Raw genomic sequence first — 113,169 nt, forward strand, 5'->3', positions numbered from 1 at the left:
TGCCCCTCTGCTCTGATCCTTGAGGATCAGTCTGAAGCCACCCACCCAGCTTCTACAGTGATTTCTACATGCTCCTCTGAGAAAAGGAGTGATCTCATTGGGCCATTTCCATTTGACCACTGGTTCTCTGTGTATGGTCCAAGGTGCTCTAGCACCTTGGTGAACATTGACAGTTCTGCCTAGCATCAATTAAAGCTCTTTAGGGTCCTCACGTGTGGTTAATTGTGTTCACTGAGAAACTTGAGAGGAGGTGGTCACGATGACTTCTTGCTTCTGTGTATGTAACATATGCTCACAATCCGGCCTTCTTCAGTGCTCTTACTTCCACAAGTACTGTTCCTTTTTACGTTAGGACAGGAAGTCCTTGTTTGTTTTTCTGTCCCTTGCTCAATGTGGATGTTTAGAAAAGTGTGTACATGTGGCCAAGCAGCCTTTCGATTGGATCCATCTGTTAAATTGTTTCTTAACTATTAACTTGAGGGAAGCACTGTAAGTTTCTCTTCCCACAACAGCTTAGGTTGAGGTCGGATGAAACCCTTTCCCCACCCCCACCCCCAACTGCCCCAAGAGGCTGCCATCTCAGAAATGTGTTAGAAGGTTGTCCAACAGGGAGTGACCTTGACTAGGGCTCAGGACATTAGGGTGCTGCCTTGCTCAGCCATGCTTTCTTCACTGTCCCCAGTTCTATGGCCTCTATCTTTCTGCCAAAGAGGTTTCAGGATTCCTGAGTCATCTCTGTTCCCTAGGGGCCTTCTGTGGAGGGAAGGAAAAGGTACAGGGCCAAGAGGCTGACTGCTTCCCGGTGTCTGGTTTCGGAACCCTCCCCAAACCTTTAAGTCAAAAGTTCAAATGCCACCTTGTCTCCATTCCCCTCAGCTAACTTGGTTCCTAGTAACTAGAAACCTCACCAATCACATAAAGTGGAAACTTAACAGCAACCCTGTGTAATAGGCAGGGTGGGTATTTTTATGCCCATCTTGGAAAGAGTGCCACAAAAGGCCTTTAAGATGACATCATGCCCTAGGTTCTCAAAGGCTATGCCTCCAGGTCCAGTGAAGCTGGGAAGGCTGAGTATGGGGCCATTAATGGGCTATGTAAGTGTGTGTCTGTCATCCAAGGGCCAGGCTAGCTCTATTCTAAGAGGCTTATAATAAGGTTATCTACAGAATGATTCACTTTTCAGCCATACCAACTCTTGTACTAAGAGTTGCAATCTGAATAGGAGGGACTGCCCATACCCACAAAATCACGGGTCCTTAGATAGTGTCCTAATTCATAGAATCTCAGGTGTTGGGATGGACCTCCCGGGCCATCTAGCCTTCTCCCCAATTGTTGTCTCCAAGAAATACTCCTGACTTTGTCTAAATATACAAATATTTATTAAGCACCTTAGATACTGGGGATTTCAAGGCAAAAATGGAGATACGCAAAATAAATGCCGGGAAACCTGGTGGGGGTGGGGAGTGTAACCAACAGCTGGGAGCATCTGGAAAGACTCATGGGGTGGGGGAGCCAGGGGTCCTAAAATGTAGACAGCACAGGGAAGGGCCTGCCAGGCCTGTGCAAAGACACAGACCAGAAACAAACATGTTCTGTGTGAGGGCGACCAGAAGGCCAGGGTGACAGGAAGGTTGGTTGTTCATGGGGAGGAGTAAAATTTAATTGTCTAGAAATTGTTCTGAAGGTTTGAAGCGCCAACAGGAGCCGCTGTACTCCACAGGGCGGGGCGCCGCTAATTTGGGAATTCATTTTCCTCAGGCAAATCAAATAGGGGAAATTCAATATAAAAAAAGCGTTTTTAATCGTAGTGGGAAAAGAGGTTTAAATGTGAGAAGTAGTCCAGGTTTTCAGTAGTAGCATCTGATTCCACACCTTTTGTTTTTACACCAGTGATTTACAAATGAAGCCTCCTCCCCAGAGTAGCCCCAAGGCTGATAATGTATGTAACATCCACACCAGTAGTCAGTTCTCCCATCAGTTCCTCCAAGGACAAGATCAGCCACCTTATTTTACACCACTTCCCTTGACTTTTCATTTAAATGAAATTGTGTATGTTTACTAAAGTGACCTTAGGGACACAATGAAACTAGGGTAATAATTCGAACGGCGTCTTCCTGTTGTCCAGTGACTTTAGATAACGGCTTACCGTATAAATATTTGGGACTCTGCCTTCTATGTGCTCGGGTCCGTTGTCCAAGAAGACCGCAAAGCTGCTCATTAGGGCAGTAGTCTGGGTGAGAAACCAGTGGGACAGCTTCTTAAAGCAGCAGCCTGTGTGGCTTAGATGACCCCTGTCAGTCTCCCCCAGGAATGCTGAGGGCCATGGAAACAAAAGCACAGCATCTCTCCCCTACCAGCGGTCAGACAGCCGGGGATCGACTGGAATGGAAATTTCCTTTAATAAAGACAAATGTGTCACACTGCAGCCCTCTTTGGAGTAGGGGAGACAGTTTATGTAGGGCACGCAGCCCAGCCCAGTGCTGAAGAAATAATTTGTATATTTTAAGTTTCCTGGTCTTGTACGTCTGTCACAGCCCTTAGTGAATTATTCATGTACCTGTCCTGAAAAGAACATCGTTGCCCATTTCACAGTTGTAAAATTGAGGAGTAGTCATTAGAAGAAGGCAAAGGGTACCCAGAGCAGCCGGCATTAAGAAAAGCGAGCTGTGCATGTTTGAAAATCCAAACCCAGATAATCTTTCTTGCTGCTGCTTTTATCCGGTTTTGTTGTTGAGTTGTCTGTGTCTGGCTCTGGGTGACCCCATTTAGGGTTTTCTTGGCAAAGATATTGAAATGTTTTTCATTTCCTTCTCCAGCTCATTTGACAGATGAGGAAACTGAGGCAGACAGGGTGAAGTGACTTGCCCAGATTCCAAGATAGTAAATATCTGAGGCAGGACTGGAACGTGGGTCTTCCTAGTACCTAGCTGCCCTTTTTATCCTGTTACTTTCCAACTCAATATGAGATCCCCGAGAATAGGATTACCGTAATATCCCTAACACCTAGCACAAAACTTGACCCATAGTAGGTTGCTTAATTAATTGCTCGTTAAAAGGAAATTTATACTGTGACTTTCAAATACACAGGAATAGAGACTTCCTTCTAGGTTTGGGAAAGCTAATAAACTATTGGCTGCATTGCAGACTTTCACATTGTCAAGAGAGGAGGGAGGGAAGAAGGTACAGAGAATATTAGGCACACAGGTTTTATTGGATCTGCATTGTAGAGAGACTTCAGTTTTACAGGTGGAGAAGTCCTCACTTCTGTAATAGGCTTGCAGTCAATGTAGTTTATACTGGTTATTTTACCAAATATATAAAAGATATAAAAATACACACATACATATACCAAATATATAAAACGGGGGGGGGGGGGAATAAAAGCATTTATATGGGGCCTACTATGTGCCAGGCACCGTACAAGTATATCTCATTTGATCCTGAGGACACCACTTGGAGTAGGTGCATCGCCACTTGACAGATGAGAAGCCAGGTTTAGTGACTTGCCCGAGGTCACACAGCCAATAAGTGTCTGAGGTCCTTTTCGAACTGAGGTCTTTCCGACTACAGCTCTGTATCTGTAGTCCGTGTTTGTAGAGAAGGGAGGTTTGCCAGTTAGGTGTAACTGTTTTCGAAGCGTTCGACACCGAGCAGAACTGCAGGCCCCATCTATAGAAAGGGTGGCCGCACAGGGCCAGAGAACACCTCTTGGTAGGAAAGTGATTTCAGGATGTTGTGAGTGCTGGGTTTTCCCCGCCAGGACACTGTTATTGGGGTGCAGTTCTAGAAAAGCCGGGAGTCGTAATGAGACTAGGAAAGGGAAAGGCTTAGACAAAGCAATCCTTATCTGCCCACCGGGTACTTACAAAAGAATCGCTAAGGAAAATGGAACAAGTAACCAGTTGAGCAGCAGGTTACAAAACTAACCACAAGGCATTGTGAGGCTTTCGACATTGTATCTCGTCTATCTGGCCTCGGCGGAAATCCTTCGGGTCGTGTCCCCGGGGAGAAGAAGAGCGGACGCGTGGGTCCTGGGGGCCCAGGCTTGGGACAGCGTTCAAGGCCGGAGTGTGGAGGACGCAGGAGCCCAGTGCGCTTGGAAGTGAACTCAGAACGTCCTCGTCGGTCCCGGGCTTGAGCTCAGCTTTGTGGTCAGAGACTGTGCGGAGGAGGAAAGAAGGGGGGGAGGGGGGCGTGTCAAGAGGAGGTGCCCGGGTAGGAAGAGACTCGCTCTGCCAAAAAGCCTTGCTCGTCTAATTCTCATCCTGGGCAAGGGGTGGGCCCGATCAGCCCAAGCGTGGGCTAAGATGCCGGGGAAGGTGGGAAGGGTTCCCAGAGGGATGGCTCACAGAGGGCATGGACACTGAGCTGGAAGGCTTAACGGGGACGACCGTAATCCAGTTTCCTTATTTTAATGGCGAAGAGACCGAGTCACCTAGGTTTACTTTGGTGGAACTACATTGGTAGTTCGCATCGGAACTGGGATTCGAACCCTAGTCTTCTGATGCTCTTTCTACTGTCCCTAGGGCAGAGTGGACGCAGGGAAGTGGGCTAGCAGAGACCAAGACCAAGGGAGATCTCTGCAAAACGCTTGCCCCAGTCAGTGCCCGGCACACAGTAGGGGCACAATAAATGGTTGACATAGAAAGTGCTACACAAATGCCGGCCGTAATTTATCACACGCAAGCACACCCACACACGCGGACGTCCGCGGATCGCTTCAGGGCACCTTCCAGTGCGGCCCTCTGTAGCTGTGGCCCCACCCCCGCCCCGGGCATCACGTGACCTCTCTTCGCTTGGGAGGGGCTTCCCCGCCTGCCACCCCACGTGACCGCGACCGTCGTTGTCCTGGTAGCGGCTGCGTCGGGGGCGGGGGAGGTGGAGGAGGAGGTGAAAGCGAGAGAGAGAGGGGGAGGAGGAGGAGGTGGAGGCTGGGAGCGGGAGGAGGGAGAGCAGAGCCGCGCCCCGGCCGCCGCCTGCAGCGAGCCGGAGCCGAGGGCGGGGCGGCCGCTCGGTGAGTATGGGGGGCGCGGGGCGGGATGGGGGGGGAGCTGTCACGTGCCCCGCGGAGGGGGAAGGGGGCGGGACCAGGGAACCCCTGCGGAGACGCGGCGCATCACCCCCTCCGCCCCTGGAAGTCTTTCCAAGACTAGGGGGGACCCCGCGGTGATGGGGGTCACTGAAAGATGAGGAGCAGCCCCAGAGGACCAGCTGGAGGAGGAGGATCCGGGCGGGGCAGGGGAAGACTCCCTATAGGGGAGATCGTGGGGTCCCGGGGGCTCCCGCAGCCGTCAGAACCCCCCACCTGGACGACCAGCTACGGAGAGCTCGGTGCGCGGAGCCTGCTCTGGGAGCCTTGGTGTGGGGGGCCGGGGGCCAGCAGGGACGCCACGTGGAGGTCTGCATCAAGGCGTGGGCTGGAGGGAGTGAGAGTGCGTGTGCGTGTGTGTGTGTGTGTGTGTGTGTGTGTGTGTAAAAGAGAGAAAGCGTGTGCTCGCAAACGCCTTCAGCTGTCCCTGCATGCACGTTCCCGTAGAGAAACATCTGTGTGTGTTTGTGTGTGTTGTAGTTCATGCACTTGGCATGGAGAAAGACGTGTGTGTATGTACGTGTGTAGTCACCTCATGGATGGACTTCCCTGAGGATCTCTGGCTCTGTGTGTGTGTGTGTGTGTTTAAAGACTTCTCAAGGATGCACTTCTTGGGGAAAGATCTCTGGCTATAGGTGCATGTGTGTGGTCCATGGATATCTGTTCTTATGCAGAAAGGTGTGTGTGGGGGGGGGTCATATCATCTTATGGATGTATTTCCCTGAGGATCTCTTCTCTGGCTATGAGTGCGTTTGTGTGTGTATGTACGTAGTCAATGAATGTAGTTTTCCTGGAGAAATATCTGCAGGAGACCCTGGTTGTCTCAGTGCCCACCCACGGGCTGCTGAGTGTCTCTGGGGAAATTGCCACTGCGGTTCGGGTAATGTTAATAGATTGACTGTGCTGCAGTAAGGTGGTGTTTCCTGACTGGGAAGGTTCGTGATACCTAGTTGGACAAAAGTTGGCCCTTGGATTCCTCCCAGGAGATGCTTAGTGGTTGGCCATGGTGAACGGCGACCTGTTCCTGAGCTGGGGTTGTAGGGGACGACCGGCAGAAGCAGAAATTGGGGAAAAATAATTGTGTTCCCTGTTATTTCCCTAGGAATGGCTGTGTAAAAGTGATGGGCAGGCTGGGGGATGGGATAGCCTGCATAGGCTGTATTGTTAATCCTATTTGCTGTCTCTTGACCATCAGAACCCACAAAACCACCCACCGAGAAGCAGTTTAATCTGTCCGGACGCCCTGCTTCACCGTCTTTTTACCGATTCCAAATCGGCGGATTGATTAAGGAAGGGGACTTACAGGGCTCCTCCTCCCTTCATGTCCATATGATAAAATGGGGGTACAGTCACAGTACTTGGGTGGGAGAGCAACCCAAAGAAAAGAAGCTGGCATTTCCTAATCAGGAAGTTACCGGAATATTTAGAGTTAACCGATGGTTAGTTGTGTTAGTTCCCCTGAACCCTCCCCAAGGAAGTATATAGAATGATTGTATCCAGTGCTGTTCACAGGGAGTGTCAGTTACATGTAATTGATCAAACATGGTGGGGGGTTACCTCAAGCCCAGTTAAATAGAGCCCAAGTTCTTCCCCTGAGAATTATGTAAGTCATTAAGTTCTGTTAAGATTGCCCCCCTTCTCCCCCTCAAAAAAATTCTTTTGAAAACTACTGATTCCCTTCCGAAAAACAATTTTAAAAATTGCAACTTGTGGATTAAGAGGAAAAAAATGAGTTTACTTTTCAAGTTACAGGCAGAAAAAAAAGCAAAAACCTGCGCTCCTCTTGTTTGCTCCTCCTGCTGGCATTTGTTAAGATTCCCCTACCCCTACTTAGCTCACTGGGGTCCAGAAACACTGATTTGTTTGTAATAGCCCTAAGCAGTCTTTTCACATAGACTTTGTATGTTAGTATCTTGTGCCAAGTGAACGAACCACAAGGTGCCTGTGACCTTGAGACTGACTCCACAGATGAATTAGTACCGTATAGAGTTGCATGCATAGATTTGTCCCCTTTTGGAATATGGATATATATCCTGGGGCAGCTAGTAGATAGAGCACCTGCCTGGAGTTAGGACGACCTGAGTTCAAATGCACCCTCTGACACTCATTAGCTGTGTGTCTCAATTTCCTCACCTGTGAAATGATCGGCAAAAGGAAATGGCAAACCATTCCAGTTAGTATCTTTGCCAAGACAACCCCAAATGGGGTCACGGAGAGTCACACATGGTATAACAGTGATACATATTCTGACCCTTAGAATTACAGTTTCTCTGAAATCTCCATTTGGAGTAGCAAGAGGTTAAGGCTATACTTGACAAAATGTCCGCAGATCAGTCCCTTTCACATTTAGCTCAAATCTTCAAAACCAAATTCACAATTGGTATCCCTCCCCATAGTTGGCTCAGTGGATAGAGCACTGGCCTTGGAGTCAGGAAGACTCATCTTCATGAGTTTAAATCTGTTCTCAGATGCTAGCTGTGTGATCCTGGGCAAGTTACCTTAAACCCGTTTGCCTCAGTTTCCTGTAAAATGAGCCGGAGAAGGAAATGGCAAACTACACCAGTAACTTTGCCAAGGAAACCCCAAACGGGGTCAGACATGGCTGAAAAAAAAAAAAGACCACCACCTAGCAACCGCCACCCCACTACCCCACTCTCCAACTCCACATTTCTCCTCAGTGTTTCTGTGAAGACCTCCTCATGGCTTTTAGTTACTTATAATGATAAACTTTTTGTTTTTAGTGTGTGAAATATACTGATTTAACCTAAAGCTTGATAAAAAGAAAATTTCATTGTAACATATCAGGGGAGGGATTTTAAAGTCTATTGAAGAACGTATCACCCCTCAGATATCCTGTTTTCTGACTTAGATGCCTTCCTTGAGATGGTTGGTCCAGACATTTTAAAAGGACTAAAGATAACTAGTCTCATAAAAAAAAATTAAAAAAAGATAACTGGTCTTGATTCTTCAGATTTGAGAAGCATTTGGAGAAATATTTTTAAATGCTGACTAGGGAGCATCAGGTGGTGTTGGTGTTACTCGAAATTCTCAAATGTAGACAGGTGCAAAATGTTAGGTTAGGCTTTAGGTCCTGGAATGGTTCCTTCCTTGAGGAGAACTCGAGGAATTTTTAACTAATCTTTCTGTTCCATCTTTGTACTCCTACGTCTGCTTGGAGGCTCTACAGGTATTCTAATGAGGCAGGTTCAAGAGCTGAAGTCAAGATTCTGTCAACAGAGCCAACGGTTTAATTCACTGGGACTGTGCCTGTCGTGTAGGCTTGAGCATTATCTTCTGCCCCTTCTAAGTTTAGACAGGACTCCTACATCTTAACATGAAACCTGGTAGCAATAGGGCAGTTTGATGTGACAGAAAGGGAGTGGGAGTCCTAAATCTTGGGTTCAAATCCTTACTCTGCCACATTCTACATGCAGGCTAACCTTGAGAGAAGTCACTTAACCTTGTATCTCAGTTTCTTCATCTCTAAAATGGGGATAATTATAGTTTTACTGCCTGCCTCTAACTCTATAAGTGTGAGTTGCTATTAGGAAAGAGTTGGTTCTTTGCTCTTTTTTTGGGTGGTTATTTATCAGATCACTTAGATACCACAAGGATGGGAACCATAAAATTACAGGGTTAGAGTTGCTATGCCTTACAAAATTATTTCTCAAACATATTTACTTGGTTTTTGTTGTCTTGTCCTGTGTCCTTGGCTCCACTCAAAACATAGATTTTCTCTTATTTCTTCCCCAAAGCTTTGCTTCCATCATGAGTGCAGAGCTCAATGTCCCTGTAGACCCTTCCCCACCTACTTGCTCCGAACCAGGTAATAAAGGGATGGATTATCGGGACTGGGTTCGTCGCAGCTACCTGGAATTGGTCACTTCTAATCATCATTCAGTTCAAGCCCTTTCTTGGAGGAAGCTCTACCTGAGCAGGGCCAAGCTCAAAGCTTCCAGCCGGACTTCTGCCTTACTGTCTGGATTCGCCATGGTGAGTTTTTAACTGATGTCTTGGGATGGGGAGGTGCTGTCAGCAAGACCTTGTCTGCTGGGGTCCCGTCAAGGACTGTCCCTTGGCCTGCCCTGGCAGTCAAGAAATACTTGTTAGGAGATTTTTGCCAACATCCTGAGTTCTGCAGAGGGGGTGTGTGTGTGTGTGTGTTGAGGTCGAGGCTGAGGCTTACCAACAGTTCAGAGAAGCTGTTTTTAAAGAAACCAGCCTTTCTGGACCACACATGAGTTAGCTGATGAGGATCCGGGGACACTAAGTTGTTAAGACTTTGCATACATGAATTTAATACTTTGTGCCAAGAGAACAGCATGGTGCTGGTGATTTTATGTCTTACTAAGTATCTTCACATACTACTTCTGTTTGATTCTCATAGCAATCCACTGAGGATCAGATTAAGGTCACACAGCCAGGAAGTTCGAGCCCCGAAGTCCTCACTCCCAGGTGCTCGTTCTCAGCCCCTCTAGCCCTGAGAGCTAGTTGCTGTTGGGAGGTCTGACACTCTTTCAAGTGCCACTAACTGTATTTCTTGGGTGAGGACATGGTCAGGGCTCCATATGGATGTTCACAAAACAGTCTTCTCCAGCTAAACTTGCTGCTGTAAAGCCAGTGTTGATCCTGGGCCATGTGAGTGACCTCCTTTACTTGGCTTTGGAATATGAAAGATTGGAGTAGGAGCTGGGGTCAGTTGTGCCTCCAAGTTGGAAGAGTCCTGATTCCCCAAAAGTGACCTGAGTGATGTTGGCAGTGATGGCCTCATACCTTGTGAACCATGAGAAAGTTCTGTTTTGCTCAGGAGGCCTGAATTAAGCACCTACTACACACTGGTTGGTTGGTAGTTGTTTATCAGATCACTTAGATACCACAAGGATGGGAACCACAGAATTACAGAGTTAGAATTGTTAGGCCTTACTGGCATACTGGGTGCTGAGGATGGATGGGCAAAAACAAAGCCAGCCCTGCTCTCTGAAAGCTAATATTCCACTAGGGAAATATAGGCTGTATCCAGAGATGTACAAATGACGTTCTTTGAGGAGGGAGAGTGGACAGCATTGAAGACAGTATCTGCCATTGTTTCTGGTCCTTGGAAGGGTATCCATCATGAAGGGAGCCAAAAAGTTGGTTTCCAAGGAGTGTTAGATACACGATTTTATATTATAGTTTTTGAAGAAATCCAGCCAAATGGATTACATTTGGGGGATGGAGCCTTAGAAATGACCCTTGAAGAATGGGTGGGCTGGCACTGCCTGTGCTAGCCCTGCTCTGGACAAAGCCTGGGGGACATCTGGGAGGAGTCGCTGTGGTGAGGCAGGGTTGGAGGTCAGGAGAGACTTTAGGCTGCGTGTAGCATTTCCAGTTTCCCATCATCCTGCCCTGGGCCCTCTGTACTCCCTTGTGACCTCATCGGCTCCCTGGGTTAAACCATCATCTCTGCCCAGATCCATCTCGCTAGCCTCAGTCTCTCCACTGAGCTGGTGATCCAGGATCACTGGCTGCCTACTGGACACTTCACATTAGGCACAAGTCTCAAAGACAGCTTAAACGCAACATTACTAAAACTGAATGCATCATTTCCCTGTGAAACCCTCCCCAAACTTTTCTCTTTCTTTAAAAAGCATTTCCATCATCCTAGTATCTGAGGTTAGTCATCTTCCCATGATCCTCTTCTCCTCCTTCCCCCACGTGTTCAGTCCCGCAAAAAAGGACATTTCTGCCTTCATGCTGTCTCTGGCACTGAATCCTCTCCTCTCACACAGCCAGCTCCCACCTGAGCTCAGGCCCTCCTTACCTCTCACCTGGATCTTTGTAGCCATCTGCTTGTGGGCCTCTCCGCTTGAGGCCATCCCTTACCAAAGTAATTTTCCTTAAGCACAGACCAGACTGTGTGGCTCCCGTATGCAACCAGCTCCCAGGGCTCCCTATTGCCTCTAGGATTAAATATAACCCGCTCTGTTACACACTGGCCCCAAACCCATCTTTCTGGGTTTCACTGGACATTATCATCTCTCCAGCACCATTCCATCTGCCAAACCAGCCTTCTGTCTTTTCCTCACACATGATGTCTCCCCTCCCATCTTTGTACCCCTGTGTCTGGGTGTCCCTCATGCCTGGAAGGAATTCCCTCCTGACCCTCCATGTCCTGGTCTTCTCTCCCCCACCATCCCTGCCACTTCTGGGGCCCAGACCTCCCATTCTGCCTTGTAGTGAATCATTTTGTTTGTCTGTCTGCCTGTGTGTATTTACATGGATCCCAAAATACATGTTTACATGGATCCTGAAACTCCGTTTCTTCATTTTCTGCTGCTCTGTTCTCATGACCTTTCACCTATCTTGAGATTCCTTCTCACCTTTATCAGCCATGGGAGTCCTCCTATCGGCCATCCAGGGCATCTGATCTTCTCATTTACGTGTGTGTGTGTGTGTGTGTGTGTGTGTATACATACTTTATACTCTGTGCCTATATTTTATATGTATTTGCCTCCCCAACTGGAATGTGAGCTCTTTGTGAATAGAGATTGTTTCATTCTTTGTACTTGTATCCCTAATGCCTAGCACTGTGCTTGGCACACAGCAGGCACCTAATAAATACTTGTTGACTGATCTGTCTAGAGATCAGTCTAGATGAGGACTAAGAAAATTATTAATTAAATTTACTTGTTGATAATTTATATTATGTTAAACTTAAATACTAAAACCAATACAAAATAAGAAAAAAAAAACACTGCCATGTGCACAGGAGAACCTGAGAGGATTCAAAATATGCATCAATACATTTCCATTTCAAGAAAGCCTATATAATAAATACTACGCATTGCGTTCAGAGCTGTCCGTGTTTTCTTTGCTTCCTTGTAAATTTTCTTTTGTTCTCTGCTGTGCCTTTTTTGCTTTGTTCCTTTTTTCTCCCTTCTTCGACTGTTGATCATCTTGAAGGTAGCCAGGAACGTTGCCATGAGAAGAATGATGATCATAGCCAATGGTGGAGAAAGGAGCCTTGAGGTCACTGGGCCCATTCACCTCTTGGGTCTAAAACACCTTGTACAGACAAGCATATTTTCGCTTTGGAGATTCCTGGGGATAGAGACTGGCCTTTGTCTGTCTTTGTGATCTGCTCCACTGTTACTCTTCCCGATGGCTGAGACATTTGCTGTCTCACAGAAATCTCTGAAGCCCATTTCTTGTTTGGGCTTTTGCTGCTAGGGAGAACAAATACTTGGAGTCCCATCATAACTCCCACATTTCCTTAAAGACAACAGCCCTTTCTGTTTTTTCTTTTCAAGGCTGAGCAACCCTAATGCCTCTGACTTTTCCTCACAGGACCCATTCTCCAGTCCCTTAATTTTCTTTGTTAATAGTCTCTGCATCTTTTTGGTGTCTCCACATCCTTTTGACCTAAGCACAGCTTGTAATAAGAGTGACTGAGTCATGAAGGTGATGGAGAGGGGATGATGACTCGGGCCTTTCTGTTTGGTAGCCCATATGCTAAGCAGGTAGGGGTACACTGCTAACTCCTCTTTGGCTTGTTGTCTACTGCGACCGCTGGATCCTCTTGGTCTGTGCCAGGTATCTCAGGACAAAAGGAAATCAGCTTCACCCACAGGATGAGGGAGGTAGTTGAGTCTTCTGTACTCCTCTATCTGAAATCATTTTGGGCAGCTTCAAGTGGAGGTTTGGTTTGGTGGAGTCTGTGCCCCTCTTGTGGTTGGGGAGGTGGTGCTCTCACAGGTACAGAGCCTTTCCCTGTTCTCTCCCCTGGGAACTACTTAGCTCCCATCTCTTTAAGGTAATCAGGTTTCTGGGTGCTGTGAGTTCTGGGAAGGCTGGGAGAAAGGTTTGGTACCTCGTGCCCAAGTCAGAGCAGGAGCCTCTGGCCAGAGCTGCCTTCAGTACTGTGCAGATGAGGCTGCCCACTTCTCCTATATCACATAGTGGGTGGAGAGTGTTAGGGAAGCAATGTAGACTCGGGATGCTGTCAGCATGAACATGTTTTAGAATACATGCGTGCATACATACACACAAACATCTCTGTTGGAGAGCAATGGATCTGAGGTCACTTCTGGACCACTTGGGCCAGAATTCTTCATTTCCTGCTGCTCTGTTCTCAGGTCACCTTTCATCTTTCTTGAGATGAGAGTCCTCACATGAGCCATCCAGGGCATCCGACTCCCTGATCTTCTCATTTACGTGCCAGAAGCCACATGGAATGAGGACTGGGTGAGCAATTCTGAGCTTGCCTGATGTTTAAAACTGTCTTCAAATTTCTGCTGAGAACCCAGCGGTCTGGATGATGCTCTGACAGTGGCCTGGCCAGGCCTGTTTCGGGGCGGCTGGTGTGTTCCTGAGACGCCGCTGTCACTGGCTGTGTTAGTTTGCAGTGGTGACTAACACCATTAATTAAGCATTAAAATCATCACTTATGAGCGTGAGAGGTGAAAGCAGCACTACCATTCAGTACTTGCCTTTGCTTAAGGTTGTCTTCACCAGCACTTCTTAAACTGTGGGGTCATGACCTCACAGTTTAAGAAGCACTGAAGGGGCTGTGAATGGAAAAAGTTTAAGCAGCCCTGGTCTAAATAACCCAAGAAGGGGAGCATGGCGGGCACTCTCTTCTTGTTTTCTAGGCCTGTCGGTTGTGTTGGGCCAACTCCAAGGTATTCCCCTTTTGTTCTGCAGGTGGCCATGGTGGAGGTGCAGCTGGAGATGCAGTACCAGTACCCCCAGATGCTCCTGATTGCCTTCAGCGCCTGTACCACGGTGCTGGTGGCGGTCCACCTCTTCGCCCTCCTCATCAGCACCTGCATCCTGCCCAATGTGGAAGCCGTGAGCAACATTCACAATTTGAACTCCATCAGTGAGTCCCCCCATGAGCGCATGCACCCCTACATCGAGTTGGCCTGGGGCTTCTCCACCGTTTTGGGGATCCTCCTCTTCTTGGCAGAGGTGGTGCTCCTGTGCTGGATCAAATTCCTTCCTGTGGACTCAAGTGTGAAAGATGGGCCCAACTCCAAGCCAGGGCCAACTAGCCACACAGGTTGGCAGGCTGCCCTGGTGTCCACCATCATTATGGTGCCAGTGGGCCTCATCTTTGTCGTGTTCACCATTCACTTCTATCGTTCCTTGGTCCGACACAAAACAGAGCGTCATAATCGGGAGATAGAGGAACTTCACAAACTGAAAGTCCAGTTGGACGGCCATGAGAGGAGCTTGCAGGTTGTGTGAGTAGCTGGACATGCTGGGGGGAGGGGGGATGTCCTTGTCAAGGACAAAGAAGCTGGAAATAAAACAGAAGTTTTGTTCACAGGAGCGCAATAGTTGCTTGAGTTTTTCAGAATTTTAAAAGTCCAAATTGTTAATTCCTGTTTCTGTGAGGCTGCTTAGACACTGCCAAATGGTTCAAGACCAAAATTTTATTCAGTCTCAATACTATAATAATCTGTGGGAAATTATTCCTGAGATTATGGAAATAATTTAAAATAAGAAACTGTTACCAAGAAGAGTAAGTTTCCCTCTAACAAAAGTAAACTATTTTAGGAGGTAAAGAGACCAGCGTCCTCGGGCATGGAGACCCACTAATGGGTCTTGGTGCTGAAATGGCTGTACAATTGCTCCTTTTCCTACAAATCGCTAACAAGGAATGATCCAGGACAGAGCCTGGAGCTGAGCTTCCCTTCCTTACCTCTTGTAGCCTCTATATCACAGGGAGGGAGGGCAGTGAGGATGCGTCTAGAACCCCAAATTCCTGAGCCCTTAGAGAAGTTGTCCCCCCCCCCCCGGGGGCGGTGCAGATGTGTCCTCAGAGCAGGCAATGGAAGCTGCCCAAGAAGCAGTGTCAGCCATCTGCTACGTTGCTGTGTGCTGGTGACACCATCTGGGCAGTAAGGGATGGGAGGCTCATTCCCCAGGACTCACCAAAGCTGCCAAAGATTCTTTCCTCCTACCCCGCATTCCCTGGTGTGTGTCCTGTTCTTGCCTGCTGCCCTGCAGCATTTGGAGATCACGTCTTAGGCAAACACCCCAAAGTCTTATTACTAACCCAGTCACTGGAAGACATCGTGTCTGACAAGAAAACCATATCCAGTCTCTGTAGTGGGAGAGACAGGTCATGCCTGTCTTCACAGGAGGCCCAAGCCTAGGTATTTCTAATGTTAAAGGATGGCATCCCTGAGGGTTGCTGTCCCCTTCTCTGGATCACAAGCTCTTCACTGTTGGAAGGGACCTCACTCAGAGGTCACAGAAACTTCCACTTACGGTCTACATGATCTTACTCTCACCTCCTCACTCTAATCTGGGCCCTGAACCAGGGCTTGCTAGCCTTGCTCAGGCCCAGATTGGCTTTGTAGCTCAGTGGGAACCACTGAAACTTCCCATGAAGAGCCAGGTCTTGGTTTCGCTTCTGTAAAATGAAAGGGTTGACCTAAAGTGTTACCAAGAATGCTTCTGTGATCATCTGTCAGAGGCCGATCATCTGTGGCAGGGTTCTTAACCGGAGTCCACAGACACCTTAGGAGAACTTGGATGGGAGGAAATTACATCTGTTTTCACTATAACATCTAACTGAAATTTAGCATTTCTTTCCATTGTAAATTTTTAAAAACAAATGGAAGAGTCCATAGGCTTAACCAGACTGCCCAAAGGGTCCCTGACACAAGAGATGTCCCCATCTCATATCCCCTGAGAAGGCCCAATGGGAGGAAGAATCAAAGTGGCCTTGTGCCTCATCTTCCTGGTGATTGTGGCCGCCTCCTCAGGTAAAGGATTGGCCTTTACTGTATTTACATGAAAGATGCTCTAACCTCACAGAGAAGCTTTTTGTTCTTACAGATAATAGCAGAGTTCCCTAAGCCCCTTTAGCTGTTTTCTCATCTCTAATGGCAACTTAATGGAATAACTTTTAAGAGCCTACACCATCTCTGCTATAAAGTCCTTAAAGGCCTAAGAAATGACTTACTCTTGTCAACAATAGTAAAAACATAACCTTGAAATGTGAAGGACTTTCCGGTGAGGTATGTAGGGAGCTCCCAATAGAAGTTGTTACGGTGATGTTAATGAAGGTCATGACTTGCATCTAGTCCCTCATCCAGGCATAGAGGTGACCCTGAGTTTTTGAAGACCACAGCAGTGGCCCAGCCTGCCTGCCTAGCCAAGCACACAGCAGCGGCCATCCCCTGGTGGCACTAGGCCGTGGCAGTCATGGAAGGTCCGAGAAATTCCATCCCATTAAGCTGAAGACAAAACTTGAAATACTTGTACGATGTTCTCTCTGCATGCTGTTTAGACATTTTCTCTTTAATGTGTTTTTGTTGAATCTCTGCCCTTTAGTCTTGTTGGATGTGTTTGATTTACTGTTGTAAGCCCTGTAAAAATATGTAAGTTGAGATCCGTGCACAAAGACAGCTTTGCAGTTTGTAATGTGATGCATGAGGAACTAAAAGGGAGGAGTTCTGGCTCTTCTCCAACATGATCTACAAGGGAAGTCCAGGGGAATGATCATTGTGAGCCAGTAGGAAGGCGGTTCCCATGGCCTCCTGGCCCGACCACAGACGTGCTAAGAGGTAGGTGGGCCACAGGCTGAGCTTTAACCTGCCCTGCTGGTCTGGCTGGATGGCTCTGAGCTGCTACAGAAAGGGCTTCCAGGCTTTAAAAAAAAAAAAAAAGCTCTCCATCTTCTGGCCCAAGTTGACCCTAATACAGAGTAATTGTTATAAAACTTATTTGCTGTCTAGACTTTTGACTTGGACCCTTCTAGTAAGAAATATGCAAGAGAAGCAGAAATGCTGAAGAGACACTGCCTCCACCACAGAGGTGGAGCTGGGGTACCCTGGGGGGCTCCTTCCAGCCTCAGAAGAGCTCTGTGTTCTCTTTTGTCCGTGACAGTTCCCGGGGTGTTGTGCAGAGGTGATGAAGAGCTGATGTGCAGAGATACAACAGCACATAGAATTAACTGCAGTAGTATTTAGAGAACTATGAATATTTCTAAGTAAAGTAGGCAGATTAGGTTGCAAAGCAGAAAAAAAATGTGGAAAAACAAAATGGTGGAAGAACCTTGGTGGGCGCTTTAATGCGAGTTCTCAAAAGCTGGACGTTGTTTAGGGAAGGTCTCACAAAGACATAAAAGGGGCTTCATAAATACTTATTAATGGATTGACCCTTTGCAATTCCCCAAATCCTCCGGTCCTTGGACTGCTCTGGAGGCTCAGGGCTATTGCTGGGTCTCACTCTGGAGAGCACAGGGGGTCTCCCTGTACTTGTTCCTACTCAACTCAAATCCAGGCTCAGATCCCCTGAGGCACAGGAAGCAGGCTGGTACTTTCTAATTAACTCCAGGCCACTAGCGTACTTCCTCTGTCCTGGCCTTCATGGTTCCTGTCAATCCTTAACACCCAAAAGTTTTGCGATGCCTCTGAATATAGAGCACTTCCATTTGATATCTGTCACTAAGTTTCAAAATTCACTCTTTCCTATTTTAGTCATCAAGGCAATCACATTTTTTTTTAATTTTTTCCTTTTTGGCCGGGCAATTGAGGTTAAGTGACTCGCCCAAGGTCACACAACTAGTACGTGTCAAGTGTCTGAGGTCATATTTGAACTCAGGTCCTCCTGACTCCAGAGCTGGTACCCTACTCACTGCGCCACCTAGTTGCTCTGCAGCCAAATATTCTTAAGCATCCAAGAAAAATCACATTTTCCTAGTGAGATCGCTTTTTACAGCAGAATGATCCAACCTCAGAGGCACAAAGGCAGGCACTTGGACAGACACTTGTACCTACTTTGGGTGGTTTTAGTCTTTATCAATGCATGGAAATCATGTAAAGCATATATATTGTACATAATCCCTCTCCCATGTGGGCTGAATAAATAATTGAAGCTATAAAAAGCTTGTCCAATTTTGTGTAGTTTCAAAGATCAAGACTCTTTTTTTTCTTTTTTTGGAGGGGGAAGGCAGGGCAGTTGGGGTTAAGTGACTTGCCCAAGGTCACACAGCTATTGTGTCAAGTGTCTGAGGCTGGATTTGAACTCAGGTCCTCCTGACTCCAGGGCCGGTGCTGTATTCACTGTGCCACCTAGTTACCCCAAAGATCAAGACTTTCATAGAATTGCATGGATGGATGTGACTTTAGGAGGCCATTAAGCCTATCTCCTTGGGTCCACGTTTGTTCACTTTTGTCTTGAAGGACCCCTGGATCCTCCTCACTGAAGGTCTTTTGCCCAACTGTCTCAAAAGACCTTATAGTCTTAGATGCCTCCATTCCTGTTGTACAAGAAGGGTCATTTCACCTCTCAAGGTGAGATGACTTTCCCCAGACCAAACCAATGAATATGACTACACTTGACATAAACCTAGGGCATCTCCACCCCCGGTCCATCTGGGACTGCAGGGGAAGGGATTGACATTCGACCAAAGGCATCACTGAAGAGTCTGTGGGTCTGGAATAACAGATGAGCTACTATCTAGCTGGGTAGGGTGGAAGCTCTCTCTTTTCCAACCCAGTTGAAGAGGAGCAGTAAACGGCTCTATGAGTGACATATGGATAAGCCCCATTGGCTTAGGTCAGACGCACTACACAGAATTTTAGTAATAGGGAAAGCTGTTGAGGCTACGCTTTTCAGGACTGGCTGCTAGAGTAGGAAAACATCCCAGACGATGTCAGAAGACCTGGGTTCAAGTTCCAGTGCTCAAGACACTGGGCAAATCATCCTCCTTCCCTCTCTCTTTCTGGTCCTCATTTCCTTCTCTTTAAAAGGGAGTGGGGCAATTGAACCAGGTGGCCTCCAAGGGCCCTCTTGGTTCTGACCTTCTGATTCTAACCTGTAAATACGAGGTAGCAGATGCCGTCGTTTGTAAACTCGGTTTAGAAAAGGGTTTTCCCCCCACAGATTTTCACACTTGTTGAAAATCCAAAGTAATCATTGTGCTAGGATGCTGCCCGTTGGTCATCCTCCTTATTTCTGAGTGACTTTTGTTTTCAGCCTGGTTTTAAGCCACTTGTACAGCCATAGGATTTGGACTTGGGATGATCTTCAGGTCTTGACTTTTAGGACTATTAGGAGAATAACATTGACTTGGCTCATGGGTTCAATGCTCATATCGAACATCATTCACTCAAAGAAAACATGTCAACGCTTTGGCTGCCAAGGAAGTGTGACCGAGCTGACTAGAGGTTTGACTTGTGACCTATTTCTCCGGCCCCAACCACCAACCCATGTTGGGCTGAGCCCACGACTCCAGAGTTGGACCAGCCTTTTTCCCACGGGAGAGAAGGGGAAGGTTATGAGATGAGGCCAGTAACTATGTTTTTTTTAATCCTACCCCCAAATAGCCCACCTGAATGTAAGGGGACTGGAGGTAAGAGAACAGGTGGGTTTATTACCTTCAGTGGTGTGGCTCCTGAGATCACTTCTGCCTAGGTCTAAGCTGGGCTAGGGTCTGGGATGATGTCCATCTAGCATGTTGGTCCTAGGATGCTCAAGGACAGAGGGTCTTGACTTGGTTTGTGGCATTGACCCCTTCTTAGAACCATGTTTTTAAAAGCATAAGGTAAAACAGAATGGAAACCAATTTTGTTGGATACAACAAAATATCAAAAAATGTTTTTAAAAATTCAGACCCTAGAGTAAGAACCCCTATTCTAAATTGTGCCCCCAAGTGCACTCTGGATTCCCCCTCAAGTCCTTTAAAACCTGTGTTGACCTGACCTCTAGAACTAGTTTGGTTCCCCTGGGGTCCTACAGGCTGGGACTGAGCTAGATTCCCTGTGACTATTTCAGTCTGGAAGAACCCCTAGGGGGTTCTTGTATGGGAACTGGAATACCCTTACAGCATTGGGCAAGGAAACACAAGCACCCTTGCCAGGTTGGGCAGGGGAACTAAAGAATCACAACTTGCTTTGAGAAATTCTCATTGGTTAGCCTATGCCCAAATTTAGAATCCAAAGCAAATAAAACTATTTTCTGAAGTCATCTGGAAAAGAAGGCACAGGATAAGAATTATCATGTCCTTATGTCAGAATACACTGTTAAGGTGGAATGACATTCTTGAGAAGCCCCAAGGAAGTAGCGAAGATAACTAATGGAGATAGCACTTTATAAATGTTGTGGACTAGCTGGGGGACCTTAGGTTTACCTGGGGATGAAATCTCCCTACCTGGTAAGTGAGGGGATTGGAGTGAGTGACCTTTAAGATCTCTCTCAATTCCAAAATTCTTTTTTAATATAGAATTTTGTATTACTTATTGTATTTTATGTTCATAAAATATTATAACTACGAACTTGGAAAATGGGTATTCTACAATGTTAAACCCATTAGAGCTATAGAAATGTGGTACGTGATTAGGTGTGACAGCCTTCTAGTATGAGGATGTACTGGTATCTGGTGTGAGCTAGCCCCCCAGACGCCCATGTTAAGTTAAAACCGAAGTAGAGAGCATAGGGACACAGCCCACAGTGGTCACTTGGGGTTTCCAAAGCCAGAGGAATCCTGGAGGGCTACCTCCTCGGCGTTCTGCATCCTGGGGCAGCCAGGGGGTTGGGCTTGCGTGAAAGAGCTCAGCAGGCCTTGCCTCGGCTTGTCCCCAGAAAGAACAAGTTGGGTCTGAGCCCCATTATTAACTTCCAGTTTCTCTGCTGGATGGGCAGTGAAAAGCAAACTGGTTCCAGCCACCTTCCTGGAGCATTACTAATGCTCTCTTGCAGCAACGTGAGAACATCCACATCTCCGAACAAGAAACTCTGCCTAGGAACGTGGGCTCTGCCCTCTAGCAAAAGCTTCTCATAACCAGGTCATCCTTCTGTTTCGTCTCAGGTGGGCCTCTTCCAACCCCTGCCCCCAGTAAAGATGCCCAGCCCATGCTGGATGCACATGGTCTCAGATGGGTTATTACACCAGCAGCAAGCCTGTCATTCAAATGAATTGAGGCCAGGCAGTTCATACTTCCATCACCTTCTCAGAACTTAAAAAAAATATGTGTTTAATGACATAGATCATCTTTCCATGGAATGTTGCGTATATTTAGAACGACCCCACTAGTCTAGCATTGATTTGGGTGAGATAGATGTAATTAGTTACGGGCCTTTTTTGCTAATGGAAACCTTCATAGGTGAAGGTTCATCAAGAAAAAGGTAAAATCTCAGCTGAGCTGGGATGAGGGTGTGCTGTGAGCTCCCTGTAGCCTGGCTGCGCCTGGGCAGCCATGGCCTCAGTGGAGCCAAGGCTGTGTCATCACAATTCTTCCTGCCCTCTCCATCTCCACCTTTAAGGACCCTCAAGGCCCTCAGCCCCACATTCCCCCAAGAACAAAAACAATGAAAGACGAGAATTCCCAGAGCTGCCCTGAAACAGAGCAGGACTAGACGATGCCATGTCTGGCTTCAGGGTTTCAGGTGCACTTTTCCGAGAACTGCAGCTGAATTAAACAAGTGATCTTGTTAGGAATCCAGTGTTTTCAAGTACAGCAGCGCTGTGGGTCCTGGACTCGTTTCTTGACAAATCTGGTGCTGGTTCCCTTTCTCTGGCCTTGTCACACAGGTTTTCCTTGGAATGACAGAGCTATTTCCAGGAGTTCCTGCCCTAGTTCTCCCTGCTTCCCTCCAGGGCAGAACTCAGCTGACAGCTCTCGAAAGGTGGCACAGATCCGGTGGCTCTCGATGTGCTGCCGGTGGATGGCATGTTTCCACTGATAGCGGGCAGCCCCAAACAACACAAGCAGGGACCTAGCAGGTAAGTGAATGGCCACTTCCACGTGGTCACACGGAACAGATCTCCAGATGCTCTGGGCGTCATCAGGGTCTCCCATCTCTGTGTCATTCGGCACACAGCTCCTCATTCCCTGCTGGGCCATGGAGAGTAACTGAAGTCTCTCATCTGAATCCCGAGACATGGACAGCACTGTCGGTGAGAGCAGATTGAGGCTGACCAGCCGCTCTCCCCAGAGCCAGGAGTCATCGAAGTGGGGGTCGATTGCAGAACCTCGTTCAGGGTGGTAGTCCAAGTTACACTGTTCAACCGGCAGGAACCTCTCCAGGATGGGGTATGCCCCCATCCTCTGCACGATCTCCCGGCTGAAGCTGGGCAGGCCATCAAAGCTGCCAGGTTTCAGCTTCTGTTTCCTAAAATTGACTCTGGGACCATAGTCCTATAGAAGGGAGGAAACGGAAGAGGGCAGGGGAAAAGGAATGGTGATTTTCACTTGAAAAAATTTCATAGCCAGCAATTTCCTTATTAAATGTGAAACGAGTGCCTAAAGGAGCTGAGCAAAGATATCCAGGCAGACTGGATTTCTAGCTCAGATGTCTGTAGGCCTGCACTGGCCATGGTGCAATGACAGGCACTCAGCTCTGTCCTTGGGGGCCACCAGTGCTCGCCCATCTGTGCTATGGGCCTTGGGCTCCCTGCACACCTCAGGAGACCTTTCTGGGGGCTGCACTGGCCAAAATGATCACTTGTTGGTGACGATCCCTCCACTGAGCTGATTACCCAGACAAATCAGGTGTTTCAAGTTGGAAACCTTTCTGGCTCGGTAGGATCCACTTGAGCTTCTGTTATCAGTACCCGACACACCTGGCAAGTGCTGCACCACAGCAAGATGGCCAATAAAGATGGAAGGGGACAGCAACTGGTTCCATTTCTCACAGAAACAATTTTGCAAATGGCGATGCCCCAGCAAGTGCCGTACCTGTTTCCTCCTTCCAGACTGTGAAAGTTTCCAGTCATCTTGATCCATTAACCGAACCAGCTCAGCCTCCTCCTCAGCACTAACAAAGTCCTTTATCAGAGCTACTCCTGGGAAAGGAAAAGCCCAGCCAGCAAATTCTGATTTCTCCATTCCTACGGCTAAACCTGTTTCTGAACAGTAGGTGAAATGGGCTGTCTTCTGCAAAGGAAAAGACAAGGGCCTGGAATGAGAAAGTTTCATTTTTAAGGTTGTCTCCACAATCTCCTCCTGTCCTCACCAGGGAAGGAAGAAATGGAGCATTCATTAAGCACCTACTATGTACTCTGCTAAGTACTTTACAATTATTAATCTCATTTAATCCTTACCCTGGGAGGGAGGTGCTGTTATGGTACCCATTTAAGAAAAGGAAACCGAGGCAGAAAGCAGTGACGTGACTGGGCCAGGCTCACACAACTAGTAAGTGTCTGAGGTTGGGATTTGAACTCAGTGCTCTGTCCCCAACATCTCCTGACCGCCTCAGGGCAGCATCTACATCTCAGATACCACACCCCCTCTTCCAAGAAGCTTGGAATGTTTTAATGAACTAGTTCTCCGTCCCCTTCCTGGGTTCCAGCATATTAAAGTCTCTCCTCCTCTGCCTATTGCCTGCTCCCACTCTACTGCCCTGCCCCCACAGCCTTGCCAGTGCCATGAAAAGGTCCTCAAGCTGAAGCCCTCCCAGCCCCAGCAGACACCTTTCCTCAGGCCAGGACCTCCCCGCCCCCACCGTTCTTTCGCAGCCCCCGGGCTCCTATTATCGCCGATTCTTCTTTGTTCCCTCCTCCTCCACCCTCTCTTCTCGCCCTCACCCACCAGCCATTTCAAGACTTCGCCCAAACACCCACAAATGAATTCCACAATCATTAACAGGCTCGGTCTCCTCCGAGGATTTAGCATTTGGTGGAGTTCCAGGGCACACCTAGATGCGCGCATCCAAGCACAACACCAAGCATCGGAAAGGTTCGGTCTAATTATGTGAGCCCTGGGGAGAGGGATCAAGGTGCGCTTCCTGGAGGCGGCAGCATTTAAAGTGAGCTTGGAAAGAAGGCAGGGATTTAACCAGGTCATGGCCTTGGAGGCTCACAAATCCACAGAGCTGGAGTGGCGGGCACGGTGGGCAGCTGTCCAGCGGGACCATAGCTGAACCCCCGGGAGGATGCTCAGTTGCCCTGCCCCCCACTAGAACGAGCGGAACCACCGAGGTCAGGCGATCCTGAGATGGAAGCCGGGCCGGGAGCCCGATCCCACTCCCCTCATTGGGGGAGGGGCAACAAGAGAACGCGAAGGGCGGACCTCCAAGCCCGGGAGAAGTCTGGGGGGGGAAGAGGGATCACAGCTGGAGGGATGGACAAGGCCCGCCCCTTCCTTTCCCCCCAGCCAGGCCGGGGGAAGCTGAGGATGGGGGGGAAGGAGGCAGAGAGGAGAGGATTTTGGGGGGGCCACCGATAGGATGGGGGAGGGGGGGTGGAGACGAGTCCTCCAAGGCCGGCGCCAGCGGTGGATTTCATGACCCAAGTAAGGTGACTCTTGGTCTCACCTTGCCCATCTGTGAAATGGAGCTAATGACGTCGGCGTCCCCATTTGACACAAGGGGCCCCGGAAGTGAAGGGCCCTGCCTGACGCCACGCAAAAAGGGAGGTGCCCGCTCCCCCCGTACCGGAGACCCCAGCCCCGCCCGCTCCCACCTGCGGGGGCAGGGCTCTGGGCATGCCGCCGCCTCGCTCCTGCTCGCACAGCAGGCAGGTCCGGACCCCTTTGCAGCCGCAGCCTCGGGGCCGCGCCCCGCAGTCGCCCCGGCCGCCGCAACCTGCCGCCGCCGCCGCCATGCCGGTGCCCAGAGCGCCGCCGGGCGGGCAGCCTCAGCGGGGCGTGTGCGCAGGCGCGGGCCGCGTGCGCAGGCGGGGGCCGCGGGGGCCGCTGGGAGAGGTAGTCCCGCAGGGCCAGGACACGTGGGATCCTGCTCTGCCGGGCCCTCTTCCGGCCGGCGCCGCTCGAACCTCTCTGGCTCAAACCACCCGGCAGAGGCGGAGGCCTAGGCCGCTGCTCCGAGCCCTAGCGTCGCCCCCGCCCTCGCCCCAGGAGAGGTCGTGGAGCCAGCCCCAGGCGGCGGCCGGCGTGGGCAAGCGGGGCCTCGCGGCGGGGAGGCAGGGTGCGCCCTCAGAGGCCGGCGGCCATGGGCCGGCTCAAAACCCCGCTGCTACTGCAGAGGGGGCACCCTAAGTCCGACCGGCTGGGCAGGATCAAGAAGCTCGAGTAAGGCTGGGCGGGGACGCGCGCGCGTGCGCGTGCGTGTATATGTGTGTTTGGGCGGGGGGCCGGGGGGGACGAGGAGTACACGCGTGTGCATGCGTTAGCGTGGCGCCTCTATGTGCGCGTGCGTGCGTCCGCGAGCCTGCGATCATTGCTCTCCTGCTGCTCGCGTCCCTGCCTGTTCCTGAGCAACCTGTGCCAAGGTGGCACCGTGCTTGCTCCGTGCCCCGTTCACCCGCCTTCGTGCCCATGTCGGTCTTCACTTCTGTGTCCCCTCTGCTCCGTCCCATAGTCCCCGGTCCTGTGCCTGGCGCTGCTCAAGCCGCTGACCCCTGGGGGCTGAGGGTGAGGGATGGGGCCATCCTCCCCCTCCCGCCACCCCCTTCGTGCCTCTTATGCAGGCTGTCACCTCTTGGAGCCCCCGCTTCCATCCCTGTCCGGCCTCCTTCCCTGCTCCTGCTGTGACTGGTGCTCTGTCCCACCTGCTGCCCCCGTGTGATTGAACTGCCCCTCCCTTGTTATGGGGAGCCAGAAGAGTGACCTGGGTGACTTAGGCTTCTAGTCTCTCCTGCTAAAGAATGGGCAGAAGGGCCGACACAAATCCTTCCCTTCCTTGGAGGAAGGCGTTCACCGCTACTTTTGACATTTGTCCCTGTGCACTCCAACCACTCTGTCCCTTCTCATCTTTCCTCCCCACCCCCACCGTTGAGGATCCCAAGGACAGGGCCAGGCATCCTAGGGAAGCACCTGCCCTCAGGAAGCTCACTATGCAGTTGGGGAGACTAGATGCCCAGAGAAGAGAGTGCCCTAGTTTCCCCAGACTAAGGGGAGCCCAGCCCTTTAGAGCCTCCCTCCACCTTCCCTCTCCCTGCCACAGTTTGTCAAACCTCCAGCTTCGGACGAAAGACCTGGACCTCAAACTCCTCAACCGCATGAAACAGCTCAAGGAGCTGGATCTGTCAGACAACCTGCTGGAGAAGGTGCCGGAGGGTCTGGACCTTCCGTGTCTGCAGGTCCTCAAGTGCTCCAACAACCAGCTGGAGGACGTGACCCCCCTGCAGCAGTTCACAGCCCTGGAGGAGGTGGATTTCGAGGACAACTTATACCTGACGGTGAGCTGGAGGAGGGGTGGCAGCTGTGCCCCTTTTAGAGCTGTTCCCACTGCTTGGTTATCAATAGGTATTTATTTAGGAAATGTCAGCTTTGTTTGAGGTGCTGTCCGTTATGGGAGGAGTGAGGGATGGACAGGAAAAAGCACCCAGTCCAGTAGGAGGACCTGGGTTCACATCCCACCTCTGATCTTGCCAGTCTGACTTTACAAGTGCGGAAGTTCCCATTTCTCATCTAATTGGACCAGTTCCTTGTTAATCCAGTGTTTTCTCTCTGTTGATTATTCTTAATTTAGCATGTGTGTGTATATGTATGTATATGTGTATATATAAACATACATAATGTAATATACAAGCACATATGTGATGTCATGCGTTTATGTTGTTTATATCAAGTTTGTGTGTTACACATTTCCTGTCATGTGTATGATATTGTGTTTATATTTTATGTAAACATGTGTGCACATACATGCACATACATTAAAATACAAGCATATATAGACTATATTTTTCCTCACTAAATGCACTCTTGCTTCCTTTCTTCTTTCTGTTGAGGGCTTGACCATACTTCTAATCATCCAAGTTTGAAAAGTTGGAATCCTTAACTCTGCCATCTTCTCACCAAACTGGGCTATTCATTATTCTCTGTGGACAGCATCCCATCTTCCACATCATCATGTCTTTGGACAGGCCATCTCCCCTTTGCTTACAGGGTTTTCCCTCCTCACAATTGCCTATTGGAAACCTAAAAAATCCATATTTCACTTCACCCATCACTTGATCATCCAGTCTTAGCTTGAAAACTTCTAACAAGGAAGAGCCCATTAGCTCCCAAGCGCCCACCCCCCACCCCCCTCCCTGCCCATTCCAGTTTTGACTGGCTAAAATTATTGAGGGGTTTTCCCTTCTTTTGAGCCTAGACTTACCTCTTTGTGACTTCCGCTCCTAATTCTGCCCTTAGGGGCCAAACAGAATAAGTCTATTTCCTGTCTTGGATCCCTTTGGAGGCATCTTCTCCAGGCTTTCCTGGCCCTCATACAGTTAGACCTAGGGCCCTTCACCTTCCTGTTGGCTCTCCTCTGGAAGGACACCCGCATATATGCAATATAATACGTGTGTATGTAGGTATATTTGTTTGTCTGTCACTTGTTTGTACACAGTTTAAATGTTGTCTCCCCCAGTACAGTTACAAAGACCGTCTTTTGCTTTTCTTTCTAAGCACAGTACCTGGCATATAAAAGTGTTTGCTGACTGACTAGATGGCCTTTGAGGTCCCTTAGGTCCAGGTTTATGATCCTATGTTGCTTAGCCCTGTGCTGGGTGCTATGAGGGATGCAAAGGGCTGTGAACCACACGAAAAGAACCAAGCAGTCTGTGCCCTCAAGAAACCTGCATTTTATGAGGGAGACAACATGTAAACGTAAATATTTAGAATAAATAAAAAGTAAACACACATAATTAGGAAGTAGGGGTGGGGGTGGGGGGTCAGGAAAGGTTTCTTGTCAAAGGTCATAGTTGAGCTGAGTCTTGAAGGAAGAGAGGGATTTGGTATGAAGGAAGAACATTCTAGGAATGGGGAAAGCTAGTCCTTCAGAACTCTGTAGTCTAGTCTAGAAGCCAGGCCTGGCAGAAAACGTAATGTGAGCTGGGAAGTGGCCCTCTGCCGAGCCCTGGAGGAGAACCCAAAGAGCCCTCAGGGAGCTTACAGCAGGTGCCCGTGGCAAAGCATCATGGTTCAGTGGAAAGGGGACCAAACTAGCCTGGGCCTCAGGAGACTCATGTCTGTCACTGACTTGCTGTGGGGCCATAAGGAAGTTATTTAAGATACCTGGGCCTGTTTGCTCCAGTGTAAAATGGGTGGGGGCTCACTAAGGAGGTAAGGAGAATTTAATCAGATGGTCTCTCAAGGGACATTTACTTCTGACATTGGGACTTGGTATCTTGAGGTTTGGACTGGTGACAAAGACTGCTTGTTCCTGAGCTTGTCCGTATTCACCCCCAGGTCAATGATAATTACAAGATCTCCTCTCTCCTCCCTAACATCCGAAAAATCAATGGAAAGGAAACAGCCTCACTGATGAATCATGTGAAGATCCTGAACCGAGAACTGACCAGCCGAGTAAGGATAGCAAGAGGTGGGGGTGGGGAACCTTTCTGGGGCCCTGCATAGAAGTCCCTGTTCTAAACTCAAGAAGTTCCCCTGAGGTCAACAAGTGCTTTCTCCCCCATCCTCCCAAATATGATTTCTGGCAGAAACACTGAAAGTCTTGCTAATGCTGTCCTCATAGGTCTGGCCCCCAGCACCTGAATTGACCTTGACTATGTGTTTACAGATTTATCATTCAGGAGGTTGTCTCAATAGGGGTTCTTAACCTGTGTGGGTAGATAGATTTCCAGGAGTCCTTGGATATAGATGGGAAAAAATTATATCCTTATTTTCACTCATCTTTAGTGGAATTTCCTTTAATTTTTAAAACATCATCCTGAGGGGGGGACCCAGCAGAGGCTTTACCATTCTGCCTGCCAAGGGGTCTGCCCTGGCAACTGTCCCTAATCCTTACAGTGACTGGAAAATGAAGTTCCCTGAGGGAGTGGATCATCTTGAAAATTTAGTCTATTGTAATTGCTGTTAATAGGAATTTTTACTGTCTCCCTGCCTGAGGAAACACAGTATCTACTTCAGTATTTTGATGTAACTCTAGGCCCCCAACACCAGCCATCTTTGGGATGTCCTGTAGGCATCTCAAACCCAGGGTATCTCCAGTGGAATCCACTTTTTTTCCTCACTAAATGCACTCTTGCTTCCTTTCTTCTTTCTGTTGAGGGCTTGACTATACTTCTAATCATCCAAGTTTGAAAAGTTGGAATCCTTAACTCTGCCATCTTCTCACCAAACTGGGCTTCTCTTTATTCTCTGTGGACAGCATCCCATCTTCCACATCATCATGTCTTTGGACAGGCCATCTCCCCTTTGCTTACAGGGTTTTCCCTCCTCACAATTGCCTATTGGAATCAACCCAAACCTAAAAAATTCATATTTCACTTCACCCATCACTTGATCATCCAGTCTTAGCTTGAAAACTTCTAACAAGGAAGAGCCCATTAGCTCCCAAGTGCCCACCCCCCACCCCCCTCCCTGCCCATTCCAGTTTTGACTGGCTAAAATTATTGAGGGGTTTTCCCTTCTTTTGAGCCTAGACTTGCCTCTTTGTGACTTCTGCCCACAGCTCCTATTCTGCCCTTAAGGGCCAAACAGAATAAGTCTATTTCCTGTCTTGGATCCCTTTGGAGGCATCTTCTCCAGGCTTTCTTTAGCCGGCCCTCATATAGAGTTAGACCTAGGGCCCTTCACCTTCCTGTTGGCTTTCCTCTGGAAGGACACCCGCATACTCTAGCTTATCAGTGCCCAGACCAGGATTGAAGAACACTGCACTATCGATGTGTTCTAGCCAGGGCAGAGGGAAAGGAAGTAAACACCTCTTTATTTCTGGAAGCTCTGCCTCTTTTAATATTGGTGGAAATTGCATTAGCTTTTTGAGACTGCCTATAGTTATACTGTGAACTCAGGCCACTAAGACTCCCAAGTCTTTCTTAGATGAATTTCTGTCGAACCAGGCGTTGCCATCTCCGTGTGAAATCAGTTCCTTGAGCCCAAGTGTAAGATTTTATATGGATTCGTTTATTTAATTTAATCTTAATAGATTCATCCTAACATTCTGGCCTTTCAAGCTATTTGGGCATGCTGACTTTGTCATCCAGTGTGTTAGTTCTCCCCTCTAATTTTGTATCATCTTGAAATTAGATGAGGATGTTGGCCAGACCTTTATCCATGTCCTTAATGAAAATGTTAAACAGCTCAGGGCCAAGCAGAGATCACTGGGCCATTGCACCAAGTGAACATAGAACTGTCCAGCCATTCAGCGAGTTCTGAATCCATCTTAATGGTACTCTCATGGAGCTTTTGTGTCCATCTTTGTTGTAAGAATAGCATGAAACACTTTGCCAAGATGTTAGCATTTGAAAAAACCACATTTACAGTATCCCTAGTTTGGTTTCCTTAGTTTAGTTATCTTGTTAAAAAAAAAAAAAGATACGAGTAGGCCAGCCTGCCCATTTTTAGAGAAGCCGGAGAGTTCTTGGTGACTGCCATCCACATTTCCATTTCTGCTCCCTGGCGATCTCTTTATGATACCTTCAGTAGTCCTGGTCTGTGGTTTGCAAATTCCATTCTCTTCCCTTTTCTGAAGACTAGGAGGATGATGACGACTATGTCACTGACAGAAAAACATCTGCTGTAGACGTCTTGCCATGCCCTTTTCATCTCTGCTCCATTTACTGCCCCTTCTTTCCCCCTCTCGCTTTGAGCGGATGTCGTGAATCCAGTCTTTTCCCTCCAAATACTTGTTGCTGTTTCATGAGATGATGCTGTGTAAAAGGAAATTTTACAAATAAATTATTGTCCTAAACCAGTGACGTCAGACTCACGTAGAAATGGATCCCTGGCCTTATGAACTTAGAAAATGACATATTAATATTATTTATGTTGTATTGTATTTTTACTTATTTTGTTAAATGTTTCCCAATTACATTTTAATCTGGTTCTGACCAAAGGGCCCCAAGTTTGGCCCCTCCGTTCTAAACCAGTGTTGCCTGTAGCTGACATGTTGTTCATGGCGAGGAGATCAGGTGTTTTTTGGCTTGAGGTCTCTAGGCTTTTTTGACTTCTTTGTTGTACTGATTTGGTTTATAAGGTTTAGACTTCCTTAGTAAATGGTGATACTCAACGCCAATGTCTGCTTCTTTACCCATTTCCCATTTTTCATTGTCAGTAAGTTGTTAAAATAGGTCGGGCTGTAGCTGTTTCATTTGCAGGCCACATTTTCTCACTTTTCTTCATCTCACTTGGTGCTGATTTTTATCTTTGCACTAACAAGCTAATTGGCTGATTGCCCTCATTTGGAATCGCCACTCTCATTAGGAAGCAGATATATCCTGACTATTGGGTTACGGCCGCTTTCGTCCTCTGCTCCTAACTGTCATATCCAGGGCCTCCCAATGCCTCTGGAAGAAAGCATTCATGCCGTCCAGGTGTGCGGCTTCTTTGCTTTTAGACCCTCGGCCCCTTGTTTCTTCCTCCCGACCCAGATTCTCCAGCATGTTCTTTTCCCATCCACCCCGTACCTGCTTCTATGATGAAGTCACTGAATATCAGAGTATGTGTTGATTAAATCTGGAGCAGCGCCTGACCAGTTCTGAATTGAGAGTGTGCCTGGCCCTCTGCCACAGATGCTGAGGCATAAACTGCTGGCATTTGTGAGGTGGCTCATCATGAAAACTGCAACTTGAGATGACCCAGTGTCTTGTGAGATGTTCCTTTTTGCCTTTGAGCCGATGATAAAATGGACTCTACCAGTTCTTTTATCGAGAGCTGTCCTTCCATTGAATTCTAAGTGCCTTCAGGCAAAGGAAAGTCCAACCTACCCTTTTGGACAAGGTTCTCACACACTTGGAGCACACGCAGTTATGTTAAGATTACTTATTCATAGACCACCTAAAAACTGTCGTTCTTTCTATCCTGGCCCCTTTCCCACCTCTCAGCATGTATTTTCTTGTTTTGTGGTTGGTCTTGACCAAATAATTTATCACCAAGTAGTCAGAATGCTGGTGATGAGCCTCTGTTCTTAGGACTCTTCCTCGAGAGCTGGAGGGGCCTCAGAGGATCATGGGGTCACAGATTTAGAGGTACAAAGGACCTTAGACTCCCCCACATGCCATGTCCTCATGTTAGAGGCCCGGTGGGAAGTGACTCACCCAGTTACCCAGGTAGCAGACATGGGTGAGGGCCAGGCTGGCACTCAAAGGTGGGCAGCATCTGTGGCTGGCGCTGTTCTGGGAGCCTTTTCATCTAGAGCAGACAGGGTCCCCTCCACACTGAGGTGCTGGAGGGAGAACTTTCTGGAAGAAGGTTGATGGGCGTTAGAAGCAGAGTTTCACATAAACAATGACAACCCTGGAGGCAGGTGGGCAGGTTCTGATGGATCCTAATGCCCACACTGGTCTTGCGGGGCTGAGGAGGAAGCATAGCCCCTTGCCTCCTGGCAGAGGCTGGGGAGGGCTTGCACCGTGAGCCGTGGTTGGTGGGTCAGTTTTACCAGACAGGCCTTGATGGGGTGGGAAGAAATGATCACATGGGAACCCAAGAGGCGAAAAAGCCTGAAAAGCCCCACCCCCCCCAGCCCTATTTGTCTTTGCTGCGGGCTGTTTGGCACTGTCCAGAGTTCTGGTGACTGGTTTGCCATCTCTCCCCGCCTTGGTGCTTCTCACATCTGTAGCCCCCTGAGCCAAGGAAACCAGGTCACTGCATTGCAAGGTGCATTGCAGATGCAGCTCTCAGGTTTCACCAACTTTATTCTGTTCTCACTTCTGAGCTTGTACTCCATGTTGATAGATGGCCTAGAAGTACTCCCAGCTTTGACCCTGCTTGAGTTTTATGCTCTGTCTTTGAAAACCATGAATGTAGAGATGGAGAAGCACATGATGTACAAGAGGGAAGTGGTGGGTGGGGGAGGGTGGGGAGGGCTGCAGACCACCGCTGGGGCCGGATTTAGGGGATGGAAGGTACCCTGACAAACCCACCAGTCCATTCTTCTCATTTCCCCCGGCCTGGCCCAGGTCACTGCTTACTGGGAGAAGAACTACCAAGATCAGCTGGGCTCCCGGACCCCAGCCAGGGACATCCACAAGGAGTTTGTGAAGTCCGCAGTCAAAGACGTGCGCTACGGGCCCGAGTCCCTGAGCGATTTCACACAGTGGAAGGTACGTCCCGAGGTGGCATGGGGATGGGGGCGTGGGGGGGCCCAGGCCCATGTCTCTGTCGCTGTGTAATCTTGGCCGAGTCCCTTCTCCTCTGTCTCTGCGTTTGTGAAATCACATCGGAAGAGCTCCAAGTAGAGATGACCCCGCCGGTCACTTCAGTAGGGCCGTGTGAGAGCCTTTTTTACACACTTGAAATCCCCATGATCTACCTGCAGAACATAAGGCTTCGTTTACATTTCTTTTTTTCCTGATTTACTATTACTGCTTTTCAGAATAAGTCATTTCCCCATACGTGACCCATCCTCCACCCTTCCTTGTAACAAACAATAAAGCAGACACGTCCACGCTATCCCATGTACCCGTGGTCCCCCTCGGCCCCTACAGAGAGAAGAAAGGGCCGTGTGGGGCAGCCAGGTGGCGCAGTGAGCAGAGCACCGGCCCCGGAGTCAGGAGGACCTGAGTGCAAATCCGGCCTCAGACACTTGACACACTTAGTAGCTGTGTGACCTTGGGCAAGTCACTTAACCCCAATTGCCCTGCCAAAAAAAAAAAGGGCCGTGTTTCATCCTCGGTTCTCTAGACCCGAGGTTGCTCATTAACCTGAGTTCAGCAACCCTGTCTCTGCTGCTGCAGGGCACCCCGCCCCTCCCCCCCATCCTCCCAAGAACCCTGGGAGGCAGGTGCTATTATAATTCCCATCGGTCAGGCAGGGATTAAGTGACTTGCCCAAGGTCACACGGCTAGTGTGTGTCTGAAGCTGGATTGGAATTCAAGGCCTGGGGCTCTATCCACTGTGTCCCCAGCTGCCTCTTGCAGTGGGAGGCATTACATTTGCTGTAAATAAATGTTTCTTGATCATTCCGTAGGGCTGATGTTCACAGGCACTCTCAGGCCCCAGCACTCGGCAGTTTTTGGGTGCTTCTTGTACGTTCCTGGTTGTTTGCATGTTGTCTCCCTCCTCAGGCTGTGAGCAGCTCCTGTAGCCAGGGAAGTGGTTTTGTCTGTCTTGTAACCCCCAGCACTTAGCATGGGGCCTGGCACACCGTAAGCACTTAATCAGTGCTTGTTGACTAGAAGGACTTTGCCCCATCCCAGGTGAAAATGATCGCCCAGCAGCTGGTGGCCTCCAAGCTGACCAGGAAGGAAGCACCCTCAGAGGAGGTGTCGAGGCAAGATGATTCGATCCCGGAAACCCCAGTGACCCCAGTGGAGACCCCAGTGGCCCCAGCAGGGGCTCCAGCGACCCCAGCAGGAGCATCCAGCCAAGAGTATGTGGTAAGCCCCTCCTCCTCAGTCTTGGCCATGGGCCTGCCATGCATAGGACTTACCTTCAGGGAGCCTGAAAGTGACAGATGGCGACATTGAGTCTGGGGTCAACAGGCACCAGGAGGCAACTCTCATTTAGTGTCTGAGCCCCCTTGCTGTGTGGTCTTGGTCTCCTCCTCCCTTGTCACATGGGAGAGGAACAAGCTTTCTCTGCTCTCTTTCCAGCCCCCTATGCAGGGACGGGGCCCAGCCTGGCCCATCTTTTGTGACAGTGCCCATGTGGTGCCCCCCAGTTCTTCAGCCACTTGTGATGCCCCCCATTCTGTGATGGGCATCTGGGCCTGAATGCCATGCCCCTAATGGATGGAAGTCTGACCCCCGGATTCAGATCCAGATTGATGCTTCACTTGACATTCTTTGAAGCCAAGCGGGACCCAAATTCAAATCCTAGTACTGCCCAGACAGAGTTGGCAGGTTGAGCAGGGAGAATACTGTGCTGGAGCCAGGGGATCCTGAGTTCAAATGCTACTCAATCAGTGAACATTCATTAAGCACCTCCTGCGTGCCAGACATCATGCTAAGCTCTGGGTCTACAAAAAGAGGTGAAAGCCAGTCCCTGACCCCAAGGAGCTCACAGTCTCACAGGGGAGAGAGAGACAACATGCAAACAGATATACAAATCGAGCCATACTCAGGTCAAATGGGAGAGAGTGTGCAGAGGGGAGGCCCTGGAATTAAGAGAGCTGGGAAGGCTTCCTAGACAAGGTGGGGTTTGGTTGGAATTTAAAGGAAGCTCCAGGCATGAGGACAGATGGACCCCCAGAGTATCTTATTGGTGGGAGAGCCAGGAGGCCAATGCTGCTGGGCAGTGCCACTCAGAGACTAGCTGAGCAGTCCTAGGGAGAGTCCCCTCCCCTCTCTGGGACTCAGTTTTCTCATCTGTAAAAATGAGGCATTGGATCCAGTGGTCCCTGAGGACCTCACTTTGAGGCCTGTGGCCTTTGGGTGCTTGGCAGCCCAGGCTGTGGTCGGAGGAGCCCTTCCTCCGTCCCAGCTCCAAAATTCCTTTCCCCACAGCTCAAGCTCTCAGCCTTTAAATGGAAGAAGAGGCTCCCATCGGACCCCCCTCCCTGCAAGAGGGCCCGCCCCTCCCAACCCCCCCAGGACTCCCAATCTCTGCCCAGGGAGGCCAGCCCCAGCTGTGCACAGTCTGCCCTGGCTGAGGGCCCCCAAGGCGAGATGGACACAGTGGGTCAGGTAAGGCCTTAGAGGCGGTGGAAGCAAGGGGTGGGGAGTGAGGCTGGTGTCCTCTCTGGTCCCACATCCTGACCCTCCTTGGGGCTCACAGAGGGTCAGGTGAGGCTTTAGAGGCAGTGGAAGTGAGGCTGGGGTCTTCTCTGACCCCATATCCTGACTCCCTCTCGGCTCCTCCACAGGAGCCCATGGAACTGCAGCCCATGCACTTCCTCCAGTGCCACAGTAAAGGCAACAGCCCAGAGGACTTCAGCACCCAGCTGTGGGCCTGTGCCTTTGAGCCCACCTGGAATGACAGCCCAGGTGAGCTGCCCCTCCTGCCTTGCTCAGTGGGGTCCCCACCCACCTCCCTGTTGGCCCATGCTCTGGGGCTCCAGGAGGGATCCAGTTCACTGGCACAGGGGTCAGGGAGGGGTCACACCTGCTTCCTGCCTTCCTCCCCTGCCCCCCACCCCACCTCCCCCAGTCTCCTGCCAGTTGCCCCTCTTCTAGGACTGCCTGGAGGTGCATCCCAGACAGTGGCCACTTGTGGTGGGGAGGCCGTATGCGTCATCGACTGCCAGACAGGCCTTGTGCTCCACAGGTACAAGGTGCCTGGAGAGGTGAGTGGGGGTTCCAGAGGGGCCTTGCCTCCCACCCCTGCATGCCTTGTGTCCACCTTTTTCTGTGGGGATGCCCATTGGATAGCAGATGGGCAGGGATGCGGGCTCTGCTCCCAGCTCCGAGGGGGTCAGTGGGGATTTCTGGGTGTTGCTTTCTTGACCAACATGATTTTATCAGTGTGGAGAGTACCCTCTTGCCTTTGAGGGGGCCAGTGAGGAGGTGCCCAGGCCAGCTGGCCTCCATCTTGTGGGGTTGGGGGCCTCAGTTCCATGAGCGTGAAAAAAACTAGACAAGGTAATGGTTCCCACGTGTGGGATGAAGGGAGTAGCTGCTTTCCCCCAGACCCTGTGAGAAGCATGAGGAATGCAGCCCTCAGAGGCCAGCCACTTGCCCCTTAGCACGCTGTGTCCTCCCCAGGAGTTCTTTACCGTGGCCTGGACCTGTTTGACCCTGGTGACCCAGGATGGACGGAAGAAGCGCAGCAGTGTGCTGGCAGCCGCGGGCAGACGTGGTGTTGTGAGCCTTATCCACGTGCGCGCAGGTTTCTGCTATGGAGACATACGGGCCCACCGAAAACCCATCGCCATGGCCTGCTTCAGCCCCTCCCGAGAGACCCACCTGTTCAGTAAGACATCCTACCCCTGCCCAGCTCACCAAGGTGGAAGGTGCAGCCAGAGCCTCCTGTGAAGCCCCAGGCAGGGCAGGTGGTCTGTATGCCTACTGTACACTGGCCACTAGGGATACTGAGGCCAAAGATGGCAGTGTCCCTGCTGCCAAGCTGTTTGCATCCTGTCAGGCCTAGGGCTGCTGGGAAGTTCACTGCCTGCCCTTTGGCTGGTCACGCCCTTCTTGGCCCTCGGCCCTTCAGGGGCTCCAACGGGCCCTCAGCAGGGGCCAAACTTCAGTCTTTTCCTCATTTCTCCCCAGCCGCCTCATACAACAAGCGCATCATCCTCTGGGACATTGGCCTCCCTGATTATAACTACCATTTCAGACCCAGGTGAGCCTTCTACCCAGAGCCCCAGCTAAGGAGGAGGGAGGAGAAAGGCCCCTGGGGGCAGCTCACATTCTTCCCCTCTCCCTCCCCTCAGCCAGCTCCTTGTGCTAGACACCAGTGCCACCCCACTGCGTCTCTGCCCAGTGCCCTCTTGTCCTGACCGTTACCTACTAGCTGGTTGTGAGGATGGCTGCTTCGCCTGGGACATAAGGCTGGACGAGTCCCAGAAAAGGAGGTGAGGGCAGAGGCCTGGGCATGGGGCAGAGATGGGAGGAAGAAGGGAGCCAGATGTGACAGACGTGGGCCAAGGGACCTTGGGAGCTGCCCTGACAGGCCTTTCTCCACCTTCTCAAGCAAGAGAGGCCTGGTCTGGGGAGGGGCTTTTCAGTGGGGGCCATGACAGCAGAGTCTACCAGCCCGAGACCAATGTCTCTATGAAGGTGCCACTGACCTGGACGTAGGCTGGCAGGCAATGTGGTGTCCAAGGCCGGCAGAGATAGAGTCCAGCATCCTACCTGGGGGTGTCTGTGCAGCACCCAGATCCCAGCTGGGACCACCATGGTGGTGGTGGTTGGTGTTTGCCTGTTTTTACTAAAACGATCACGAGGTTCAGAACAAGGAGATGGGTTGGGTCAGGAAAGCCCGTAAGGTGGAAGCATCTTGTTTGACACCACCCAGGGTTATACAGTTGTGCCAGGGCTGGCTGGGGCCTTGCATGGTGGCGTTTCCCCATCTCTTTGCATCCCAGCTGTCCCAGGGGAGCCACATCTGTTCTTTGCTGTTACTGTGTCCCTGGCCTTCCACAGCTCTGATATCACCTAGGAGCAGGTGGGCAGTTGTGTTTCAAGCCCACCGGGATCTGAGCCACATCGCCCTTTGAGAAATGTCACTTTAACTCTTGGCTAGAGTTGTCATAAGGATAAATTAACATCCGTTCTAACAAAGGAGGGCTCGCTTCCTCCTGGATTGTTAACATGCCAATGCTTGACCTTGTGCAGAGATTTTGAGATGGTGTTCCTGTTCCCCCAAGGCCCAGGGCAAGTGCCCAAGCGAGTGGATGGGCTGGGCTTCGTGAGCAAAGACATTGTGGGTGAGTGGTCGGGACCCAAGAAGATGATTTTCTAGCCAGCCAAGAAGACCCTTCGGGGCTAGTGGGGGGAACAGCCATAGCCTGGGGTCCCTGGGATCTAGCCCAGACACTGGATTGATGTCCCCAGGCTGGGCCCATGGAGACCAGAACATGGGAAAGGTGGTTCTCTGGGAAGTACTCGTGTAGATGCAGGGAGGGGAGAGCTGGCCTGGGAGTCATTTAATGCCTGAAGCCACAGAAATCTCTCCCCCAGGACACCCCCATCCCTTGGCGGATGCTCCCAGGCCTTAGACCTTGAAGTAGCTGCCATCCAAGGGAGGGAGAATGAGTCCCTTGAGCTGATAGCTCAGCTTTGTCCTCCTTGTACAGTTTCCAAGGGCTGTACCCCTGGCTCCATTTGTTTGTGGAGCTGGAGTCAGTCCCTGGCAGGAAGAGGAGACAAGCAGCAAGTGACAGCTGTCATCTTGGCAGAGCTCCAGTGGTCCAACACAGAGCTGTCATACCTGACCCTCAGCACCTGCCCAGGTAAAGCATGAAACTGGAGGGAGGTGACAGGAAGCCCTGCCAAGATGGCAAAAACAAGTGGTGGGGACCCCCGGGGGTTCAGGGAAGGTCCTTGGTGAGCTCAGTACAGCTCAGGAGTTAACTGTTTAAAGAGAAGGCTTTAAAGGCTGCCTGGGGCCGTCACTGGGATTCTGTGAGCCAGTCAATGCTGAACCCAACAAATGGAACATTTTATTTGTTGTTTAAGGAAAGGACCCGGGGCTTAACTGGAGACTCCCATGGGGAGGGTAGTGGAGCAGCCCCTGGTGCCCCCTCCCTCTAAGCAAAGATGTTGCCAGATGGTCCACACTTCCAGGCAACTCAGGCCATTCTGACTTGGCCCCCACCCCTGAAGTCACAGAACAGCAGGGAAGAGGCAATGACCTCACCACCCCAAACGGTGTATGCTTACAGAGAAAGCTTTTGTGTTCTGCGGAGATGAAGAAGGTAGCGTGTGGATGTACAACGTCAGGCGCCATCTTGAGCAGCAGCAGCCCCTGCAGGCCAAGGTGGCCCCCACAAAGGTAGGCCTGCTGGCAGTTCTGTGGGGCAGGGGAACACTTGGTTTTTCTTCTGGTTCCAACTTGATGCTTTGCACCTCTGGGCCTGTATCTTTATCTTGAAAATGAGGATGAGGCGATTTCTGAGAACCTGCCAGCTCCAGACCTGTAGCCCTGGAGGGACATTCACAGTCGGAGGGTTGGAAATTCCTCCCTAGTCCTTCTTTTGGGTAGGAGTGGGAGACGTTCCCTTCTGTGGCCCTCCCAGAAATGCTTTCAGTACCAGTAAAGGCCTAAATACCGTTACTATTGCTGCTCCTCTCCAGGACTGAAAGGAAGCTTGTGTCTCATGAATAATACATCTAAAATCTTTTTTTCATTTTGACAGATTCTCAAATGGCCAGATCTCTCAGCGCGAGGCCAAAAGATGAACAAAACTTTAATCAACACAGCAGTGGCAGACCCTACCTTCACCTACCTTGTGGCTCTAACGGACACAAACATCATTGCCATCTGGAAGAAACTCTAGCAGCCAGAGGCAGGGTCGAATAACTGGGTTTGTGCTTTTTGTGGTGGGAATTGTGAGGTTCTCCTAAGTGTGCATTTTTTTTTAAGTGGATAGTTTTCAACTAAACTTAAAATAAAGTGAGCTGTGTTTTTATGTTCTGTGAACATGGGAGAGAGAGAGATAGCTAACTAGGTCTGAGCACACCAGGTAATTGCTTTCCTGACTTAGTGGCCAGATACCCAATGGCTTTAAGAAAAACCACAGGCCTACTGGATTGGGTGTAAGTAAGATGGACTTTGGAATCCTGACTGGCAGCCAGTCAACCACTCTTCTCCCAATTCTGTGGCACAGCAGCCATGGCAGCAGGACAGAGCTCTTTGGCAGCCCTCCTAGCTGGACAGAGCCATTGGTTACTATTGTTTCATTCTAATTAAACTGTCTAATGAGTCCATCTCCCTCTAATGGTCTCCAGCCCACATTGGCCAAACCATCACTGTGTGATTTCATGGCAAGCAGGATTTTGAAGATGGCTAAAAATTGCTACTTGAGAGACTGAGAGTGACTCAGAGGTAAGAAATACATTTTATGAGGAAATTACAGGTGTCTGCCAGAGAGAAAAGCATAAGGTTTCCTCCATTCAACTTTTCATACCAATTGGATATCAAAGGGGAGGAAGAGTTTCTGTGCTCCTAATCCTGTGGAAGTTGCATGGGGAAGACATCAAGAACTATTCAATTCCTTCTTGTTTGTCTTTGATAGCAACCTAGAATGAGGAAAAAACAAATTTAGCCAGTGAGTCAGGGCTAAGATTCCTGAACAAGAGTAGGATCTCAAGGTAAGTTATAGGCACACTACAATTGATAGAGTTCAAATATTCTCTTCTGTTCTAGGAAGAGAAACATTAATAAAACACCTATACACATTTAACAGTTATTTTACTGTAAGAAATCCACTAACCATAGTGTCCACTAAGACCTTTCAAAGTCATCACCAATAAGGCCACGACTATATAGAGTAGAGGGAATGGGGGAAGCATCCTAGAGCACAGGCTAATCTAGTGTCTCCACTGAAAATGACCTTCAGGGAGTGAACTTAGTTGTTGCCGTATCCCAGGTGGGGAACAGAAGTGTTCTCAAGGCTGGTCTTTTTATGTGGAAGGCCACCAATTTAGGACAAAACAAAAACAACCATGCCACGTGGGGCTGAAAGCACTCCAATTTAGAGACTACACTCAGAAAGGACATTAAAAGTGGGACTCTGGCAGCCAGAAATGAGGGTTGTTGCCAGAAGAAGTTGCCAACACACTGGGGAAAGAGAAAATATCAGGGGAACAAATCTCTCCAAGATTCTGTGAGCGCCCCCAAGCCCAGACCTGGCAGGGTGCTTCATGCCCACACTGCTGGTGGCCCCTTACCCGGAATCGCTCCTCCAACAAGGAGAGCTCGCTGATGAGATCTGTGATGGCGTTAGTGAAAGCTTCCTGAGGGCTGTAATCTGGAGTGGTCTGTACTCGGATGATGATTTTGTGTTCCAGTGGGTGGGGGACTTTATAGCCTGCAAACAGCACCTGAGGGTCTTTCAGTAACTGTCTGAAAGGAAGAAAAGGAGACAGAGGTAAGCCAGCAGAATGGAGAATGAGGGTGCTAGTTCCACGCCCACTGTGCACTCTCATCTGAATTAGTTGGGATAAAGTAAATAATCAGTTGTTTTACATAATAAAGCTCTAATTTTTTACAGTTTTTAACAATGTTTAGTGTGCACTGTCTCTTGCTGCAATGACTTGTTTTACATCACTTGGCAATGAACACAAGATTTCAGAGACATTCTTTAAATCACCATGAAGCCAACTTTTCTCACTGATTCTCAAGGCACTGCTGTCTTTCCAAGCCTAGCTGTAATCACAGCCTAGAGGTCTTTATGGGGCTTAAGCCAGCTGAGTGCCCTGGTCATCAAAGCATCCTGGGTAAGCTTCTCAGCCTTCTGTGACATTTGGCATCAGGCTGCCAAGGCTGTACATATACACGGCAGACCTCTGGACTGTCTCCAGCTGGAAATTTCTGTAATTGCGGAACAGTTCTACTCTTTCCATATTGGTATGATTGTCAGAGTTCACCATCCCCTTTGTGGCCCACTGTAAGTTAAAAAAAAACCCAGAATGTTTTGGGGAGCAGATGTTTCATAGTGCAACTAGGCCCAAATCCCACAGGCTCACCTGAACTTCTGACAGTGTTTCTGGTAGAGCCTTAAATACCAAAGTGAGTTTTGTCAGTAAAAATGACCTTTCCCAGTCTTCAGGACTCCAGGCTCTTTACCCACAACAAGCGAGTTTTCCCCCATTGTTGCAGTTTGCTGCTGGGATTTTACTGGTATAGAGAACTCCCAGGTGAGCAAATTCCCTTTCCCAACACAAGCCAGCACCATCTCTGGATGTTTCAAAGGTGGGACTTGAATCCCCGTCTTCCTGGTGTTGAGGCCAGCTTTCTGTCCACTACATCACACTGCTGTCTCCTGGCATATCTCATGGAGGAAAAAATGAATTTGCTGACAAAGTGGAGGAAGGCAAGATGGATCAGAAGGCAGTACCCAAGAAACACCTCCCTCCTGTCTGCTCACTGAGCTAAGCTCAAACTTCCAGACCCGGCCTTGCGGCCATCCCAAGTGGCCTTCCCCTTATCTCTCCTCTCAGCCCCACTGGCTGACTCCCAGAACACACCTCCCTTCCTGCCTGGGTCCCCAAGGCCTGGAGCATCTTCGCTTCCCTCCTCTTTGCCAAATGACTTCCTCTTCCTCCTCTAAAGCCCAACCCAAATACCACCTCCCCTAGACTCCCTGACCTCCTCCTGTTGTGATGCTGTGACTCAGACCTGGTTTGCAGCTTTCGAATGTATTTATGTATTGTACCGTTACGGTGATCTGGGCATCTGAGACCCTTCAAGACTCAGCAGCCTCCACAAGAGTGGGAACGTTTCTTAGTTAATCCCTCTAACCCTCAAGACCTTAACAAATATTTCTTGATTTTAAACTTCTGAATATGGCCAAAGTGTAATGATAGTAATGTACTTGCCAGGAAGCAACATGATTTAACATAAAATTTAAGTGAGTTGTATTAAAAATTTGCTGGGCACCAAATGTATGCAAGGCGTGGGATGTGGCAATTACTGTGGGGAACAGAAAGGCTGTCTGTGCCCAGTAAAGATCTAGAAGAGGCATATCTAAGAGGGCAGAAAGGATGTGGAGAGAGGGGCGGGAGGACATAGCAGTCAAGTCGAATGAGGCAAAATCAGAGGCAGGTGAATACGTGCAACACTGGCAGGGGATCCTGAGGAAATTGACTTGACTGCTGCAAAAGGTTTTGATATGATGGGGAGATAAATAAGCCTAAGGTGCAGCAGTGAACTAGAAACGAGAGAGATCCACGATGGGGAAATGTCGAATAAACTGTGACCCGTAAACAGAACTGAATTACTTATAAGAAACAGTAACCATGATGAAAATATGGGAAGACTCCAATGGACTGATGCAAAGCGAAGCTCCCAGAACCAGGCAAACAATACACAATGACTACAACACCGTGTAGGGAAGAAACAAAATAACAAACCTAATGCTGTAATATTCTAATAACCAAGCTTGGCCCACAGAAAAAATTTTTGCACAGGAGAGAAACCATGGCTGCAGAATGTTGCATAAAAGGCCACACCTTTGATGTTTTGGGTTAGTCTGACTGAAATTTTTTTCAGTGAAAAATAGAAGTTACATTAAAAAAAAGCCATCAACAAAAAATTATTTTAAATGTAGCCTAAGTATCAGACCTGGTAGCTAGGTGACACCGTGGGACAGAGTGCTGGGCCTGAGGTCAGGAAAACTCCTCTTCCTAAGTTCAACTCTGGCCTCTGACACTTACTGGCTCAGTGACTCTGGACAAGTCACTTAGCCATATTTGCCTCAGTTTCCTCATCTGTAAAATGAGCTGGAGAAGGAAATGGCAAGCCACTCCAGTCAGTACCTTTGCCAAGAAAACCCCAAATGGGGTCACGAAGAGCTGGACAAAACCGAACAACAAAAGGGATTAGATGGAGGGCCTCAGATCCCAAGGTAGGAGTTTTATTCTGTAGGAATTGGGGAGCTACTGAAGGTGCTTGAGCAGGGAAATGTAATAAACACTATCTGGGGAAGGATAATCTGGCAGCAACGTTAAGACACACAGTGGTTAAGACTAAGTAGACCAGTTAGTTGTGCTAGTCCAGGGCCTAGGTACAAATGATCTCCCAACCTAACTGAAGCCTCCTAAACTTTCCCCCTCTTTTACACTACGCAATTCACGGCTAGATGTTCACAAGTGGTGAAATGAGGTAAATGATCATGAATGCCCCCCTATTCCCAGAGCTCCTGGGTCTAGGTGCAGACGATAAAAAGGCTCTAAAGGGGGGTAGGGATGAGGGCCACAGACCGTCTGCTTCTGAATAGGTACAGCTGGGAAGGCTCATTCTTACCAGAGAAATGAAATGTGTTTATTTTACACGAATAAATTACACAAAGGAGAAAACACCCCAGGGCCGTCTGATCTCTGCTTCTGGAGGCTGCACTGAATTGGTTTAAAGAACTTATCTGAGATTAACGGGTGACCACCCAGAATTCTGGAATAAGCTGAAAAATGCTGAATTTGGAACCAACGGTTCAGTGCCGAAGAGCGTCCTGCTTTTCCCTAGCACACCCCCATAAAATCCGGAAGGGTTCAGGAAAGGAGGACGGCAGCCCCTGCTCCTGCCTGTAAACCCAAGGCCTGGTTTATCGCTGTAAATAAATACATTATTCCCTTAAAACGGCCGCCCAGCACGTCACTAGCCTGGTCACCCCTCGGCCGCAGACGAACCGCACTTACGACTTGATGATGTTTCCCAGTGTGTGGTCCTCCTTGTTGATGGTGAACAAACAGGCATTGGGAACCTTGGTGTCCTTGTTAATCGTAATCCTGGGGAGGCAGAGGAGGCCGTGAGGGTCCGGGCTGCCCACCTGATCCCACCCGGCTCCAGGGCAGCCTCTTCTGAATGACCGGGGGAGAGGGGGGACCCGGTACGAATCCCGACTAGGGAAGAGGGATCTGCCCCAACGATGACCTGGGGGTCAGAGTGGACTCCTGAGCTAAGCGGGGATCGTGGGCTAGTCCGATGCTCTCATCGAGGCCCGAGGTCAAGACCAGGACCGAAGCTCGGCCCATTCTTTATACAAACAGCGACTTTTCGCGGTCTTATCGCTCTTTCTCACATCCCACAAGGACCAGCGTCCCCAGCTTCTTTCCTACGTCAGCCGCGGGTAATCACTGGGGACAGCCCGGGTTCGAGTCTGGCCTCCGACACCTGCCGGTCACTGCCGGCCTCAGTTTCCTCCTCAGTACAGTGGGGCTGGTAGATCATTCCAGCGCACGTGACGTAAGGGTCGGCGATGACCCTGGTCTTCCCCAAAGAGGTTGTAGCGGTTTTTTTTTGGGGGGGGGGTTAGACAGATGAGGAAACTGAGGCCCGGGGAGGGGGCGTGGTAATGGGGGCGGGGGCTCTCCTGGGAGGACATGAGGCCCTTCCTGCCAAGGATCACGCGGCAGCCCCGCCCGGCCCTCCCGCCCCGCGGCCGCGCTCACTTCTTCTCTCCTTCAAAGAGGAGGAAGGACTCGAAGGCTGGAGGTGCGTTCATTCTCCGCCGCCGCCACCGCCGCCGCCGCCGCCGCCGCTACCTCGGGGGCTCGCCAGCCGGCCCAAATTCCGCTTCCGGGGCACACTGGGATCAGAGAGGAGTTTGCGCATGCGCGTCCACGGCCGAACAGGAAGTAACGCGCTCTGTCCCCAGAAGGACCAGAAAGGGAAGGGGGGAGCCAGAGAGGGGAGAGGAAGACCAGCGCATGCGCGGCCCAGCCGGGCTAAGGGGAGGGGACAAGATTAGTAGATAAGGTGTGCGCGTGCGTGTCCAGCGCCTTGTCCTTCCCGCCCCGCGAGGGGGCGCCGCGGCTCCAGTGCTGCAGCCTGTGGGTCCGGGCTCAGACGCCGTCTGAGACAGCTCTGGAGACGCAGGCAGGAGCCGAGGACTCAGGTTCTAGTCCCGACTCTGCCACTGACCTCCTGCGTCCTTTTGGGCAGATCCCCTCCCTTCTCTGTGCCTCGGTGTCCTCGTCAGTTAAATGAAGCGCTGGGGATCGACCTTTCCAGCGCTACGTCGTGTCTCCGCTTATGCCACGCTCCTCACCGGGGCGCCCCCTCTTCCTGCTTTCGCTGCTTTCCCCAGAAGATGGCAGCCCTTGGCCACCTCCCTTCCCTACCTGTGGGAGTTCCCCCTTTGCCAGAGTCGCCGGCTGACCAATAGGAGGCCCGAGCCTGCCACCGCCCCCCCCCGTCCCCGCCCCAACCTTCCTTCGCCCACTCTTACTAGGTGCCTTGCGGAAAAAAGGTGGGCTTAGATCCTAGCGCGGACCTCTCAGCCTCAGTTTCTTCATCTGTGAAATGGCACCTGCCTCGTGGAGTTAGAGCTTCCTTACAACAGAGGCTTTGGGAGGCCCAAATGAAGCAGCACGTGGACGCTCGGTGAGCCTTTGTATAAATCATTAAAGATTCTCCTCCCAGCCCCTTCCCCCTGTCTGTGTCAGCGGGTCCCACCCAGAGAACCCGGAGCAGATGGCTTTAAAATGAACATTATCTGCACGTTGACCTTATCTGCGTTGCGTCGTGTGGCACTGACTTTATTAAACCTGCCGGGTTATCTTCGCATCGGCTCAGGCCTGGAATTGACACCTCTGGTCAATATCACCGGTCCAAAGTCCTGTTACAGGCACAGCCTCTTACTACGTGTGCGAGCCCTCCTTCCTTCTGTATTCTGTATTACCTGACTCGCGGCGCCTTGGACCCCCGCCCTCACATCTGGACTCCTGTGTGTACAGACAGATGGTCTCTACTAACCGGCTCCCAGCTCATTAACCTCTTCCACTCTCAGCAGTGGACTGTCTTGCATTTGCAACAATCAGTCCAATAAACATTAATTAAGCACCTGCCATGTTCGAGACCTTGGACTAAGTGCTTTCTGCAAATACCTCATTTGACCCTCACTGCAACCCTGTGGTCGATGGATCAATCAGCATTGATTAAGCACCTTCATGAAGCAGGCACCGGGCTTAGCTTTGGAGATACAAAAAGAAGCAAATGGCAGTCCCTGCCCTTAAGCAGCTTGTCCTCTAATTGGGGAATTCAACACCTGGCAGGGATGTTTGTAAGGCTGGGGCCATGTGTCCTGGAGTCCTTCCCAGTTTCCAAGGGATTGCCCCTCTAGGCTCATTTAGACTCATTCAGGGGGAATGGTAGCTCCATCTTCTTTCCACCCCCGGGCCTCCTCATATAGCTCTTATCATCTCTGTAGCAACGTGGGCATGTGTTCAAAGGTCTTGACCTTTGAAACACCTCCCTGATCATACCGTTCTCTCCTCCTGCCACCTGACTCCTCCTAAACTTTCTTTTCATCCTTAGCAGTGTCTTGGCATCCAGCCTCGTGTAAGCTTCCAGGCTCTCCACTCCTCTAGGTTTCCTTCCCAGGCCGACGCTCCTAACTCTGGCCTCTCTTTAAAATGTAACTGGGAAGTATTTAACAAAACAGATGAAAATACAACAAAACTAGGTCAAATTACATTTTAAGACTGAGGCAGCATGTGGTCCCCAGGGATCCTTCTCCATCTGGCCCCTGCCTCCCAGGATTGTGAGAGTCAAATGAAGGAATAGCTGTAAAGTACTTAGCTCAGGGCCCAGCCTGTAATAAGCACTTCAGAAATGTTAGTTATTATTACTGTTCAAATCCTAGCTGTGTGACCCTGGGCAGGTCACTTAACCTCAGTTTGCCTCAGTGCCCTCATCTGTAAACTAGGAATAATAAAGATATCTCCTAGGATGGTTGTGAGGATCAAATGAGATCATGTTTGTGGAAAGTGCCCAGCATACGGTAGGTGCCATATAAATGTCTTAGCCCCTTGCACTTGCTGCCTTCCTGTGGTCAGGGACAGTTCGACTTCTGATTTTATACCCCCAACCCTTAGCATTACACTTTGCCCAGAGTAGGCACCTATTAAAGGCTTGCCCATGGACTGATGGCTCTTAACCAGATAGCCTTTGGTCTCTTTCCCTATGCACTGCCCCCTATGGGGATCCATTTTTTACGCCCCCTCAGTGCCCCTCAGTGTCCCCTCCCTAGCTCTGCCTCCCCTCCTCCCCTCCCAAAAGAGAGGACCAGAGCCCCAGTCCAACAATGGTAAAAGAAAGTTTATTGTAATCTGCAGTGATGCCCAGCTAAGGGGACAGGCTGCTGGCACGAGAGGAAGTGGGGCTGTCTGAGGCTCTCCACCCCTGGGGATGAGTCAGGAAGCTGGATCTGGACTCCTGGCCCTCGGGAGCCCCAGGAGCCTGAGTCCCTCGGAGGCTGAGCAACCATACTGGGAGTGGGGGGAGGGGCAGAGAAGACAACAGTATCTACTTTCTTCCCTCCCCATCCCCTTCTAGGGGACTTGGCTCTCCAGACTTCCTCCCTAGGCTGGGAGGACGGTTGGGAGACCAGGGACACCAGTCACGGGGTCGGCAGAGTAAGGAACAGACTCCAGAGACTTCTCAGAATCACCGAGTCCCAATCAGCACCCCCTTCCCTCCCCGCAGCTCCCAAGCTCCCCGACTGTGAAGCTCATGGAATGTTAGAATCAAGGCTGTAACTCGGAGTGGGCCAAGGGTGGGGGACAAGCGATGAGGAGGGGCTGGGGCTGCCGAGCCTGGGGACTCATCCCAGGAAACCAGGGCACGGACGTCTCTGTTCCCCTCCCCAGCCAGGGGGGCCTTCAGCCTCCCACTGCTCTCCTGACACCTTGGAAGAGAGCCTCTGCACAGCCCAGGACAAGGCTCAGCCCCCTGAAGCGCTCATGGAAAGGGGGTGTTGGTTTGGGGCAGAAGTAAGGGTAGGGCCAGGGACCAGGGGGCCTGGTGGATCACCCAGGCCACAGGCAGATCTCCAAAGCACAGAGTTCCTAGGTAGCCAGCATGACAGGGAGTTCCTGGGAATAAACAGTCCCAGCAGGAGGCAGAGGGTGGGATGGATGGCATTGGGAGGAGCCTGGGCCTGAGGGGAGCAGGGCTCAGTCTCACGTCTGCAACTCCAAGAGATAGTTCTTCTCCTGGTCTGCTGTAGTCAGAGGACCAGAGCGGTGGGCATCTTCCAGGTCCTGGAGTACCTGGAACAGCTGGGTGGGGCCGTCCTCAGGTGCTGGGGAAAGACCATCCCCAGAGCGGCTGCTAAGGGCCTTGGGACCTTCCATGGGGCCAGACTTTCATAGGATCAGAGCCGGAAGGGACCTGGGAGGCCAGCTAGTCCAACCCTCCCATTTTAGAGAAGGGATGACTGAGGCCCAGGGAACCTAAAGTAATCTATGGTCCCACAGCAACAATCATAGAAGAGACCTCAGATCTAGGTCAATTCCATTATTTTACAAATGAGGAAACTGAGGCCTGGGTAAGTATCTCAAGTGGGATTCGAACCCAAGTCCTCTGACTCTAGAATGAGAATTCTTTATCAAACTGCCTCCCTCGGCCTGGGAAGGGCTGTGTGAGCTTGTCCTGGAACAGGAGGGTGGGGGTTTGGGAGGGACTGTCAGGGTCCTACCTTCACTTTGGATGTCGGGGATGTTCCCAGCAGCCCCCAGGGCAGTCAGCTCCTGGTACTTTTCACTGATGAGGGAGAGGAAAAGGGACAAGTTTTAGACCGAGGTTGCCCCGTCTTACTCCTGTGAGACCCTGTGGATGACTACTCACTATGTATCTTCAGGAGTGTTAGCAGAGGTAATCATTAGTAATGCTAATTTTGGATTAGTAACGATAACAGCAGCTAACATTCATTTAACATTTTAAGTCCACAAAAATCCTCCAAACCCTGCGAGGCAGGTAATCTTATGCTCCCCATTTTACAGATAAGATAACTGCTTTTGCCCTGGGTCTCCCAGCTAGTTAGGGGCAGAGGCAGGATTTGAACGCAGGTCTCCTCAGTCCCAGGTTCAGCACTCTATGCCTTATGCCAGGCTGCACGCTCTCCTTGGCGTTAAACCATTTACACCTTGGTTTGGTCTTACCCTATCCAAGCATCCCATCCTTCCCCCAGTGAGTCCCGAGTCACAGCCTTGACCTGGGAGACAGAATAGGATCCTGGACCCCCTGCCTGGCTTTCATGAAGAAGCCTGTTTAAATTCTGAAGGAGGAATGAATGCCCAGACCCTCTGAAATATTAACTTACATCACCTTCCCAGGGAAGGAAAAAGCCCTGAGTGAGAGAATTAGAATGCAAAATTTCAGATCTAGAAGGCTCCAACTCCCTCTTTTAACAAGTGAGGAAACTGAGGAACACGTGTGCCATTTCTCTTCATGAAAAGATAAGGCACAGTCACCTTACCAAGAAGTGAGGGCATCAGACCACAGATTCAGAACCTAAAGGGATCTCCCAGGCTACCATTTTACAGGCAGGGAAACTGAGGCCCAGAGAGGCTAAGGGACTCACTCAAAGTCACACAGAGAGTAAGGATTTGAACTCGGTTCTTCCTGATTTCAAGACTAGTGGTTAGCACAGCCAGTCTGGTGGTCTTTCTTCTATCCACTGTCCTTGCACAGTCATAATGAGGCACAGATAAGTGGGGACCCTCAAAGCTTCTCGGAGACTTGCCCTGAGTTGCTCCTTCTCTCCCTCCTTTGGCCCCACCACTCCCACTGCCCAGGGGACCCAAAGGTCCCCTAGGACCCAGAACCTAGCAGAGGATTTTACTCATAGGAAACACTTCACAAATGTTGGTTAAATTAATTCAATCAGAAAAGAAGCAAGAGGCTCAGGAAGGCAAAGAAGCCGAGTTTGAGTTCCCTCTGCCCACCAGGTCTAGGAAAAGGGGGAGGTGGTCAGTAAGTGCCCTGCTCTAGGGGTGCCCTGCTCTGGAGGCTCCCTGCTCTGGGGGTGGCCTGCTCTGGAGGCTCCCTGCTCAGGGGGTGCCCTGCTCTGGAAGCTCCCTGCTCAGGGGGTACCCTGCTTTAGGAGTACCCTCCTGGACAGGACTAGGGAGGGAGGATGCCCTTCTCACCGCATTGTGTCTTGGACACCCAACAAATGTCTATAGATGAGCTGCGCTTCCAGGTCTGGGTCCAGGGGGTCGTTCCACTCTTGCAGGGTTACCCGGTTTCGGGTTTTGTCACAGCCCAGACCTACGAGACAGGAGAGACAAGATGTCCCTCAGAAGGAATAGGAGGGAAGCTGGAAGATCAAAGTTTAATGTACCAGGTTCTAATGGGGAGTTTTGTCCTACGGGGGCCAGTGGGTGGGATGAAGACAAGGTCTAGGAAGTAGAAACCAACAGAAATCACAGCCCCAGGATTTATAATCCTCATCAGCCTGCAGGGGTGGTCCCTCTCTGTGACAAAGAAGGAACCTAAGGGCAAAACCTTCCTTCCACAAAATCAAGGCTGGAGGTTCTTCAGGAGCATTCACACAGAGCAGGGGCTCTTAACCTGGGGCCCATAAACTTAGGAAAAAATATATATTGAAAGCTTTTGTCTTGTTGTTCAGTCATATCCTACTCTTCATGGCCCCATTTGGAGTTTTCTTGGCAGAGATACTGGAAGGTTTGCCGTTTCCTTCTCCAGCTCATTTTACAGATGAAGAAACTGAGACAAACAGGGTGAAGTGACTTGTCCAGGGTCACACAACCAGTAAAGTGTCTGAGGCTTGATTTGAACTCAAGTCTTCCTGGCTCCAGGTCCCGAGCTCTGTGCACCATGGCAACACCTACAGGCCCATTTTGAAAACTCTCAACATAACTGGTGTCCTTTGTAATCCTGTTTATTTTATGCATTTAAAATCATTTTTCTGAGAAGGGATCCTTAGGCTTCATGATACCCATGCAAAGAGGGTAAGAACCCTGGACAGAGAGAAAGGCAGGCAGGCAGGCACGTAAGTTGCTACATAGGGAGGAAAAGATTGCTGGCTGCCTCACAGTGGTGCAGTGGATACAGGGCCATTCCTGGAGTCCTGAATTCAAATCCAGCCTAAGATCCTTATGCGCTGTGTGACCCCGAGCAAATCACTTAGCCTCTGTCTGCCTCAGTTTCCCTATCTGTAAAATGGGGATAACGATGGCACCCAACTCACAGAGTTGTTGGGAGGATCAAAATGAGACAATGACTGCAAAGTTCTTGGCACAGTGCCCAGCACATAGTAGGTGCCTAATCAGTTCTGGTACCCCTCCTTTCCTTCTTCAGTACACTACAGCCCTAGCCCATGGGCAAGCTTGCCTGGAGCCAGCTGACTCCCAGTGAGGATCAGAGGTGAGCTATAAATAGCCAAAAGCAATTGTTATTAAGTTTAGAATAAAAATAGCTAACAAGCAAACCTCTCCTGGTGAGTTATTACTTCTCATCCCCCACATCTCTCCAAGCACATGGTCCTCTGTAGCCCAGAGGAATGAGATGCCAGCCAACAACAGGTGGGCATGTTAGGACTGCCCTTGGCAGGGCTCTGCCTCTAGCTGACTGAACAAGGCACATCCCTGCTTAGTTTCCTTATCTGTAAAATGGACAGGTTGGGCCGAGTGATTGCTAGGGGCTCTTTCAGGGCTGAAGGGTCAGGATTTTCTTGGAGAACAGTCTGGTTCTTTCCTTGCAATGCCTCAGTGTGAATGGACACCCATGACAAGGACCTCAGGTCCTATCCCGCCTTCCCCACATGGGTGAGTGCCAGGCATCCTGTAGAGACAGGGCTTGTGGCTGGTTCTCTGCCTGAGGAGGCTGGATTGCCTTCTCTTGCTCTGCAAGGGCCCAAGCCCCTGAGGTATTCCCACAAGGAAACCTGTTTCCCTATAGGCATTGCAAGGATATTGGCCCTGCTCCCAGCATAAATAGAATTAGCTAGAATGGGCAGGAGAGGCCGTGTTGAAGCTAGGCTCCCAGGTCCAGAAACCATCACAGCCTGTGAAATTCTATCTGCCCCTAGAGATGGGGAGGAAATCTGGGGGGCGGGGGAGGGTGAATGGACACCCATGGCAATGATCCCCATTTGACAGACAGGTACTGAAGGTCAGAGGAGTTCAATAATTTGCTTAGGAAGGATCACACAGAAAAAGCCACGCGCTGTACCCCTGATGCAGCGCTGTCTCCATGATCCCACAATCAGGCATCGGTACCCATGAGACTACTTAGGTGCCATCATTCTTCCGGGAGCAGGGGCCTGGCCCCAGGCTAGTGGGAAGCACAGAAGACACTCTTGGGTGCCTCAGCTACCCTACCCATCCTGGGGTCTGGGGTCCAGCGGAGGAGGGACAATTCTCACTCAGGAACCCACCCCTCCTGCTTCTCCACAAATGAGGAAACCAAGAGTGCAAGGTAGGAACTGGCTCCCATGGCCCCAGGCCCACAGTGGAGTTCTACCCCCATCTCAGGCTGTCAATGCTCCTTCCCCTTCCATCAAAGTCCATCTAAGGTGCCACCTCCTCCATGGAATCTTCCCTGATCTCCCCTGCCCACCCCAACCAGGCAACCATGATCTATCTCTCCCTCCTCAGAATCCACCTAGCCCCTAGCCTAGGGTTGTATTTGTCCCTTCTCTGTCCCCTGGTGCCCTTTAAACTCTCTGCCTGAGTTCTGTGTTGCCAACATGCACATCCATTCATTTACATCCAGCAGAGCCCCCAGGATCTCTCTCCCCAGTCCCCCAGTCTCCCCCAGACCAAGCCTTCCTACTTGTTTTTTCCTTCTGATGACAGCAGCTCCACTTTTCTCCTCGGAAGATGCCCGGGTGGTAGGAGCCCAGCATGCCCTGGTTGTTGAGGCAGACTTTGCGCAGGGCAGACAGCCACTGGTTCAGCTCATTCACACACTACAACACAGGTCAGCACCAGGAGCTTGCGATGGTGACCCACGAGTCTGGCCCTTGATGAAGCTCCCACCCCAGAGGAGGGACTCTTCCCTGGAAGGGGCTTCAGAGGCTGGTGAGCCCACCCCCTTCCTTTTACAGAAGAAGAAAGTGGGACTTAGACAAGGTCACTTCAACCAGAAAGAGCCCCGGGTAGATTCAAACCGGAGTCTTCCCGACTCCAAGTCCAGCACTATCCACTACACTCCCTGCCCCTTGCCAAGACCCAGCCCATCTCCCAATCTAGATGACAGATGGAAGGCAAGCTCCTCGGGAGCAGGAGTGGTTTCATTCTGGGTATCTCTGGTGCCCAGCACTGTGTTTGGCACAGGCCAGTCATTTAATAAACGTGTATTGATTGAATGATTGATTGAGTGTGAGCCTTCTGAAGGCAGGAATTGTCTCTACAGTGTTGTGTTTGTGGCTGATACTCTATGTACACTATGTTAAACACTCCTGAATGCAGACACAGTTATATACACAAAGACACAAGTATACAGTGTTATGCCCTCTGTATACTCACAGGCACACAGAGACACACACGTGCACCCACTCGCTGAGGATGAGGGGGGGAACATGTAGAGGATGAGAGAACTGCCTCCTGTGAAAGGAGCTGAAAGTCAGGCTGGGCTCTGAATTCGGGAGCCCAAAGGCTCCTGGGAGAGAGGGAGGGGAGGAGAATGGGGAAGGAGAAAGGGAGAGGGAGAGGAAGAGGAGGAGAAAGAGAGAGAGAAAGAGGGGGAGAGAGAAGGAGAGAAAGAGGGGGAAAGGAAGAGGAGAGGGAGAGAAAAAGAGAGAGGGAGGGAGAGACAGAGGGAGGGAGGGAGAGAGAGACAGAGAGATTCTGTGTGTGTGTGTGTGTGTGTTTGTGTGTTGGGGAGGGAGTGATTCTCGCTTTTCGTTCCTTTCTCTGTTCTGAACCCTCAAAGGAATCATGGGGAGAACAACGTGAGTGAGCTCACTGGGCCCACCCAGCCAGGCTCACCTTGCATTGCAGGTAGGCCGTCTCGGACTGGCCTGCTTCCCCTGCATAGATGATCTGCATGACGTGGGAGCTGCCAAAGCTCTTCTCTTCCACCTTCTCGGCTGCCTGGATGTTGGCCAGTGTGATGAAGGACATTTTCTGGAGCAGGAAGGCCAGGGGAGAGGAAGAGAAAGGGTCTCAGCTCAAAGGAGAGCCCATTGCTGGAGGTTGGAGGGCCAGGGCCAGGATGGCAGTGGGAGATCCAGGGTCTTCGTATGAACCATCCACCCCCCTCCCCCCATCCCAGAGCCCCAGAGAAACCCAATGCAGAGGAGGCTGGGTGGAACATCAGAAAGAGTGAGAGGACCTCACCCTCCTCTGACATTTACTACTTGTATCGCCCAGACAAATGTCACAGCAATTGCAAAATGAGAGTGTTGGACTATTTAGCTGCCAAGGTCCCTTTCAGCTCTAGACCTGTGACCTGGGAAACACTTGGTGGGTTGGCTTAGGTCTCGAAAGCCCTCAGGCAGGAGACAAACCAAAGCGGGCATCGTGCCCACAGTAGGGCAAATCTGGCCGTCGGGTTCTCTGTCTCTCTCAAGCTGCTGGTGCTCCCCTCCCAGTCGCTCAATCAGTAAGGAGTACTGTTTTGGGAAGTGGTTGCTTGGTGAGGGAAACTACTCTGCCCTTCTCCTTGAACATGGGCAGGAGCCACAAGGCAGGACCCTAGCAATCCGACATGCCTGGTGCCCAAATCCTGCTTGGGAAGGCTCTGGGAGTCTAAATCAAAAGACCCTGAGGGATGGAAGGCCAGGAAGGTGCTTGGCCCAACCCTCCCCAACACCTAAGTGGGCCCCCACTTACCTTGGAACTGGGGGTCTTAGCAAAGCTGAGGGCCTCGCTGGTGAGAGAGAAGTGGAGCTTCTTGAAGGAGGGCAAGAGTGGACCCTTGCCCTTGGCCTTGTGGATAAAGAGGGGCCCCTCCTTCACAGGCAGGGCCTGCAGGTTAAGTGCTCGCTGGAGGTCCAATTCTGGGAGGAAGCAGTGGGGCACAGGGCCAGGTGAGCTTCCCCACCCACCCCCAGAATCTGGACTTGTGCTCTGACCGTCCTGGTCACCAGAGAAATGGCCAGGTCCCAGAGCAGCTGCTGCTGGGCATTGGCTGGGCTGGGCCCTTCTCCAGGCCACAGGCCTACCCCTGGGTCTCTGGATTCCTATCAGGACCGGGCCTCACTGTCCCCTTTCCCCATTGCCACCTGGGGGCCCCACAGGGTCTATTCCCAGTGTAGTAGAGGCCATCCTGTGGAGAATGCATAGAGATGAGCCTGCATCCCAGCCCCTTCTGGGGGGCTGCATGAGTTCTGACCCCTTGCTAAAGGATATGAGTGATCAGCGGCTCATGATCCCCATATTGGTAGGGGACCATCAAAGATGTTTGGAGACAAGAGCTTCCCTGGTAATAAGCAGTCATGTTCTCTCTGCTATATATGTGGCAGAGCTGGGGAATGGGGGGGGCAGAGAAATCCCTCCTCCTCCTCAATTGGGGGAGGTGGGTCCCAGCAAAAGTTCTGCCCTGAAAGAAGAGTTTTCACCCTGTTGTGGGGGTGGGGGGTGTCTTCCTGGCTCAATGGTCCACCATCTTTAAGACAGCCCTCCACCAACACCACCCTCTCCCAACCAAGGAACTAACCAGCTGCCACAGGCCATGCACACCCTTTAAGGAAGGGGCCAGAGCCCATATGGCCCAGCAGAAAGGGCCAGGGCACAGGCCTACTCCCTTGCAGTCTACGTAGGATGGCCCCTGCTACCTCAGGCTGGAGATGACCAAATGGGGAGGGGGCCTTACCCTCCTTCTCCTCAATGTCAATGAGCTTGGTAATGAACTCCTTCAGCTGAGCAACACCTTGCTGCACCATGGGCTGGAGGGGCTCCATCCAGGCCTCCTTGGCTCGGGAGGCTAGTGTGTCCATGTTGCCCACGTTCTGGACAGCCTGGCATGGGGCAGGATCAAGCCCACAGTGGTCCATGGATTTGTGGTCCCTCTTCAACCCCTGGCCCACACCCCCACTGCCCAACCCAGTGGCTACTTCAGATACTTTCTTCCATCCCCACACATACTCCCACAGCCCCAAAACCAATCAAGGCACCAACCAACAGAGGGAAACAGCATGGTGTGATGGAAGGAGTAAGGACACCTGGGCCCTGTGTGTCACTGAACAAGCTCCCCTCCCTCTCTAGGCCTCGGCCTCCCCCTCTATAGAACGAGGAGGATTGGATTTGATGATCTCTCATGCCATGGCTCTAGAGCTGGAAGGGACCTTGTACCACCTAACCCAACCCTCTCTTTCTACAACTAAGGAAACTGAGGCCAAAGCAGTTAAGACTTTTCCAGGTCACTCAGGCAGTTAGTATCAGAGTTGGAATTTGAACTCAGGTTCTCAGAATCCAGTCAGTACTCTGTCCTTTGTAGCAAATATCCTCCATAGTCCCTGCTGAGCTCCATCCCACCTGGCTTTTGAGCCCTACATACTTCAGAGGGCCTTTGCTGACTCTCTCAGTCAGTCCATAGGGACATACCCCTCCCCTCTTGACACTGTTTCCTCTCTGGGGGTCTCATCTCTCCAACCAGGCCTGCACTCCCTGAAGACAGACCTTGTGCCTTCCCCTGTCTATGCCATGGCTTCGTTCTAGGCAGACAAGAGCCCACCAAAAGCACCCCTGGCCCTATTAGAGGACCACACCTAACTGCCTTTGAACCTGGGTCACTGCTAGACTTTGGAGTTTCCTTCCTGGTAATGAGATCTTTCATTCCTAGAACATTAACCACATCTTCATATGTATGTGTGTTTTAAATAGGACTTTTGATTTCATTAGTATACGGTGTTTCTGGTAAGGAAACTCCAACAACCAAGATCAGCACAGTCCTGAAACTGACAAGTCTTTGAGAATTTCATGGGGCCCTGAGATGTTAATCTTGCCCAGGTTCAGAGAAGGGACTGGAGCCTAGGTCTCAACTCATTAAATGCTTTTCACCTCCTCTTTCTCTCTGCACCAACTTTTCCCGCAGGCCCACTGCCAACCTCCTCTACTGTATGCTCCCCGGCACGCTGGCCAGACCTTCAGCATGGCTCCCAAACTGCAAATGTACTTTCCTATCCCCCAGAACACCATCCCCCAACCTCGTGCTCAGCTTCCTCCTGTCTCTGGTCCTGAGAGTACCCATAAGCCGTCATAGCCACTGCACTGCAAGGCCATGCCTGGCCCGGCCCAGCCCACCCAGGTACCTTGGCCAAGAGCAGCAAGGTGCGGCTGGTGCGGGCATCAGCATGTTTCTCCCGCAGGTGGAAGAGTTTGGGTGCCATGATGGCCGGTGAGAAGAAGCGTAAGCACAGGAAGCTGGTGACAGCAATGAACTTCAGGTTCTGTGGGTTGGGTTCGGGTCCCTTCTTACTCTGGGTTAGCAGCACCCCAGAAACCCCCCTGCCCTTGCCCACATCCATCTGTCCAGGAGCAGCCAGGTGCTGTGTCCCCATGTAACTGCCTCCGGGAAGGAGTATCTTGGCTCAACCCAGGCTAGGGGTAGAGAGGGCAATTGGGCACCTAGTACAGCGGGAAGTCCTGGAGAATCAAGGGACTTGGAGTCCAGTTGGGACTCTACCACTAACCACTAGTGCCACTTTTTAAAAGACTAGACCTCAATTTTTTGATCTGTAAAAGGGGGATCATTATACCTGCTTTTGTATACCTGTGAGGAATGAGTACAGTAATAGGCTTGAAGACTCTTTGAAAAGTACAAAATGCCACACCTTTGAGGGTGGGGGTGGGGGTGGATGTTATATTAGCTCCAAGGGCAGGAATATGCCAGGACCTCAGAAGCCATATACCTGGCTCCCCCTTCACTCCCACTAGACCCCAAAGTGGCTTGCAAACCTCTGTCCCCTGCTGGTTTTCCACAGCCCTCCCTAGCTCCCACCTTTCTGAGGGGAGTCTTTGCCACCACCCCAGAGGCAGGGTCCCAACTTGGAAGATGATGGGCTCCAACCTGGTGCTTGTTCTCAGGAAAGTGCTCCTGCACCCGCTTGAAAAGCTGGCGGAAGGTGGCACGGATGACTGCTGGACACATCCTCACTGAGCGACTGATAGCTGATAGGAGCCCACTCAGGTATGACTGCAGGGTCTGGGCACTCTGCTCTATCACCTCACTCTCTGTCTGGATCCGGTGTAGCCCTGAACACCTGGAGTGAGGGAGGGGCATGCCATGCTGTGCTGGTGTTCCTAGCCTCCCCTCAACTCAGACAGACACAGACACATAGAGACAGAGAAAGAGATAGAGGCACAGACACAGATATAGACATAGATATGAACATAGACAAAGATACAGGCACAGACACAGACATAGAGATATAGACATAGGCATAGACATAGATACAGACTCAGACAGACACAGACATTGACATAGACACAGACAAACAGAGATTCAGATAAAGACCTAGACAGAAGCACATACAGTGATCTGAACAGATATGCACAAAGACAGACAAAAGCACAGAGACCCAGACAAAGATACACAGAGACACAAAGAGACAGGCACACAAGCATAGAGAGAGTAGAGAATAAAATTTAACAAAAAGGTAAACTGAGGCAATTCTCTGCGTAAGATATCAGGGGCATGCAATTTGATAGTAAAGGACAGGTCTAATGGCCCTGACTCTGGCTAAGAGACCCTGAATTGAAGGTGCAATACATTTTTATAAGCACAGAACAGAACAAAAAATCATGTGATTGGTCAGCCTTACAGAGGTGGGAGATTACTGGTTACATCAAAGAAAGCTCTCTATCTCTAAGAAATGTTTTAGTAAATTTTCAGGGTCCTAGCTGCATCATGAGGTTACTGATAAGGACAGACAGTGATGACTGAAGAATTAGACAGGACCACCCTAACTGTTAAAGATGGGACAAGGTCTTGACCCAGCTTCTCAAGGACACCTACAGACCTTGCAGGAAATGCTGAGACAATGTTTTGTAAGAACATTGAGAATAGTTTTCCTTCAAATGACAGTAATTATATCCTAGGTATCTCTCTTCACAGAGGGGGAGGCCGAACTTTAGCTCATGTAAGCTGCTTTACCCAGAAACAGAGAAGAGGCCCAGGCTTGTTACACACAATACAGAATATGGTTACAGAATAAAATAAAAAATAAAATACAGTATCAAGAATTAATTCCCTCAGAGAGACACAGCCAGAGACACTCCTGAACAGAGACAAAGAACCAGGATTCCTCTTCCCCCCAACTTCTAGGTCATGCAACATCTACATGTCACTTGTCCTTAGCACCTACCCCTTACTCCTGAGGTGTTTGGAACTGGGAGAGGCATTCACATATCCCTCTCTTTCTCTTTTTGTCTCCCTGGCACAGCCAAAGTGCCCACCCACAGAAGGACCTGGGTGTCTCACCCCACGTCTTTGATCTCTACTTTGCTGGGGTCCAGCTCCACATACTTCTTCTCTTCAAAGACTCGGTTGATTGTTGGGCCCAGAACACTATGCAGGTACTGCATGCCTGAGACCTGCAGGAGAGAGGGGCCAGGATTGACCACGGAGGGAGGCAGGTGGAAAAAGGGGGACTGGGTATACGGTGGGCATGGCAGAGATGGGATGTAGGAGTGAAGAGGAGGCGTTCTGTCATTGGGAATACCATCGCCCTTCCTCTCCACTTGTCCAAATACTCACCATCAGGTCAAATCCTACTTTCTCAATCATCCCATCACCAAGCACTTACTAAATACTTAACATGTGTCAGAGCCTTTGCTCTGGAGTTACAAAGACAAGAGTGAGACTTTTCACCTTTAAGGAAAAGGAGCTGAGGAAGATTCTACACTAGAAGGATGGTGGCGCCCTCACCAGAAGTAAAGAAGTTTAGAGGACAGACAGCTTAGGAAAGAAGATAACGAGCTCCATTTTGGACACGATGAGTTTGAGATGCCTATTAGACCGCCAAGTGGAGCTGTCCAACGGGCAGTTGGTTATGACAGCTTGGAAGGGATGAGAACTTGGACATAGAGGTCACACACACACATACACAAAAACCCCAGATCTAGAACTGGAAAGGACCCCAGAGGCCATCTAGTCTACACCCCCTTCTTTTTACAGATGAGGAAACTGAGGCCCAGGGAGATTAAGTGATTTACTCAAGGTCTCAGATCCAAGAATCATCTGAATAAAGAGGATAACTCAATTCATGGGAGTCAATGAGATTATTGAAAGAGGAAGGTGAGAAAGAGAGAAGAGAAGAGAGCCTAGGAGAGGGCCCTAGACCTCATCTTGTTTAGGGGACCAAAGATGGATGGTCTAGAAGACTGAGAAAGACCAACGCCAGCTAATGTTTTTTATGCTTTAAGGTTTGCAAAGTATTTTACAAATATTATCTCATCTGATCCTCACAACAACCCTAGGAGACAGGTGCAATTATTATCCCATTTTAAAGATGGGGAAACTGAGGCAAACAGCAGCTAAATGACTTGCCCAAGGTCACACAGCTGGTATCTTGGGCAGAACTGTAACTTGGGTCTTCCTGACTCCAGGTGCAAGCCAGGGTTGAAATCTCACTGGCTTCCAGTCCCATTTACCAGAGTCCCACAGGTGTGCACCCTACCAGAATGCTTGTGGACTTCTTATGAAATCCTGGACTAGATGAAGGAGCTTACAGGTGTTTCCCTTTTGTTTTATTGATCATAGCATCACCTGGCTCCTTTTCCTCTTTGCTGGGGAGTTTCTCAGGGGGGCTGGGCTCTGCTGTAATCATTCATGTTGCCATGTTTGCTGGAATCCTTGTGGAGAGTCCCCTTCCTGTTCCTTCAACCTGGCTTCCCACCCTCCCTCTCTTAGTCTTCCACAATGTGTCTTCGGGAAAGGTTGCTCCCATTCATGAAAAGGGAGAGCCTGGGTGAGTGTGTGGATCAGGGGTGCAGGTGGGAAGGAGTCTCTCCCTATCTTGGTTCTATCCCTGTCCCCAAGCCTGCCTACCCTCTCACCCACATCCCTCTCACCTTCAGAAACGATTCCATCGACTTGGAGGCCAAGGAATTGCTCCGGAAGAGGGTGTTAGCTTCAACTGAAAAATCAATAAACATTCATTAAGTGCCTACTATGTACCAGGCACATATAGCTATTACACAGGTAATAAATAATAAATAACAGATAAAATAAAAAGATGATTGTGAGGGAGGATGGCAAGGAATGTAGCTGAATTTGAGATAGGGCTCTGTTCTGAGATTCAGGTCACTGTGAGGGCAGAAGCTGGAAAAACCAGCAGTCAAGGGCCTAGGGTACTTGGCCACAGACATTCTCTCGAATGGCCTCATTCCCCCACTCCCTCCCCCAGGTCTGGGGATTGTGAGGCAGCTTCTTTCCCCCCTCCCCTTCTGACATTCAGTTGTGCTGGTTGGACCAGGGTCCTGTGCCCCATCGAATGCCCTGCTCATTCCAGACCCTGTGGATGTTTGTTCTCACTGTTCCCCCTCCCCTTAGCCAGATGCTCTCCTTTCTCATCTCTGCCTCCAAGACCCAGCTCAAGCCTCACTTCCTCCAGGAAGCTTTCTCTGATTGCTCTCTCCACTGAACTCCTCCTAAGTTTAGGAAGAATCCTTCAGCTATATTTCCAAAAATGCTCACTTGGGACTGCTCCCTGCTTCCCCTACCCTCGTCCAGGGGCACTGCCACGCTACCTGGGCCCTTAGGACTGCCCCACTTCCCAGCAAAGCTTCTCACCAGTCCGTTTGAGCTCCAGTTGGAAAAGCAGGTCCAGGAATTCCTTGGCTAGCCCCTGCCCCAGGAAGAGTTTGACCAGATTGGTGGCCACCTCCTGGCGACACTCAGCCGTTGTGGTCTCCTCAATTAGGGAGATCAGCTGTACTGGATGGTCCTTTGGGGTTGGGGGAGAGGAGGGACAGAGTGTTGGGTGGGAGAAAGAATGGCCCAGTGAAGGATGAGGCTGAAATCCACTACCCCTTCCCCAAGGAATTGGGAGATGACCTCTAGCTAGGCCACACACTTCCTCCCCTGCTGCCCCCAAACTAGGATCTTAATTTGTTCTTCTGCAAGGTGGGTCATCCCCTGGGCCAGGGAGGCCTCCTGCAATGAGGCCCCACATAGAAGGTGTTCTACGGAACATTCACTTCTCTTGTCTTCCCAGGCTGGAAGGTGCTACCCACCCCCAGGGAGAAAAGGAATCTAGAGGCAAAAACAGTGGACAGGACCAGCAGGAATGGAGGCAGCGCTGGGAGTCTCTAGCACTAAACCCGGGGCCCCAGAAGGGAGAAGATTCCCCTGAGAGTGGATTTTCCCAGCTCTAGATGCCAGCAATGCCATGCCCCCAACCCTGACCTTGGGGCTCAGTTTGACCTCCCGGCAAAGCAGCTGCACCAGGGGCTGGTAGAGGCTGGAAGGCAGCACCGTCTCATCCCGAAGCCACACCTGCAGCTGTAAGGAGCCCAGGCTGCCCCTGGAAGCAGGAGGACACAGTCACCAAGGCAGGCGACCTAGTCAATATCCTGGCTCAGACTGCCATCCTTACAAAGTCTCCCTGATTCCCGCCTCTCCTCCCTCCAATATAGTCTGTATATTCTTCAAGATTCAACTTCCTCAAATGCTGTTTTCATCATGCTCCCCCTCCCCAGCCTTGCAGCAGAAAATCCCAGATTCCTAGAACCCAGGATGGTCATGGTGGGAGGGATGTTAGCAGTCTTAGGAGGCAAAGGCAGAAGGCAGCTGGAACTTCAAGGTTATTTCAACTTATCTCATCTCATCTCCAACCAAGGTTCCCCACTCCTGAACTGGTATCACAATGGTGGAAAGTTTCCCCATCTGAGGCCGATGTAGGGCAGTGTCTCCCTCCATTAAAATTTAGGCTCCTTGAGGACAGGGAGTGTTTTTGCTTTCTCTTTGTATCTCCAGCACTAGGCACAGCCCATGGCCCAAAGGAAGAGCTTCATATATGCTTACTAACTGGTTGGTTGATTCTTCCCCATCCCCCACTCATAGGCACTGGGGCCACTCCCAAGGGGATGGTAGAGGCTGGGCTGAGATACATCTGAAGCCAAGTGGCCAGGTAGCCCCCCGCTCAGAGTTCAGACACTGTGTCCCAATGGTGAGCCAGAGGCCGTAGGGCCATAAGACAGCCCCAAGGGAGGAAGGCTTGGGAAGGGGCAGTGACTCCCACACCTCTCCTAGGAGCCCAGGTAGCGGTGGCCTAACTCAATGCTGCCCCTGTTGTGATGATCTGCCTTGTAAGGCTCTGGAATGAGTCTCAGACCTGGAGCCTTTCAGGTCCATTTGGAAGATTCTGAAAACTTTCTGGACACTCACTCATCCACCCTGGTCTTGGATTGGTCTGGCCGCAGCCAAAACCAGCCCTCCTCCCGCTGGGCAGCTTGGAGGCCGTGAATATTGAACATCACCTGAGGAAGGAAAAAAATTAGAGAAGACTGGAATTCTGGGACTCAACTCTGCCACTGACTTTGAGGATCCCGAAGCACCGTCTCTCCCTCTAGCCCTCCAACAAAAAAGTTTAATAAGTGGGTTGTTTAATAAGTTGGAGAGGAAGGACAGTCAGGTTTCTGACTCTGGTCCCCTACTGTACCACAAACCTGGTGGGCCAGGGATATCTTAGTGCCAGACTCCCCCAAGTCTAAGTGGCTGAACCGATGAATAGATCCCACTGATCTAGAGCTGGAAGGAACCTCAGAGCCCATCAAACCCAACTCCCTCATTTTGTAGATGAAGAAACTGAACCTGGGGAAGGTAAGTGATTTCCCAAGGTCCCCCAGTGGTAAATGTCAGAGGCAGGATTTGAACCCAGGTCCTCTGACTCCAGACAGAGCCCATGTTCTTTGCCTCCTACCTGAATTCCCCTCCAGCTCAGTCAGTGTCTGCCTGGATGGACAGGAGAAGGGCTATTTCTTTGGGAGAACCCCAGACAACAGTTCTAGGGCTGGATCCAAGATAGAGGGGTGCCAGGACTCACACATTCTGAACCCCAGACCAAAGGACTCACCCCTCACCAGCCGGATGAGCCCATCCCTGATGGCTGGAAATTTCCCCCTTCACTTCCCTCTCCAGGGACCAAAGGCTATCTGTTACCCCTCCCCTGAACAAAGATGCCCTCAGCCCCAATCCCAACCTCCCTAGACCATCCCCATGAGATGTTCTGGGGCCAAAGGTACTGCTGCTACCACCCTGACTCAGGGCAGAGCAGGCTCACCCTAGGATATCCCTAGAAGTACAGTCTGGAGCTCTCCAGAAGAAATAACTTCTCTTCATTCATCTGAGTAGATGGAATCAGAGAAGGGAATTTTGTCAGGAGGCAGTGTGGTTAATAGGAAAAGCATGAGTTGTAGAGTCAGAGGACCGGGGTTCAAATCCTGCCTTTGACCTTTAACACTGTATGACCTTGGCGAAGTCACTTAAGTTTCTTCATCTATAAAATGAGGATGCTGGATTAGATGGCCTTTGAGATCTCGTCTAACTCTAAATCTATGGGATATATGTTAATAGATATGTGCACTTACATGTATGTATATGTGTTACGTATATGTGTACACAGACACACACACTTAAAAAAAACCCAAATGATACAGGGCACGTTTAACTTACATAATCCTCTTTCTGGTTCTCCTTTGTATATTGACATGTTTGTTGGTGGTTGGTGAGCTTCTAACAAAGAGACATTTTCTTTCAAAGCAGGGAGAAGCTGCCCAGGGCTGGGCTGGGCCCGACTCACCTTGCCCAGGAAGTCATTTCTGCTGACCAGGTCCCAGTCCCAGGCCTCCACACACAGTGTCCCCGGGGCAGACTCCTCCAGCTCAAACTCAAAGGTCTCGTTCCATCTCGGGTAGCAGGATTTCTTTACAACCTGACCAAGGCAGGAAGGGAGGCAAGAGGAAGCCAGTCCTGTACCTGCCTGCCACATCTTGGCTTGGTTGTTTGGGGGTGGGGGCATCTCCTCTATTCACAGATTCTGCTGAGACCAGGCACATCAGTGGAGCCTCAGTTCAGAGAGGGGCTCACTCCCCAAGGCTAAGTTAAAGAACCACGACACCAGAGTGGAAGAAGCCCCAGCTCTGGAGACAGAAGCTGAGGGTTCAAATCTCACCTCTGAAGCTTACTGCCTCTGTGGCTGTGGCTGGGTCACTTAAGTTCCCTAAGGCTCAGTTTGTTCATCCATGAAATGAAAGGTCAGTGGGACTCTGGGGTCCCTTTTGTTCTAGATCTAAGATCTTATGGGTCATCCAGTCTGACCTCCTCTCTCTTTCACAGATGGGAAACTGAGGCATTGGGTGCAGCAGTGCCTAGATCAAGGGGAGTGGCAGTTGAGACTCCTGACTCCTCATCCAATGTTCTTTCTCTTATGCCATGCTCTCCGATCAGGGCTCCACTGAGGTGGCTCTGAATGGGCCTTGGCTCCAGGAACACTCCTAGTTCCCTGATCCAAGCTTGGCTGAGAGGAGAATCTCATTTCCTCCTCCCTCTTTTCCACCTGGGAGTCCAATGACAACAGCCCCATGCACACCCCTGGAAGCACCCTCTCTCTAGCCCCTCACCGAACTCTCCTGAGTCTTGCCATTGTAGCGCACTCGGACAAAGGGGTCAGATGCTCCGTTACGATCCTTTCGGGCCAAGTCCCTGGGGAAAGACAGGTGATTGGGTAAGTTCTGGCTTACCCTCTGTCCTCTGGGGCACAGGGAGATCATACAGAGAGATAAGGGGCCCCTCCGACCCACCTGAGAGCAAAGGCTTTGTCTAATCATATCTGGTCCTGAAGGGTGGGGTGCCCCACCAAATCCTCAGTCTGAGCCAGCCCCCCCCCCAAAGGATGTCTCCGCAGCCTCCCCCTGCTGGGTGCCCCAACAAAGCCACTGTTACAACTATATGCTACAAGACACCCAACCAGGGTTTCATGAGATTTAGCAATGATCATCATAATAACAACACTGATTTCATGTAAATAATAAGGATAGGGTCTGGACCTGTGACTTCAATAGTACGAGGAACTTCCAGAAGAGGAAACTCCCTCTACCATAGGAGGCCAGCCCTCTCTCAGCAACCTAGAGCCCTAGGGATTGCCCAGAGCATTGCAAAGTTAAGTGACTCTGGGTCAAAGGTGTATCAGGGTGGGAGCTTGAGGCCAGCTCTCTCTCCACTCTGCCAAGCTTATGTTAATAATGAAAGATTTGGGGGCTTTCAGACTGTGAGAGTGATGCGATATGGCAACCAAAAACGTGAATGCAATCTGGGGGCGCGTTAAGAGAGGCAGGGAGAGCTTCCGGGAATAAGAAAGCGATGTGGGTTTGGTCGCTGTTTAGTCATTTCAGTAGTGTCTAAGACTCTGACCCCACTGGGGCTTTCTTGGCAAAGATACTGGAGTGGTTTGCCATTTCCTTCTCCAGATCATTTTGCAGATGAGGAAACTGAGACAAAAAGGGTGAAGTGACTTGCTCAGGGTGACATAGCTAGTAAATGTCTAAGGCTGGATTTGAACTCAAGAAGGAGACTTCAGGCCAGCACTCTATCCATTGTGCCACCAACAGTCTGATGGTTTTCTGCCTTGGTCAGATCACATCTGGAGTACACACCAGGTGCTTAGCAGTGCCTAGAATATTCTAGGCACTTAATGAATGCACATCAACCCTAGCCTAAAAGGGCCAGGGTCTCTCATTGCATCCTGGGCCATCTCCAGTCTCCCTGATGAATATCTGGCCACTGGACCCAGATGGCTCTAGAGGAGAAAGTGAGGCTGGTGACCTTGCACAGCCCTCCCTCACTCAAATCAAAGTCAGCTGCAAGTCATGTCATCATCTCCCTGATGTCATGGTCCTCTTGGAGAACAAAGGACAAAAACAATTGATTGGAAATGTTGTGTTGGGTTCTAAGAGGGACATTGGTTAACACCCAGAGGAGGGTGACTGAGGGTATGTGCATGAAGGGGCTTGAGGCTGTGTCATATGAGGAGCAGTGGAAGAACTAGGGATGCTTCACCTGGAGAAGGTGTCAGGGGACAGGCAAGCACTTGAAGGTTTGTCTTATGGAGGGGGGTCAGCTTTGTTCTGCTTGGCCCCAGGGGACAGAACAAGGCACAGTGGGTGGAATTCTCAGAGGCAAAGTGAAGCTCGAAAGGGGGAAGAACAAAAACAAACCACCACCAGTTCCTCATAGCTGGAGCTGTCCAAAAGTGAGCTGGCTAGCTAAGAGAGGGGGTGGGTGCCCTCTCATTGGGGGTCTTCAGGGAGAGGCTGCATGACGTCCGCTACAGCATGGGCTGGGGAAATGGGCCGATAGATATTGGCAATATGGTAGACAGCTCCTATGGTCCTTTCCAATTCCACCTTTGAAGACTGTAAGCCATCAAGAGGTGTGGATGGAGATGAGGAGGGAGGAGGGGAGAGATACTTGTATAGCACCTACTATGTGCTAGGCACTATGCTGAGTACTTTCCTCCATTTTACAGTTGAGAAAACTGAGGCAAACAGAGGTTAAATGACTCACTCAAGGTCACACAGCTAGTAAGTGTCTGAGGCTGGATTTGAACTCGGGTCTTCCTGGCTCCTTTGTCTGGCATTTAAAACCCTCCCAACCTGACCTTTCCTCTCTTTCTCATCTTCTTATACATTACTCCCCTCCATGTTTTTTATGGTCCAATGACAGCTTCTATCTGCTGTTCCTCACAAATGACAGTCCACCGCCCGTCTCCTGGACGTGCCACCGGGTGTCCCCCCTTCCTAAAATGCTCTCCTCCTCATCTCCAGCTCTTAGAATCCTCGAGTCCTCCAAGACTCAGTTTGAGCCCCACCTTCTACAGAACCTTCACCCTGAATACCTTCCAGCCACTCGGTATTTATCTTGCCTGTGCTTCCTTTCATACATGCGGTCTCCGCCCCCACCCCCACCCCCACCATGGAATGTAAGCTCCCCAAGGAAGGGTCTGGTTCATTTTTATGTCTTGTATCCACAGTGCCTGCCTCTGGGGCTGTTTCCTCCTCTGAAAATGAAAACAACAGACTAGATGGATGATGTCTAAGCTTCCTTCTAGATCTAAATCTCTGACCCTAGGATGGGGAAGGCAAGAAGGGGCTTCAAGAGAGGGGAAATCACCCAAGACAAACTTTGCTGCCTTTAAAATCCACGAAGGTGCTGACCTGGGCACTGGCAGTGTCAAAAGGCCTCAGTTTCCTCATCTGTAAAATGACTCGACGGTTTCTGGGCTATGGTCCTATGAATCATGACCTTTCACTCTTGGAAGCCTTGGACACGGAACCCGGGTGGTCTGGCTTCTGTGTCAGAGGCCCCCTCCCCATCAGCTGCTGCTGGTCTGACAAGCACAGAGCTGTAGCTGGCTCCCTCGTTCACCCACTCCCTCATCAGAGAAAGGGGAAGATCCAGAGTGGCTTCAGAGCCAGAGATGTGCTTCCTAAGGGTGGAATTCTCCGTGACTCACTCCCTGAGACTGGTGAGGGTTGTGGGTGGCAGCTAAAAATACCTGGGGAGACCCAGACAGTCCAGTCAGGGGAGGCAGCAGACTGTCTCCATCCTGCCTACTCCCTTCCCAGAGTGACTCAGTGCCACAGAGGGACCCAAAACAGTAGGAGATCCTGGGGAGAAAACCCCAACATGCCTAGAATGTCCTTCATTGCTCCCACCAACGGGAATGGGGAGAAAGAGAAAGTGAGTCACTCCTGGAGATTCCCAAACAGCCTCCCACACGCATATGGGCACACGCTAACACAACAACCTTAAAGCTTAAATCCTCAAAGTGGGGGACAGGGAGGGGACAAGGAGGGGGAGGGGAGGGGTCAGGGATGGCATTAGACACAGGCCCTGGCTTGCTCTAGGGGAGAGATACAGTCATTTGGAGAAGAACACCAGTAGTCAGAGGACCTGAATAAGAGGACCTGTTACTAATAGCTGTGTGACTTTGGGTCAAGTCCCTTCCCCTCTCTGGGCCTCTGTAACATTAGAAGGTTGGAATAAGAGTCAAAAGAATACTGGATTGGGAACCAGAGGGCTTTAGCTCAATCCTGTTTCCGTCCCTTAGAATCTGTTTGACCAGAGGCAAGTGACTTCAACCTCCCTGGGTTTCCTCATCTGTAAACTGAGGGCATCAGATTTCTTTCCTACTCTATATCTGTGGTGATCTGACAAGGCTGTGCTCGACAAGGCTGTTTCAAGGCCCCCTACCAGCAGCCTGGAACAGGTTTAGATCAGCAGAAAAGGAAGGGAACAGTGGACCCTGAGGAAGGAGAAGTTACAAAAACAGATGGTGCCTGGAAATTGAGGGGATGCCCATCAGTTAGGGAATGGCTGAGCAAGTGATGGTATATGAATGTGATTGACTGCTACCATGCTATAAGAAATGGTGAGCTGTGTGGTTTAAAAAAAATGGAAAGACTTCCATGAAATAATGAAAAATGAAGTGAGCAGAACCAAGAGAATGTTGTAAACAAGATCAGCAGTATTGTCTGAAGACCGTCCATGGATGACTAAGTTAGCCTGAGTATTAGAATATTCAAATCAACTACAAAGGACCCATAAGGGAAGATGTTATCCATCTCCAGAGAAGAACTGAGAAATATACGTATGCATTGTATGGTTTCATGTGTGTGTGTGTGTGTGTGTGTGTGTGTGTGTGTGTGTGTGTGTATGAGAGAGAGAGAGAGAGAGAGAGAGAGAGAGAGAGAGAGAGAGAGAGATGGTGACCTTCTCTAGTGTGGAGTGGGAAGGGAGGGAGGGAGACAGTTCAGAACTAAAAATGTAACAAAAAAATATTAAAGGGCAGCTAGGTGGCGCAGTCAGTAGAGCACCGGCCCTGGAGTCAGGAGGACCTGAGTTCAAATTCAGCCTCAGACACTTGACACAAGTACTAGCTGTGTGGCCTTGGGCAAGTCACTTAACCCCAATTGCCCTGCCAAAAAAAAAAAAAAAAAAAGCAAAAAAAATATTAAAAACAAAGGAAAAAACCAGATGGTGCCAACCCCCAAAAAGAAACTTTGCAGACATGTGGTGGAGATGAGATGATATGGGAGATGGGGAAAGAAGGGAGAGATCTGCCCCCCACCCCCACCCCAATAAGGAGCTATGATTTAGATCAAACAGGGTTTTCCTGGTTTAGTCTTTGTCAATCCAACAGAGAAGAGGCCACATGCTATAGCGGAAGGACCACTAAACTTGTGGAATTACAGGGATGGGGTTTGAACACTAGCTGAGTGACCCTGGGGTCTCCCCTAAGCCTTGGCTTCCTTATTAGAGTGACTGGGGTCCCTCCTTTGGAGCCGGACATGTGTTCTGAGTTCAACCCAAGCTATTCCTCTGACTGATTTGTTCACTTGGTGTCTGCTTCATTAGATTGGAAGCTCCTTGAGGGCAGGGCTGTCTTTTGCCTCTTTTGTATCTCCAGTGCTTAGCACTGTGCCTGGCACATAGTAGACTGACTGGATTGACCGATTCCCGGTGGCTGGGGCAGTTGGGATGGGGGGCACTGAAGATGATTTGTGGGCCAGTGTCAGAGAGTTTCACTGTGTCCTCCCAGCATAGGGCCCATGATCCTCAGAAATGATCAGATCTATGGGAAGTGCCCTAGTCCTCAAAATCAGAACTTCCTCTGATCACCCCAACTACAATCACAAGATGAGGGGGCTGGACTAGATGGATCCCCCTCACTCTTAGTCTATGGTCTCATCCCCTGATCACTGGCCACAGACTAGCCCTGATCCCCAATTCCCCTGCCACAGCCTGAACCCCTGGATCTCCGGGGGAAATGAGAGGGAGTGTGGATGACCCAGCGCAGACTGTCCCCACCCAAGAGGCCGAAAGTAACTGTTCTTAGTGTGTCTTCTAGGGATCTGACCATAAGCTCCCAAAGGGTGGGGACTTCAACTTTCCCAGGAGCTGCCTGAAAATTGGATGGATATCAATCTCTGACAAACCATGATGGTGGGATGGAGGCTTTGCAGGGGAAACTAAACTCTCCAAATCATGAGAATTCATCTTAAATACTGCTTCAATTAATCAGATTTGCTGCAAAAAGCTAATTTGTCAAGAGTCTTTCAGGTCACTTTGTAAAGGAAAACTCACCAGCAGCAGGTAAAAAGCACTGGATTTGGAGTGATGAAGACCTGGGATCAAATCCTGCTATAGATGCTCTCTATGTCTGTTTCCTTCAAAACTCAGCTCACTTGCCAGTCTCTGCTGGAGAACTTCTCTGGTGCCCAGAGCTGCTGGTGCCCTCCCCTCAGAGGCCACTTTGCCTCTACCCTGAATGTACCTCCCACGTTCCTCGTTAGAACCTTGTTCTTTCTCTCATTAGAATGTAAGCTCCTTGAGGACAGGGACTGCTCCTTTTGTCTTTGTATCCCCCGTGCCTAGCATGATGCCAGGCACATGGTGAACCCTTAATAAGTTCTTCTTCATCCATCCATCCATCCATCCATCCATCCATCCATCCATCCATCCATTGTCTCCTCCAATGAAATGTAAGTCCCTTGAAGGCAGAAACTGGGTCACATTTGTCATTGCATCTCCAGTGCCTAGCATGTAGTAAGTGCCTAATAAATGCTTATTGATGAACTGATTGGCCCTGTGTGATTTATTTAACATCCCTGAGACTCAGTTTGCTTATCTATAGAATGGAGATCATAATATCATCCATCTCCCTGGGTTTTTGTCAGGATCAAAGGAGATGCAAACTGTATGAAAAAATCAGCTATTGTGGTTACTAGCTCTTGTCAGCCCATCCCCCACCTCACCAGGAGCCAAGAAGGCATCCACAGCTTACTCAGGGTAGCTGGTATGGGAGAGTGAGGGCCCTCCACCCACCTGGCCTCGAACACTGTGCAGCGAAGCTTCCGGGGCCCCTGGCCTCGAACGATCTCCATCTGCAGATGGATCTCTCCCTGCACCTCCTCATCTGGGTCAATCTCCTTCAGGTGCAGCCATCCACTGTAACCTGGGAGGTGAGTAAGTAAGTAAGTAAGAGGGACAGCCCCTTAACAGCACCCACTGGGGCCAGGTTGAGACTGGGTGACTCTGGGTAGGTGAAAGGAGAGGAGGGAACACAGAAGGACCTGGAAGAAGGCCATCTTGTGTCTTGTAAGACCCAACTTGTCCCACCTGCCCTGAGCCCGGCTTCATCATCCATGGTGGGGGGCAGGGAGGGGCCTTCTGCTTGGGTACCAATCTTGGCAGGGCTGGGAGCCAGAAGACCCAGGCTTGAATCCCCAGCTTGGAAACTTAGGAGCTGCCTGGTTTGCCCAAATTCATCTCTTTGGGCCTCCTCCTCCTCCTCCTCCTCTGTAAAATGGAGTGGTCAGGCTAGACAAAGATTACTCTAATAGTAAAGTGAAAAGGAGCATGAACCTAAGTTATTGGACCTGAGTTCATATCCTGACTGCTATTTACTACATGTGTGACCTTAGGAAGGTCACTTTCCCTCTGTAGACCCCAGCTTCCTCATCTGTAAAATGATCTGGTTAGGCTATGGCCTCTGGGGTCCCTCCTAGCCCTAAAGCTCTGATCTTCTGATTCCAGCTATGAGTGTGACCTTGGCCCTTGGGGGTGATGATTCCTGCCCGCTCTAGCCCACAGAGGTATCATGCGATGGAAATTCATACCCTGGGCAGGAAGGAGTCCAGAGGTACTGGATCGTGGATCTGGAGTTGCAAGGGACTCTTTGGCCGTCTAGTTCAGCTCTCTCATTTTACAGATGGGCAAACTGAGGCACACAGAGAGAAGTGACTTGCCTAAGGTCTCACTGGGGAGCGTCAGAGGCAGGGTTTGAACCTGGGTCCCCTGACTCAAAGCCCATGCTAGTCAATGATTTCCATGCCCCAGAGGATTGTCATTTGTCAGGAAAGTTATGGGGGGACTTCCTTGCTTGTATGGCTAAGACTAATGATTGCTAAGGCTCTTTCCAATTCTCCTATTCAGTGATTCTGTGAGTCTAGGAAGCAGGACAAGGCAGGCTCTGAGAAGCATAAGCCTCAGGGCCCAAGGATGGAGCTTAGTTATGTTTATTTCAGCTGTCAGAGATTTGGGGCATAGGCCCAGAGAAGAGCAGACAGAAATGCCTCCAGTCCTGGGTGGCATTGGGTGAGTCAGTGGTTCAGAGCAGCCATGAAATCCCGCCAAGGGGTTGGCAGCCCATTATAAACAGCAGCAGGTGGGGAGAAAGGAAGCAGGACTCCAGAGAGAGAAGGTCCCAGCCCTTTGAGGTGTGGAGGAGAGGAGATGACTCAGCCAGAGGCCATGTCCTTGTATGATTTGGCCCTGGTTTAGTCCAGTGGACTGGAGGATTGAGGTGGGAAGAATGTGGAGGGCATTCTCAGCCTGAAGAGGAATATCATGGATTCCCTCTGCTCAGTTCTCTCTCATTGGGCTGTCTGTCCCTATAGAGCCCAGCTTCTTATCTGTTTTTGTATCATGTTCTGGCAGTCTGGTAAACCTATGGACCCTCTTCTTAGAATCATGTTCTTAAATAATTGAAGGAAATGCTACCTTTCGGTTAGAAGCCTGTCAAGACAAAGATGTGACTTTTTCCCATTCAAGTTCATCCCTCTATACACGGACACCAGTATAAGAACCTGGGCTTCAGAGGGAAATGCTTCGAGTGCAAAGTTTGAGGAAAGAAGCTCTGTAAGAGTAGGCTGATGAGATTAGTGACAGGAGCAGGGCTCACTGGCTGCACCTCAAGGCAGAAGGTTGGCTCCCAAAACAACCTCTTTCCCCAAACAGTTCCTGTTCTGTCTCCAACAGCTGCTTCCCAGTTTGGAGTCCCTTCTGGCTCCCCTTTCCAAATGCAGCTGGCCCCAGGATGGGACACACACTCAAGTCTCTCACAGCTGATAGGGGGTGAGGATATTGGAGTCCATCCTCACCCAGGAGGGACCAGGGCAGCAACCTTTCACTGAGGGCTGATCCTACATGGAAGGGGGGAAAACACTGGGGAAGTGAGGGGCAACCCCCACCCCCAGGGACCTCTACCAGTAACAGGGACCTCATATTTTCAATTCAACTTCATTGAACAGACTTCCTACCTCCTTGTCCTGGTGCAGTCTGTCTCCTGGGCCTGGACTGCACTCACTCTGGACCCTTCCTTTAGAGCTCGACTCAAATGCCACCTCCTACAGATGGCTTTTCCTGACCTGGCCAGATGAGACTGTCCTACCCCTGTTTATGTGACTTCATCTTTGCTTTTTCTGTTTTATGTTGAGCTGTCTGGATACTTAGCCCTTTCATTCCAGGCATGGTTTCCCTCAACATCTGGCCCAGTGCATGATACATGTAACAGGTGCTTTGTTCAAGACCCTGAAGAAGCCCTCACCACTCAGTGTCCTAACTGCCACCACCCCCCCCACACTCTAAGGCAGAGAAAGTGCCAACCTGCATCAACAGAGGCAGCTTCCACCTCCCTTTACCCGTGAAATGACAGGACCAGTGCCTATCCCCTAGTAGAGCCTAAGTCAGGAGCTGTCCTAGGTGCTGAGGAGAAGTACAAACATTGAAATGTGTCTGACCTCAAGCTCAGGCTCCTGGGATGGTTTTAAGGGCTGAGTGAGCTCCTAAGATGCTGGGGACTGGATGAGATGACTTGGAAAGGGGACTGGATTTGGAGTCAAAGGATCTGGGCGTGAATCTCAGTTTTGCCACTTATTGTCTGGGTGACCTTGGGCAAGTCATTTAACAACCAAGGGCCTTAGGTTCCGCATCTGTAAAATGGAGGGTGGGATTAGGGGTAGAACTAGATAGCTACTGAGGCACAGGAATCTATCAGCTTCCAATTGTCATTAGCTTCCCATCTCCCATTCCTTCTCTAAGGGTTAGGTGTGAGGGCTGGACACAAGGGTATGAGGCCCTGCCAGGTTTGCTGAAGCACAGTTGCAAGGGAAACTCCAAGGTTCCAGCCTGGTAAATAACCATGACCCCTCCCTTCCTCCCTTTAACCACCCCCCCATTTGGCCAGGAGCCTAGTATCTCAGAGCCAGGGCCTCTGCCTGGATGGACCAAGCTACCGAGAAGGCAGGAACAGAGGACGCTGGATATGGTGGATACGGGGGTGGGGCCTGTGGTGCAGGGGCAGGGTACAGGAGACTGGAAGATGCTCTTACCCTTAGGATGCTCAGCTAAGACGTCTCTGGTGAGGCAGACCTTCCCAATGACATCATCTCGGCTACAGAGGGGGAGAAAGAGAGAGAACAGCAAGATTAATGGCAATGAGAAAAGCAGTGGGGCTGGATCGGAGGATCTGGGTTCAAATGCCACCTTGGATTCTTACTACTTGTGTGTCCTTGGGCAAGTCTCTTCATTTATTCTCTCTGGGCCTTGGTTATCTTATCTAGAGGGCCTTCCTAGCTGGCCAGCTCTGCTACTGACAGGAAATCTTGGGCTACTTCACTGTGCCACGGAAGCTCCCTGAGGCTAGAGCACTGGGCTGAGTCAAGAAGACCTGAGTCCAAATCCAGCCTCAGACACTTACTAGCTGTGTGACCCTGAGTAAGTCAACTAACTCTGCTGGCCTCAATTTTCTCATCTATATAATGGGGATAGTAACAGCACCGACCTCCCAGGGTTGTTATGAGGATCAATGAGATAATACTTACAAAGTGCTTAGCATGTGCCTGGCACACAGTAGGGCTACATAAAAGTCAGCTATTATGATGATGATTATCCTATGACCCAATTCCAAACTCCAGTTCTGTTCCTGACTCCCTTTGCAATTTTAGACATATCATGTTACTTCCTCAGTCCTCTTCATCCTTAAAATGAGGGCACCGGACTAGATGCCCTTCAAGCTCCCTACAAAACCCCCCTATGAGTTGGTGCATTGTCTGCTTATCAGAGCTCCAAGCTCTAGGCCCCAAGGCGTAGAAGCTCAGGGCCACTGTCCTGGACAGACTGAGGTTAAACTGTGAGGACAGAGCTCAGGGGCCCAGTCTCATTCACCACTATATCCAGCACTGCAGGCTAGCTCATCTTCTGGGGTTGGGGTCATGGGGCGGGACTCCAGACCAAGGACATGCTTTCTCTCTGGCTTTGGGAAACTGCCTAGCCAAAGGCAACAGGGCTTTAACTTCCTACTTGTGCAGAATGCTTCCATGCTCAGATATACACACTCACATGTACACACACACACACACAATCACCCAGTGCCCAGTGACATGTGGGAGAAGAAACAAGGAGGAAGAGGCAGCTGGAATGAGGGATGAAGAGCCTTGGCTCTAGCCCCCGACTCTAAAGGCATCCTTGCTTTATCTCAAATCTAAAACTACTCCAGATTGCCAACTCACTCATGACAGGTATAGTCACAGGTACCTAAAGTCTCCTTGCCCTGGTTGGGTGCATTTATTTTGTCCTTGTTGAGTCATTTTTCAGTTGTGTCTGACTCTTCTTGACCCCATTTGGGGTTTTCTTGGTAGAGATACTGGAGCAGTTTGCCGTTTCCTTCTCTAGCTATGTCTGAGGCCAGATTTGAACTTAGGAAAACAAGTCTTCCTGACTACAGGCTGAGCACTCTATCCACTGCACTACATAGCTATCCAGGAGCATTCATAGTAAAACTCATTTCTCTATTTCCTTGTTATTCTTCAGTCTATTTTCTACCTTAATATAAACGCCCCAATCCCTAACATCTGCAGGCCATCCAGAATCGATCCATTGCATGGATGGAGCCAGTTGTAATGCATGCATTTGGTCTAAACCAGTCCAAAGTGGGGACCTGAGAGGACAGGGAGGTAAGATGCACACTTCTCAGAGCCTTCTTTTAGGAATGAGTGTGAGGAACAGCTAGCAGGCCAGTTTGACATCTCAGTCCAAACACATCCTGTCACATCAAGGAATGGAACATCCTAGACTCCTAGTGATGAAGGAGGGGATGTGGACTCAGCTTGCTTGTATAAGGGCTTCAGTGTCATTCCCTATACCCATCAGGGTCTTTTTCTGGACCATCTCCCCCTGCCTCCCCTTCCACCACACATATGCCTACCACCACAACTATAGCCATCCATTCTGGGTCCATCTCTTGGGTTCCCTGTTGCCTCTGGCTCTCTGGAGTCCTGAGCCAGAACTAAGGGCATCATACCTGAGGGCATCTTCATCCATGACATAGAAGGACACAGAGTGGAAGGTGGGAGGAAGGTGGACCTTGTATTCCTCGCCCCAGAATGGGGACAAGGTCTTCCACACCGTGGCTGTCCTGTTGGAGAAAGACAGATGGAAAGAAAGAGAGCTCTTCAGGGACAGCCCTTAGTGCCAGAGCCCAGTCATCTTCCACCTCTCCCCCACCCCCACTCCCAAAGCCCAAGCAGAGGGTGTGGAGTCTGCGGCCTCCAGGCCACAGGTTCCCTACCCCTGGGTAGGAGGTCTTCTTACTCCATTTGATCATTTTTTAAAATGTTATTTTAACCCTTTAAGAGTTCCTAACCTACCTCTGCTGCCTAGTTGGGCAAATGGCTTTCTTTCTTTGTGCTTTCTATTTTCCCCACTCTCATTCATTCATTCATTCATACATTTAGTCAACATTTATTAAGGACCTATGGCATGTAGGGAAATACAATGATAAATAAGACACAGCCCCTACCCTCCAGGAGCTTCCAGACTACAATAATCATGTAGTGTTTAGAGATAACAATGTTTTCACATTCATTCTTCACATCCATTTCATTCTCAGAGTAGCCCTATGAGATAGGCAGGACAGGGGTTTGACAGAATGAGGAAACTGAGGCAGAGAAGGGGCAAATGACCTTCCTAACATTATGTGGCAAGTCTGATTCTCTCCCCTAGAGGGACAGATGATCCTAACCTTCCTTCCACTGGCTGCCATGCCAAGGAGGGGGATCCTTGTGCTTTGACTGACCTCACTAGAGGCAGTGGGATGGACACATAACAAAGGAGACCGTCCAGAAGGAGCTGAGAGGGGAGAAGGGCGGCCTGGTGATGGGCAAGAATGTTGGCTTTGGACCCAGAAGATGAAAGTTCCAGTTCCAGCTCTGCACCGTTCTCGCTGTGTGACTACAGAACACAGCTCCTCCAGAGCAGGGACTGCTCCATTTTGTGGGTGCTTAGTGGGTACCTGCCACAAAGAAGCAATTCACAGATGCACCTTGACTGACCAACACTGGATGCTTTTCTCATCTATAAAATGGGGACAACTAAATTTAATGACTATTTCTTAAGCACCAACAGGGCAGCCGGGTGGCCCGGAGTCAGGAGGACTTGAGTTCAAGTCCAGCCTCAGACACTTACTAGCTGTGTGACCCTGAGCAAGTCACTTAACCCTGCTTACCTCAGTTTCCTTATCTGTAAAATGAGCCAGAGAGGAAATGGCAAACCACTCCAATATCTCTGCCAAGAAAACCCCAAATGGTATCACAGAGTTAGGCACAACTAAAGTGACTCAACAATGATGCGCAGGGCTGTTGTGAAGACTGCACTTTGTAGATCCTAAAATTCTATCAGTCAGAAAGTAATCTCCTTGAGAGCAACGTTTTCTCTTTGTATCCCCAGTGGCGAGTACAGTGGCTGGAATTTAGAGTGGACTTGATAAATGTTTGTTGGAAAGCTAAAAATAAACAAATAAATATATAAAATATAAATGTTTGTGGGTCAAACACATGTGTGTGAATTACTGTTATTCTCTCTGATCTGTGCTACAGAAGTCCACCTAGGCCCTATGGGAGGTGAAGACCTGAGGAGGAAGGAGCACCTCCCCGAAGGAGCTAGCCCTCCTCCTCAATTACCTGATGATGGGCTCATTGTCGATCTTCACGATGCAATAGGGGTCACTGCTGCCAGTGCTGAAAGAAAAGACAAGAGGCCCCCATCAGTGGTGTCTGCCTATGTCAAACGAAGGTGGGGAGAGACAGGCATGTGCCAAGAGCTGGCCCTGGCGGGGAGAAAGGAGAGGAGAGAAAACAGGCAGAGAAATGGGCTCTGTCTTGGGCTGGGAATGGAGGAAATGCTTCTGTTCCTTAGAGAAAGAGATCAGGCCAAGATAGGCTAGGGGAGAGGAGGATACAGAGTTGGAAGGGACCCTCACCACTTGGGGCTTCAGGGAAACTGAATCGAAATTTCATCTACCCCCTGCCTCTATACTAAACATGTCTGACATCAACCAACCAGTCAGTCAGCAAGTATTTATGAATCCTCTCCTATGGGCCAGGAACTAAGCTAGGTAGCCAAGGAAGCAAACACAAAAGTGAAAAAGCCCTCAAGGAGCTTACATTCTACAACTCTTGGTGGGACCTCTGGTGGTGGAGAAAAACATGTTTAGAGACAGGTAAATATAGGGTGAGAGAGGCAGTGTGGCAGAGTGGTTAGAAAGCTGATTTTGAAGACAGGAAGTCTCGGCTCTGATACACATTGGCTGTATGACCCTGGGCAAGTCACCTTACCTCATAGTGCTCTGGGAAACTTCCCAGGGAAGAACTTCCTCTACCAATATGGCCCTAGCATGGACCCTGTAATTTACAGTCTTAAGTGCATGGCTGGGGACATTGAAAGGTTAACTAATTTGCCTAGGGCCACAAAGTCATTATCTGTCAAAGGGAGGACTTGAGTCATTCCTGATTCTGGGGCAAGCTTTGTATTATGCCACACTCCTGCTCAGGAGAAAAATTAGGGCTGGATATATAGATCTGGGAGTCATCTGCATAGAGATGATAGTTAAATACTTGAGAGCTGATGAGATTTCCACTCAATCAGAGGTATTTATTAGGCACCTACTATGTGTCAGGAACTGTATGACAAAAACAAAGAATGAAATAACCTCTGCTCCCAAGGAGCTTACATGGAGAGAATACAGAAGAAAGTCTGGGACAAAGCCTTGGGGAATGTCCACATTTAACGGTCAGGACACGGAAAGTGCAGCGAAGGAGACTGACGAGTGGTCAGTCAAGGTGGAAACCAACAGAGTCATGTCACGGAAGACAAAGAGGAGAATGTCCAGGAGTAAGGGGTGGACAGCAGGGCCAAAAGCTGCCATCAGAATGAGGACTCAGGAAGCCTTGGGACCCTTGGTAACTTGGGGAAAGACAGTTTGGTTCAGTGGTGGTGCTAGAAACCAGATGATAAGGAGCTGAGAAGTGAGAGGGAGGTAAGGAAAGGGAGGCAATGAATGTAGACCATCCTTTGTAGGAGTCAGGCAATGAGATCTGGGATAATAGCAAGAGGGATTGCCAGGGGAAAGAGAAGGGGTTTTTAAGGAGAAGTGAGTTTTCTGTAGGTGTTGAGGAAGGAGCCAGTCTATAAGGTGACACTGAAGATGGGATGATTGAGGGGCAAGCTGTGAGAGGAGATGGGAGGGGATAAAACCAAGCCCACAAGCAGAGAAGATGGTCTTAGTCAGAAGGGCCAACTGGTCACCAGAATCTGGAACAAAGGAGAAGTGAATGGGCAATGATGGATTCCGATTAGAGGTAAGTGGGGGAGCCCAAGATGACTTGTAGGTGACCTTTAACTTCCCAGGAAAGCACCCTGTGAGGTATTCTGCTGAGAGGGAGAGGGGAGGGTGGATTACAGGAGGCTTGTAATAGTGGGTGTGGAGAGTGACTGATGGTCACACCTTCACACCTTCAGAGTGGACTGGATGCCCTGTGGGGCGAATTTCAGCTCTGAGTCTATGAGTTTATGGTTTAGACCACTTGGCCTCTGAGATCCCATTCAGCTCTGAGCCTCTCTGATTCTGTGACCTATCCCAGAAACCCCCTCCCGAAGGAGAATCTAAACCTGCCTTTTAAAGAAGGGGGAGAGGGTGAAGACAGAAAGAAAGGCCCCATATATTTGCAGCAGTACTTTTTTGTGATAGCGGCACACAGGAAACAAAATGAGACCCATCAATTGGGCAATGGACTATGATATCTGAATGTAACGAAATGTCATTATGCCATAAGAAATGAGGAATGCAAAGAATTTTGAGACTAGGGAAGACATATGAATGTGGAAGCATGAACAATACAACAATATGGAATGACCAGAATAATGTAAAGGAAAACAACAAATGAACTCAGCTTAAGGGGACACACTTCGTCCTCATGGTAGGGTTTACAGATACAACAAGTTGGTCACGCAGTAAGATGTGATTGCTGTGTTGGTTGGCTTTCTTTTTCTTTGTTACAAGGGAAGGTTCAAAGGTTGGGGGGTGATGGTGAGCAGAGGTTGTTGGGAAATAATTATGGCATCAGTGAAATAAAACAGAACTCCAAAACACAAGAAGAATTAGGGTGATGAAGAAGGAATTACGTAGTGGTAGCCCAAGGTCAGATGCAGGGGAATCCCAGCTCATGTTCCCCTCCCCTCTCAGCAATGTCCCTATAGAGGAAGTGACTGACGGGAAAACAGCTGGACAGCAGCCCAGTCTCCTACCCAAACAGGAAACCAACTGATGAGGATATCTCCAGCCTCTTGTGACTTCTGAGATTGGCTGTGTAATCCGAATTGTGGCCAGTGATCCTTCTTACAAGGCAATTAACCACTCTCTTGCTCATCAGTAGTGTGTGTCTTGGAGTTGTATAGGGTGTTATTACAAGCTGTGACTTCCCAGAACTTTGGGGATGGTTAGCCTGGAGCTATGTTAAAGCTGGGATCATCCCCATTCCTGAGCTTAGGAAATCATGAGAAAATCGGAGTGGGAAAAGGCCCATTTTTTCTTTCTTCTTAAAAGTTTTATTGTTGCCTTTTGTATCTATACCATAGTTATCTCTTCCTAGACTTCTCTGCCCCCAAACTTATCCTTGGAACAAAGAAAAACATTTAAGCAAAAGCAACACGCTAATCTCATTTTAAAACGTATACTGCATTTCCCATTTACAGTTCTCCCCAGTCCATCTCCCCCCTGAAAGGCAGGGTATGTGTTTCCTTATCAGTCCTTCAGGATTCAGATCATTCCTTATAACTCTTCAGGGACTGGCTGCTTTTTAGTGGCTATCATCTACAATTCTGTAGGCATTACATATGCTGTCCTTGCTTCTGTTCTTTACCTGGCATCAGTTCATACAAATCTTCCCATGTTTCTCTGAATCGCTCATGTTCAGCATTTCTTACAGCTTAATAATATTCTCTTGCTTTCATACACCATCTTTCTTCCAGGCATTCTCCAATCAGTGGGCACCCACTTTATTTCCAGATCTTTGCTAACACAACAATGTTGGTGTATAATGGACATAGTGGTCTGGCTGGAATGGAAGGTGCCTGTTGGGAACCGCTGGGAGATGTTTTTTTGGAGAGGTAGATTAGGGCCAGATTACAAAGGACCTCAAGAGGTCTCCACAGCTCCTTCCTCCCTACAAATATCTTTCGGGTCTTTAAGAACTTGAAGGTGTTATAGAAATACAGGCTTTTTAAAAAAAATGAATAATTGTATTATCAGTCACGGTTAGAGAGTGCAGCTCTGATGGGCTGGCCACATTGTTCAAATGCCAAATGTACATTTGCCTAAAAGACTATTTTATGGAGAACTCACACAAGGTGAGTGCACACATGGAGAACAGAAGAAGTGATACGAGGACACATTTAAGGCCTCTCTGAAGAACTTTAGAATCGATTGTAGGATGTGGGAGACACTGGCACAGGGGCACCCAGCACGGCATGCCCTCATCAAAGAAGGTGCTGTGCTCTATGAGCAAAACAGAATTGCAGTAGCTCAAAAGAAACATGAGAAGCACAAATTTAGAGGCATCTCCACTCTAAATGTTCATAGGGACTATTTGTGCCCGACCTGTGGTAGAGCCCTCCGAGCTCACATTGGTCTGGTCAGCCACAGTTGGACACATTGTACCCTGACCCCAACACATTGATGTCATTTCGGTCCTCTTTGAGAATGAAGGACAACAACCAACCAACCATCAGTCATGGCATATCACCCGTCTTGGAGCCTTTCTGGAGTAAATTCACGGGATCATAGATCTAGGGACTTTGGTGGCCACTGAGTCTAGATCCCTCATTTCACAGATGAGAAAACTGAGCATCAGACAGAGGAAGTAACAGTTGTAGTCTCGTAGACCTGGCGCTAGAAAACCTTAGAGGTCAATTAGTCCAATCCTTCCATTTTACAGATGAGGAAATGAAAGCACAGAGGTTAAGTGATTCCCTCTGGGTCATTGTTGTTCAGCTGTTTTACTGTTATGCTTGACTCCCTGTGACCCCCTTTGGGGTTTTCTTGGCAGAGAGACTGGAGCGGTTTGCCATTTCCTTCTCTAGCTCATTTGACAGATGAGGAAACTGAGACAATCAGGGTGAAGTGACTTGCCCAGGGTCACACAGCTAGTTATGTCTGGGGTAACTGCTAGTAACTGCTCGAGGTCACACAGTTAGTAAATTTCTAAGATGGGATTTTAATTCAGATCTCCCTGAATTGGAGTCCAAAGACCTACCATACTGACTTCCTATATGGGTGACTAGAGCCCTGAGGAAGAGACTAGCAAATGGTATTGCAGGCAGGAAGAAAACTTGGCCAGAGGTCTGGAAGAAGAAATGAAAATGGCAGAAACATAGGACAGGGTGGCCTGGCTGGAGTGTGGCGACTTCCAAGTCAGCCCTCCAGGGCAAGTCTCCCCTTCCTGGGCCCCCTCCAGTGACCAGCAGGACACTAGCTTCAGGCACTTGGGCTCTGCCTTAAAACAGTGGTTTCCTTTTCTCGAGAAAAGTGGGAGGAGTAGGTGCATTTCTGCTGTACACTAGGCCCGGGTGCTATATTTAGGCCCTTGGCAGTTTTGTCCAAGACAAACAGAGAGCAAAGAGAAGGAGAAGTGAGGGCAAGCACCAAAATAGCCCCTGAAATGGCAGACGGTTTTTACCCTGATCTTTTGGGGGTTGGGATATTTCCACTGACTTAAATTAATATCCCAAGGGGGAGAAGAAAAGAAATGAGAGAGAAGGGGAGAAAATGAAAGAGAGCGAGAGAGAGAGAAAGAGAGAGAGGGAGAGAGAGAGAGAGAGGGAGAGAGAGAAGAGGAGAGAAGAGAAAAAGGGAAGAGAAGAGAAGAGATGAAGAAGGGAAGGGAAGAGGAGAGGAGAGAGAGGAGAGAGGGAGAGAGTTGGGGAGGGGGAGACAGAGAGTGAAAGTGGAGAGAAAGAAAGGGAGAGGGAGAGAAGGAGGGAGGGAGGTAGGGAGGGAGAGAGGCAAGGAGAAGGGGTGAATAAGACAGAGAGGAGAGAATGAAAGTGTAGGCAAGAAAATGAGAGAGGCTAAAATTAGTGAGGGAGAAGTCTCAAGAACTAGAGGGATGGTAAAACAAGACAGGAGACAGAGAGAGGAGAGGAAGAGAAATAAGGGGGAGAAAGAAAAACTGAAAGATAAGGGGGAGGAAGAAAAACTGAAAGATCAGAGAAGCTGCTTGTCCTGTCCTCAGAGGGCTTCCAGTCAGGTCTTGTCAGAGCAGCTCTCTTAAGTTCCTAAGTGAGATTGTCCCCACAGGCACCACTGACCACCACTGGCTCAGACTAAAGCAAGGGGCACTTATGGGGGATGATAAAAGGCACCCTCCAACCAGGACAGCAAAAGGTACAGGAGCAAGGCACGTGTAGAAGATGCACAGTCTCTTGCTGGTGGTGCAAAACAATGCAGTAGAAGAGACATCTGCTCACTGGGGGGTATCTGGGGAGTATGGAGTCTGCCCCAGGGGCAGGAGTCTGGATTTAGCCATATGCTGATGTCCTGTACAGCCTAACAGGGGGCCCTCCAACCCCCAAACCAAATGAGGCAGCTGGTGGTGCAGTGGATGGAGCGCTAGACCAGGCGTTGGGAGGAGAGTTCAAATCTCACCTCAGATACTTACTAGCCATACGATCCTAAGTGATTCACTTAACCTCTGTCTGTCTCTCAATTTTCTCATCTATAAACTGGGAGTAATGACAGCACCTACCTCCCAGGGTTGTTGCGAGGGCCGAATGAGACAACGATACTTGTAAAGAGCTTAGCACAATGCCAAGTATCGTGCAGTGCATGCTGGCACATAGTAGGTGCTCTACACTTCTTCCTTTTCCCTTGAATGACCACTCTGAGTTGGTTCTAGGGAGACAAGGGGGCGTGTTCTGTATCCCCTCCCCAGGCGGAGGCCAGCCTCATCTCTAGCAGCTTCAGCTAGCGCTCAGGCCTCCTGCTGGCATCTCCTGACCACTGCTCTCCATCGGCCAGGTGCATTATTTCATCTGTGACTCACAAGACCCTGGAAGTGTTATCCTGGTGAGCTCCATTCTTCAGAGGAGGAAAGTGGGACCTATTGAAAGGAAGTCCTCTTAGAGAGTGAGTAGCCCAGCCCTGCTGAGACCAGACCTCAGATCTCCTGCTATGCACTTTCATAGGCCCTCTGGAGGGCTGGAAGGGATCTCAATGATCATTGAGTCCAACAGAGTTTATTTAAATGGTTTAGATTTGTAAAATCTTAGATTTAGAGCCAGAAGGGACCTCAGTGGTCATCTTGGTCAACTCCATCTTTTTACAGATGAGGAAACTGAGGCCCAAGATCACATAAGTAGTATGCTTCACAAGTAGGATATGAGCCTAGGTCTCCTGACTCTGGAGCCTGCCCTTTTCTCACAGCCCATACTGTCTCCACTTAAAGACACAGAAACAGTATCTCCAGTCCCTGCTGGAAAGGCTTTTGAAGCTGGAAGTTCACCAGTGATCCCTCTTATCATCAAGATGCCAGTTCAGGTCAGTAGTGCAATTGTGCAGATTTTGAGGAGCATCCTGGAGGAGAAAACAGGGGAGAGACAAGGCAGGGAGTGGGACAGGGGTGGGGAAGGGAAGGAGGCCTTGGCAGATGCTGCCAGAGAGGCCAAGGAGGAGTGACATAGTATGGCGGGATCAGTGCTAGATCAAGAGGCAAAGGGGTGGCCTTTGGCAAGGCCCTTCTCCTTTCCAAGCCTCGGTTTCTCCTCTGTAAAAATAAGGGGCTCTCCAAGATCTCTGGCTGGCTCTAAGTCTGTGGTCCTTTGACTTCAGCTGGCACTGAGATTCACACACTGTTGGCAGACATAAGGGTGAGAAAGGACTCACCAGGCAGGACGAGCCAGGCAGGAGGCAGCAGAAGGCCTGGAGGGGGAGGCTGGGAGGGTTGTCCAGGGGCCTGACTATGGAGGGCCTTGAAAACCAGGCTAAGCATGTGGTCCAGTGGAGAGTCCTAGCTTTGGCATCAGAGGCCCTGGGTTCTGATTCAACCTCTGACATCTCTTCCCTCTGTGATCTAAGTTAAGTCATCTCTCATCCCTGGGGGCTTGTTTCCCCATTTGTAAAATCAGAATGTTGGACTTAATGGTTTCGCAGCTCTCAATTTGTGATCTCACCATCATCCCCGCCCCAGCAGCTCTGGGTCCTGTTAACAGAGGAGCTGTCTTTGGCAGTGACATCTAAAGGAAACACACTTAGCAGCTGGCGCCTTGGCAAGTCCCTGCGCCACTGAATGGACAGTGGGAAGGCCATCTTGCAGAGAGTGTATTTAGGAGGAAGATCAAGAAGAGTTATTCATACACAGAGCTGGGGTGAGAAATGGGAAATGACTGAAGGCACCAGATACCCAAAGGATGTGATCCATGAACAGGAGGAAGGCAAGGGAAGAGAAGGTGGAAATAGTACAAGGTTGGGACAGATCATCCCCCATAACTGTAGAGTAAGAGTCCATCCGCTGTGAAAAATCAATGCATCTAGCCAGTACTCATGCTACAGCTGGAAGGGAGCTCAGACCATGGAGTCCAATCCCCTCATTTTACCAATGAACAGGACTGGAAGCTCCTTGAGGTCAAGGACTATCTTTTGCATTTTTTTTGTATCCCCAGCACTTAGCACAGTGTCTGGCACATAGTAGGTGCTTAATAAATGTTTATTGAAGTGACTTGGAATCATAGAGTAATAGATCTTTGACTGAGAGGACTCTCCAAGGCTATCTAAGTAAATCCCCCCACTCTTTTCAGGGGTCTACTTTACTAGTTGAGTGACTTTGGGCAAGTCACTTCATTTCCTTGGGCCTCAGTTTCTTGATCTGTAAAATTAGACTTGATGACCCATTAGGTCCCTGCCTGCATTAGCTCTATGATCCTAAGTATAAGACATTGTATTATATGCTGGGAATACACAAACAAAAATGAAACCATTCCTGGCCTTAAGGAGCTGACATTCCACTGGAATAGGTCCCCAGAGGGTTGTGGTGAGTCTCAAATAAGATACTGTCCCTAAAATGTACACTTTACCTAGCTGTGTGACCTTGGGCAAGTCATGTAACTGTCCTTTGCCTCAGTTTCCTTATTTGTAAAGTAGGGATAATAACAGCACCTACCTCACAAGCTTGTAGCGAGGATAAAATGAGATCTTTACAAAGTACTTTGTAAGTTATAAAGTACTATAAAACGCTAACTGTTGTTCTCTATGTTACTATCGATGCCCTACAGAAGCCTTGGTGATTACTATGGCGTGGCCGATGCTGCCCCACTGCCCACCTCCTCATCCAGCTGCAGTTTGCTTGGTCTGTGCCCCCACACCCTCTTATGTGAACACAGGGGGAGGGGGAGGGCTCGGCGAGATGCCCTGGGGGTGGGGGAAACCCCTTGGGGCCAGCTGCTCCTCCTGGTGTAGTGGAAACAACCCTGGACTGGAAGGCAGGAGATCTGCCCTAAGCTGGCTGACTGACTGGAAGAGTGACTTCCCTTTCTCTGCCTTTTGGTTTCAGTGTCCACAGAATGGGAGTGGTGAGCTCTCTACTTCCCTCACATTAAGTGCTGGCTGCTTAGTGGGGGTGAGATCAGAGGAACAGGGCTCTCGAGTTGGAAGGGACCTCACTGGCCATCTAGTCCAACCCCCTCATTTTACAGATGAGGAAACTGAGTCCAGAAGGATGAAGTGACTTAGAATAGTGGGATCCTAGAGCTGGAAAAGACCTCAGAGGCCAGCTAGTCTAAACCTTTCATTTTACATATAAGGAAGGTGAGGTTCAAGGAAGTTAAATGACTTGCCCAAGGTCATACAGATAGTGGGTTCTGACTCCAGAGACAGGGCTCTTTCCACTGCCTCCCCTGGCTGGGGGAGTGAGGAGTGGGGTACTACTGAGCGAGCCTACTGAGCGAGACATAATGGCAAGCGTCTTCCAGGTGCCCTTAGACCCTAGGTGGGAGCTGGTCATCTCAAAGCAAGAAGGAGTCTTAGGGATCATTTAATCCATGGGTCCTTCCCCTTTTTGGTCTCTTGGACCACTCTGGTGAAGCTAATGGACCTCTTCTCAGAATCAGGGCCTTAAATGCATAAAACAAAATATAGAGAATTACAACAGAAAACAATTATATTGGTATAAATTAAATTAAATAAAGGTGCCATCCCCGTCCTATTCAATTCATGAAATCTACCCATAGATGCCTTGGGGATCTATGGATCCCAGGGGAAGGATTCCTGATTATCTAGCTTCCACATTTGATAGATGGAGAAACTGAAGTCCAGAGAGAGATCATAGGCTCAAAGATTTCTAGCCAGAAGGGACCTTAGAAGTCATTTAGTTGAACCTCTTAATTTGACAAATGAGTAAACCAAGGGCCGGAGAGATTAAGGGACTTGGCCAAAGTCACTCAGGTAGTAGGTGGTAGAATAAGGATTCAAAACCAGGTCTTCTGACTTCCCTTCCATTGCTCTTCCCACAGACCCACTGCTGTTTAGGGGCTTAGCCAAAGAGAATGGGGGGCTGGGACTTGAGGCTGAGTCTCCTGATTCCCAGACTCTTCATGAGGTCCAAGGGCACTGGGCAGAGGGGAGACAAGGTACGGGCTCTTCCATGCCCTGGGTAGAGGGAAGGAAGGGTCTAGTCTGGGCAGAGTATGAGGAGGTGAGAACATCACACACTCTACCATCCCTGCACACAATCCATTCTCCTCCATCCCTACTCTTTCTCTGCCTGTCCCTCTGACAGATGCCCTGAGCACTGCTGAGAATGGATCCCTGCACACACTTGTATTGCTCTGGAAAGGGCTGTGTGAATGCCCTTCTGTACTTAGTACAGGAATCACATACAACAAATATAAGTCCAGTGGGGCCCCCACTAATAAACTGAATATTTTCACTAATAGATGCATGAATCAGTATCTTAGTCAGTACCCATGGCTTGAGGAGAAATGGGACCCTGAAGGAAGGGGATCATCAACCAAACCAAGCATTTCTTTCCTTAGCACCTAATGGAGTGGGCAGATGTTATTTTGGAAAGCTGGCTTTGCTCGAGTGATCTGACCTATGGAGTGACAGACTAGAAGTTGGGAGGATCTGGGTTCAAATCCTACTGCAAGCACTTCCTGGTTGTATTACTTTACCTTTCTGGGCCTCAGTTTCTTCATCTGAAAAAATGAGAGGGTTGGACTAGACAGCCTCTGTGGCCTCTTCCTACTCTACATCTGTGAACCATAATGAAGTAAATATCTTTAAGGAAGTAGCCATCAGAAGTGTGACTCAGGTCAGAAGGTGGGAGGAAAGATGGCCCACCTCTCACTGCCACCTCTCCCCGTCCTCAGCTAAAATAGCATGTGTTGGCAAAAGGGGAATGAATCAGAAAACCATGCCCACACGCCATCCATGTCTGACAGACCTTGTGTTCTGGGACCAGAGGGAGTCTGAGGACTGGGTTTGAATCTCATCTCTGCCTACTATCTATCAAATCACTGCCAGGCTCATCTGTGAAATTAAATCATCTATCCTGAAGATCCAAACCGAGGGCTTTGGGCCCAGGCAGTCGCCACTGATTTCTGGCTCTACAAGACCCAACCAGGTCCACTGGGTTTGACTCAGATTTATTTGGCAAAATCCTGTCTTGTTCTGTTCATGCGTGAGTCCTGTATGCCTGCGTATGCGAGCTCCTGGAAAGCTGGACCCTATTATCTTCTGCCTGCCACAGGGCACTCCCACGCATAATAACTGCCCATGTCTCTTGGTGGATTGGCATTTCATGGCCAACAACTAGACACGACTGGAGAAAACTGCTTGGATGCTCAAAGTGCACTCTTAGGCTAAGAGTCTAGTTTTAAAACTCAGCTGCCATCTCAATAATTTTTGCCTCTTTTTGTAACTTCAGTGCTTAGCACAGTGCCTGGCACATAGTAGGTGCTTAATAAATGTTTGTGGATTGACTGAATAGTGAGGGTGGTTTCCCCTGCCCTTGGGCTAGTGTATAGTAAATGACAAGGATGTTATAAAGTCCGCCTTGGACTGTGCCTCCATTCCACCCTTAGTCACAAGTGGGGAGCAGGTAAGAGTGGGGATGGCTCCCCACCTATGGAATGCACTAACCTCTAGTATGTGAGGGAAGGAAGGCATTTATCTCAGGGGCAAGGGAGAGATCTCAAATATATTAAAGCCATCTGAAGGACAGTCCAAGAAAGCTGGGGAAAAACCAAATGGTGAGCCAAATGGTAAGAATATGGAGTGCTGAGGAATGTGGCAGAAAGGGCGGGGCAGGGGAGCGGGCTTCTGGATTGGAAGGTCAGGAGAGAGTGAGCAGCCCAGGACAATGCAAAGCAATATTTTTAGAGGCCCAGTACCAGCATCTGAGTCTCAGTTCTGGAATGACCTCATTGATTTAGCAACAACACACTAATGATCCTATCGATTTTCTATCAGCCTTTATAGGAGAAGGCATGTGGTACAGTGGAGCCAGAGGGTCTCTGATGGGGATTATCTGTGTGACCTCTGGCGAATCATTTCCCCTTGCCCAGTGCCATTTTCCTCATCTGTAAGGTAAGGGGAGTAGACCAAATGGGCTCTGATGCCCCTTCCACCTCTGGGTCTGGGAGCCTATGCTTAGGCCCTCTCCCTTAGTAGAAAGGAAACTCCCTAAGGGCAGGGGCTGTTTGTTTTTGTCTTTATGTCCTCAGCACATAGTAGGCACTTCATGAATGCTTGCTACTGATTGGTGTGTCTTTGATAGAGCAAGTCCTATATCCTCTCTGGGCTTGTTTCCTCACTTGGAAGAAGGATGGGGGTGAGGGTGGTGTGGCCCAGATGCCCTCAAGGGTCCAGTTCTAAAGCCTACAATCTCTGGCTATGGGCCCAAGTCTTTGGAAACTCAGAGTCTTAAATTCTTCCTAAAACAGAGTTGACTAAAACCCAACTCCCAAAGACACAGCTGGAGGTGGGCAGGGGAATTAGGCAGGGATGGAGAGGAAGGGTGTGAGGAAGAGGAGAGGCAGGTGACAGATGAGCACCTGAGAGGGAGGTGGCAGACATCCTCCTAACAGGGTGTTCTCACCCTAGGTCCCCCACCCCCACCCAACCTGTGACCCACACCATGATTAGCTATGTGACCTAGGCAAGGTTTTAAGCTGTGGAAGGGGGCCAAGCCCAGCTCCCTAGGGGTGTGTGTGTGTGTGTGTGTGAGAGAGAGAGAGAGAGAGAGAGAGAGAGAGAGAGAGAGAGAGAAGAGAGAGGATAGAAGAGAGAGGGAGGGAAGGAGGGAGAGAGAGAGGATAGAAGAGAGAGTAGGGAGAAGAAAGAGAGATAGAGGAGGATAGAAAAAAGAGAGAGAGAGAGAGAGAGAGAGAGCGTGAAAGCAGCTTTGGGCCTCTCTCCCCCTTAACGGAACTTACCTATTCACATCCACTCAGGCTGTGGATGACTAATCCACATGAAATGGCCTCCCTCTGCAGCTGGCCCAGCAGCTTCAGAGACCCAGGGAGGCACCTTGCTTCCTATTCACCTTTTATCCCCTGTCTCCCCATGCCCACAGTTCATCTGAGGAGCCCCAATCCACCCTGGCTTGCTTTTTCTGCTGAACAGCCTAGAAAATTCAAGCTGAGACCAAGCCATCCCCTCCTCCCTCCTCTCTCTCTCTCCATCCCCTCCTTCCCTCCCTCCCCTCCATCACCATGGTAACCACTGACTGAGGTCGTTCTTCTGCAGGGGCCCAGGGGGCCTTGGACTCTCCACTGAAATGTACTAGGGAAGAAAGAGATGGAGAGCCATGCTGGATGGCAGGAACAGGGCAGGAGCAGAGGGATCTGTGGGCATGGGATGCTACTGCTGCTCTTGCCCCCTCCTCCTTTACTGGGATCCGGGGAGGGGAAATCTAAAAATGAGGAGCAGAGGGAAGTATTGAGAGGTCAGAGGGCAGCCAGAAATCCCGGGATGCCCCATGAGCTTCACCATGGTAGGACCTTGGATAGATCACTTGTCACTCTGCACCTCCAATTCCTTAACAAACTACAAGCTCCTTGAGGGCAAGACTTGAGCCTTCGTTCATTCTTCCATCCCCCACATCTAGCATAGTGCGCCCTGCACATAGTAGGTGCTTAAAAATTTGCTTGTTTAAATAACACACACACAAATCTGCTTCATATCCATTTGTCTTGTGCTTTATGTTTTCTCAAGCATTTCCGCTGTCCTTTTTGAGCCTCAGAAAACAGCCCTGTGAGGTAGGAAAGGCAGGGACACTATGGATGAGGAAACTGAGGCCAGGCAGAGGTGAAGTCTATACCCTAGGTTAGTGACAGAGCCAGAACTAGGACTTGTCTTGAGATTCCTATAAATAAAATCAATAAGCATTTATTAAGTGACTACTGTATGCCTGGCACTGTGTGAAATCTTGGAGAAACAAAGGCAGAAACAAGATAGTCCCTCCCTTAAAGCAGCTTATATCCTATGAGGGGGAGACAACATATATTTATAGACCTCTACCAAAAAAGATACCAAGTGACTTAAAGTGGGAGGAGAAGGGCATTGGAACTTGGTGGGGAGAAGCAATCAGGGAAGGCCTCCTGTAGAAGGTAGCATTTGAACTGAACCTCAAAGGAAACTCAGAATTCTAACTAGCAGAGGTAATGAGGGGATGCATTCCAAGCAGGAGGCACAGGCAAGATAAAGTCATGGAGGTGGGGGCGTGGATAAGGAACACTAAGAAGGTCATGGAGGGAGTAAAGGGCAGAAATGTGTGATAAGACAGGAAAGGATCTGGGAAGTGTTTCTATTTGATCCTATCCCATGTGCCTGTTAGGTAAGAGAATGAAAAGATGCTCCTAAAGAAAGGGGCCTTGGGAGATGTTTCTTTCTCTCTTTTTTCTCTTTCCTGTGTTTCTCTCTCTCTCTCTCTCTCTCTCTCTCTCTCTCTCTCTCTCTCTCTCTCTCCCCTGCTCTTCTACTCTTCTCTCTCTCTCTCTCTCTCCTCTCCCTGCACATTCCTCTGTCTTTCTCTCTCCCTCACGCACATCTCTCTCTTTCTCCTCTCTTTTTTCTTTGTTTTCACCTATAAACTTCTACCCTACTCTAACTAGGGCTGCAGGTTAGGAAAGGGTTCTCAAGAAAGCCCTGTATTTCGGATCCTGCTTTTTCTAAATTGGAATTCAAACGGAGATTGATCTGGGTAATGGCTAATCTATAACCAGATCCCCTCTTCATTACCCCAGCACCAGCCTCTCACAACTGAGACCCAAACAATGTAGCAATATGTATGAGCCCCACAGAACCAGCTCACCCTGGCGATATGATTCCTTCTCCCCTCCTCCTCCCACCCCCAGCTGATTTCCCTGCCCGGGATGCCAGCTGACGCCATCCCCTGGTCCGGCCAGTGGGGGCTGCTGCATAGTGGACTCCAGGTGGGCTAACTCCTTCCTGACAGCTTTCCCTCCTGAGATCCTGGCTTCATTCTATTTGTATCTGGGGGGAAGGACCCTTGTGGTTTCTCTCAGCAGAAAGGGGCGCCAGAAGGGAATGGCAGCCATTTCCCCTCCCCCTCTCACTGAATGCCTCCCCCTAGGTCCTGAAGCAGCTGGCTTCACCTCAGCCCCACAGATCAATGATATCCTCCCTCCCCACAGCCCTCCCCAAAGGCAGCTCTCTTCTCTCCTAGGCTCATGAAAACCCAGTACTTCCTCTCAAATCGGAAACCAGATTAGTGGGAGCTCAGAACAACTTCCCAACTTCTGCTCCACCCCCACTGGCAGGTGGTGCCCAGGGTTCCTGGTACTTTTGCCAGCAAGGACCATGAGCTGGGAGGTTACTAGAAGAGCCCCTAATCTCAGAGGCTGTCCAGCATTCTTGAGCAACAAGATAGTCACCCCAATCCTAGGACTGAGACCTTTTCTGGGTGCTAAGATACCAATGCCCAGCACTGCCAGCTCCATCCTATAATGAGTGGGCTTCCTGCGTTTTCCCACTGCCTTCCAAAGAGCTCGGAAGGAATCCCTGCAGGTTGTCAGTGTACCAAGCCCTCTGGTCCAGGTCTGTCTAGCTTGGCTAATATCCCTCCCCTTCTGCCCACACCTCCTCTGGCCACACAGGCCACACTCTAGGCACTGCCCTCCTTCTGAGAAACCCGGAGCGCGGTGCAGTGAGAAGGTGGCAGTATAGATTCTGTAAGGTCACAGTCTCTCCAAGTTGAAAGGGACCTCGGAGGGCGGCCAGCCCAACCCATTTCTGGGCTGGGATTCCCTCCAACACCCCCACAGGTGCTCATGAAGCTTCTGCTTGGGGAGATCCCGTCAGGAATGGAGAATTCCCTTCCCACCTACGCAAAGCGGCTCCTTTTCTGCTCGGCCTTTTAGATTTCTGGGTCTGGGTTTCCAAAGCTCTGGGAAGTGGGGAGCAGAGGGCAGGTAGAGGGGAGAATTCACCTGGCCAGTCCTCGAATCCCTCCTGACCGCACATCACAGTGGCGATCCTGTACCCCAAAGATGTGGCCTGGGAGGGACCGGGGACAATGACTTAGGCATGGATCTGAATACCCCCCCCAACACCCCAGGCACTGAAAGTTGTGGCCGCCCCGCGGGGGGCCCCACTCACATGTCCTTGGCCGGCAGGTTTTTGCCTTCTACGATGCGGATGGAGAGAGAGCTCCGCTTGGCCATCCCGGCTCTGCCCGGACTGGCCCCAGACAGCGGTGGGGGAGGGAAGCTCCAATCTCAGTCTGGGCCGGCTGGCTTGGCGTTCGAACCCTCCCGGACCCCTGCGGGTGTGCAGGCATGGAAAGCTAGGCGGTCCGGACACCTGGGTCCTGCGCAGGGGCCGGCGCCGAGAAAGGGAGGCGGGGAGAGCGTGGGGTGGGGAGAGGAGGAGCGGGGCGGGGCGGGGCGTGTCCTGGGAACCCCCACCCCCACCCCATCACCGCCCCCCACGTGCTGCGCCCTTTGCCACTGGTCCAGCCAACCGGGCAGCAGAGAGCGCGGAGGGGCGTGTCTGGAGCCCTGGGCCGGGCCCCCATTGGCCGCAGGCCCCCCTTCCTTCCTCCCCTCGCCCCCCGCTCCCACTCCCTTTTTCCCCCTCCCTAGCCCAGACCCGGCAGGGTGGAACCCCTGCTGGTGCCCGAGAACTGGGGCCCGCAGGACGGCCCAAGGCGCCTCCTGACCGCCGAAGTGCACCCCCAGCGGCGTGGGGCCGGTCTGGGGCCGGACACACCCTCACACGCTCTGCCACACAGCCAGAGACGTGTGTGTCTATGGATGTGTATATGGAGATGTCTGCACGTTTGCCTGAATGTCTGTGCATCGGCGTGTCTAGATGAAGTGTCCACACGTGAAGGCAGGCGTCATGCTGTGACCGTCTTGCAGCTCCTTCCCCCCTTCCCCTCTTTTTTTTTTTTCAGACCTTTGCACATAGTAGGCACCTGATAAATGATTGTTGAATGGATGGATGGACGTAAGGATGGATGAATGAAGAGGCTAATTAACGTGATGCATTGCCAATGCATGGCGGAGTCTCACATGTACGCACGCACATAAAGGTATGAAGACGTACATAAATTTGTGCGTATGTATGGGGCAGCCCACTTACCTATGTATGTATGAGACTGAATGTGTGCTCGGAACTGTGTCCCTGGGACTAAACGTGTATCAGACAGCGCATGTTTCTGAGGCCATGTGCACCCATAATGAAGTTCTCAAGGATGCCTGATCCCTGCGTAAAACTTGGTAATATTCAGACCGCTGCTGTATGACCACGCCAAGGGCCTGCCTCTACTGGCCCTTGGGCAGGACGTGGGAATCCATCATCTCCAAAGACCCTTTCATCTCTGAGATTCCATGACGCTAAGTTTCTTAGAGTTATGAGAGTCTAGGGTCCTCGTTTACAGCTCCAGCAAGGACTGGGCATCGAAGGAAGTTAGAGGAAGCTGAACCACTGTGGCAATTCGTGTGGAGGTGGGTCTGCTGCAGATCAGTGTCTTCATGAGGCAATACCCCTGTGTCTGTTCCTGTTATTAAGAATAATGATATTATTGCCATCAATTATTCTTATTTCTAAATAATATTTCCTGGGTAAGGAAACCCTGTCTACCAATGCAGATACCTACGTCCTCTGTACCTTTTAGTCTTAGAGGGTGTCCTAGGCAGAGCATCCGGAGGTGAAATTGTCAAAGAGGCAAAAGTGGATAAACCACTGGACCGAGTTCTAATCCCATCTCAGATAATTGCTGACTCTGTCATCTTGGACAAGTCACCTCAGATTGTTTCTTCATCTGTGAAAATGGGCTGATAAAGCACCGATCTCACAGGGTTATTGTCAGGGTTAAATGAGATAATGTATGCAAAGAATCTCGCAAACCTTAAGTGCTAGATATTCTTATGGCTGTTAATATTAATACCACGTGCTGGGCACTGAACTCAGCATTAGGGATCCAAAAAAAAATGGCAAAAACATGGTCCTTGCCCTCAAGGACTTTGTATTCTAATGGAGACAACAGGAAGATCCGCTATGTAAACATAAGATGTAAATGGAAGGAGAGGGAGCTAGGTGGTGCCACACTGGATAGAGTGTCAGGCCTAGAGTCAGGAAGACTCATCTTGCTGAGTTCAAATCCAGCCTCAGACACTTACTGGCCGTGTAGCCCTAGGCAAGTCATTTAACCCTGTTTGCCTCAGTTTCGTCATCTGTAAAATGGGCTAGAGCAGGACGTGACAAACCAGTATCTTTGCCAAGAAAACCACAAATGGAGTCATGAAGAGTTGAACATGACAAAAATTGAACAAATAGAAAGAAATTTCCACTTGGGAAGAAGAAAGAGGGAAGAAGGCAGGATTTGAGCTGAGTCTTAAAGGGAAGTCAGGAGGCAGAAATGAGAAGAGAGAACATTCCAGGCATGGAAGATAGAGAAAATGCCCAGGGTCAGGAGGTGGAGAGTATAGTAGGAAGAAATGCAAGAGGCCAGCGTGGCTAGATCACTGAGTTCATAGAAGGGAGTCAAGTATAAGAGGATTGGGAAGTTAGGAAGGAGCCAGATGGTAAAGGACTTTAAATGCCCAACAGGGGATTTTCTGTTTGATTGTAATAGGAAGCCACTGGAAACGATTGAGCTGGGGGGATGATGTGGTCAGACTGGCTTTAGGAGAATCACTCTGGCAGCTGAGTGGAGAATGGATTGGAAGCAGGGAGACCAAATAGGAATCTAATTCTAGGGGGTGGCTTAGGAATGCTAAAAGGAAGGAAGAAATGACAAGATTTAACAACAGATTTGATATGAGGGGTGAGTGTGAGTAGAGAGTTGGTGAAGCGTTCCGTCAAGTTTGTGAATATGGGTGACTGGGAGGACAGTGGTGCCCTCAAGTATCATGGGAAAGGTGGGAAGAGGAGAGGGTTTGGGGGTAAAGATAATGAGCTCTGTTTTGGACATGTTGGGAATAACATTTCTATGGGGCCATCCAATTTGAGATGCCAAAAGGCAGGTGGTGATTCGAGACTAGAATTCAGACTGGATATATAGATCTGGGTGAAATCTCCATGGAGATCGTTGGACCCACGGGAGCTGACGAGATCCCTAAGCAGGATGGCATAGAGGAGGAAGAAGAGTGGGTCCAGGGTCAATCCCTGGGGGACACCCATAGTTAGCAAGCAGGAGATTGAGAAGAAGCAGTCAGGTGGGCGGGAGAACAGTGGCCCCCAAACCTAGAAAGGAGTAAGCAGCCAGGAGAAGTGAGCGACCAAGCATTCTGAAGAGGTGACCTGTTGGAGTGGATGGAGAGCTGGCCCCAGAGTCAGGGAGTCCTGGGCTTGAGTCCCATTTGAGACACACACTGGCTGTGGGATCCTGACCAAGTCACTTGAGATCTCTTAGAGAGTCTAGACAAGTGTCTAAGACTTTCCCAAATGCTTTTCTGTGTTATTAGAGCTTCCCAACCTGGAAATTTCCTCTATCCATGAAATCCCAGGTCCAGTCACCTTATCTTATTATTCTGCTAAATGAACTGTATAATTGATAGGGTCAAATGGGGTAAGGTGTGGAAAAGTACTTCTTAGACTTTAAAACAAAATATAAAAGCTAGTTTTTATCATTTAATTTATTAACTAAAAATTTATTATTATTGGTCGTAGGCAAGGGGCATTCAGAGGCAGCATGTGAGTCCAGGCCTCGATGCCTCCCGGGCTGGCCTCTCTATCTATTCAGCCAAGCCACTTCTCATTCTATTATTGTTATTTGAGTGTCTAAATGGATCTGTGGTCTCACAGGTGGAGATGTTCCTTTCAATAGTGCTGATTACAGCCCATCCGTGCTTCTCTTTCCCAAGGGACTCTTGCCCATGTCCTCCCTTCACCACAGGGGATGGCCTAGGGGCCATCCTCAATATTTCTTGCTCTCTTGAGGACACCAGGAAACACATGTCCTGTCCATCCCTGATCCCTCCCCCTTGCTGGGGAATGGCTGATTTAAAATCTCCTCCGTCCTCTCCCACCCCACCTGCTGTCCTCCAGCCTAGTATCATCATTTCAGTCACCCATCCAACTCAGTAAAAGGAAAGGCAAACAGTCAGAAGACAGGAACGAACGAAAGAAATGTTGGAACTGGGGTGTTAGAGATCATACATTCAGAACCAGTGCCACTTAAGAGCTCAGAAACACGCCCATCTCGTTCCCCTCACCTGAATAAGCATCCATGGACAGAGTGCTTTACTGGCCTGGTCTTGGAGCAGACCTGAGGTCAGCTCCTAAGAGCCCATTTTGGAGGAGAGATGCTGGTGGGGGTGGAAGTGAGCCATGGGGGGTGATATTCCTCAAACTCAAATTTGCCAAATTTGTTCCCTCCCTCACTCTGAAATTATCAATGGCTCCTGATTACTTCTAGAATGAAATACCAATCCCCCGGCTTGGCATTGAAAACCCGACGTGATCTGGCTGCCACTTATACCTTTCTAATCTTATTTCACATCACTCTCCATCCCACACTCTGTTCTAGTCCAAATAGGTTGCTGGTTGTTTCCTATAAGGGGTTGGTGCCGACCCCGGGGCTGTTGGGACCCTAGCACTTGGCCTGTTTCCCGGGTAAACCAGACAGGCTTAGTAGGAATGGAACTGCAGGCACCGGGAGGAAGGGCCTCTGCCCTTGGGAAGCCCCTATAGTCATCCTACACATGCAAGCAGAGCCTGTCCACGAGGGACACACGAGCCCAGAAGGAGGGACCCAGTTGGCCATTACCTAATGCTCTTGACCCGTCGCTTAACGCAGTGCCTTGTTACTTTACTTACTGGAACATCTTCGATACTTTACGGGGACATCCTGCCTCGTGTCTCACGTAGCCCATGTAGCTCTGATACCAAATTGCAACATGCCTGATCCTTCCCGTACCCTTGTAGATACCATATTGCAACAATCCAGATCCTTCCCGTGCCCATGCCGAGACCCATACTGAAACAAAGTGCAACATTATACCCGTACTGCAACATTGCTATCCTTTCCCACTGCAACATTTCTGGTCTTTCCCATGCTGTCATCCTCATACTTATTGGCCACTTGCTTATGCTCACGCATTGCAAACCCTATAAGAATAGATTATTTCCCAATAAATCAGAGCTGCTTCCACCTTGACTCCCGCCTCATTCATTGCCTGCCAAGACAAGGCCTTGGTGGACAAGGACCTCAACAGTTTCCTGTGCAAAATCTTTCCTGTCCCACCTCTGTGACTGCACTGGTTGGCTCCCTGTTCACAATGTACTTATTCCCCAACTCTGCCTCTTAGAAACACCCAGTACACCCAGTTTCCTTTCAAGCCCACCTTAGGTGCTCGTGAGGCTTCTCCTGATCCCCCCAATGCCTCTCATTATGGATATTTTCTCCTAACTGAAATTGCATTGTATTAGCTTATTTGTACCTTGTGTTTATTTACTTCTATAGGGATTCAGTTACCAATTTGATCCAGTATAATGTAAGCCCCTTAAGGGCTGAGGCTTTCTCTCATTCCACTTATCAATTAATTTCCAAATCTCATAGATTCCACCTCCATAACATTTTCAACTCTATCCACTTCTGTCTACCCACACAGTCACTGCTCTGGTTCAAGCCCTGGACGATTGGCAATAGCCTCCCACCTGGTCTCCCTGCCTCCCTCTCTCCTGTCTCCAATCCTTCCTCCACACAAAGGCCAAAGGGATTTTCCTAAAATATGTCTGATCAAGGCCTTCTCCTGCTCATGATGTCCCAGTGGTTCTGGAGTCAAGTCCAGACCACCCTGTTTGGTTTCTAGAACTCTTCACCACCTAGCTCCCATCTATGTTTCCAGCCTTATTCTTCATTTCTCCCCTGGGTGCAGCTTCTGGTTTAGCCACATGGGGCTTCTCTGCTGTCCTTTGTGCATCAACCCCATCTCCCATCTCCTTCTCTCCCCCTCCTTCCTCACGTCCACCCCTGAAAATCCCTAGCATCCCTCAAAGCATTCAGAGCCAGAAGATCCGAGTTCAAATCCTGACTCTGCCTTTTACTGTGTGTCCTTAGGTAGCTTGTTTTATTTGGCCTTAATTTCCTGATCTGTGAAATGAGGGGATTGGATTAAATGACCTCAAAGGTCATTTTAGAGCTGAAAATCTTCTATGGTCCTATGAGCACAGTCAGCTCAAGCTCCATTTCCTATGCCTTCCTGATTCCTCCAAAGTTCCAGAGCTTTCATCCCTCAAATTATCTTGTATAGGGCAGTGGTTAGAGAGCTGGGCCTGGAGTCAAGAAGACTTGAGTTTGAATCTGACATCAGACACTTATTGGTTGTATGACCCTGGGCAAGTCACTTAATGTCTGTTTGCTTCAGTTTCCTCATCTATAGGGGATAGTAATAGCGCCCACCGTCCAGGGTTGGTGTGAAGATCATGTGAAATCACAATTGTAAAGTGCTTAGCCTAGTCAGCGCCTGGCCCGTAATAAGGGCTCCACAAATGTCATTCAGTCCTGTCCAGCTCTTCATGACCCCATGGACCATGCTGTCTGTGGGGTTTTCTTGGCAAAGGGACTGGAGTGGTTTTCCATTTCCTCCTCCAGCAGATTAAGGCAAACAGAGGTTAAGTGACTTGCTCAGCGTCACACAGGTAGGAAGTGTCTGAGGCTGGATTTGAACTCTGGTCTTCCTGACTCCACACCCAGTGTTCTGGCTGCCTCCTATGTAAATGTAAGCTATTAGTATAATACCTTTGGGACACCGGGCAGATCACTTAACTTCCTTGGGGCTCATTTTCTTCATTGACAAAAAGAAGGATCTGGACTAGATTGGACTGGGGGCCCCTCCAGCTCTAGATCTAGGAACTTGTGAGCCTCAGTCACTTTCCCTTTCTGGGCCTCACTGAAGTGCGAAGGGATAGATCAAATGACCCCCTGGGTCCCTTCTAGCTCCCTCTACTTAATACCTTTATCTTATTTTTAAAATTTTCTTTTGACAGTTAAGGAAATTATACCATTAGTGTGTATGCAGCTAAGAGACTTGCCCCAGGTCTCATAAAGCGTAAAGAGCAGAACAGAATTTCAACCCAGATGCCTCAGGTCAAAGACCAAGGCGATTCTTGCTTCACTATCCTGCAGATTTTAGTCATGCCCCAGCTGTTGAGTGCTCCCTGAAGGCCTGCTTATGAGACCTTTTGCCGTGATGGAGCAGAAGTATGGAGAGGAATGAGTTGGGCTCTGGGCTTCCCTGGGGGTCCTGATCGGGTACCAAAGATGAGGCAGGCACAGTGACGATCTAAAATAGAAGAGAAGAATGGTTGTGAGAGAGGCCAGTGACTCTCCTTGAATGTGGGTCAGGGACCCAAGGAGGGAGAGGATGCATCTGGTCCTAGGGCCCTGGCATGGCAGCTTCAGGGCATGACTTTACTCTCTGCTGAATGTTAAGGATCTATTTTGATGGGCGGTGGTGATGGTGGGGAAGGGCTTCCAGGCCACAGGAACCAGGGTCAGCAAGGCACAGATGCAGGAAGGTGGGGCTGTGACTGAAGTAGAGCATCTGCGTGGGGGCAGTCATGTGACATAGTCTGGAAAGGTAGAAGAGAAGCAGTGACTGGGCTCTGGGAAGCCACCCACTACACCCATTCAGGAATACCTGACAGGCAGTCATTCAGTCTCAGTGGTAGAGAGCTCGTTACCTAAAGAAGCCACCCACTCCATCTCTAGTAGGCCTGTCACGACTCCTGAGATGAAGGGCTCTTAACCTTCCTAGGTATACTAGACCCCTTTGGCAGTCTAGGGAAGCCTATGGGCCCCTTCTCATTGCCCCAAGGCAGCCAGGTGGTACAATGGTAGTGCATGGGGCCTGGAGTCAGGAAGAACTGAGTCCAAAGCCAGCCTCAGACACTATCTATGTGATCCTGGGCAAGTCACTTAACCTTGTTTGCCTCAGTTTCCTTATCTGTAAAATGAGCTGGAGAAGGAAATAGCAAACCATTCCAGAGAGTCAGACATGACTGGACAATAGCAATAAGCCAGGCCAAGTATATGATTAACTTCACAGAAACCAGGTGTGGTGGGCCAGAGCAAGCCCAATGGAGAAGAAAGGAAGAGGTAAGGGGGGAGCTCAGTGGGCTTCTCTGTAGATGTGGGAGGCGTGTGTGTGTGTGTGTGTGTGTGTGTGTGTGTGTGTGTGTGTGTGTGTGTGTGTGTGAGAGAGAGAGAGAGAGAGAGAGAGAGAGAGAGAAGATTGGGGCTCTCTCTCATTGTCCCTTCAGCAGCTCTGGGAGTCAGCGAGGAAGGAAGGAGGGAGGCATTCACAATCATTCTGCCGCTTTCTTCCCTCCTCTCTGACTCCTTCAGTGTCTCTCTAGGGCAGAGTTCCTTAACCTAGGGATAGATTTCAGGGAGCCCATGCACTTGGATGGGAAAGAAAACCAAATCTTTATTTTCACTAACCTCTAAGTGAAAGTCAATATCACCTTCAGTATTTCGAAGCTTTCTTCTGAGAAGGGGTCCCTAGGCTTACTGCCAAAGGTTTCCCTGACACCCCAAAATGTAAAAACTTATACTGGAAGGCCTTTTATTTTCCACTTCAGCTCCTCTTCTCAGGCTTCCACAAATGAATGACTCCTTCCTGAGTTTCTCCAGCATAGAGGGGGAGCTGGGATGTATCTGGGAAGGAAGGATTACTCTAGAAGGAGAAGAGAGCAGGAAGTCTAGCTAGAGAACTCCAAATACAGGTGGAGAGTGGAAGTCTAGCTAGAAAATCTGAAGCATGGTCAGAATCTTGGGAGCTCCTGGTCAGGACAGGGAAATACATGAAATAACTGCAGAAATCAATCGGTGCTAAGCATTATGGGAGAAACCCTGCAGATGATGGGTCCGAGAAGGGGGGAGATCAGTGTGAGGTGAGGCATCCTCCTGGAGGGAGGTAGAACTTCTGGGAAACATTTTGAGATGAGTTCTAAAAATGCTTTGAGACCCATTCTGCAGAGGTACTTGGAAATCAGCTCTGGAAGCTGCTTTGTGATCGTTTCTGTGCCAGCCTTCGAGCTCTCAGTTGAGGTAACCCATTTACTCATTGCTGAGGCAGAGATGGGCTTCCTTTGCAATGAGTTCTGCATAGGAAGCGGGTAGCTGGCATGAGCAGTACTGGATGGCAGAGGAGGGGCCCTGGCCTCAGAGAGGCATGGCAGTGGGAGGGCCAGTAAGGCCCAGAGGGACCTGTGCCTAAAGATGAATGGATAATGTCTGGGGCCAAGTCTAGCCCCACTAGCTTGTAAGTCTACAAGCTTGTAAACCTAGGTCTCCTGCTGGCGCCCAGCTTTATTGGCAAATCCTGGCTGACACTAACCAGAGCCCTTTGGGGCTTAGAGGACCCAATTGGTCACTGAGGATATCTTCTAGTTCTCAGGGAAGCAGTGGGCATCAGCAAAGCCAGCCTCTGACCCAGCCCTTCCTACACCTGGCTAGAGATCTTGGCATTTGCCCTCTTCCCTTTGGATATCTGAGAGAATGAGTGTTGGGACCCTGAGGGGAGGGTATTGAGCTGAAATCTGGGGCTCCTTCTCGCCACTGCCCAGGCTCCTCCCACGATTGGAGATGACAGCTCCCAGAATCCCTAACTAGTCTCTAGCCCCACCCCCACCCCCAAAAGACTGAGCCAAAAGCCCTGATACAAAGGACAAAAGCAGCACAGATTCTACCTTCAAAGAGCTTATTTTCTAACTGGGGGAGATGGCATGCACATGTAGAGACACATACATAGCACATACAAGGTAACCTTGCCAGAGACAAGCTAGTTACTGTGGGACCAGCGAAGGCCTTCCACAGAAGGGAGCTCTTGAGTTGAGTGACAACCAGGGGTCTTAAGAGGCAGATGGGAAAAGCCTTCTAGGCCTGGGAACACAGGAGCTGGGGCCAGGGCTTCCAAATGCCTGAATGAATCTCCCCAACAACTGGCAGGGCCATTCTAATACTTTCGGCTTTCTCCCAAGCATCTATCCCTGAAGGGCTTGACGGGACTTCTCAGCACCTTAACGTTTTTATCTCAAGGAGGGCTACCAGGATGATGAGAGGCCTGCAGAACCTGCTGTATGCAGAGCTGTTGAAGGAACTAAAGACATTCAGCCCCATGGAGAGACCATAGTGGTCCTAAGAGCCGGGTGGGGATGGGAGAGCTGGCTGCTCTTCCAGGGGCTCCAGGGCCATTGGGCTGGGGAGTTCTTAGATTTGGTCTGCTTGGCCCCAGGGGGGAGAATGGAGAAAAAAGGGATACAAGATGCAAAGACACCAATTTGGACTCGATGTAAGGAAAAGCTTCCTAACAACTACAGAATCCAAAAGTGCAGGTGCTTGTGGCAGGTTTCCCCTCTCTATAGTAGGTCTTTCTGCAAAAGCTGGATAACCAGTTGTCGGTTATATTGTGGAGGGAATTCTTCTTTAGGGGCAGATCAGGCTAGATTGCCTCTGAGGTTCCTTCCAACTCTAAGAGTCTATGATATTCTCTCTCTCTCTCTCTCTCTCTCTCTCTCTCTCTCTCTCTCTCTCTCTCTCTCTCTCTCTCTCTCTCTCTCTCTCTCCCCCCCCCCTCCTTCTCTCTTTCTGCCTCTCTCCTCCCCGCACCACTCCACTCACATCCAATCAACTGCTAATTCCTGCAGATTCTTCCTCCAAAATTCCTCTTGCACTTATTCTCTTCCTTCCACCCTCATTGTCACCAATCCATTAGCTCTCACTTGGACAATTTCTTAGTCTCCTAATTTGTCTCTGTGACTTCAGTCTTTCCTCTCTCCAATCCATCCTGTATACTCCTGCCAAAGTAATCTTCCTAATTGATAGATCTATTTACATCACCCCCTTGCTCAAAAGTCTACATTAATTCATTTTCTCTTAGATAAAATACCTCTCTTTATCCTGGCATTCAAATCTCCTTACAGTCTAGTTCCAGCTTACCTCTCCATCCTTATTTCACATAGTTCTCCTTCACACATTAACTACCAGCCATTCCCTGGTCTTGTATTTCCTTCTCTTACTTGTGGGAACTAGCATTAGCATATCGTGAAGCCTAAAACAGGCTCCATTCATGTTCTTCCCTCCTATTGAAATCCTTTTTCCTCAAGACCCAACTTAAGACACCACCTTCTCCACACAGCCTCGCCCCTTCTCCTAAGCTAGAAATGATCCTCTCTCACTCCCCAATCTCTTATAATAACAGCAATCCACACATGTTATATGCATGTATCATATTAAATTGTATATGATAAATATAATCTACATATAATCTATGTGCAATATATGTGTGTATATACATGTTTATGCATATATGTGTGTATAAGTATATGTGTGTGTGTATATATATATATTAAGATTTACAAAACCCTTCTGTCCTAATAGCTTTGTATGGTAGAAAATACAAATATTACTATGCGTACAGATGAAGAAATTGAGTCATAGAACAGTGATCACATAGTAAGTGTCAGAACCTGGGTCTTGTGATTTCACATCAGATTCTTCTTCTACTCTATTATACTGCCATTTATCCCTTTTTGATTTCTCCTCCTCATTTGTTGTATTCCAAATTGTATTACAGTTATTCGTATGGTGCAGATTGCAGGACCTTCCTCACTCTGGGCCCTTAGTTGGTCAGCTACCCCGGGTCCTGAGTATTTTGTGGGTTGGAATCCTCTCCAAACTACAGTTCATGAGGCATTCACTAATGCATCTTACTTTTTTCAACAAGCCAGATGATGATGACGTCCTTATAACAAGGGTTATTTCATTAAATAGCACCAAGTAACCACACAGCATTCACCCACATAAACCTTAATCTTATTCTCTTATAACCATGCACATGCTCATAGGAGAAGTAGACCGCTGTGGTTGAATTATATATAGAATATTCTTTCATTGAACTTGTAGGCATGCACATGTGAGTGGGTGTATACATGGGGAAAATGTATGACCCGGTTTCACACAAAGAGAGACAACTTATATCTCCGATCCCACAAAATGGTGAGTCTTCTGCTCCTCTCTTCTCTGATGGACATTGCTCTCTGTTCTAGCATCTTCTCAATTCTATTTCCAGGCTCACCTAATATCCTGCACAATATCCACTACAGAGGCTGTGGTTACAGCTCTTTCACCTGCTCTTTTAGCTATTTCCACCATTCACCGGAGGTGCTGTGGTTAATAAGCCTCTCTCCTGCAGAGGAAAAGTTACACGCTTTCAGTCCCTTCCTTCAACCTACTCTTTCAGCCTCCTTCTTTGCCTCAGCTATATAGTCTTCAGATAAGTTGCTTTCTTCAGAATAACCTGGAGTTCAGTCCTCCATCAGCTGGTGGTTCTGTGATTGATAATTTTCTCCCAATGAAAAAGACCATAGCTCTGCTCAGCCATAGGCTATCAAGTTTTCTTTTTAATCTTTACTCAGGCCATTTTCTTCCTTGCTGTATCCCTCCCCCTTTTCACTTGTTTCTGTAACTGTAATCAAGTCACTACTATGATTAACACACCTGTAAAGAGGATATTAATGAACTGCTCTATTTTTCCACTCGACATCTTTATGACTTACCAGTCCATAAATTTCCTTCCCTGGCCACCCCTCCAACCCCCACGTATGTTGTATGTTTTTTTAATAAGATGCAAGATACTTGAGGAAAGGGGTTATTTTACATTTCTGATTGTATTCTCAGCTCTTGGTACAGTGCTTGGAACAAATGCTTTTTCATTCATTCCTTCAAAGTACTTAATAAATAATTTTCATTCATACATTCAAAGTACTTAATACATTTGTTTCATTCATTCGTTTATTCAGCTGTCTCAGTCAGGATTCTCAGCTAATAATAATTGTGAAGCTTTTCACAGCCTTCCCAGACAGTGGTCTCAGATAAACCTCTTGGCTAATCTTACCCAGTATCTAGGAGGCTCTTTTCTCCTCAGTCAGACTGTACCAAAGATCCCAAAGGTTGCGCTGTCAGTTCTGCCCTTTGAACTCTTCTTAGAACATTTCTGTAATTATCTCTTCTTTTGAACTTTTCTATAAAATGAACTTCTTTTAATTGCTTTGCCTGCTACTAAATGCATGGCAGAATATGAGAGAAATCCTGTCTCCCCTGGGGCTCTCAGTTTAACTGTCACCTAACTTATGGCCAGAAACTCATTTTCATCCTTTGATATTTATCACACTGGGTGGCTGGTATAAATCTACACAGGGATTTACTTCCTCAAACAGAAAAGGGATTTGAAAGATGCCGGTAAAGAGACTATTTTAACCTCATCCTCTGTTTTATGCAAAAGAGCAACTGCTGTTTTCTGAGATAATTCTGAGAGACACAATAATCTTAGTCCTTTTAGCAGCACATCACAACCAGGTCTCTCATTGACCTTCCCAGCTGTAAACTCCCTGAGGGCAGGGATTATGTTGTTAGTAACATGTAGATGTTTGGTGAATGAAGGCAGAAGAGACCATCTTGTCACTCTTAGTAACACACTTAGTAACTTTCTGCAAAGGCTAACGGAACCCAGCCCTGCGTCTGAGGCTTCATTGGCTCTCTATCAGTTCCTGAAACACCACTTCCTCTGGGAGTCAATACTAAGGATCTTCCTTCAGTGCCCTGCCCCCTTACTTTTTAACCTCTACTTAGATTTTTTCTGGTCTTTGAACCTCAACTCTTGGAGCACTCTGATTCTTGAGCCCACTTGGTTCCTTGCGTTCAGGAATGTGTCACACCTGAGCCTTAATCACCTGAATCACTTTCCCCATGGTCTCCGTTTTCTCTGGTCTAGCAGCAATTTCCCTCTTTCCCTTAGGATTAATTATAGGATTATGTAATGGAAGGGACCTTCGAGGTCATTATGCCCAGCCTTTTCATTTTAGAGATGAAAAAGAAGAACAGAAGTGGAATGATTTGCCAAGATCGAGGTGGGATTTGAACTCAGGTCCTCTGACTTCAAAGCCATTTTAAAATTCTATTATACCCCACAGTGCAGGACCCTGCCTCCACAGGCACCTCAAAAGTTTGTTAACAAGGAAAAAAGAGAATACATGATTTCAGAAGTAATATAAAGTATTCCCTTCTCTGGTGCCTCAAGATAGCATTCAGGTGCCCTAGGTTCTTTAGGGCGATAACACACTGTCCAATGGCTCATCATCTTGGAAATCTGCCTTTGGATAAACATAATGGTTGTGTGACCCTGGATAGGTCACTTCTCAATGCTCTAAGTGGTGTGAAATTCAAATAGAAAGAGGGCCACACATAAGGATCCCTGCTCCTGGATCTTGACTTAGAAAACCACACATTAACATTAGCTGTGTTCTATTGTATTTTTATTTTGTTGACTATTTTCCAGTTACACTTTAATGTAGTTAGGACCACAAGGGGAAGTGTTGTGATGGCTATGTTTGTCACTTCTGCTCTCCACCGCTGTAAGATGTAGTGTAAGTGCTGACCTACGTTGGTAGAAGAATTCAGGAAGCTAAAGGTGTGTCTCCGTCACACCATCCAGGTTCTATTTATTAAGCAAGTTGTGTCTTTTTCCAGAGAACCAGTCTGCCTAGGTACAGAGAGGCTCATCACCACTAGACTGGCCACTTGGGGATGAATCCTTTAGCCACAGAGACCCCCCCAAAACAAATAAAGATACCAAAAGGCTTTGGTTTATATTTGGTCCCTTTCCTCTTATGTAGCGATGGGGTTAGAGGATGGAAAAGGGGCAGAGGGAGAAAAGAATTATACAAAGTGTAAGCCATCTATGGACATTAATGGCCATTGGTGCTGGGATCCTCGTCCAATGGCCAAAAACTGGGTGCAACATCGAAGGAAATCAAATCACAAAAGTCTTGATACTAGGCCTCTAAATGAAGAAAACAAGGAAGTTGAAGCTGAGTGGAAGCAGGATTCACTTGTTCTCCTTGGACAGGCAAAGAAAGGCGGTGCTGGGCCTGGCTTTATCATGCATCTAAAGACAATAAGAGGTATCATTTCATAGGATATTTGGTCAGCTCGCATTCTAGTGCTCAGTGTAATGATAATAATAAAATATAATAAATTATATGTTATGGGGCAGCTAGGTGGCACAGTGGATAGAATGCTGGGTCTAGAGTCAAGACGACCCGAGTTAAAATCTGACCTCAGACACTTATTGGCTGTATGACCCTGGACAAGTCACTTAACCCTGTTTGCCTCAATTTCTTCATATATAAAATGAGCTGGAGAAGGAACTGGCAAACCACTCCAGCATCTTTGCCAACAATAGCCTAAATGGGGTCACAAAGAGGTGGACACAACTGAATGACTGAACAACAAATTATGTTATAAAAACACAATGTAATAATAAAATATAATAAAAATTATCCACATTTACAAAAAGACCATCATAAAAATAATTGCAGTTTCTGGTCTAACGCTAGATGCCAGGATGCAGAGAAAGTCTTCCACAGAGGGCTTGCCCCTAAGGGGACCTAAATGTGCCACAGTTTCCCAAAGGCTAAGGACTCAGTCTTCCTGATTCTCCCTCAGAGGCGGCCCTCTGTGAGACGAGAAGGGTCTCTTCCCTTCAGAATAACCCACCTTAAATGGGGAAGGGGGGGCGGGGAACTCTTTCTGGCCCAAGCTCATTGGTCCATTCTTCCAGTCTCAAACTTCACCATCAACCAATTAGAAAGTCTCCTGATAGTGTATGGCTTACAGCTACTTCCCAAAGCACCTCAGTGCAGCCCTTATCCCTTGGCTAACCAGATAATCTTATTTCTTATTTCCAAGTCAAAATAATTCACCAGAAGCAGCCCCTCTCTCCCAAGCCATTCTGAGCCAAATTCACAACCAGTCCACATTCTTTACACCTTCCCTCTTTTCCGATCATTCTAATGCTCTTTCGAGATCTAGTTCAAGACCACATACACATAAGGAAGGAAGGGGCAGACATTGGGCGGGAGGAGGGCAATGACCTTGTTCCCTGGGTTCTGCATTCTTTCTAAAGCCTCTCCCCTTATTTGCAAAGGACTGAAAGGGAGAGAGACCAGACCTGTGACTTCCTTGGTTTAGAGAAACTTGATGTGAGAAAACTCCCTCTGATCCGGCTTATAAGGCCACTTCTAACTCCTACAGAGTTACCTTGAGCTCTGAGAACTTAAATGATTTTTTCAGGGTCACATTGACAGTAGGGGTCAGAGGTGGCGCTTGAACCCAGGTCTTCCTGGCTCCAAGGCCCTTGCTCTGTCTGTGTGGGGGAGGGAGAGGAGAGAGGCAGCCAGAGATCCTGAAAGTTTTTTAAAAGATCATCCTCTAGGGGCAGCTAGGTGGTGCAGTGAGTAGAGCGCCGGCCCTGGAGTCAGGAGGACCTGAGTTCAAATTCGGCCTCAGACACTTGACGCATGTACTAGCTGTGTGACCTTGGGCAAGTCACTTAACCCCAATTGCCCTGCCTTCCCCCCTGCGAGAAAAGAGCATCCTCTAGTCAAGACAGAGGGACTACAAGAGCACAACTGCAAAGCATTCTTTACACAAATAAAGACAAATCTAAATAATAGGATGAATATTGATTGTTCCCGAGTAGGCGGAGCCTGTATAATAAAAATGATGATACTACCTAAATTAATTTGCTTATTCAGTGCTGTATCAATCAAAATGCCAAAGGATTACTTTATGAGCTTTCTTCCTTCTTCCCTTCTTCCTTTCCTTCCTCCTTCCCACTTTTCTTCCTTCCTTCCTTCCTTCTTTCCTTCCTTCCTTCCTTCCTTCCTTCCTTCCTTCCTTCCTTCCTCCCTCCATCTTTCTTTCCTCCCTTTCTCCTTCCTCTGTCCCTTCCTCCTTCCTTCTTTCTTTCGTTCTTTCCTCTCTCCTCCCCTTTTCTTTCTTTCTTGCCTCCCTTCCTCCCTCCCTCCCTCTTTTTCTTTCTTTCCTCCCTCTCTCCTTCCTCCCTTTCTCTCTCCTCACTCCCTTCCTTCCTTCCTTGCTCTTCCTTCCTTCCTTTTTTCCTTCCTTTTCTTTCTCTTTCTTTGTTTCTTTGTTTACTTTCTTTCTTTCTTTCCTCCCTCTCTCCTCCCTCCCTTCCTTCCTCCCCCCCTTCCCTGTGTTCCTTGTGTGTATGCTTCTCCATCACATGTACAATGGCTATGTCTGGTCCCCTTGTGTACTGTTCCATGCCTGTTCCTTAGGAGTGTCAACTCTTCTCAATGATCAAGAACATGGATCTGTGGGTCAGGGCACCCTGGGTCAATGGGGGAAATGACCTGTGCTACTTTTCTTGCTGTGCTGTTTTATTCAATACTATGACTTTGAAGAAATTGTGTCAATAGATTTGTGGAAGGCTCTGGCAGGTGACCCCCAGAGTGCCTGTGTAAACACTGTGCAGAGCAGGCATGACAGAGACAACAGCAACAGCTACAAATTAATGTAAAATACACAGAAAAGACATTTTTAAAATGTCAAAATCTACTGTGGTTTGGGGGTAAAAAATTAGGTAGTACAAGGAGGGAGCAAGATTATGCCTCCTGCTTGTGGGGGGAGTGAATTTGCATATTTGTGATTATATATTTTAAAGTAAATCTTCCTTTGTCAAAGCTAAGCCACAAACAAACCAGTTTATGGACACACATAAACACTGAGAATGGCTTTTTGTTTAATTTCATTTGTTCCTTTTTCTTTTCCTCTGCTAATGTATGCGTGTGAATACTTGTTCTTATCACACATGAATTTTTGAAACACCAGAGTTCACTGGTTCTGCCTAACCATATCAGTCTCTTTCTGACACCTCTTTGTCTTCCTTTTCATAATTAACCCAGCTCTTTCATCAGAATTTCACCCCTGAGTGCCTCCTCAGGAGAGTGGAAGGCATGCTGGAACTGGAGTCAGAGAGCTGAGACCTGAAAACAGTTTTGCTATATTCATTATGTATATGACCTTTGGAAAGTCA

General features: G+C 49.4%; 5 protein-coding genes across 6 annotated transcripts; 2 read left to right on the forward strand and 3 right to left on the reverse strand.

The window, feature by feature from the left end:
* The first annotated feature begins 5,269 nt into the window (after nt 1-5,269).
* ORAI2 (ORAI calcium release-activated calcium modulator 2) lies at nt 5,270-14,401 on the forward strand. Of its 2 annotated transcripts, none has more exons than XM_036765777.1 (3): nt 5,270-5,331; nt 8,845-9,082; nt 13,772-14,401. In XM_036765777.1, the coding sequence occupies exons 2-3, from the start codon at nt 8,858-8,860 to the stop codon at nt 14,315-14,317; spliced, it is 771 nt and encodes a 256-aa protein (XP_036621672.1). In that variant the 5' UTR covers nt 5,270-5,331; nt 8,845-8,857; the 3' UTR covers nt 14,318-14,401. The 2 variants fall into 2 exon arrangements, with proteins under 2 accessions (XP_036621672.1, XP_036621673.1); XM_036765778.1 differs by lacking the exon at nt 5,270-5,331 and adding an exon at nt 5,372-5,398.
* A 6,638-nt stretch (nt 14,402-21,039) lies between these two features.
* On the reverse strand, nt 21,040-24,391 carry ALKBH4 (alkB homolog 4, lysine demethylase). The gene is made up of 3 exons (XM_036767634.1): nt 24,344-24,391; nt 22,768-22,965; nt 21,040-22,227 (listed from the first exon to the last, which is right to left on the reverse strand). The coding sequence occupies exons 1-3, from the start codon at nt 24,350-24,352 to the stop codon at nt 21,613-21,615; spliced, it is 822 nt and encodes a 273-aa protein (XP_036623529.1). The 5' UTR covers nt 24,353-24,391; the 3' UTR covers nt 21,040-21,612.
* A 382-nt stretch (nt 24,392-24,773) lies between these two features.
* On the forward strand, nt 24,774-39,906 carry LRWD1 (leucine rich repeats and WD repeat domain containing 1). Its single transcript, XM_036767597.1, has 15 exons — nt 24,774-25,059; nt 25,934-26,168; nt 28,168-28,284; nt 32,838-32,981; nt 34,077-34,256; nt 35,325-35,504; nt 35,684-35,804; nt 35,994-36,103; nt 36,522-36,729; nt 37,032-37,104; nt 37,196-37,336; nt 38,100-38,191; nt 38,561-38,716; nt 39,149-39,258; nt 39,623-39,906. The coding sequence occupies exons 1-15, from the start codon at nt 24,980-24,982 to the stop codon at nt 39,761-39,763; spliced, it is 2,088 nt and encodes a 695-aa protein (XP_036623492.1). The 5' UTR covers nt 24,774-24,979; the 3' UTR covers nt 39,764-39,906.
* Nucleotides 39,907-40,305: 399 nt separating this feature from the next.
* On the reverse strand, nt 40,306-45,683 carry POLR2J (RNA polymerase II subunit J). Its single transcript, XM_036767598.1, has 4 exons — nt 45,375-45,683; nt 44,622-44,711; nt 41,157-41,331; nt 40,306-40,505 (listed from the first exon to the last, which is right to left on the reverse strand). The coding sequence occupies exons 1-4, from the start codon at nt 45,425-45,427 to the stop codon at nt 40,470-40,472; spliced, it is 354 nt and encodes a 117-aa protein (XP_036623493.1). The 5' UTR covers nt 45,428-45,683; the 3' UTR covers nt 40,306-40,469.
* A 2,318-nt stretch (nt 45,684-48,001) lies between these two features.
* RASA4B (RAS p21 protein activator 4B) lies at nt 48,002-95,730 on the reverse strand. The gene is made up of 21 exons (XM_036769309.1): nt 95,414-95,730; nt 79,425-79,481; nt 77,768-77,881; nt 75,798-75,859; nt 72,511-72,640; nt 66,246-66,327; nt 65,426-65,557; nt 64,012-64,103; nt 63,031-63,148; nt 62,416-62,569; nt 61,695-61,759; nt 60,103-60,215; nt 58,690-58,882; nt 57,932-58,069; nt 56,494-56,638; nt 55,512-55,678; nt 54,666-54,803; nt 53,509-53,644; nt 50,859-50,979; nt 49,406-49,470; nt 48,002-49,009 (listed from the first exon to the last, which is right to left on the reverse strand). Exons 1-21 carry the CDS (start codon nt 95,476-95,478, stop codon nt 48,888-48,890), a joined length of 2,409 nt encoding a protein of 802 aa, XP_036625204.1. The 5' UTR covers nt 95,479-95,730; the 3' UTR covers nt 48,002-48,887.
* Between the last annotated feature and the right edge of the window lie 17,439 nt (nt 95,731-113,169).

Source organism: Trichosurus vulpecula, chromosome 7 (genome assembly GCF_011100635.1).
Source record: "Trichosurus vulpecula isolate mTriVul1 chromosome 7, mTriVul1.pri, whole genome shotgun sequence".
Lineage (NCBI taxonomy): Eukaryota > Metazoa > Chordata > Mammalia > Diprotodontia > Phalangeridae > Trichosurus > Trichosurus vulpecula.

Bases quoted from the DNA above. Each gene is read 5' to 3' on its own strand.
- ALKBH4 (XM_036767634.1), bottom strand. The intron at 22,228-22,767 runs GTACGGCACTTG...TCCCTTCTATAG, and splicing joins AGTCTGGAAGGAGGAAACAG to GACTATGGTCCCAGAGTCAA.
- RASA4B (XM_036769309.1), bottom strand. From the start codon at position 95,478: ATGGCCAAGCGGAGCTCTCTCTCCATCCGCATCGTAGAAGGCAAAAAC. The intron at 62,570-63,030 runs GTCAGGGTTGGG...CCAACCCCAAAG, and splicing joins AGGTCAAACTGAGCCCCAAG to GACCATCCAGTACAGCTGAT. The intron at 49,010-49,405 runs GTAGGACCCTGA...GTCTTTCCCCAG, and splicing joins CCCCGACATCCAAAGTGAAG to CACCTGAGGACGGCCCCACC.
- POLR2J (XM_036767598.1), bottom strand. From the start codon at position 45,427: ATGAACGCACCTCCAGCCTTCGAGTCCTTCCTCCTCTTTGAAGGAGAG. The intron at 44,712-45,374 runs GTGAGCGCGGCC...CTGCCTCCCCAG, and splicing joins CTCTTTGAAGGAGAGAAGAA to GATTACGATTAACAAGGACA. The intron at 40,506-41,156 runs GTAAGGGGCCAC...TCCTCATTCTAG, and splicing joins TGTTGGAGGAGCGATTCCGG to GTTGCTATCAAAGACAAACA.
- ORAI2 (XM_036765777.1), top strand. From the start codon at position 8,858: ATGAGTGCAGAGCTCAATGTCCCTGTAGACCCTTCCCCACCTACTTGC. The intron at 9,083-13,771 runs GTGAGTTTTTAA...TTTGTTCTGCAG, and splicing joins TACTGTCTGGATTCGCCATG to GTGGCCATGGTGGAGGTGCA.
- LRWD1 (XM_036767597.1), top strand. From the start codon at position 24,980: ATGGGCCGGCTCAAAACCCCGCTGCTACTGCAGAGGGGGCACCCTAAG. The intron at 36,104-36,521 runs GTGAGTGGGGGT...TGTCCTCCCCAG, and splicing joins GGTACAAGGTGCCTGGAGAG to GAGTTCTTTACCGTGGCCTG. The intron at 37,105-37,195 runs GTGAGCCTTCTA...CCCTCCCCTCAG, and splicing joins AACTACCATTTCAGACCCAG to CCAGCTCCTTGTGCTAGACA.